A 144,179-nucleotide genomic window follows, 5' to 3' on the forward strand; every position below is an offset into this window, starting at 1 on the left:
CTCCATAACGTCCAAGACGGTGCAAACAGTTGCCTCGTCCGGGACGACGATAGAGAGGTCATCTGCATAGGCAAACATTGCCACCGGGGGGGAACCTGGCGGAAGGGGAAATCTACCTATGCTGGTGTCTTTAGAAAGCCTCTGCAAGAGCGGCTCGAATGCGAGCACGTAGAGAGCGGGCGACAGTGGGTCACCCTGTCGGACTCCACGGCACACACCGAACGACTCCGAGACGCGATCTTGTATGACAACAGCAGAACTAGGACGAAAGTAGAGAGCCCTGACCATGCTGATGAACTTTGAACTGAAGCCCGCCTGCTTTAAAACTTTGAAGATGTACTTGTGACTGATAATATCAAAAGCCTTTTCTTGATCAAAAGAACAAAGGATTCCACTTAGGTTGCGAGAATTCGACCATTCTATGAGGTCCCTGATAGCGAAACCATGAAGTTGGCACGACCTATTTTGGACACAACACGCCTGGTACGGACCCAAAACAGTACTGAGCACTGGAGTGAGTCGAACGGACAGGCACTTAGCTATGAGCTTGTAATCACAGTTCAAGAGGGTGATGGGCCGCCAGGCTCTCAGGTCGGTGCGTCTCGTCTCATCCTTGCACAGGAGAGTGATCCGCCCCTCTCTTTGAGTTGCTGACAGGGTCCCCTCACGGAGAAGCCTGTTTGCCAATGTGGTAAAAGGCCCCCCCAAAACTCTCCAAAACTTGACATAAAACTCGACTGTCAAACCATCTGAACCTGGGCTGCGATTATGCTTCATGGATTTAAGGGCTGCAAACACCTCCTCTTCGACGAAGGGAGTGTCACAAATATCAAAGTCCTCGTAAGTTTTGGTGAAAGGAAACGAGTACGGAGTGGGAGGTGGTTCGGCGTAAAGGTTCTTGTAGAACTGTCTTGCCACCTCTAATACTTCGTCCTGCGTTTCCACTAAGCCGCCTGTGTTAGGATCGACCAAAGAGGTTATCGCTGAGCTCTTCCTAGCCAAGTGTCTGCGAAGGACATTTCTGCTGCACCAAGCCTCCATTTCCCACTGCTCTGCGCGTGCTGTGGCCCGCAAGCGGTCCCAGCGTCGCTGGAGCAGGACTCTATATTCTTTGCGCAGTGAAGTAAGAGCCGCGGTTACCCCCAGGCCGCAGGACAATGGCTTTGAGAGCAGGAGGATCGCGTCAGAGACCGCTTTGATCTCGGCGCGCTCCTCCCGCGCCCGCCTCTTGCCCCAATCCCGAAAGCGCTCCGCGACTCCGGCCTTCACCGTGTCCCAATCGCTACCGCCTAAGTTTTGGTCGCCAAGGAGTGAACCGATGAGATAGGTCGCCACATCTTTTGTGGCGTCCTTATCTTTAAGGAGCCGTGGATTTAAACGCCACGGTCGCTTGCCCCATGGCACCAAACTAGAGTCGGCAAATCTCAGTGCAAGAAGGCTATGGTCACTCAACGCGGAAGAACACAGCCAGCCAGAGTGCATGCTAGGAGCAAGCGAGGGCGAGACATAAAAACGATCGATCCTCGAGCGGCTCCCCCTCCCCGTCCAAGTCATGCCTGACTGGAGAGGACGGAGGGACCGCCAAGCATCGACAAGCCCCAGCTCTTTAACAAGCTCCCGCAACTCTAGCTCGCCGTTTCCGTCTCTAAACTTTGGAGTTCCTTTGAGGGAAACGCGATCCGCTTTTTCTAAAACACAGTTGAAATCGCCTACTAAAATGACACGGGAAGGGCCAACTAGATAAGAATCTAGGGAATTAAAGAAATCTTTCTGCTGTCCGCGCTTTGCTGGAGCATACACATTCACAATTCTAACGCCAGAGTCAAGATCCACTGACAGAACACGGCCCTCCGAATCCCTGGCGTAGCGTAGCACAGAACCGGTGAATCGTGGCATTAAAATGACAGCAACTCCCCGGCAATGTGCGCCACCATAATTCCAGTAGGATTTGGTGCCAAACGTTCTGTCAAAGTTCTTAATCTGTTGCAATTTAGACACAAAAGTTTCCTGCAAAAGGAGAATGTCTATTTTTCGAGACCGAGCTAAATGAATGACCTCAGCTTGTTTCGCTGCTCTAGTAATACCCCGACAATTAAAGGTAGCAATAGTTAGAGAAGAAGCCATGATGAAAGATAGGAGAGAAGACAGACTCTAGAATAGGCAAGAAGCGAAAAGAAAATCACAGAAGAGAAGAAAACAGCAGATACTCGAAGGTATCAGCTGCTGAAAAGCTACCTAATATAAAACCTACGAACGAGAGTCCCCCTCGGAGAGGGAATCCTCGTTCGTGGACGAGTACACTGTGTTAGACATTAACGAACACTCGCAATTGCCTGGTCCACAGTTAGGGCAAGAAGAACTGTTGTTCAACTCACCCGTGGTACCGTCCGTGACAGTCGACGAGGTGGACTCCTCGTCGGACTCTGTCGCTGCGGCTCGCTTCGGAACCGGGAGGTCGTCCTTAGGGCTGCCGGGGCCGCCGCTCGGAGCCGCCGCCAGCCTCTCCTTGGAGGGCCCTGGTGATCGGTTGGCGCGCCGCTTCTTGCCCCGAACAGCGTCCGTCCAGCTCATGGGTTCCTGTGTCTCCTCGGCAGCAGGCGCGTCAGCAGGGCTGGTCCCGGGCGCACCGGCAGGCGAGGCCGGCGACGGCTCGGCGGCAGCAGAGAGGGTGGGGGCCTCAGCTAATTCCGACCCCGCCTCCTGCTCTTCCCCTCCTGGAGCCCGTTCGCTAATGGGCTCCGGCTGTGGCTGGGTCGAGCCCTCGGCGTCCCCCGGAGCAGCCTCCCGATCCTCCGCAACGCCGCTCACCTGCTCCTGGGAAGAAGAAGAGGCTACAGGCGGGGCGGCCGACGAATTCGTCCGCGCCTTGCACTGTGAGGGGCCATGATCGCCGCCGCAGTGCTTGCATTTTACCGCGCACTGGTCGTGACCAAAAGCCCCACAGCGCACACACTGTGGCACAGTGCACTTCGCCGCATGGTGTCCAGTCTTGTAGCAGCGCCGGCAAACCCGCGCGACGCCCTCATACTCAAACTGGACGATGACGTCCCTCACCTCGAGCAGGTTGGGGACACTCTTGTGCATCTCCATTTTGATCATGAGGACGCCGGTCGAGACTCCCGGCAGATACGGTGATTCCTCTCGCGCCACTTCCAAAACCTTTCCAAACCTCTCCAACAGTTGTACTATGATGCGCTTATCCGCGTCCGCCGGGAAGCCAATGATGCGCACCACCTTGACCCGAACACCTCGGTACTGAAACCTGATCCTCGCATCGCGAATGGCGAGGACGGGATCGTCTAAAAACCGCCGATTCGCCTCGTCATTCGCGAATGTCACCTCAAACTTCCCTAAGCCATAATCCTGAACACACGTCAGCTCACTGGGCGTGAAGCGCTTCACGAGCTCTTTGCAAATGTCGGCACTGCCGACGCCCTTAGGCACGCGTGCGTAGTGCACCCGCGGCCTAATCTGCGAGAGCAGACTGGTAGTCATCGTGGTACCACCACCACGAGGCTACCAAGTCAGTTAGGAGCTAGCCTAACCTGGGAAAAAAAAAAAAAAAAAAAAAAAAAAAAAAAAAAAAAAAAAAAAAAAAAAAAAAAAAAAAAAAAAAAGGAGAAAAAAGGACAAAGAGACCTCACCAAAAACCTGCGAAAACCGACGAAAAACCTGTGCAGGAGTCCGCCGGGTCACCGCATGCGAACAGCGGGTCTCGTCCCACTCGCACGAACCAACACCTCCTTCAGACGAGGACGACGCCGCTCAAAGAGGAAGAAAGCTGCTGCCTTCTGAGATGAGAGCCGTGCTCGAATGGTTTCCGTTGCCACCATCGCGCGCCGCCGCTCGCGGGGAACGGATGAGAGTGTGAGAGAGAGAAGCCGTGCGAACCAATGGGGCGCGCGCGTTGTGCTGATCTCGTCAACACCCCTCGCTCATATTTAAGCGCGGCGAGACGGGGGGACACGCGCATTCGACTCTGGTCTCGCGTGCGTGTTGTGTGAAATCATGCCTCCCCAACCGTCTGGCAAAGCCGTCAAGAAGGCCGGCAAGGCGCAGAAGAATGTGCGCGCCACGGACAAGAAGAAGAAGAAGCGCCGCAGGAAGGAGAGCTTCTCCATCTACATCTATAAGGTGCTGAAGCAGGTGCACCCCGACACTGGTGTCTCCAGCAAGGCCATGTCCATCATGAACAGCTTCGTGAACGACATCTTCGAGCGTATCGCCGCCGAGTCGTCACGCCTTGCTCACTACAACAAGCGCTCGACCATCACGAGCCGGGAGATCCAGACCGCGGTGCGCCTGCTGCTGCCCGGAGAGCTGGCCAAGCACGCGGTGTCCGAGGGTACAAAAGCCGTCACCAAGTACACCAGCTCCAAGTAGGCGTGCGTCGTGGGCCACAGCGAGCAACGACAAATCAACGGCTCTTCTCAGAGCCACCCAAATTGTCTGCGTCGGCATAGGGGTTGTGCTGAGAGATTCGGCTCCGAATCCATCCTCTTCTCTCTGTTGAACACCGCTAGCAGGAGCGTTGGTGTGCCGCGCTCGACGTGTGTGCTCGGGGAGGTTGAACAGGTAAATTAGAGAAGACCGAGTGCGCGGAGAAAAGTGCCACAAGTACGGTAATGGAGGGAAAACAAAACCAGGAGCGTGGTAATTAAAAAAAAAAAAAAAAAACAGGGGGAAGGTGGCCGCTTCTCTCAAAAAAAGGTAACATGAACTCGAGTGTGTTCAGCTCTTGGGAAATGATAGAATAGGAAACTCGCGTCAGCGCTTGCCCGAGCAACTCCGACATGTCGGGCCAAATATGAAGGGGTATACACGGTATGCAGTGCATGCGGAGAGAAGGAAACTGCCGAACACTTGATAATGCTATGTAAAGGGCTTCACCTTATAGTTTAGAATGATGGCGCAGAGTTTTTCAAAAGCACCGGGGTTTAGAGACGGGGGAGGGCAAAATAGACTTTAGGCGGGTAGAATTAACTAGAAGGTGGTTATCTTATTGGTGGCTAAAGTCAAGGCAAGAGTGAAAACTAAACCATTCACTGCAAAGCACCGCGGTCCTATACTTCACTATTTAAAGAGAGAAAAAAAACAAGATAAATGTAGCTGTTTGTTAGGTCAGCATTATGGCTAGGTGGTGATAGCTGCCGCCCGATGTGAAGGGTACAGCCACATTCATCAGACAGCGCAGAGTTCCTTCTCTGCCACGCCATTCATTTGTTTACGAAATTGGGGCATTTATTTCTTGAGAGCGCAGGGCAGGCCCGTTTCGAGACTGTAGGAGGAGTGAATGTAGCTTAAAGTGCGTGGCGCGGTGAAAAATGTGCGGAAGCATTGATGCAAGAAAAGATAGGGGAGAAATATATAGACGCATGTGACAATAGCTGTAGAAGCAGAAAAGCGTGGCGGCGGACTGCATGCTAATTATTGTCCGAAAGCAAAGTATCGACAGCCCGAGTGAAGGAAAAAACAAAACTGTGCGTACGCATGACAGGGGTACCACGCAGGTGATTTATATAGTGCACAAAGAAGTACGAAATCCAGTAAAGAAAGGCGGTCGACACGAGGTATGGGCATTTCCCGTTTTCGCACCGAGTGCTCCGTTTGCGCGTCGCCGAAAGAAACATAGCCAGGCCGGCCAGCAAACGACACTGCTCGGCTTGACGTTTACATAATCACACGGTGTAGCGGAACACTGTGTTCTCTTCGAAAGAACAAATGCGCCTGTGCTAGGCACAAATGAGTGGTACGTTCCATTCGGAATGTGGTGGGAAACTTACCTTAAATGAATGAGCGGACGCACCGTTTATTTCCGCTTTGTTTTAGATTACTGACTATGTTCGGCGGGTCGACAGTGCATTTGTATGAAGCTTTCAAGCGCGATCATTTTGTAATTTCGCATCGTGCGTCCCTGCCACAAGTTCGGGGAAGGAATACTTTCAATATGGGAACCCTCATGATTGTGAAAGATGAAACTGCGACTACTTAAACACACTTGCACCACAGAAATGGCACGCGCAGTTTGGTATTGGGGCACGTGAGAAGGGAATACAATAGATGGGCATTGGCGCGCATCTTTTTTTCTTATTGATATGATATGTAAGGAGATGTCGGCGCACCATTATGGCGCCGGCTACTCCTTGGCCGTTGAGTTAAACTTGAACACGTATCTTGAAGCAAAACGTACAAAGCAGTGCATGGAAAGTAGAAAACTCGGGCAGAGATATGCAAAGACACACTTACACTTATACGCACATATCAGAACACAATGGTAAGTAAATGTTCGAAAGTCAATGAATGAAGTCTCTGATATAATGTCCCTCGATAATATTCGGTCCACCAGCACAAAACAGTAGAGCACACGTCTGGTCCGTATAAAGATGCATTCGCTCGTGTGTACATAATTGTCGACACGTCATTCATTTCACAACACACACATGATGAGAGTCACGTGATACTGTACATAATAAGTACATTTGTTACAAATGAAAGTTCGTTATTTCTTAATACTTATCAGCAATCCCGCTGTCTTGTAAAGAACGTGTTGATGCTTTTAAAGCGTGCGACTGTAAAACTCGAGTAGGCCACGGACCCAGAAGTTTCTTCATGTTAAACGGTCTGCGGTCTAATGCCAACTGTTCGGACTTAAGACGGCGTCTCGTGATGTGGACAGTCTACGAGAAGGTGACATACGTCTTCATCTATCAATCCGCATTCGCATTCGGGACTTTCAGCTCTGCCGTGTCTGTGCAAAGAAAAAAAAAAAAACAAATGTTTTTGTGTATGCCGTGCCTAGCCTCAATCGGTCAATTAGAGTTTCCGATATTCTATCTAATGCCAGCGTAATTTTTAATTCAATAAATGGATCGATGTGGTATAAATCGCACCTCTTTGTACTTTGGTCAAACCAAGCAGTTTTGCTCATTCTGAAAGTTGTATTCTTTATAATACTACGCAATTCACTTTTTTCGAAATATTGGTTGCCACGATGTGTAGACCTACTTTGTGTGCTCTGGACGGCTCTGGAAGGCCAACTGCAAATCTTCTTTGCACAGCTGATGCCGTCCGGATAGTCGTTGATAGATTACTTAACAGGTTGTCAGCCTCCGAAGGTATTATGTAAGCGAAAGTACGCATGCGTAAAACATGCAGCGAACGAACACTCTTCCAACGCTGTAAAGAAGAAAGAATGCATAAAGGGTGGTGCATTTTACGCTCCAATCTCGTCCTATGTAAGGCGCTTTAGAGTTAGGGCTGTTTTGCCTGTAATTGCGTGACCCTTGCAGGGTTCCTCACAGTGCAACCGTGCACTTGAAACGGGCAGGTGTTGAACCACCCCGCAAGGAGATGGGGAAACTTCGCTGCGACCGGACCGCTTGACAGTCCGTGTTTACGGGAGGAGAGGCGCGCCCGAGAGGAGGTGCGCTCTCACTCTCTGCCGTCCCCGTGAATGCTGAAATGAGCGCGGTCGCGTTGCGTGGCTTCGGTGAAACTGCCGTATCGCGATATGTAGTGGAGCTGCCACAGTAAAATTTGAGACACGCGTAGCCAGCCAAAGGTGCTGTTACTTTGCCGAATTTCACGTGCCGGCGTCCACAACAACGCGAGCACGCTTTGTTTAGAAATTTCCGGCCATGAGGCCGTGCCCGGACCGCGTGTGTTAGTCCCTTGGTTTGGCGACAAGGATGGCGTCAAAGTGACGCCGTGAAACGGGTTTCGTGCGTGCAAATGAGGCATTGATGTGATTAGAGAGAAAGCGAGAACATAGAAAAGAAAAAAAAAAAGAGGGGGGGGGGGCACACGCCGGGGACGAGTAGTCGCAAAGTGTTAAGTGTGCAGTTTATTTACGTGCGGCACACAGGTGAGCTGTTGCAGCTGTGAGTTTTGACAAATATTGCGTGTGTCATGTTCAGTGGACACGATGAAACGTTTTTTAGCGAACGCGTTGTATCCGCTGGGCTTGTACGTACGCGTACATGAATTGTCGCTTACTCGGTTTGATGTCTCCTTGCCGCTGGGGCAGCTGATACGACTGATACGCCATTTTGCAGCAGTGAAGGGTGCGTGAATGAATGGGCAAGAAACTTAGCAACAGTAACGAGAAAAGAATTAAAAACAAACAAACAAACGAAAGCATGTTTGCCGTGTATATTCAATCTTGTAGTGCAGAAAAATAGTCAGTGCAGCAACCTGCGCGGCCAACGCGCTCCTCGCGAAGAAAAGAGGGAGAGAGAGACGAGCTGGCCGCCGACCAACCGGCGTGCGCCGTTCGCCTTCCTCCTCAGTCTCGCGGGCCGGCGCCGACACCGCGACTCGATCGTGTCGAGCATTCGCTTTGGATTCGCTCGCAGGATTTCAAGCTGGACGGTTGTGCCCTCGCGATCTCCGACTTCAGCGTAGCTCCCGCCGACTGGTTCGCCCTCCGCGGTCTCCTGACGCCGTGTAGCTCTCGCATTGTGGCACCCCGCCCTTGGACTGCTTCGACCGGATCCCCACTTTCCTATCTCCTTCTTTTTCCTCTCGTTGGCTGTCTTCTTCTGCTTCTACTTTCCTTCTATCCTTTTTATCCCTCCTTCACCCCACCCCTATAAGGCACTGCGCCGTGTCGCCTGAAGGCAGACAGAAATTAGGTGCCTTTTTCCTCTTCATTGTAACCACTACCACCACCATTCGCTTTCCGGGCGCGTTTCGAAGCAGAAGCAGAAACTTCGGAAGCCGTCATGTCTGGCCGTGGCAAAGGTGGCAAAGGGCTGGGGAAGGGTGGCGCCAAGCGTCATCGAAAGGTGTTGCGTGACAACATCCAGGGCATAACCAAGCCGGCCATCCGTCGTCTGGCGCGCCGTGGCGGTGTCAAGCGCATCTCTGGCCTCATCTACGAGGAAACTCGCGGCGTTCTCAAGGTGTTCCTCGAGAACGTGATCCGCGATGCCGTCACTTACACCGAGCACGCCAAAAGGAAGACCGTGACAGCCATGGACGTCGTGTACGCCCTCAAGCGTCAGGGCCGCACCCTGTACGGATTCGGAGGCTAAGAAGCCAGCGGCGTCGCCTGCAGCCAGCCAACGAGAACACAACAGCCCTCTTCAGGGCTACCCACTTGATGCTTCGGCAGTGTGATCCCAGCGGTTCGCCATACCCGTCCGTCCCTCTTTGCAATATCATTGCGTCATCGCTCAGGTGAGCAGCACCTCGTGTAGTAGTAGCTTGATCGCGCTGGGTACTTGTCACGTTCACCGCATTTCGTTCGCGTCGTCGTCTTTCTCCTGGGTCTGCATGCACGAATCAATCGCCGCATCTGCGAGTTCTTCCTCTCCTTCCTGCAAGCCAAGCTGCTAAAACGGGCCCGTCAAGCGAACGTCGCCTAGTTACCTTATCGCGCGAAGGAAGAAGCCGAGCGCAGCGTTCTACCCTGGTCACTGCATTCTTGGAGACACGACTATGCTCAGGAAGCACGAACTCGCTTTTTTCTTTGGAATGCCCACTACACGATCGCGTCACGTTGTGTCAAAATAAATAAAAACGCACTATGTTCTACCGTGGGGCACCCAGACGAAGAAGGGATGTGTACTTACAAATGAAAAAATTGATTGTGACAGGTTGGTCGTGTTTACCGCGCCCGCTGTGCACTCAGAAGTGCCCCATTCAATAACACATTGTGTACATTGTCACGCCTAATAATTTTTGTTTGTTTTTTTTTTTTTCACACCTGGCGCTGCCGAGCTGCAAAATACAAAAAAAAAAAGAAAGAAAAGTGGAAGGGGATGTTTAAACAGAATTTCTGCGCAAGTCAGAAGCAAGTACACAATAAGCGCTGCCCATGCAGCGTGCTGAGGGAAGCTGCACTTGATAGAAGTGGCACTCATGTACTGTACTGGTGCTGCGAACACTGCAGTTGTGAAAGCTTTACTTGGACGGACAGCTACGCAACAAGTGTTTCCATTTCGCCGGCAGAGGTGGTCACTCTAGGGAGGCGGCTTCGCCGCCCACGCGAGAGGGGGGGGGGGGGGGGGACTAGCCCATGATGTAAACGCGAGAGGTTCGAGCGCGGGAAATTCGAAAGCAAGGCGCGCTCGCGTGAGCCTGCCGTCAGATGGCGACACCAACCCACGAGCATTGCATTTTCAAGTGCACCCTTGGTTTCCCACCCACCTCCGCACAGGACGAGGCGTGTCGAATGTGTAACCAAGGCGCACGACAGTGGTTCTGCTCAGGCAAGCCTACCTATAACAAAAATTGTTCTCCATGTGTGTACCTTCATTTTCTCGTGAAAATGTGAAAGAGGAGTGAATGGGGCTTTTTGAGGCGCGTGTTGATCTTCGTTTCTATTATGATTATTATTTTTCACCCTTTCATTGAGTCCATTTCCTGCTTTTTGTGCCACATATTTAGCACTTAGAGGTTGGGGGGGGGGGGGGGGGGATTGCTGATGTGTAAGATGGAAAAGAAGAGGAAAGTGAGCCCCGAAACTGTCTGCATCAGGATGCGACACCTCAGCGGTAGCTCACAAGGGATGGGGGGTGAGGGGGGATTAAAAGGGTGGGAATAAAAGTGTAGAGAAAGAGACATGAGGGAAGCCAGAGTGAGACGACATATCGAGGGAATAGGAGTAAAAATGAAACAAAACATTCGAACGCAAACACCCCGTACATCCAACCGCCATTGAGCGCACCTAGTAGTTTGGCAAGTATGTATGAGTGATTCTTAAGAGGGAAAGGAAGATAAAATTGAGTCCCGTTACTGTCTGCGATTGAGCAAGTAGGCGCGCTCAGTGGCAGTTGGATGTACGGGGTGTTTGTGTTAGAATGTTTTGTTGCGTTTTACTCCTTGTCGTTGCGCGGACGTGTATGCATATACCAACACTGCCGGTGGTCTCTCGTCGTCTTCGCCCATCTACGTAATGGTCGCAAATAAGCGACAACGCAAGGAGCAAGTTTTTTTGGCGTGGCAGTGCGCATTTGCCCTCGGTGATGCGAGGCGCTCTAGTGCGATGCGCGCTGTTGGCGTGAATGGTGGCGTCTCGCACTCCGTCGCGCCGCTTCGGGAAGCGACGAGCTACAGCGTCGATTGATGTGTTGCCTGGAAGGCGAAAGAAATGCGCAGCAGGCTGTATTGTACAGCGGTAGTGGTTTCGTTTCGGTGTACCTCTTTGCAGCCGCGAACTGCACGGTTGCCCGAAAATGAGCGCCAGCCAGCATCCTGGCGTACGCTTCCGCGCTCGCACGCGGACGGGTTCTCACGCTTCGGCCAATGGGAGGGAGAGAGATGGGTCGTGCGGCGAAGCCGCTTTTGCCGATCTCCGGCAGGAGCGCAGTTTCGCTCCGTCAGTCGAGGTGATCGGACGCACGCAGCATGGCCCGAACTAAACAAACCGCGCGCAAGAGTACTGGAGGCAAGGCTCCGCGTAAGCAGCTTGCTACCAAGGCTGCTCGCAAGAGTGCCCCTGCCACAGGCGGGGTGAAGAAACCTCACCGTTACAGGCCTGGAACCGTGGCCCTGCGTGAAATTCGCCGATACCAGAAGTCGACCGAACTGCTGATCCGCAAGCTTCCCTTTCAGCGCCTGGTGCGGGAAATCGCTCAGGACTTCAAGACGGACCTCCGTTTCCAGAGTTCTGCCGTGATGGCCCTACAGGAAGCTAGCGAGGCCTACCTCGTTGGTCTTTTCGAAGACACCAACCTGTGCGCCATCCACGCTAAGCGCGTCACCATCATGCCAAAGGACATCCAGCTGGCTCGGCGCATTCGCGGTGAGCGCGCCTAAGTTGGGCTGCTCCCTGCGCTTCGGTCGACAGGCAAGCAACAACAAACGGTCCTTCTCAGGACCACCAACGTGTCTGCTTTGGCTACGAGACCACTCCAGGCCACGTACTCCGGCCGCACCCTCTTTTGCTGTCATGTTTTGTACGTACGTGGCTGCCGTTGTCTAGCGCGCGGAAGAACGGAACGTCGGCGCGTCGTTATTACGAAGAAATGGCTCAGCTTTGACAAATTCAAGGTAAAAGTGTGTATCATTATGAGTAGACAGAGAAAAGGTAGGCTAGCTTCAGTCGGTGTGTGTGCAGCAGCCGTGCTGCGACCCTGTGGTGTGTCAATTTCATTTATGTGTTTACCTTTTTGCCCGCCGCTTGTAAGGTGTTTTTGAGGGCTTCTGTTTGCGTAACGCCATGGTGACTTGGGCTGCTGGACCCCGGCGCAACTTTTGGGTGCACTCGTAGGAGGTGATGAAGTTTTACCGAGAGACGAAATAAACAATTGTATCGGGCCAGTTGGTAAGGATCCATCTCGCTAGGAAGCGCAGCCACTATTACACAGACCTCACAACACAAGCGCTTAACTTCAACTGAACTTTCATTGCAAACGTCAGAGTTTATAAAGGGGGTGAACAGAGAAAAAGAATAGTAAAAGGTAGACAACAAAAAGCACACGTGCCAGTCCCGCACATTACTGTCTGTTATTCTCTATCACCCCATCCAAAAAACAGTTCTTTCCGCGTGAGCGCGATAGAGAGTGCACTAACACACTCGAAATCATCGCGTGTCATTTCCTTTCATTTCTTTTGAAGCTGAACAAGTTTTTGTGCCATATTCTGGACAATTTTTTTTTTTTTTTTTTGCAATAAACGTTTAGTTGAAGTTAAGCGCTTGTGTTGTGTGTTCTGTGTAATAGTGGCTGCGCTGCCTAGCAAGATAGACGAAATAAATTGTGTTAGAAGCACCAAATGGAATGCGCTAACGGCGGGTTCTCTCTCTCTCTCTCTCTTTTTTTTTTTTTACCTTACGTTTGTTTTTCTATTCAAAGGTATTAAATTTACTCTGTCCCTGTGCTGACCCGTTCAGGTGTCATCGTAAGGATAGACGGTTACGTGTGGAGCTTTTTTTTTTTTTTTTTTTAATGAGAAATGACAACGCTTACATGCTCTTTTCTGTCTTTTTCGGTGCCGAGCTGCGTGATTTGGTTGTCTCTTTGCAGCATTTGGCGTCGCGCACTTGTGGCTAACTGATGTCGCGAGGAAATATATATAAAGTATAGAAAAACAAACACGCTTGAGGGTACGAACAGAGCCATCGTGACTGCGAAGCGAAACACGGCCGCGTCACCTGTTTGGGTGGTCCTTAGAAGGACCGTTTGGGGAATGCGGCGAGCGCGCGGAAGGGGTGCTCGCTTACGCCTTCTTCTCCGTCTTCTTTGGAAGAAGCACGGCTTGAATGTTGGGCAACACACCGCCCTGCGCGATGGTGACGCCGGAAAGCAGTTTGTTCAGCTCCTCGTCGTTGCGGATGGCGAGCTGCAAGTGACGGGGGATGATCCGGGTCTTCTTGTTGTCACGAGCGGCGTTGCCCGCCAGCTCGAGCACCTCGGCGGCCAGGTACTCGAGTACGGCAGCCAGGTAGACCGGAGCGCCAGCTCCGACGCGCTCGGCGTAGTTTCCCTTGCGTAGGAGGCGGTGAATACGGCCCACGGGGAACTGAAGCCCCGCGCGGCTAGAACGGGTCTTGCTCTTGCCTTTCGCCTTGCCGCCCTTGCCACGTCCGGACATGGTGTTGCTTTTCGCTTGGTACGACGCCGGTACCGTTGTCAGATAGGAAGGAGACGCGGCGCCGAAACGCTTTGTCCCAGAGTCACACTTAACTCATCAACCCATCATCATCCTACGTCTGTCCCGGTACCACCTCCCCCCAGGGTTGTTTGGGGGGAAGATTTGTTTCGGGCAGACGGCCATGCCCTGGCAAGGGGGCCACCGTTCGGCGCCAGGCGCCGAACAGACGCGGCCTGCCTCCCGGCGTACAAGCCGGGGAGGCCCGACAAAGGGACTACCCTCTGGCGAAGCAACTTCGGTCGCAACGCGCAAAGTGAACGTACCCCGGCAAGGTGGGCTATCACAGCGCGTAGGGTGCGCTGCGGTCATGGCCCGTCTCCTGACCACTAGGGCCCAGCGAGACTTGACACAGGGGCTACCCTTCGGCACGGTAGCTCTCGCCACCACACGCAAAGCAGACGTACCCAAGAACGTGGCAGCGGGGCAGCCCTCGGTCGCAGTGACTTCAGTCACCACAACCAAAGTGCCCGTGCCCTCACACTGTCTCGCGGCTGAGAGCCTGCGACGACACTCCCTCAGGGCAGATGGGCTATCGCTCAGCGCGAGGCGCTTTGCGGTCATGGCCCGTCTCCTCACCACAAGGGTGCAGTAAGACACAATCCGTCCTGTGGGGTCTACGGGACTACTATTTGGTGCAGGGGCCAGTGCCGCTGCACGCAAACCAGACGTACCCACGGAAACCGGCACGGCTGAAAGCCGGCTTAGTCCTTCTCGAAGAAGGGAACCACCTTCCGCCTCGACGAGTAAAGTAGCCGAGCCTACAGAAGGGGCCAACACGGACCTTGCGGGTGAAGCCCGACAAGGTGACAGGACCACCTTAGCACATGCGAAGCTCGGGTGAAAGACCATACAGACCAAACTCGGGGGCGACTGGCTCACTAGGCCTAGTCGTGGAGCCTTAGAGAAAGCCATCATTAGAAGTTGATGGTTATCTGCCCTCCTGCCTCACTGAAAATCACTGCCGGACGGTGCCACGTCTCGTAAAACTTCTTTGCACCGAGGCGCTGCCACTCTCGGTGGAGAACGAACCAGACCTCCTTCCGTACTTTTGCAAGCACTTCGTGAAGCCCGGGTCGCCTGCCGTCAAAGACGGCACAGCACCGTGCAACCCACACTTGGTACGAGCACTCAACAAGCAGAAGCACGTATTGCTTAGCCGCTTGTCGCGACAGGGGATGGAGAAAACGAACGGTGTTGAAAGGAACACCTGGGTGGCCAAACAAGCTAGCTATCCTTCGATGGAGGGCAGCTGGTAGTGCGCACTGAGAGAACACGTGAACCAGGTCCTCCAGAGTGCCACAAAAAGGGCACGCTCCTCGTTGAGCAATTCTTGCGAAGGGCCTGAACCTTAGAGGCAGGCGATCTCTGGCCAGGCGATACATAAATGTAGCGCGCTTGGCGTCCAGGAAACCGGCAGTAATTAACCGCCAGTTAGGACTGTATTCGGACAGGTCGTGTTCTCTATAGCGCTCAGGTAACTCGGGAGCGAGTCTATCGACTAACTCGCGGAGTTCGATTGAAACTAAATCTATCTCGGGGTCGACCTCTTGGAGACGGGCCAAAGTAGAAGCGGCCCCTGCATAGAAGGCAGAAGGCGTTCCCGCCCGAGGCACGGAATTCGAAAATGCCCCAGGCGAGAACAACCTCAGCCTGGTGCTCAGGAAATACGATGCGAAGCTTCTAGTAAGGAGCATATCTGAATCAAGAGCTACCCGTGTCCATTTAACATGTAATGCCGTAGTCACAACGCTAAGGTCGGGAATACCTAATCCTCCTTCGTCCCTGCGCAACTTCAACACGGGGCGCGCCACAAAAGGAGAGGCACGACCCCAAAAGAATTTGAGAACTTTCTTTTCCAAAATAACTTTGGTGTGGGGTTTAACTGGCATAACCGAACCTATGTACGTGAGGAAACTGAACAACAGTGATCGAATTATCGTGGCCCTAGCTGTAAGTGGACAAGACAAGGCACCGAGTTCCTTAATCCTGTCAGTCAGCTTTTGCCTCGCTAACCGCCAGTTTTCGGTAGTCAGGCCATCTGGCTCGAAATGGAAACCTAAGATACGTAGGCGCTTCTGTATCGGGAGGCCATGTACAGGACGTGGACTGGAGGGAGCGCAGTTCAGATACATGACTGCGCTCTTCGACTTATTTATTCTGGCGCCGCTCGCCGAGCAGTACCCCTCCATAACATCCAAGACGGTACAAACAGTTGCCTCGTCCGGGACGACAATAGAGAGGTCATCTGCATAGGCAAACATTGCCACCGGGGGGGAACCTGGCGGAAGGGGAAATCTGCCTATGCTGGTGTCTTTAGAAAGCCTCTGCAGGAGCGGCTCGAATGCGAGCACGTAGAGAGCGGGCGACACCGGTTGCCGAAAACAAGAAAGCTGCTGCCTTCTGAGATGAGAGCCGTGCTCGAATGGTTTCCGTTGCCACCATCGCGCGCCGCCGCTCGCGGGGAACGGATGAGAGTGTGAGAGAGAGAAGCCGTGCGAACCAATGGGGCGCGCGCGTTGTGCTGATCTCGTCAACACCCCTCGCTCATATTTAAGCGCGGCGAGACGGGGGGACACGCGCATTCGACTCTGGTCTCGCGTGCGTGTTGTGTGAAATCATGCCTCCCCAACCGTCTGGCAAAGCCGTCAAGAAGGCCGGCAAGGCGCAGAAGAATGTGCGCGCCACGGACAAGAAGAAGAAGAAGCGCCGCAGGAAGGAGAGCTTCTCCATCTACATCTATAAGGTGCTGAAGCAGGTGCACCCCGACACTGGTGTCTCCAGCAAGGCCATGTCCATCATGAACAGCTTCGTGAACGACATCTTCGAGCGTATCGCCGCCGAGTCGTCACGCCTTGCTCACTACAACAAGCGCTCGACCATCACGAGCCGGGAGATCCAGACCGCGGTGCGCCTGCTGCTGCCCGGAGAGCTGGCCAAGCACGCGGTGTCCGAGGGTACAAAAGCCGTCACCAAGTACACCAGCTCCAAGTAGGCGTGCGTCGTGGGCCACAGCGAGCAACGACAAATCAACGGCTCTTCTCAGAGCCACCCAAATTGTCTGCGTCGGCATAGGGGTTGTGCTGAGAGATTCGGCTCCGAATCCATCCTCTTCTCTCTGTTGAACACCGCTAGCAGGAGCGTTGGTGTGCCGCGCTCGACGTGTGTGCTCGGGGAGGTTGAACAGGTAAATTAGAGAAGACCGAGTGCGCGGAGAAAAGTGCCACAAGTACGGTAATGGAGGGAAAACAAAACCAGGAGCGTGGTAATTAAAAAAAAAAAAAAAAAACAGGGGGAAGGTGGCCGCTTCTCTCAAAAAAAGGTAACATGAACTCGAGTGTGTTCAGCTCTTGGGAAATGATAGAATAGGAAACTCGCGTCAGCGCTTGCCCGAGCAACTCCGACATGTCGGGCCAAATATGAAGGGGTATACACGGTATGCAGTGCATGCGGAGAGAAGGAAACTGCCGAACACTTGATAATGCTATGTAAAGGGCTTCACCTTATAGTTTAGAATGATGGCGCAGAGTTTTTCAAAAGCACCGGGGTTTAGAGACGGGGGAGGGCAAAATAGACTTTAGGCGGGTAGAATTAACTAGAAGGTGGTTATCTTATTGGTGGCTAAAGTCAAGGCAAGAGTGAAAACTAAACCATTCACTGCAAAGCACCGCGGTCCTATACTTCACTATTTAAAGAGAGAAAAAAAACAAGATAAATGTAGCTGTTTGTTAGGTCAGCATTATGGCTAGGTGGTGATAGCTGCCGCCCGATGTGAAGGGTACAGCCACATTCATCAGACAGCGCAGAGTTCCTTCTCTGCCACGCCATTCATTTGTTTACGAAATTGGGGCATTTATTTCTTGAGAGCGCAGGGCAGGCCCGTTTCGAGACTGTAGGAGGAGTGAATGTAGCTTAAAGTGCGTGGCGCGGTGAAAAATGTGCGGAAGCATTGATGCAAGAAAAGATAGGGGAGAAATATATAGACGCATGTGACAATAGCTGTAGAAGCAGAAAAGCGTGGCGGCGGACTGCATGCTAATTATTGTCCGAAAGCAAAGTATCGACAGCCCGAGTGAAGGAAAAAACAAAACTGTGCGTACGCATGACAGGGGTACCACGCAGGTGATTTATATAGTGCACAAAGAAGTACGAAATCCAGTAAAGAAAGGCGGTCGACACGAGGTATGGGCATTTCCCGTTTTCGCACCGAGTGCTCCGTTTGCGCGTCGCCGAAAGAAACATAGCCAGGCCGGCCAGCAAACGACACTGCTCGGCTTGACGTTTACATAATCACACGGTGTAGCGGAACACTGTGTTCTCTTCGAAAGAACAAATGCGCCTGTGCTAGGCACAAATGAGTGGTACGTTCCATTCGGAATGTGGTGGGAAACTTACCTTAAATGAATGAGCGGACGCACCGTTTATTTCCGCTTTGTTTTAGATTACTGACTATGTTCGGCGGGTCGACAGTGCATTTGTATGAAGCTTTCAAGCGCGATCATTTTGTAATTTCGCATCGTGCGTCCCTGCCACAAGTTCGGGGAAGGAATACTTTCAATATGGGAACCCTCATGATTGTGAAAGATGAAACTGCGACTACTTAAACACACTTGCACCACAGAAATGGCACGCGCAGTTTGGTATTGGGGCACGTGAGAAGGGAATACAATAGATGGGCATTGGCGCGCATCTTTTTTTCTTATTGATATGATATGTAAGGAGATGTCGGCGCACCATTATGGCGCCGGCTACTCCTTGGCCGTTGAGTTAAACTTGAACACGTATCTTGAAGCAAAACGTACAAAGCAGTGCATGGAAAGTAGAAAACTCGGGCAGAGATATGCAAAGACACACTTACACTTATACGCACATATCAGAACACAATGGTAAGTAAATGTTCGAAAGTCAATGAATGAAGTCTCTGATATAATGTCCCTCGATAATATTCGGTCCACCAGCACAAAACAGTAGAGCACACGTCTGGTCCGTATAAAGATGCATTCGCTCGTGTGTACATAATTGTCGACACGTCATTCATTTCACAACACACACATGATGAGAGTCACGTGATACTGTACATAATAAGTACATTTGTTACAAATGAAAGTTCGTTATTTCTTAATACTTATCAGCAATCCCGCTGTCTTGTAAAGAACGTGTTGATGCTTTTAAAGCGTGCGACTGTAAAACTCGAGTAGGCCACGGACCCAGAAGTTTCTTCATGTTAAACGGTCTGCGGTCTAATGCCAACTGTTCGGACTTAAGACGGCGTCTCGTGATGTGGACAGTCTACGAGAAGGTGACATACGTCTTCATCTATCAATCCGCATTCGCATTCGGGACTTTCAGCTCTGCCGTGTCTGTGCAAAGAAAAAAAAAAACAAATGTTTTTGTGTATGCCGTGCCTAGCCTCAATCGGTCAATTAGAGTTTCCGATATTCTATCTAATGCCAGCGTAATTTTTAATTCAATAAATGGATCGATGTGGTATAAATCGCACCTCTTTGTACTTTGGTCAAACCAAGCAGTTTTGCTCATTCTGAAAGTTGTATTCTTTATAATACTACGCAATTCACTTTTTTCGAAATATTGGTTGCCACGATGTGTAGACCTACTTTGTGTGCTCTGGACGGCTCTGGAAGGCCAACTGCAAATCTTCTTTGCACAGCTGATGCCGTCCGGATAGTCGTTGATAGATTACTTAACAGGTTGTCAGCCTCCGAAGGTATTATGTAAGCGAAAGTACGCATGCGTAAAACATGCAGCGAACGAACACTCTTCCAACGCTGTAAAGAAGAAAGAATGCATAAAGGGTGGTGCATTTTACGCTCCAATCTCGTCCTATGTAAGGCGCTTTAGAGTTAGGGCTGTTTTGCCTGTAATTGCGTGACCCTTGCAGGGTTCCTCACAGTGCAACCGTGCACTTGAAACGGGCAGGTGTTGAACCACCCCGCAAGGAGATGGGGAAACTTCGCTGCGACCGGACCGCTTGACAGTCCGTGTTTACGGGAGGAGAGGCGCGCCCGAGAGGAGGTGCGCTCTCACTCTCTGCCGTCCCCGTGAATGCTGAAATGAGCGCGGTCGCGTTGCGTGGCTTCGGTGAAACTGCCGTATCGCGATATGTAGTGGAGCTGCCACAGTAAAATTTGAGACACGCGTAGCCAGCCAAAGGTGCTGTTACTTTGCCGAATTTCACGTGCCGGCGTCCACAACAACGCGAGCACGCTTTGTTTAGAAATTTCCGGCCATGAGGCCGTGCCCGGACCGCGTGTGTTAGTCCCTTGGTTTGGCGACAAGGATGGCGTCAAAGTGACGCCGTGAAACGGGTTTCGTGCGTGCAAATGAGGCATTGATGTGATTAGAGAGAAAGCGAGAACATAGAAAAGAAAAAAAAAAAGAGGGGGGGGGGGCACACGCCGGGGACGAGTAGTCGCAAAGTGTTAAGTGTGCAGTTTATTTACGTGCGGCACACAGGTGAGCTGTTGCAGCTGTGAGTTTTGACAAATATTGCGTGTGTCATGTTCAGTGGACACGATGAAACGTTTTTTAGCGAACGCGTTGTATCCGCTGGGCTTGTACGTACGCGTACATGAATTGTCGCTTACTCGGTTTGATGTCTCCTTGCCGCTGGGGCAGCTGATACGACTGATACGCCATTTTGCAGCAGTGAAGGGTGCGTGAATGAATGGGCAAGAAACTTAGCAACAGTAACGAGAAAAGAATTAAAAACAAACAAACAAACGAAAGCATGTTTGCCGTGTATATTCAATCTTGTAGTGCAGAAAAATAGTCAGTGCAGCAACCTGCGCGGCCAACGCGCTCCTCGCGAAGAAAAGAGGGAGAGAGAGACGAGCTGGCCGCCGACCAACCGGCGTGCGCCGTTCGCCTTCCTCCTCAGTCTCGCGGGCCGGCGCCGACACCGCGACTCGATCGTGTCGAGCATTCGCTTTCCGGGCGCGTTTCGAAGCAGAAGCAGAAACTTCGGAAGCCGTCATGTCTGGCCGTGGCAAAGGTGGCAAAGGGCTGGGGAAGGGTGGCGCCAAGCGTCATCGAAAGGTGTTGCGTGACAACATCCAGGGCATAACCAAGCCGGCCATCCGTCGTCTGGCGCGCCGTGGCGGTGTCAAGCGCATCTCTGGCCTCATCTACGAGGAAACTCGCGGCGTTCTCAAGGTGTTCCTCGAGAACGTGATCCGCGATGCCGTCACTTACACCGAGCACGCCAAAAGGAAGACCGTGACAGCCATGGACGTCGTGTACGCCCTCAAGCGTCAGGGCCGCACCCTGTACGGATTCGGAGGCTAAGAAGCCAGCGGCGTCGCCTGCAGCCAGCCAACGAGAACACAACAGCCCTCTTCAGGGCTACCCACTTGATGCTTCGGCAGTGTGATCCCAGCGGTTCGCCATACCCGTCCGTCCCTCTTTGCAATATCATTGCGTCATCGCTCAGGTGAGCAGCACCTCGTGTAGTAGTAGCTTGATCGCGCTGGGTACTTGTCACGTTCACCGCATTTCGTTCGCGTCGTCGTCTTTCTCCTGGGTCTGCATGCACGAATCAATCGCCGCATCTGCGAGTTCTTCCTCTCCTTCCTGCAAGCCAAGCTGCTAAACGACGACCAACCTGTCACAATCAATTTTTTCGATTTGTAAGGTAGCACGATCGCCTTCTTCGTCTGGGTGCCCCACGGTAGAACATAGTGCGTTTTTATTTATTTGACACAACGTGACGCGATCGTTTTTTCTTTGGAATGCCCACTACACGATCGCGTCACGTTGTGTCAAAATAAATAAAAACGCACTATGTTCTACCGTGGGGCACCCAGACGAAGAAGGGATGTGTACTTACAAATGAAAAAATTGATTGTGACAGGTTGGTCGTGTTTACCGCGCCCGCTGTGCACTCAGAAGTGCCCCATTCAATAACACATTGTGTACATTGTCACGCCTAATAATTTTTGTTTGTTTTTTTTTTTTCACACCTGGCGCTGCCGAGCTGCAAAATACAAAAAAAAAAAGAAAGAAAAGTGGAAGGGGATGTTTAAACAGAATTTCTGCGCAAGTCAGAAGCAAGTACACAATAAGCGCTGCCCATGCAGCGTGCTGAGGGAAGCTGCACTTGATAGAAGTGGCACTCATGTACTGTACTGGTGCTGCGAACACTGCAGTTGTGAAAGCTTTACTTGGACGGACAGCTACGCAACAAGTGTTTCCATTTCGCCGGCAGAGGTGGTCACTCTAGGGAGGCTGGCTTCGCCGCCCACGCGAGAGGGGGGGGGGGGGGGGGACTAGCCCATGATGTAAACGCGAGAGGTTCGAGCGCGGGAAATTCGAAAGCAAGGCGCGCTCGCGTGAGCCTGCCGTCAGATGGCGACACCAACCCACGAGCATTGCATTTTCAAGTGCACCCTTGGTTTCCCACCCACCTCCGCACAGGACGAGGCGTGTCGAATGTGTAACCAAGGCGCACGACAGTGGTTCTGCTCAGGCAAGCCTACCTATAACAAAAATTGTTCTCCATGTGTGTACCTTCATTTTCTCGTGAAAATGTGAAAGAGGAGTGAATGGGGCTTTTTGAGGCGCGTGTTGATCTTCGTTTCTATTATGATTATTATTTTTCACCCTTTCATTGAGTCCATTTCCTGCTTTTTGTGCCACATATTTAGCACTTAGAGGTTGGGGGGGGGGGGGGGGGATTGCTGATGTGTAAGATGGAAAAGAAGAGGAAAGTGAGCCCCGAAACTGTCTGCATCAGGATGCGACACCTCAGCGGTAGCTCACAAGGGATGGGGGGTGAGGGGGGATTAAAAGGGTGGGAATAAAAGTGTAGAGAAAGAGACATGAGGGAAGCCAGAGTGAGACGACATATCGAGGGAATAGGAGTAAAAATGAAACAAAACATTCGAACGCAAACACCCCGTACATCCAACCGCCATTGAGCGCACCTAGTAGTTTGGCAAGTATGTATGAGTGATTCTTAAGAGGGAAAGGAAGATAAAATTGAGTCCCGTTACTGTCTGCGATTGAGCAAGTAGGCGCGCTCAGTGGCAGTTGGATGTACGGGGTGTTTGTGTTAGAATGTTTTGTTGCGTTTTACTCCTTGTCGTTGCGCGGACGTGTATGCATATACCAACACTGCCGGTGGTCTCTCGTCGTCTTCGCCCATCTACGTAATGGTCGCAAATAAGCGACAACGCAAGGAGCAAGTTTTTTTGGCGTGGCAGTGCGCATTTGCCCTCGGTGATGCGAGGCGCTCTAGTGCGATGCGCGCTGTTGGCGTGAATGGTGGCGTCTCGCACTCCGTCGCGCCGCTTCGGGAAGCGACGAGCTACAGCGTCGATTGATGTGTTGCCTGGAAGGCGAAAGAAATGCGCAGCAGGCTGTATTGTACAGCGGTAGTGGTTTCGTTTCGGTGTACCTCTTTGCAGCCGCGAACTGCACGGTTGCCCGAAAATGAGCGCCAGCCAGCATCCTGGCGTACGCTTCCGCGCTCGCACGCGGACGGGTTCTCACGCTTCGGCCAATGGGAGGGAGAGAGATGGGTCGTGCGGCGAAGCCGCTTTTGCCGATCTCCGGCAGGAGCGCAGTTTCGCTCCGTCAGTCGAGGTGATCGGACGCACGCAGCATGGCCCGAACTAAACAAACCGCGCGCAAGAGTACTGGAGGCAAGGCTCCGCGTAAGCAGCTTGCTACCAAGGCTGCTCGCAAGAGTGCCCCTGCCACAGGCGGGGTGAAGAAACCTCACCGTTACAGGCCTGGAACCGTGGCCCTGCGTGAAATTCGCCGATACCAGAAGTCGACCGAACTGCTGATCCGCAAGCTTCCCTTTCAGCGCCTGGTGCGGGAAATCGCTCAGGACTTCAAGACGGACCTCCGTTTCCAGAGTTCTGCCGTGATGGCCCTACAGGAAGCTAGCGAGGCCTACCTCGTTGGTCTTTTCGAAGACACCAACCTGTGCGCCATCCACGCTAAGCGCGTCACCATCATGCCAAAGGACATCCAGCTGGCTCGGCGCATTCGCGGTGAGCGCGCCTAAGTTGGGCTGCTCCCTGCGCTTCGGTCGACAGGCAAGCAACAACAAACGGTCCTTCTCAGGACCACCAACGTGTCTGCTTTGGCTACGAGACCACTCCAGGCCACGTACTCCGGCCGCACCCTCTTTTGCTGTCATGTTTTGTACGTACGTGGCTGCCGTTGTCTAGCGCGCGGAAGAACGGAACGTCGGCGCGTCGTTATTACGAAGAAATGGCTCAGCTTTGACAAATTCAAGGTAAAAGTGTGTATCATTATGAGTAGACAGAGAAAAGGTAGGCTAGCTTCAGTCGGTGTGTGTGCAGCAGCCGTGCTGCGACCCTGTGGTGTGTCAATTTCATTTATGTGTTTACCTTTTTGCCCGCCGCTTGTAAGGTGTTTTTGAGGGCTTCTGTTTGCGTAACGCCATGGTGACTTGGGCTGCTGGACCCCGGCGCAACTTTTGGGTGCACTCGTAGGAGGTGATGAAGTTTTACCGAGAGACGAAATAAACAATTGTATCGGGCCAGTTGGTAAGGATCCATCTCGCTAGGAAGCGCAGCCACTATTACACAGACCTCACAACACAAGCGCTTAACTTCAACTGAACTTTCATTGCAAACGTCAGAGTTTATAAAGGGGGTGAACAGAGAAAAAGAATAGTAAAAGGTAGACAACAAAAAGCACACGTGCCAGTCCCGCACATTACTGTCTGTTATTCTCTATCACCCCATCCAAAAAACAGTTCTTTCCGCGTGAGCGCGATAGAGAGTGCACTAACACACTCGAAATCATCGCGTGTCATTTCCTTTCATTTCTTTTGAAGCTGAACAAGTTTTTGTGCCATATTCTGGACAATTTTTTTTTTTTTTTTTTTGCAATAAACGTTTAGTTGAAGTTAAGCGCTTGTGTTGTGTGTTCTGTGTAATAGTGGCTGCGCTGCCTAGCAAGATAGACGAAATAAATTGTGTTAGAAGCACCAAATGGAATGCGCTAACGGCGGGTTCTCTCTCTCTCTCTCTCTTTTTTTTTTTTTACCTTACGTTTGTTTTTCTATTCAAAGGTATTAAATTTACTCTGTCCCTGTGCTGACCCGTTCAGGTGTCATCGTAAGGATAGACGGTTACGTGTGGAGCTTTTTTTTTTTTTTTTTTAATGAGAAATGACAACGCTTACATGCTCTTTTCTGTCTTTTTCGGTGCCGAGCTGCGTGATTTGGTTGTCTCTTTGCAGCATTTGGCGTCGCGCACTTGTGGCTAACTGATGTCGCGAGGAAATATATATAAAGTATAGAAAAACAAACACGCTTGAGGGTACGAACAGAGCCATCGTGACTGCGAAGCGAAACACGGCCGCGTCACCTGTTTGGGTGGTCCTTAGAAGGACCGTTTGGGGAATGCGGCGAGCGCGCGGAAGGGGTGCTCGCTTACGCCTTCTTCTCCGTCTTCTTTGGAAGAAGCACGGCTTGAATGTTGGGCAACACACCGCCCTGCGCGATGGTGACGCCGGAAAGCAGTTTGTTCAGCTCCTCGTCGTTGCGGATGGCGAGCTGCAAGTGACGGGGGATGATCCGGGTCTTCTTGTTGTCACGAGCGGCGTTGCCCGCCAGCTCGAGCACCTCGGCGGCCAGGTACTCGAGTACGGCAGCCAGGTAGACCGGAGCGCCAGCTCCGACGCGCTCGGCGTAGTTTCCCTTGCGTAGGAGGCGGTGAATACGGCCCACGGGGAACTGAAGCCCCGCGCGGCTAGAACGGGTCTTGCTCTTGCCTTTCGCCTTGCCGCCCTTGCCACGTCCGGACATGGTGTTGCTTTTCGCTTGGTACGACGCCGGTTGCCGAAAACAAGAGCCGTTGTCAGATAGGAAGGAGACGCGGCGCCGAAACGCTTTGTCCCAGAGTCACACTTAACTCATCAACCCATCATCATCCTACGTCTGTCCCGGCTCTCCCTCCCCCCAGGGCTGTGTGGGGGGAAGATTTGTTTCGGGCAGACGGCCATGCCCTGGCAAGGGGGCCACCGTTCGGCGCCAGGCGCCCAACAGACGCGGCCTGCCTCCCGGCATACGAGCCAGGGAGGCCCGACAAAGGGACTACCCTCCGGCGGAGCAACTTCAGTCGCAACGCGCAAAGTGAACGTACCCTGGCAGGGTGGGCTATCGCGGCGCATGGGGCGCGCTGCGGTCATGGCCCGTCTCCTGACCACTAGGGCCCAGCGAGACTTGACATAGGGGCTACCCTTCGGCACGGTAGCTCTCGCCACCACACGCAAAGCGGACGTACCCAAAAAAGTGGCAGCGGTGCTGCCTTCGGTCGCGGTAACTTCAGTCACCACAACCAAAGTGCCCGTGCCCTCACACTGTCGCGCGGCTGAGACCCTGCGACAACACCCCCACAGTGCGGATGGGCTATCGCTCAGCGCGAGGCGTTTTGCGGTCATGGCCCGTCTCCTCACCACAAGGGCGCAGTGAGACACAATCCGTCCTGTGGGGTCTACGGGACTACTATTTGGTGCAGAGGCCAGTGCTGCTGCACACAAACCAAACGTACCCACGGAAACCGGCACGGCTGAAAGCCGGCTTAGTCCTTCTCGAAGAAGGGAACCACCTTCCGCCTCGACGAGTAAAGTAGCCGAGCCTACAGAAGGGGCCAACACGGACCTTGCGGGTAAAGCCCGACAAGGTGACAGGATCACCTTAGCACATGCAAAACTCGGGTGAAAGACCATACAGACCAAACTCGGGGGCGACTGGCTCACTAGGCCTAGTCGTGGAGCCTTAGAGAAAGCCATCATTAAAAGTTGATGGTTATCTGCCCTCCTGCCTCACTGAAAATCACTGCCGGACGGTGCCACGTCTCGTAGAACTTCTTTGCACCAAGGCGCTGCCACTCTCGGTGGAGAACGAACCAGACCTCCTTCCGTACTTTTGCAAGCACTTCGAGAAGCCCGGGTCGCTTGCCATCAAAGACGGCACAGCACCGTGCAACCCACACTTGGTACGAGCACTCAACAAGCAGAAGCACGTATTGCTTAGCCGCTTGTCGCGACAGGGGTTGAAGAAAACGAACGGTGTTGAAAGGAACACCTGGGTGGCCAAACAAGCTAGCTATCCTTCGATGGAGGGCAGCTGGTAGTGCGCACTGAGAGAACACGTGAACCAGGTCCTCCTTAGTGCCACAAAAAGGGCACACTCCTCGTTGAGCAATTCTTGTGAAAGGCCTGAAGCTTAGAGGCAGGCGATCTCTGGCCAGGCGATACATGAATGTAGCGCGCTTGGCGTCCAGGAAACTGGCAGTAATTAACCGCCAGTTAGGACTGTATTCGGACAGGTCGTGTTCTCTGTAGCATTCGGGTAGCTCCGGAGCGAGTCTATCGACTAACTCGCGGAGTTCGATTGAATCTAAATCTATCTCGGGGTCGACCTCTTGGAGACGGGCCAAAGTAGAAGCGGCCCCTGCATAGAAGGCAGAAGGCGTTCCCGCCCGAGGCACGGAATTCGAAAATGCCCCAGGCGAGAACAACCTCAGCCTGGTACTCAGGAAATAAGACGCAAAGCTTCTAGTAAGGAGCATATCTGACTCAAGAGCTACCCGTGTCCATTTAACATGTAATGCCGTGGTCACAACGCTAAGGTCGGGAATACCTAATCCTCCTTCGTCCCTGCGCAACTTCAACACGGGGCGCGCCACAAAAGGAGCGGCACGACCCCAAAAGAATTTGAAAACTTTCTTTTCCAAGATAACTTTGGTGTGGGGTTTAACTGGCATAACCGAACCTATGTACGTGAGGAAACTGAACAACAGTGATTGAATTATCGTGGCCCTGGCTGTAAGCGGACAAGACAAGGCACCGAGTTCCTCAATCCTATCAGTAAGCTTTTGCCTTGCTAACCGCCAGTTTTCGGTAGTCAGGCCATCTGGCTCGAAATGGAAACCTAATATACGTAGGCGTTTCTTTATGGGGAGCCCATGTACAGGACGTGGACTGGAGGGAGCACAGTTCAGATACATGACTGCGCTCTTTGACTTATTTATTCTGGCGCCGCTCGCCGAGCAGTACCCCTCCATAACGTCCAAGACGGTGCAAACAGTTGCCTCGTCCGGGACGACGATAGAGAGGTCATCTGCATAGGCAAACATTGCCACCGGGGGGGAACCTGGCGGAAGGGGAAATCTACCTATGCTGGTGTCTTTAGAAAGCCTCTGCAAGAGCGGCTCGAATGCGAGCACGTAGAGAGCGGGCGACAGTGGGTCACCCTGTCGGACTCCACGGCACACACCGAACGACTCCGAGACGCGATCTTGTATGACAACAGCAGAACTAGGACGAAAGTAGAGAGCCCTGACCATGCTGATGAACTTTGAACTGAAGCCCGCCTGCTTTAAAACTTTGAAGATGTACTTGTGACTGATAATATCAAAAGCCTTTTCTTGATCAAAAGAACAAAGGATTCCACTTAGGTTGCGAGAATTCGACCATTCTATGAGGTCCCTGATAGCGAAACCATGAAGTTGGCACGACCTATTTTGGACACAACACGCCTGGTACGGACCCAAAACAGTACTGAGCACTGGAGTGAGTCGAACGGACAGGCACTTAGCTATGAGCTTGTAATCACAGTTCAAGAGGGTGATGGGCCGCCAGGCTCTCAGGTCGGTGCGTCTCGTCTCATCCTTGCACAGGAGAGTGATCCGCCCCTCTCTTTGAGTTGCTGACAGGGTCCCCTCACGGAGAAGCCTGTTTGCCAATGTGGTAAAAGGCCCCCCCAAAACTCTCCAAAACTTGACATAAAACTCGACTGTCAAACCATCTGAACCTGGGCTGCGATTATGCTTCATGGATTTAAGGGCTGCAAACACCTCCTCTTCGACGAAGGGAGTGTCACAAATATCAAAGTCCTCGTAAGTTTTGGTGAAAGGAAACGAGTACGGAGTGGGAGGTGGTTCGGCGTAAAGGTTCCTGTAGAACTGTCTTGCCACCTCTAATACTTCGTCCTGCGTTTCCACTAAGCCGCCTGTGTTAGGATCGACCAAAGAGGTTATCGCTGAGCTCTTCCTAGCCAAGTGTCTGCGAAGGACATTTCTGCTGCACCAAGCCTCCATTTCCCACTGCTCTGCGCGTGCTGTGGCCCGCAAGCGGTCCCAGCGTCGCTGGAGCAGGACTCTATATTCTTTGCGCAGTGAAGTAAGAGCCGCGGTTACCCCCAGGCCGCAGGACAATGGCTTTGAAAGCAGGAGGATCGCGTCAGAGACCGCTTTGATCTCGGCGCGCTCCTCCCGCGCCCGCCTCTTGCCCCAATCCCGAAAGCGCTCCGCGACTCCGGCCTTCACCGTGTCCCAATCGCTACCGTCTAAGTTCTGTTCGCCAAGGAGTGAACCTATGAGGTAGGTCGCCACATCTTTTGTGGCGTCCTTATCTTTAAGGAGCCGTGGATTTAAACGCCACGGTCGCTTGCCCCATGGCACCAAACTAGAGTCGGCAAATCTCAGAGCAAGGAGGCTATGGTCACTCAACGCGGAAGAACACAGCCAGCTAGAGTGCATGCTAGGAGCAAGCGAGGGCGAGACATAAAAACGATCGATCCTCGAGCGGCTCCCCCTCCCCGTCCAAGTCATGCCTGACTGGAGAGGACGGAGGGACCGCCAAGCATCGACAAGCCCCAGCTCTTTAACAAGCTCCCGCAACTCTAGCTCGCCGTTTCCGTCTCTAAACTTTGGAGTTCCTTTGAGGGAAACGCGATCCGCTTTTTCTAAAACACAGTTGAAATCGCCTACTAAAATGACACGGGAAGGGCCAACTAGATAAGAATCTAGGGAATTAAAGAAATCTTTCTGCTGTCCGCGCTTTGCTGGAGCATACACATTCACAATTCTAACGCCAGAGTCAAGATCCACTGACAGAACACGGCCGTCCGAATCCCTGGCGTAGCGTAGCACAGAACCGGTGAATCGTGGCATTAAAATGACAGCAACTCCCCGGCAATGTGCGCCACCATAATTCCAGTAGGATTTTGTGCCAAACGTTCTGTCAAAGTTCTTAATCTGTTGCAATTTAGACACAAAAGTTTCCTGCAAAAGGAGAATGTCTATTTTTCGAGACCGAGCTAAATGAATGACCTCAGCTTGTTTCGCTGCTCTAGTAATACCCCGACAATTAAAGGTAGCAATAGTTAGAGAAGAAGCCATGATGAAAGATAGGAGAGAAGACAGACTCTAGAATAGGCAAGAAGCGAAAAGAAAATCACAGAAGAGAAGAAAACAGCAGATACTCGAAGGTATCAGCTGCTGAAAAGCTACCTAATATAAAACCTACGAACGAGAGTCCCCCTCGGAGAGGGAATCCTCGTTCGTGGACGAGTACACTGTGTTAGACATTAACGAACACTCGCAATTGCCTGGTCCACAGTTAGGGCAAGAAGAACTGTTGTTCAACTCACCCGTGGTACCGTCCGTGACAGTCGACGAGGTGGACTCCTCGTCGGACTCTGTCGCTGCGGCTCGCTTCGGAACCGGGAGGTCGTCCTTAGGGCTGCCGGGGCCGCCGCTCGGAGCCGCCGCCAGCCTCTCCTTGGAGGGCCCTGGTGATCGGTTGGCGCGCCGCTTCTTGCCCCGAACAGCGTCCGTCCAGCTCATGGGTTCCTGTGTCTCCTCGGCAGCAGGCGCGTCAGCAGGGCTGGTCCCGGGCGCACCGGCAGGCGAGGCCGGCGACGGCTCGGCGGCAGCAGAGAGGGTGGGGGCCTCAGCTAATTCCGACCCCGCCTCCTGCTCTTCCCCTCCTGGAGCCCGTTCGCTAATGGGCTCCGGCTGTGGCTGGGTCGAGCCCTCGGCGTCCCCTGGAGCAGCCTCCCGATCCTCCGCAACGCCGCTCACCTGCTCCTGGGAAGAAGAAGAGGCTACAGGCGGGGCGGCCGACGAATTCGTCCGCGCCTTGCACTGTGAGGGGCCATGATCGCCGCCGCAGTGCTTGCATTTTACCGCGCACTGGTCGTGACCAAAAGCCCCACAGCGCACACACTGTGGCACAGTGCACTTCGCCGCATGGTGTCCAGTCTTGTAGCAGCGCCGGCAAACCCGCGCGACGCCCTCATACTCAAACTGGACGATGACGTCCCTCACCTCGAGCAGGTTGGGGACACTCTTGTGCATCTCCATCTTGATCATGAGGACGCCGGTCGAGACCCCCGGCAGATACGGTGATTCCTCTCGCGCCACTTCCAAAACCTTTCCAAACCTCTCCAACAGTTGTACTATGATGCGCTTATCCGCGTCCGCCGGGAAGCCAATGATGCGCACCACCTTGACCCGAACACCTCGGTACTGAAACCTGATCCTCGCATCGCGAATGGCGAGGACGGGATCGTCTAAAAACCGCCGATTCGCCTCGTCATTCGCGAATGTCACCTCAAACTTCCCTAAGCCATAATCCTGAACACACGTCAGCTCACTGGGCGTGAAGCGCTTCACGAGCTCTTTGCAAATGTCGGCACTGCCGACGCCCTTAGGCACGCGTGCGTAGTGCACCCGCGGCCTAATCTGCGAGAGCAGACTGGTAGACATCGTGGTACCACCACCACGGGGCTACCAAGTCAGTTAGGAGCTAGCCTAACCTGAAAAAAAAAAAAAAAAAAAAGGCAGAGAAAAGGGGACAAGAAACCTCACCAAAACCGACGAAAACCTGTGCAGGAGTCCGCCGGGTCACCGCATGCGAACAGCGGGTCTCCTCCCACTCGAACCAACCAACACCTCCAACGACGCCGGTTGCCGAAAACAAGAAAGCTGCTGCCTTCTGAGATGAGAGCCGTGCTCGAATGGTTTCCGTTGCCACCATCGCGCGCCGCCGCTCGCGGGGAACGGATGAGAGTGTGAGAGAGAGAAGCCGTGCGAACCAATGGGGCGCGCGCGTTGTGCTGATCTCGTCAACACCCCTCGCTCATATTTAAGCGCGGCGAGACGGGGGGGACACGCGCATTCGACTCTGGTCTCGCGTGCGTGTTGTGTGAAATCATGCCTCCCCAACCGTCTGGCAAAGCCGTCAAGAAGGCCGGCAAGGCGCAGAAGAATGTGCGCGCCACGGACAAGAAGAAGAAGAAGCGCCGCAGGAAGGAGAGCTTCTCCATCTACATCTATAAGGTGCTGAAGCAGGTGCACCCCGACACTGGTGTCTCCAGCAAGGCCATGTCCATCATGAACAGCTTCGTGAACGACATCTTCGAGCGTATCGCCGCCGAGTCGTCACGCCTTGCTCACTACAACAAGCGCTCGACCATCACGAGCCGGGAGATCCAGACCGCGGTGCGCCTGCTGCTGCCCGGAGAGCTGGCCAAGCACGCGGTGTCCGAGGGTACAAAAGCCGTCACCAAGTACACCAGCTCCAAGTAGGCGTGCGTCGTGGGCCACAGCGAGCAACGACAAATCAACGGCTCTTCTCAGAGCCACCCAAATTGTCTGCGTCGGCATAGGGGTTGTGCTGAGAGATTCGGCTCCGAATCCATCCTCTTCTCTCTGTTGAACACCGCTAGCAGGAGCGTTGGTGTGCCGCGCTCGACGTGTGTGCTCGGGGAGGTTGAACAGGTAAATTAGAGAAGACCGAGTGCGCGGAGAAAAGTGCCACAAGTACGGTAATGGAGGGAAAACAAAACCAGGAGCGTGGTAATTAAAAAAAAAAAAAAAAACAGGGGGAAGGTGGCCGCTTCTCTCAAAAAAAGGTAACATGAACTCGAGTGTGTTCAGCTCTTGGGAAATGATAGAATAGGAAACTCGCGTCAGCGCTTGCCCGAGCAACTCCGACATGTCGGGCCAAATATGAAGGGGTATACACGGTATGCAGTGCATGCGGAGAGAAGGAAACTGCCGAACACTTGATAATGCTATGTAAAGGGCTTCACCTTATAGTTTAGAATGATGGCGCAGAGTTTTTCAAAAGCACCGGGGTTTAGAGACGGGGGAGGGCAAAATAGACTTTAGGCGGGTAGAATTAACTAGAAGGTGGTTATCTTATTGGTGGCTAAAGTCAAGGCAAGAGTGAAAACTAAACCATTCACTGCAAAGCACCGCGGTCCTATACTTCACTATTTAAAGAGAGAAAAAAAACAAGATAAATGTAGCTGTTTGTTAGGTCAGCATTATGGCTAGGTGGTGATAGCTGCCGCCCGATGTGAAGGGTACAGCCACATTCATCAGACAGCGCAGAGTTCCTTCTCTGCCACGCCATTCATTTGTTTACGAAATTGGGGCATTTATTTCTTGAGAGCGCAGGGCAGGCCCGTTTCGAGACTGTAGGAGGAGTGAATGTAGCTTAAAGTGCGTGGCGCGGTGAAAAATGTGCGGAAGCATTGATGCAAGAAAAGATAGGGGAGAAATATATAGACGCATGTGACAATAGCTGTAGAAGCAGAAAAGCGTGGCGGCGGACTGCATGCTAATTATTGTCCGAAAGCAAAGTATCGACAGCCCGAGTGAAGGAAAAAACAAAACTGTGCGTACGCATGACAGGGGTACCACGCAGGTGATTTATATAGTGCACAAAGAAGTACGAAATCCAGTAAAGAAAGGCGGTCGACACGAGGTATGGGCATTTCCCGTTTTCGCACCGAGTGCTCCGTTTGCGCGTCGCCGAAAGAAACATAGCCAGGCCGGCCAGCAAACGACACTGCTCGGCTTGACGTTTACATAATCACACGGTGTAGCGGAACACTGTGTTCTCTTCGAAAGAACAAATGCGCCTGTGCTAGGCACAAATGAGTGGTACGTTCCATTCGGAATGTGGTGGGAAACTTACCTTAAATGAATGAGCGGACGCACCGTTTATTTCCGCTTTGTTTTAGATTACTGACTATGTTCGGCGGGTCGACAGTGCATTTGTATGAAGCTTTCAAGCGCGATCATTTTGTAATTTCGCATCGTGCGTCCCTGCCACAAGTTCGGGGAAGGAATACTTTCAATATGGGAACCCTCATGATTGTGAAAGATGAAACTGCGACTACTTAAACACACTTGCACCACAGAAATGGCACGCGCAGTTTGGTATTGGGGCACGTGAGAAGGGAATACAATAGATGGGCATTGGCGCGCATCTTTTTTTCTTATTGATATGATATGTAAGGAGATGTCGGCGCACCATTATGGCGCCGGCTACTCCTTGGCCGTTGAGTTAAACTTGAACACGTATCTTGAAGCAAAACGTACAAAGCAGTGCATGGAAAGTAGAAAACTCGGGCAGAGATATGCAAAGACACACTTACACTTATACGCACATATCAGAACACAATGGTAAGTAAATGTTCGAAAGTCAATGAATGAAGTCTCTGATATAATGTCCCTCGATAATATTCGGTCCACCAGCACAAAACAGTAGAGCACACGTCTGGTCCGTATAAAGATGCATTCGCTCGTGTGTACATAATTGTCGACACGTCATTCATTTCACAACACACACATGATGAGAGTCACGTGATACTGTACATAATAAGTACATTTGTTACAAATGAAAGTTCGTTATTTCTTAATACTTATCAGCAATCCCGCTGTCTTGTAAAGAACGTGTTGATGCTTTTAAAGCGTGCGACTGTAAAACTCGAGTAGGCCACGGACCCAGAAGTTTCTTCATGTTAAACGGTCTGCGGTCTAATGCCAACTGTTCGGACTTAAGACGGCGTCTCGTGATGTGGACAGTCTACGAGAAGGTGACATACGTCTTCATCTATCAATCCGCATTCGCATTCGGGACTTTCAGCTCTGCCGTGTCTGTGCAAAGAAAAAAAAAAAACAAATGTTTTTGTGTATGCCGTGCCTAGCCTCAATCGGTCAATTAGAGTTTCCGATATTCTATCTAATGCCAGCGTAATTTTTAATTCAATAAATGGATCGATGTGGTATAAATCGCACCTCTTTGTACTTTGGTCAAACCAAGCAGTTTTGCTCATTCTGAAAGTTGTATTCTTTATAATACTACGCAATTCACTTTTTTCGAAATATTGGTTGCCACGATGTGTAGACCTACTTTGTGTGCTCTGGACGGCTCTGGAAGGCCAACTGCAAATCTTCTTTGCACAGCTGATGCCGTCCGGATAGTCGTTGATAGATTACTTAACAGGTTGTCAGCCTCCGAAGGTATTATGTAAGCGAAAGTACGCATGCGTAAAACATGCAGCGAACGAACACTCTTCCAACGCTGTAAAGAAGAAAGAATGCATAAAGGGTGGTGCATTTTACGCTCCAATCTCGTCCTATGTAAGGCGCTTTAGAGTTAGGGCTGTTTTGCCTGTAATTGCGTGACCCTTGCAGGGTTCCTCACAGTGCAACCGTGCACTTGAAACGGGCAGGTGTTGAACCACCCCGCAAGGAGATGGGGAAACTTCGCTGCGACCGGACCGCTTGACAGTCCGTGTTTACGGGAGGAGAGGCGCGCCCGAGAGGAGGTGCGCTCTCACTCTCTGCCGTCCCCGTGAATGCTGAAATGAGCGCGGTCGCGTTGCGTGGCTTCGGTGAAACTGCCGTATCGCGATATGTAGTGGAGCTGCCACAGTAAAATTTGAGACACGCGTAGCCAGCCAAAGGTGCTGTTACTTTGCCGAATTTCACGTGCCGGCGTCCACAACAACGCGAGCACGCTTTGTTTAGAAATTTCCGGCCATGAGGCCGTGCCCGGACCGCGTGTGTTAGTCCCTTGGTTTGGCGACAAGGATGGCGTCAAAGTGACGCCGTGAAACGGGTTTCGTGCGTGCAAATGAGGCATTGATGTGATTAGAGAGAAAGCGAGAACATAGAAAAGAAAAAAAAAAAAGAGGGGGGGGGGCACACGCCGGGGACGAGTAGTCGCAAAGTGTTAAGTGTGCAGTTTATTTACGTGCGGCACACAGGTGAGCTGTTGCAGCTGTGAGTTTTGACAAATATTGCGTGTGTCATGTTCAGTGGACACGATGAAACGTTTTTTAGCGAACGCGTTGTATCCGCTGGGCTTGTACGTACGCGTACATGAATTGTCGCTTACTCGGTTTGATGTCTCCTTGCCGCTGGGGCAGCTGATACGACTGATACGCCATTTTGCAGCAGTGAAGGGTGCGTGAATGAATGGGCAAGAAACTTAGCAACAGTAACGAGAAAAGAATTAAAAACAAACAAACAAACGAAAGCATGTTTGCCGTGTATATTCAATCTTGTAGTGCAGAAAAATAGTCAGTGCAGCAACCTGCGCGGCCAACGCGCTCCTCGCGAAGAAAAGAGGGAGAGAGAGACGAGCTGGCCGCCGACCAACCGGCGTGCGCCGTTCGCCTTCCTCCTCAGTCTCGCGGGCCGGCGCCGACACCGCGACTCGATCGTGTCGAGCATTCGCTTTCCGGGCGCGTTTCGAAGCAGAAGCAGAAACTTCGGAAGCCGTCATGTCTGGCCGTGGCAAAGGTGGCAAAGGGCTGGGGAAGGGTGGCGCCAAGCGTCATCGAAAGGTGTTGCGTGACAACATCCAGGGCATAACCAAGCCGGCCATCCGTCGTCTGGCGCGCCGTGGCGGTGTCAAGCGCATCTCTGGCCTCATCTACGAGGAAACTCGCGGCGTTCTCAAGGTGTTCCTCGAGAACGTGATCCGCGATGCCGTCACTTACACCGAGCACGCCAAAAGGAAGACCGTGACAGCCATGGACGTCGTGTACGCCCTCAAGCGTCAGGGCCGCACCCTGTACGGATTCGGAGGCTAAGAAGCCAGCGGCGTCGCCTGCAGCCAGCCAACGAGAACACAACAGCCCTCTTCAGGGCTACCCACTTGATGCTTCGGCAGTGTGATCCCAGCGGTTCGCCATACCCGTCCGTCCCTCTTTGCAATATCATTGCGTCATCGCTCAGGTGAGCAGCACCTCGTGTAGTAGTAGCTTGATCGCGCTGGGTACTTGTCACGTTCACCGCATTTCGTTCGCGTCGTCGTCTTTCTCCTGGGTCTGCATGCACGAATCAATCGCCGCATCTGCGAGTTCTTCCTCTCCTTCCTGCAAGCCAAGCTGCTAAAACGGGCCCGTCAAGCGAACGTCGCCTAGTTACCTTATCGCGCGAAGGAAGAAGCCGAGCGCAGCGTTCTACCCTGGTCACTGCATTCTTGGAGACACGACTATGCTCAGGAAGCACGAACTCGCTTGGCAGCATACAAGGAAAGGTGAGAGATTGTGTGGCCGAGCTCCTCCCGTCTTCGGCCGTCATCTTCTGCGACTCTCGGGCGGCCCTCCTCACCCTTGCGAGGGGCGAAAATGGCTCTTCGATCGCGCAGCGCATCACGCGCAAGTTCACCGTGATCATCCGCAGTGGGTGCGATGTGTCGTTTCAGTGGGTGCCCTCACACGTCGGAGTGCGCGGCAACGAGGCAGCCGACGAGCTCGCAAGGGACGCCCACGACCCCTCCACTCCCACAACGAACTTCGTTCGGGACTACGATGTGGCGCGACTCATAATCGCACGCCACGTCCGAGCTCTTCACCCAGACCCCCGCACAGCAGCCGGCAAGCCTGTCGCACGCCTCCCGTCAACGGGAATCGGGCGGCGTGCTCGTGCTTTCCTGCTGCGCCTTCGTGCTGGATGCGGCCGAACAGCTCAACTGCTCTCCAAACAGCGTGGCAGTGGCAGCCCTTCGTGTGTGCAGTGTCCGGCAGACGAGACCGTTGAACACATCCTGTGCCAGTGCCCGGGATACGCGGACATTCGTCGCCGGCTCTGCAACAGCTACGGGAAACTCGGCCTGCCACACGTGAGTGCAGAACACTTGCTGTTCCCCTCGGCGAATGTTGCAACACTTCGCCGGGCGTTCTATGCGCTCCTAGACTTTTTTGGCGACGCGAACCTTTTCACGCGCCTCTAAAGAGGCCCGTTACAATCCCACGTGTTGTTGTTTTCTGTGCCGCGCGCCACGCCCCCTCGGAGTCCCACGTGACTGTTTACTTAGCCACTCCCACCTGCCTGACGGCCTTCTTCTCTCCTACGGAGCCTCTCTCGTCGGAGCGGACACTCTCTCCCCTTCCCTCGTGATTGCGGAGCGCCCAAAACTTCTTCCTGCCTGTTCGGTGGTGTGTGCGTGTGAGTGACTTTCTTTTTTTTTTTTTTTTTCACTACTCGGGCGCATTCATCGTCTCCGGCTTCTCGGCGGTCTTTCACTCGGTTGCGTGTGCTGCGTTGTTTCTTGCGCGCGTGCGCGGGGCCAGTGATCGAATGCATTTCACCACTCTATTCTTACCTCTTCTCTTCTGACTCTTTCATTCCCATTCCCCCTTCCCTGCGCTTTCCTGTGGAGGTGCCCTCATTCAGAGAGGCAGTAACGGGACAGCGCTTTTCTCTTCCTTTTCCTCTTTCATAGCCAATCAAATTGTGTGGTGGACTCACTTGCTGGATTTCAGGCCGACCGGTCGGGCACTCTGCGATTCGCTCGCAGGATTTCAAGCTGGACGGTTGTGCCCTCGCGATCTCCGACTTCAGCGTAGCTCCCGCCGACTGGTTCGCCCTCCGCGGTCTCCTGATGCCGTGTAGCTCTCGCATTGTGGCACCCCGCCCTTGGACTGCTTCGACCGGATCCCCACTTTCCTATCTCCTTCTTTTTCCTCTCGTTGGCTGTCTTCTTCTGCTTCTACTTTCCTTCTATTCTTTTTATCCCTCCTTCCCCCCACCCCTATAAGGCACTGCGCCGTGTCGCCTGAAGGCAGACAGAAATTAGGTGCCTTTTTCCTCTTCATTGTAACCACTACCACCCACCACTCTGCGCGCTTGCGATCTCCGGACGCTCCCTGGATTTCGTGCCGGCCGGTTGTGCGCCCGCGCGCTCCGCGCGCTCGCGACCTTCGGCGTCATCGTAGCTCTGGCCGACTGGGCTGGCCCTACGTCACCTCCTGTCGCCGGCTGTCTTCGGTGACAGCGCAGCTCTGACCTACTGGACCTGCTCTACGCCATCTACAGACGCCGTCAACATCTCTCGCAAGTGCACCCCGTCCTCGGACTCCAGTGACCGTTCTTCCATCTTTCCTGTCTCTTCTATCCCCTCAGTTTGTTGTTGCTTCTTCTTCCTCTTTCCTATACCTTTACTTCTACCCTTTTATCCCTCCTTACCCGCATCCCTTTGTGAGCTCTGTGGCGGTGTCGCTCACTGAAGCAGACAATAACGGGGCTCACTTTTCTCTTCCTTTCTCTTAAGAACCACTCCGCTTGCGATCTCCGGCGTCAGCGTAGCTCTGGCCGACTGGGCTCGTCCTACGTCACCTCCTGCCGCCGACGACCTTCCACCTCCGACGTGCAGCTCTGACTTACTGGACTTGCTGTACGCCATCCACCGACGCCGAAAGGAGCTCTCGCAGGTGCGCCCCGTCATCGGACTCAAGTCACCGTGCTCCCATCTTTCCTATCTCTTCCATCCCCTCATTTTGTCGTCGCTCGCTCTGGCTCACACTTCACGTCTCTTCCTCTCTTCTCCTTCTTCGGATTTCTTACATCTTTACTCCTATCCTTTTTAGCTCTCCTCCCCCCATCCCTCACCCCCATCCCTCGTGAGCTGGTGTGGCGGTGTCGCTCACTGAAGCACACAATAGTGGGGCTCACTTTTCTCTTCTTTTCTCTTTTAAGAATCACTTCAGATTGTGTGGTAGGTATATTGCACATTGGATAACATATCGTGTATTGTTGTTAACTGTATTGTGGTCTCACGTGTGTGCAAGCTGAACGTGGGAGGAAATAATAGGTAGTGTAAAAAGCACATCACGCTCATACATGACTTCAGCATTATGCTGAAATCATGTATGAGCAGGAGCACTAAGCTGGAAGTGTTCTTTTCAGAGCTGGCGTGTTTGAAACTGCTGGAGGAGCACAGTCATCCGATGATAGGGTAGAGTGGGGGGGGGGGGGGGTTGTGATATTGAAAGGAAATGTTCAGTAAAGCTGTTTCATGGCTGTGGGCACCGCAGCTGTTGTGCTGATGGGAAAAGGAGACAGTTATGGGTGGGACTTTTCTCTCCAATTCATCTATAAACGAGATAGTAGTATAGGAGTTCTTGGAGGCTAGGAAAGAGTTATTGGACGAGTCGGACTTATTTGTCTAGTTTGTGATGGAAACTTGCATAACAATATTGGGTGTGTTTAAGTACTAACTGTACACGCCTAAATAAAGAGATGAATGAATGGTGACCATCTTAAGTCCCGTTGGAATGCTTATTGTTGCCGGTAACAATGCAGTTGCAAGAAGGTCGCATCGTAGACAAATATGATGCAGGCTATTTTGCTGTCTAAACAAGATGGTGGGTCAGCGACTAGATCAGATAGAACAATTCTCGTTGGACTGATCGTTTGCACAAAAAAAAACAAACATAAAAATTGCTCATTGTGAGTAATGTTTAATTTTTTATTTCAATGCAGAAAATACAATTATAATACAGAAAATACAAGTGTGGAGTTTGTCGATTTTACCTTTTCCTTATCGACGCGAGGTGGCGCATTTTAATTCTCGGACCGTGCGGGCTCGGTGCTGTCTTCTAAGCAGTCTACGTGCTGTCGAAGAATTGGAACACAGCCTTTGCGGTGCTCTTCAGGAAGTCGAGAGGGGCCGCTTGTGGATTTTCGAAGGAGAAAAGTAAAGACGAAAGTAAGGTAACTGTCTGCATCGTTCGCCAACTCAACAGTGGCTCACGAGGGAAGGAGGGATTAAAAAGGATAGGGAACGGAATGAGAAATAGGGAAAAGGAATGAGGACACCCAGAAATGGAAGGAAAGAGGAGATAGGAAAAGTAATGCATCCGAAATCATAGTAAAAAGGAGAAAACTGTGAAAAGAACAATAGTAGTGAAAAATTAAAAAAATATAAAATAAGAAATGAAAAAGACAAAACGAGAAAAGAAGAAAGGACGAACAGAAGAAAGATGAAGAGAAAACTAAAATGAAAATGGGGTGGTAGTAGTGAGGAAACCAAACTGAAAGGAAAAAAGGAGCAGTAAGAAACAAAATTAAGAAAACAAGAAAAAGAACAAAGGAAACGAAAATATTCGAATAGGGAAAGAAGGAACAATTGGGAAAGGGAAAGAAGGAATTGATGAATATGGGAAGAACAGAACATGAAAAGATTACAAAACGAAGGTTTACAGGAAACCAGAACAAAAAATAAAAAAGCGAAAAAGCTAAGTGAAAGAGAGCAAACAGTAATGGAGCAAACAAGAAAATAAAAAACAGCGGTGAAAGAAAAAAAAAACAAAATTAAAAGAAAAAAACAAAATTAGAAGAAATAAAAAGGAAGCAATCAGTACAAAGAAGCAATAATAACTAAAAGCAAAACAAAGAAAACAATTAGGAAGCTAAATAACAAACTAAGGAATAGATAAAAGGAAGAAGGAACGAAAAAAAAACAAGCAAAAGAAGTCGAAATGAATAAAAATCTAAAGAAAAGAGCAAAAGAAAGAAATGGTGAGAGAAGTAAAAAAATTGAAAAATTAAAAAAAAGGTAACAATTTATCGAGAAAAGAAAAATACAATAGAATGAAAACAAAACAACGAATGACAAAAGAAATAACATGAGAACAAAGAAGGAATGAAAAAATAAACAGAAAGATGACAAAAAGAAGTAAAAAAGGGGACTGTTTCAGAGAGAAACAAAGTCTGCCGGACCGGAGGTGAAAAAGGGGTGAAAAAAGTAGTAAGAAATAAAAGCATAGTTAGTTTGCGTGTAACAGAACAGTAAGAGAAAGAAAAGTAAATAAAAGGAGGCCAAGGAGGAGAAAGGAAAAAGGGGGAAGACGAGATGGTGGAGAGAAGATGCGTAAGAGAAATGAGGAAAGCTTTACTTTGTTACTGACTACTTTAAATTCTATTACGGTGCTGCGCAAACGCAGTAATAGATTTTAAAGAAGTAGAAGTCAAAGAAGAGAGGAAAAGAAGTAAGAGGAGGAGGAATTAGAATTCAAAGAAGTAGAAGTCAAAGAAGTAAGAGGAGGAGGAATTAGAATTCAAAGAAGTAGAAGTCAAAGAAGAAAGGTAGAGAGGAAAAGAAATGAAACTCCTACTACTCTAAATTCTATTACTGCGCTGCGCAATCGCAGTAATAGAATTTAAAGAAGTAGAAGTCAAAGAAGAGAGGAAAAGAAGTAAGAGGAGGAGGAATTAGAATTCAAAGAAGTAGAAGTCAAAGAAGAAAGGTAGAGAGGAAAAGAAATGAAACTCCTACTACTCTAAATTCTATTACTGCGCTGCGCAATCGCAGTAATAGAATTTAAAGAAGTAGAAGTCAAAGAAGAGAGGAAATGAAGTCAGAGGAATTGAACTCCTACTCTAAATTTTATTACTGCGCTGCGCAATCGCAGTAATAGAATTTAGAGTAGTAGAAGTCAAAGAAGAGAGGAAAAGAAGTAAGAGGAGGAGGAATTAGAATTCAAAGAAGTAGAAGTCAAAGAAGTAAGAGGAGGAGGAATTAGAATTCAAAGAAGTAGAAGTCAAAGAAGTAAGAGGAGGAGGAATTAGAATTCAAAGAAGTAGAAGTCAAAGAAGAAAGGTAGAGAGGAAAAGAAATGAAACTCCTACTACTCTAAATTCTATTACTGCGCTGCGCAATCGCAGTAATAGAATTTAAAGAAGTAGAAGTCAAAGAAGAGAGGAAAAGAAGTAAGAGCAGGAGGAATTAGAATTCAAAGAAGTAGAAGTCAAAGAAGTAAGAGGAGGAGGAATTAGAATTCAAAGAAGTAGAAGTCAAAGAAGTAAGAGGAGGAGGAATTAGAATTCAAAGAAGTAGAAGTCAAAGAAGTAAGAGGAGGAGGAATTAGAATTCAAAGAAGTAGAAGTCAAAGAAGAAAGGTAGAGAGGAAAAGAAATGAAACTCCTACTACTCTAAATTCTATTACTGCGCTGCGCAATCGCAGTAATAGAATTTAAAGAAGTAGAAGTCAAAGAAGAGAGGAAAAGAAGTAAGAGCAGGAGGAATTAGAATTCAAAGAAGTAGAAGTCAAAGAAGTAAGAGGAGGAGGAATTAGAATTCAAAGAAGTAGAAGTCAAAGAAGTAAGAGGAGGAGGAATTAGAATTCAAAGAAGTAGAAGTCAAAGAAGTAAGAGGAGGAGGAATTAGAATTCAAAGAAGTAGAAGTCAAAGAAGAAAGGTAGAGAGGAAAAGAAATGAAGAGGAAAAGAAATGAAACTCCTACTACTCTAAATTCTATTACTGCGCTGCGCAATCGCAGTAATAGAATTTAAAGAAGTAGAAGTCAAAGAAGAGAGGAAATGAAGTCAGAGGAATTGAACTCCTACTCTAAATTTTATTACTGCGCTGCGCAATCGCAGTAATAGAATTTAAAGAAGTAGAAGTCAAAGAAGAGAGGAAAAGAAATAAGACTCCTACTACTCTAAATTCTATTACTGCGCTGCGCAATCGCAGTAATAGAATTTAAAGAAGTAGAAGTGTAAGAGAGCGTAAGTAAAGCTAAGAAGGGTTAAAAGCAACAAGAGAGAAAAATCTATTGCTGCGCTGCGCACACGCAGGAATAGATTTCGAAGCAGTAATAGTAGTAGAGAGAAATAAGAAGAGGAAAAGATCTCACGCTGCGCTGCGCAGACGCAGCGGTAGACCTTCGCTGCGGAACCGCAGCAGTGGTGGTGTGCAATGCTCCCCGCTACCTCGGCGCTGACAGCAAGCTGTTTTCAACCACCAAGGCGCGGGTGATGATGGAGAGGGGCGCACAAACCGCCTCCCGAAAACTCCCACTGCTCACCTCGAGAGGCTTTGCAAGCGGGTAGCACGTATACCCCAGTGGGTTGAATTGCGTGTTGTGGTATACCCCAATAAAGTAGAGCCGTGCATTCAGCCCAAGCAATTCTTCAAGTCGTACGTTGTTTGCAGCATAAAAACTGATCTTACAAAATTAGGCTTATAAAGCAAAAAATGAAAAAGGAGCCACGCACCTACCTTTATATTGAAAATTTTGATAAAATGTACAAAATTAGCAATACGTGTCTAAAACAGATTGTTTTTATTGTACTGTCAAGCTCTCTGCCTAGAGCCCACAAAGTATAAGAATCACTGGATAGATAGAGCAACTTTTTATGTTTGTGCGCGCCATCTGAAAGGTGTGTTCGAAAGTATACATCTTTATTTAGCGGTCCCTGCAGTAAAGTCTCAAAACAGTCTGAGGTGTCTTGCCGCACCTCTCCCCAGATGGCAGGGCTTCGCGCAGGCTAAGTGACGTGAGTCTCCGCCCGATCAGGCCAGTCGCATGTCGGGGGTTACGGTGTCATGACATGCGAGATTTGGCGCCATGAGGCATCGCCACCATCAAAACGATGACAGCGCACTGCCGGCGTAACCCAAACAAATACTTTGACAATTTTTATTTGTAACACTTCAACAAGGTAGGCATAAAAAAACCGTTTCTCAATTATTTTAGCCATTCAGGAGCATGCATAGTGTGAACGCATAGAAAATTGGAAAGTGACGAACTTTAGGTAGCCGCGCGGACCAGAAAACAAACAGTCACGCCGCTGCTGGCGAAGGGTACAGAAACTTTACCGAATACTGCCAACGAGGTGTACCTACACAAGTGTAGGAACGTTAGCGGAGTACGTTAACCAACTGCAGCGAAGCTTTCGTGGAGTGCGATACATACATCAGCCAACGCTGGGCAGCTTCTGTGCTCCGGTCATCTCCTTGGGGCTATGCGTAGTACGTACCTTCTTTGCGCATGAACGCTGATGCATGCATATTGTTCACTGCTGTGCATGCTAAAATGTTACTTACGCGGCTTTTAGTTCATGTAAACATAGATCGATTGACTCGCAATAAAACGGTTTATTGATGTAAACTTGTGTACTCAGCGTTGTCATTTCGCTCGGCCTGTACGTGGCATCATAACTTACTAAAGTAGGTATGCACGATACTTATGAGCTTGTAGTGAGTAGTTTACTGCAATGTACTATATAAAAATTGGAGAAATTAAGAAAGGGGGCTGCTGCAGTAAGTGGGAACAGCCATGGCGAAGAAGCAGACGACGATGGTGTCGTCTGCTATGCATAATGCCAGCCGCCTTATCAAAACCGCTTTTGTGCTCTTGAAAATTATTTCCTTTTACGCTCAGCAATGAAGATTACAAACAATATTTTGAGTTGCTGTTTTTTAAACAAATATTTAAAAGTAAAACATTATCGGGATAATTTTGGTCCCCTTTGGCTCTATGGGGTATGTCGCTCCCTTGGCCCAATCTCAAGGGCACAGTCGAATACACCTTCCTCCGTGGTCGAATACATCCATCCGTCATTGAACCACCCGCGCCAGCACCATGGCCGGGACTCCAAGGTTTTCCGAGTTTCCTACAACTTAATAAGGCGAGTACGTGATGACCCCGCATTTAAATCATTTCAAGCGCAGTGACGGACCTTAAAAGCGAGAGTTCCATGGCATCGTGGAAGCGCACGTTTTAGAAGGGAGCATTTCGCAGGACGCTGGTAGGGAATTCCTGGGTTGCTCTAATAACATTGCAATGCGAAGGTTGTGTACGCGATCTTACGACGATTAATGCTGCATGGTGTGGCGATAACGGGAACATACATGACAGGAAACCTTGGCACGCGTGCCTTCAACGGCAGCCCGCCGTCATATCGAGTCAAAATTATTATGCCGAGACAAGAGTACAACTGGCAATGGTCTGTTTGACGTTGCATAAACAAGTTGCAAAATTGTGGGGTGTTTATTGCCATACTGCTGGCAAATTTGGTGCCCCTGTACTTTTGCTTTACTAGTTAGGGCTCTGTCGTGCGCGTCGTGCGCGGTGAATTTTGCGACTGCGTGTGCGACCTTGGCCGTTTTAATTAACGGAATAAACGGCGCTTTGCAGAAGTCGGAGTGCGTTCTCTAGCTAATAGCGAAGCTGAGAAATGAAGAGGTCGTTCTCGATCGTGCCTGAGATCAGAATTAGGGAATCGGCGCGTAACGACGCGTATGACCATAGTGGTATCCGCTGGGTGTCAAGAAGGGCGCGAGACCCCTCCCCACTGGGAAAAGTTGGGGGGAGAGGCTGAGCCCCTCCTCTTTTTATAGTGGTCACTCTTGCAGCACGCTGGAAAAACCAACAAGTAAGCTGAAGTTTTCCGTCACAAGATTAATCACTCAAATATGTTCTATGGGAGAATGAAAATGTTACGAGGCAATGTTACAACATAGTGAAATTTTATTTATTTATTTATTAACCACAGTGCCCATAAAGGCATTACAGTGGGGGGGGGGGGGGGGTACAGGAATAGAACATGAAAATTTGCAGGTTTACATAAGTTTGTGCAAAAATAGAAATTAAGGTAAGTAGATTTGCAAGACACAAAACATACACAACTGCAGTGAGCACAGCTGCGTCAAAAAAGTCATATGTATTAGAGAAAAAAACAACAACAAAGTAGCATTCGGCTAGCCCAAGGCCAAATTAACCCCAAAACATAACATGGTGTACAATTCACATACCGTATAGATCATGGCGACTGCCAGGCGCACACACGTAGTCCATAGGGCTTAGCGGTTGAAAGAGTCGATCATTTTTATTGCAGAAAAGAACGCATTCGTTGAAGAAATTTCTACAATTGTGGGAGGAAGTCGATTCCACTGACTGATAGTTTTAGGAAAACAAGAGTTGCTGAAGAACGGCGTGTAAAAAAGAAAACACCCTTTTCCGATGTATTGCATTTATAGTCTCTTATCTTGTGTTCTTGATCATTGCGGGCTGAAGTGTAGTGAGGCAGGCTTATGTATACGTCACGGGGAATTCGAGTACAAGAATAAAATATGCTGTGTAATAGGGGAGACCCACGCCGAGGGATGCGCTGCAGAGCCTGGCGCTGTCAGTCAATGTGGGGTGAAAACTGGTTACTCGTGTGTTGACTCTTCCGCTGTCCCCTTCAACCTGCCCTGAAGACATGTTGCTTTGCTTGCATGCTGCACACGTTCTGCACGTGTTTTTCAGAGTTTCCCGTCGCGCGCGGTTATGATGTATATGCTTCTGTTCGCGTTTTATAGGATCGCCGCAATTTCAGTTTTTTTTCGTGGCAGCAATTTGGTAAAAGGCCAGCGTCTGCTCAGCCATGTAGCCCATGCGAAGCAAGTTGTAGCAGTTGACGCCCTCGTCAGAGCGAAGTGCGTTTCGCAAGTGAAAGACGACACTGTTATGCCGGAGAAGGCATAATTCACGGAAAGCGGCAGAGCAGAGGTTATTTATGCGCAAATTCGAGGATAAGGTACTTGTTAACGTTAAGCCTAAGTATTTATAGGAGGCTACTTTAAGTAGAGGTGCGTGAGCTAAATTGTATGTGCAGTCTAATGGGACTTTTTTGTGCATTATGGCGAGATACACACATTTGTTTGCATTAAGAAGCATTCCCTATTGTTCGCACCATTTTGATACATTGCCTAAGTTAGTATTAAGGTCACATTGGTCACTAATGCAGGTTGCATCTCTAAACAAAACACAATCGTCAGAAAATAGACAAATTTGTACCGGGGTGCTAATTACATCGACAATGTCATTAATGTAGAACAGAAACAGAAGGGGCCCTAGTACGCCCCCTTGCGGAACGCCAGAAGTCACCTGAAGGCAGCCCGATAGTTTTTCTCCTACCTGAACATATTGGTCGCGATTGAGTAGATAAGCTGACATCCAGGAGATCAATAATTCTGGTATGCCAACTAACCGAAGCTTTATAATTAGTTTATTGTGTGGAACTGTGTCGAATGCTTTAGTGTAGTCTAAGAATATTACATCAATTTGGCCGTTGGCATCAAGACAAGCTGCAAAGGTATGAACGATAGTAACAAATTGTGTTGTAGTAGAAAATCCTTTTCGAAACCCATGTTGATGATTTGTTAAAACTGAGTGTTTTCTAAGAATTCATTTAATTTATGAGCTATTATGTGTTCGATAAGCTTACAGCATGATGATGTTAAGGAGATCGGTCGATAATTTTGTAGTACTGAATAAAGAAAGAATTCATGCCAACTTCCAGTCATCTGGCAATTCCGCTGACAACAGAGAGCTGCGAAAAAGCTGCGAGTGACGTATTGAAGTAGTATTCCTTCGAGGTGTGTACGGCATGTGCAAGCTTATCTAGAGTGTCAGCTATAACTTTGGGGTCAGCATGCTTTTCCTTTAATCTTTTAACTTTACGCTTGAGATTAATGATGCTTCTCGTCATCCAGGGCCTATGTTTATGCACGTTTTTACATTTAGACGGTATAAATTTTTAGATACAGTAGAAGCATATGCTTTTAAATTGGTCCCACAATCTACAAACATTGGTAGCTACAAAATCTATCAGACAGGTTTCTAGGTGCTCGATAATGCAAGCATCATTGCACGTGTATAGTCTTTCACACAATGAAAGGACGAGTTAGCAGTTTCCGAAAGCGCATTCAAAAGCACCGAAGCCGAAAAAAACCTGCACCAAGAAAAGAAGCGTTCCGTTTAGCGACATGGCAGCTTTGGGTCCACCGTGCCCATAGAATACGAAATCGTGCCGGTGCTCTTTTATAGCGACGCCAAATGATGACGTCACGCTATGATGCTTGAGAGGAAAGGCCTGTAGAACTGCGTCGTTGGGTGACGACAGCTTTGAAAACGTGGGGTTCGTGGATGACCTGGCTCGTGTCGTCGCAAGATGCATAAAGTGGCTGTGCGCATTCAAAAGCACCGAAGCCAAGAAAAATCTGCACCAAGCAAAGAAGCGTTCCGTTTAGCGACATGGCAGCTTTGGGTCCACCGTGCCCATAGAAGACGAAATCGTGCCGGTGCTCTTTTATAGCGACGCCAAATGATGACGTCACGCTATGATGCTTGAGAGAAAAGGCCAGTATAACTGCGTCGTCGGGTGACGACAGCGTTGAAAACGTGGGGCTTTTGCTGATGAGCTGGCTCGTGTCGTCGCAAGACGCATAAAGTGGCTGTGCGCATTCAAAAGCACTGAAGCCATGAAAAACCTGCACCAGGCAGAGAAGTGTTCCGTTTAGCGACTTGGCAGCTTTGGGTCCACCGTGCCTGCACTGCACTGCAACGTAAAGAAATGACGCTAAATATATGTACGATTGTGGAACACACAGACATACATTGAACAGTCTCATATTAAATATACGCCCACTTATTTCAGTTGAGTGCCACAATGGATGGCTACTTAAGGGCCGAGGTAGACAGCCGCTAACACGAAGGTCGCACGTTCCATCTGGGCCGCAGCAGTAGCATTTGAATGGAAGCAAAATGGTATAGAGGTTCGTGTACTGTGCCATGGCAGTACACCTTCAAGAACAACACATGATCACATTTCAAAGCGCACCTTTGTGGAGTCTCATCGTGCTTTTTGGACGCCAAATTACCGAGAGAGAAAGATGCAAACTTGGTTAATTTCTGGGCTGGGCTGGGCTCCCACCCGGGAGTTCATGGAAAGACCGTATCTGCCGACAACTTCCTGGGCCTGCGGGATCGCCCAGAGTGGTTTCTCCAGGCTCAAACAGAGCAACGATATGACTAGGAGGGAGGTCAGTACTGGCACAGATTAGAACTATACAGGTTGGCATATATCGGGAGCTAAGCATGATGACGGTGAGTGTGCCATTGTACGGACTGGGCTCCATTGACCTTTGTGTAACGTGGAGGGTGCTCCCCCTTTTGCAGTCGATAGTGTTCAGTTATGTTACAAAATTTAGTGAGCACATTCTTGATCCTAACACCAGTGTAGAGAAGTTCGTTTGGGTGGTCGCTTAGTCTAACACGACGAAAAATGTAACATATTGAGCCATGTTGTGCACCACTGTTGCATCGATACCTAAAGTCTGATAACATCGGAGATGTTGCATCATCAATACAAAATCTTGGATTTTATTGGACTATTGGTATTGGATGCTGATGCAAAATGTCCTCCAAGACTATTTCTTCTTGTCAAAATGCTGATCCGTCACTTGCCTGGATCCCTGCTCGTTCTTGGTTTTTGTGTCGTTAGCGGCCACTGTGGCGTAACGCCCATGTGCGCTTGCACCCACTGCATTCAAGTATTTACGTCCTGTACAGCCTGCTTGTGACACTCAAGAAGGACCATATAGGGACGCAGGCCACGGCACCGACTACATTTGGCAGCAGTGGTTTCGGCGCCAAATGGACCGTCTTCTAAGACTTCTTGTCAACAGGTTGGTTGGTTACCTCTGTATCTCAATCGAAGGCACTGGCACTCAAAAAAGAAAATAAATGAACATACTTATGGACAGATAATTGCCAGATAAAAGCCCACAAAACTGATGACAGCAGGATCTATTGAATTATGACAGTCTGTCTTTCGAATTTTCTTGTAAGGCATTGTACGTTTCTTCAGTGTTTTATTTTTTCGCTTTTTATTCTTTCTGTTTCACATAACATTTCTCTCCTCTGCTGACCCAAAATGTTGTCTTAGCGCAAGGAAATGATCACTCATTCACTTCAATGCCCGTAGCTTTCGCAAGGACATAGGTGCAAGGGCACGGCGAATCTGTTAAGATGACGCCACCTAAACTCCCGCTCCTGTATTTCCAGGTTTCGCTGTGCTGTGCAAGTGAATTCACGGAGGCCCGGGACACGAGTCGGACCATCAATGCATCTGAACATCGTCGCTTGCAACCCGTGTGGCTTCCTACAAACGTCATCGATGATGAACCATCTCATGTGTATAGAACGGCGATGACTTCGGCCCCCAGAATGAAAACGAAGTGCACAGGCCACTTAAGGGCTGTCGGCATCGAGGACTTTCGTGGGAATGGTGAATATGGAGCCACCTAAACTCCCGGTCCTGTATTTCCAGGTTAGTGGCTTTGGTAAATGCTTCAAAAGCAATAATAGATTCAACGTTGTTGTGCCATGCCCCAAATGTGTCTTGATCGCGCCATTTCCTGCTTGTCAATGTTATTGCTGCTCTGTAATGATGTAGAACAAAATCCTGGTCCCAACTTAAAGGATATGCTAGAAAACTTTTGGAAGGACAGAAAGAAATCAAGGAGGACATGAAAGTAATTAAGGTTGACCAATAAACATTCTCTTCTGAACTAAGTAAACTAAATCAGAGGGCGTCTGGGGTAGAGGAGACACTGAAAATTGTATAGAAGCACAAGAAAAACTTGCTTGCCTTGAGACAACTTTGAAAGCTATAGTAAAGGCCATTGAGGTGCAGCAAGAAAAAATGACTGATTTCGAAGATTGCAGTCGTAGAAACAATCTCATAGTGTTTGGTATTCCGGAAAGTGATTATGAAACTGTCGAACAAATTGAAAAAGTGCTAACTGATGTATTTTGAGAACGGCTTAAACTTGACATATTCAAAGTCGAACGCATACTTGGATTTTGCAGAAAACAGGAAGGACAAGTACGCCCAGTAATCATGAGGCTTTTTGACTACGAAGAAAAAAACGCGGTGTTCGAAAACTGCAGTAAATTAAAAGGAAGTAGCATTTTGTCTCGGATGACTTTTGTGAAAACACTACGGAAGCGGAAAAAGCCATGGGAAAGCACAAAAGCTGAGAGACTGAGGCTTGAAGGCACGACTGATAAATCACAAGATTGTTATTGATAACGAGTGGTATGCGTGGAATGATGCGCGGACATGTCGAACAAAAGTACGCAAGAAAAGTACAAATTCGTGCAAGTCCGACTGACAATGTAGCAATTAAACTCGAGATTTCAAGCTGATAAAAAATAATGTTCGCAGTCTAGTGAACAAAACCACTCTATATGAGCATCTTCTTTTTTCGTATTATCGAGATATTGTGATTGTAACTCAGACCTGGTTACGCCAGAACATAGCCGACAGCGAAATAATACCCCCCCTCCTGTCAAATAATTCTTAAAGATCGTTGAACCCATGGGGTGGAGTAGCAGTTGTGTACAAAAAAAGCTATTGAGCTTGTGACATTACGCAAATGTCCGGATAATCAAAGCATTTGGTGCAGATCAACGCTGCATGGCTCTCCTTGCGTAATTGGTGCTGTTTATAGACCTCCTAATGCCCCTCTTGCTTTCCTGAAATTTTCAGTGAAATTACACGACAATATATATAAGGCATGCCATCTCAATTATATTTTCAATGTCTGGGCTCTTGGAAGCATTTTTAAATTTAAGCACATAGTTGTGCATGGTAACTCTGTTTTGAGTACAGTGTAAGACTGAAATCTCACAGTTTATGTGATAGTAATATGTCTATGTAGTGGTACCACGGCCAGATGAACATATCTAAGGCTCCTAGCAAGATTAATCAACTACAGTGCCGTAGTTGGAGCCACTTTTTTTTTTTTTTCAACCGAGTCGCTATAAACAGTGCATTCACACGGCTTTTAATAGTCCTCTTGTTTAGGAGATTGCCGGGGGCATTTTGCGATGTGCTTGAAACAGAAAGTGCCACCCACTCTGAAATTATTCTGGTGAATGGAGGGTACGACGACAATAAACAGCACTCTGGAAAGTTGCACTTGTCGTTGTTATTAATATGTATTAGCAGCGGAGCTAGACCAAATGCTTTCGTACGCTGTTTCAGGCATATGTAGAAACAGTTACACTCGTGCTGACACGACTGGACAAACCACACTTCGAGAACGCACATAGAAGCACGACCTGGCTAGCAGACGATGCATGGAGCAATCCACACATCACCGTTTCGGCCAGTTGCGGCCAGGCGGCCACTCTGCTCGATCTCACGGCCAATTGCTGGAGTCACATGGAAAAGCAGCCGATTTTATCGTAGGCACTGTGAGACTCCTGCACAGGTATCGGTAGCCAGCCAGTGTTCACTGGAATGTCAAGGCGTGCGACCGACAGCAGAAACGAAGGAATCAGTGCAGTGTAGAAATTGTTTGCAGATGTGAATGTCGTCTTCGTTTCGTGTGTGTGCGCGTCTTTCCTGGGTTGTACCGTCCATATTTCAAGTGTAATCGTGGGAAACTTACAATATTTCCATGATGTAATCATCCACCTTTTTTAATCGGGGTACAAGTTCACTGCGCGCCGAAGTGAAAAGTTCGTAACTATCGCAACAAGTGTTTGTGTCGGGTGTGTTCTGTGTGTGCCATTCGTCGCAGCAAATTGTGTGCATAAATTTTGAATGCTTGCAAGCGTTAGTTTTATTGCCCATCATTGTTGTCATTTGTAATGCGTAACGCCGTATGAGTGCTGTTGTGTGTTGTGTTGTGGTCAAAGTTCAGTGGACCATTTCACATTTGGGCGATTCTATCGAGTGTTGTGAAGTGTGTTCATGAAATGGAAACCCTGAAATATTTAGAAGTGCACAGCTCAGTTTATGATTCGTGTAGTTGCGTGCATGCGCCCTGAAGAGGAGCATGCATACAAGATATTTTTGTGCATGTAGCAACCCCCCCCCCCCCCTAACTCTTTCGTTACTATGCCTATTAAAATCGATCACTGGTGAGTTTGGATCATCAATTTTGTTATGGTAAATTTGTTTCTTGTGTACCGAGCACTTTCTAGTAGTTAGTCCAGCTACCCAACTTTCACAATCAAGTTGAATTGGCGCGTTTTGGCAACGTAGAGATTTTTGACAGTCCTTTGTGTACTAGGCTGGCGAGCTTGACAGAAGTGCGTGCCCCTCGTGATTATGCTTCAGTAACACAGAAGTTCTGCTATGAAAAGAATGTTTGCAAGCCTAATATTGAATTAAAGTGTCAGATTCGCAATTTGACTATGTTGAGCAGTAATAATTGCAAAAAATTTATGCCAGATATTCAACAGAAAGCTGTTCCTAGGAGTCAGAGAAAATCTATTCTACAAAAGATATTTATGAAGGTCCGCTGCACGTTTAAAGTGTCGAGGTGGCCTTCTCTGACAGTTTCCAGCTGGTTTGGTTTTGCTTGCATTGGTATATCAGACAGAGGGTCACATCAAGTGTCACTAGTCGCTCCTATGATGTCGTCATCACACGCGAATGGGGGTGCACCTGTGTTGCAAAAAGCATGCGCCACTGAAAACTGTGTTGCAACCGCACCTCAATTGAGTGAGGACGAGGTTAGAGTGCGAGGATCGAGAATGACAGCCACCCGAGACATTTTCAGCCGTTCATGGGTTTGTTTTGATTTCAAACTCAACTTATCATCTCTGCTGCAAGTGTGTAACTGATGACCTTTGTGCACAATATGATAACTACTATAGTTACGTGTCAGGTTCGCATGTCACTGGGGCATGGCATGCTGGCGCCGGCTGCAGAGACAAGAAGGCCACCGGAGCACATAATGGCCCTTACCATAGAGTAGCAGGAAACCTTTTCAACTGGGTGTGATGTTATTTTTTAATATTATGCCCAAAAAATGCAAATAACTATGCTTAGATGCATATATCGGAATGCCATATATGCGGAGTGAGACGGCTCATGGATAGAGGTGACGCTAGAGCAAATAGCGAAGTTCATTAGACATCTCATTTATAGAGGGATTATTCACATCATGGGCATAATTTCTATATTGGAACATCTCCAGGCTCTTAGACAACAAAAATTTACTGAGAAAAGTGTACGAGTACAGATGCAGTGCTTCACCGCATGGTGTGAGCAACAAAGCAGCACCACAGTAGGCTGGCTAGAATGTGGAGGTGTGAAAAGTGGCCGCTGAAACCGGTCCCCAAAGCGCGCCGATGCCGCTTGGAGCGCTGCACGCAGAGGCGCGGGTACCCTTGCGCAAACGATGTACGAGTGAGCGCGCGCTGATCTCCGCAGAAATCTCTCTCGCGCAGTTAGACGCAGGCCCAAAGCCGGGGGGGGGAAGGGGCTAGGGGCCCATTCTCCCCAAGTTTTTAGCAAGTGCCCCCCCCCCCCCCCCCGAAAAAATTTCTGGCTACGGGCCTGCTCTCACGCTATATGGCGGTCGCCTATTTTCGGTGAAAACCTTTTTTGTTGAGCCAATGCACGACAATACATGGAGCTTAAGCCACGTAATGTCTTACGTGGCTCAAGTATCTCTATTTTCTCGCCTCTGAAAACAATTCTCGAGAAGGCATATGAGCGAGACCCGACACCAACTTTTGTGGATTTGGTAATATTTCGGTTACTCACGGCAGAACTGCAGGGATGTTACGAGACGTTGCGATTACTGGAAGGCTTCGTATTACTTAGAGCATGTTAAGTTCCTTCATCCACGAGCTTCTAGAAACGTCGGTACAAGAGCCTCGTTTTGCTGTTCCGCCGCGAACGCATAATCTTGTGCGAGTCGCAGCTTATATTCTCACTTGGCATTCAATTATCGGTTCCGGAATGTAGAAGTTTTAGCAGCCTACAATTGCTCATTAACTTAGATAAGTAACGCTATAAGAGCGCTAAAGCTTACGTATGCCACAAAGCCTGTGACTCGAGAGTTGTTCCCAGCAGCAGAAATAGAGGAGACACTTTTTTAACAAAAACATAACTTTATTTTCATGCATGTCAAGGTATTCATGCTCTGCCACTAGAGTACGCGTGGCTTAACTCTCTGCCCTTTCTTTTCGTCTTCTTTTTGGTTCATGCCTTTAAAAAAAAGTGGACACAAGTGAGGCAATAAAGTCGCGCCACACTTTTGGTCAAGAGAGCACCATGCTTTGGGCAGCCAACTTGTTGTGTCTCGCCAATCCCCTTCAACATCTCTATGGCTGACTTGGCGTGAAGACGTGCTGAGCTCAAGAAAAGAGTGATTTTGTTTTCAAGGTTCAGGATGAGGGTATAAAGGGAATTCGACAGATACAGAAGTCCGCCGAGATCCCACAGCTTGCTTGCCTGGGCTGGGAGATTTCCTGGCACATTTTCTCTCGAGACAAGACAGGCGTTCTTGCACTCATCACAATTATTGCTAAGTATACGCTTTCTCGCAACGTAACCTGGGACATATTATACAAGGCGGGAGTCACTTCGCTCAGCAGTGTACGATGCATGATCTATCGACACTTCTACAGCATCAGATGGAAGTCTTTCGTTGTCTTCTTCGCCATATACAGTTTCATGCATCATTTCTTCTACGGACAAAAGAGACTCCACCACTCCGTCAGCCACGTTGCTGCCCTTGGGACTCTTCACCAGGCTACAGAAGCTTAGACATCTATAAATAAACAATGCATAACTTACCCACAACAGCAGTCAAATGTAGTGAGATATATAACATGTTTATACGACAGGCGACATTACGTGTGAAAATTGATATTTATATACCTCATGATGACAACAAACTGTGCAGGGGTTGGGTGCTCATTGCTACCGCCTGCCTGCCGCACAATTCCAAAACAGCGCTCAAGGCAGTCTTGGCTTAGGCGAGCAGTCATAATGTATTTGAAGTGAACTTCCTCAGTCAGGTACTTCAGGAGGTGCTTCGTACTTTGCAAGGTCACACGCAATCCCACCGCGGTACTTTTTCTTAGAAAGGCGAGCCCTTTTGCATGAGCTTCCCACAAATCAAGGAACTTGAGTGCCGGGTCTAGCACAGCTTTCTTTCGACTATGAAGTCTGAAACAAAGTGGATGAAGCGTAGAAAAATTGATGCCTGGCCAAATTATTGACAGGGCAAATATTTCACATTTACCGTTAAGTTGCTGCTGGGAACCTGGACGCCATAACCTCGATCAATTCCGCCATGAGACCAATGACGAGTTTTGTTGGCCCAACATTTGCGTATCGAGCCTCGATTTGATCTTTTTAGAAATCCATACATCGAGTAACTTGCGGACTGAAAACATGAAATGTCAATTCCACTCGCATTTTCTCGAATCCATTTGGGAAGATATACGATCGAGTCAGCTTTGGTGCCACTTTCAAGATGATGGCACTGTTGTCAAGCTTCCACATGACTGACACATGCTCCCAGTGAGCCTGTAAAATTTGCACGTTGCATCAGGAACTGTTAAGCATTAACATTAGCGGTGAGCAGTACATATCACGTATACAAATTTCACTGAATTATCAGAGCAAGCCTACCCATCCGTTGTGGGTGTTGAAGCCGTGCTTCATCATTGTGTTTCTCACACATTTTATCAGGTGAGGGAAATCCGAAATAAAGTACAAAAATCTGTCTGTCTTTGTTGCACGGATGAACGACTCTGCACTGAATGTCATTTAAGGTGACGCGTATTCCAAGGATGTTCCACATGTATCTGTTCCAGGGTGCACCATCACAGCAAATGTAATCCAAGTAGAGGCCGCTTTGCTCGCATAGAGTTGTTGCATCCATTAAAATTTTTGTCAGTAGCCTGGCTTTCACATTCCCGCTGGATGAAAATACACCTGAAGAGAAACAGAACATTACAAGATGTTTTGACAAATGTGCTTCGGCATTACTAGAAATTATTACCAATGATCTGGGTCCATTTCCCCACAAATGGCTGGAACATTATGCAAAGTATGAATCCTAAACCGCACTATTTAAAGGAAAAAAAAATCTAGTTTTTGGTTCAATAAGTGTTACCGCTTGGTGGCGCTAGCCTCCGCTTGATCTAAAGGGTACAGCCATATCTATCCATCCTATAGTGATGCTTGTGTATATAAAAAAAGAGTTCCTGCATGGCTATCGGTTGCTGCGTACTCCTTGTCGGCCTGCGCTTCAGCGCCGTGCCATGTGTTCTCTGTTCGGCGCATCCGCCGCACGATACTACAGTTTCGTCCTCATTATTTATAGCCAGGTCAATCTACTCAGCCACTTTTACAATTTGCCGCGAAGTGATTTTATTCTTTATACCTCTGTAAATGCTTGCCTTTGAATTGCAGTTGCTTCATGGGCTCGACACACATTTTCAGCTTTGTTCTTCGTAGATGCTACAGACGATCTGGTCAGGACCTTTTCCTTGTTCGCTTCCAGAGTGCAGTCTTGCTCGTGGAGCTTCAAATCAGTTATGCTGTCGAACTGCATTTCAATCCTTTGTATGCAAGTTCTGAAGAAGTATTTCGAGTGCAGTTCATTTTGCTTTTTTAAGAAATGCTGGTCGAGAAGGCTGACGACATGAGCATAATTGAATAGTGAAGAGCCTTTGACAGTGAAAACAAGTGCTACTTGCCGATCAGATGGTGCTAGCCTTGAGGTTCAGCGTGCAACTCTGCTTGGAGGCTCGCCACTATCCCGCAGCATCGCCCCTGGAGTCAAGTTTTGCTGGTTGGTGCAAGAATATTCTTCATGGCTGATGCACTGACATTAGAAATGGTTATGTGTTGACGCCATGACTTATGTTAGTGGCCGATAAAACACACTGCTTTTGTCAACAAGGATTAACTGAATTTAATAAGCGTTGATATGCAAGAATGGGTGAGGCTACGCGGAGGTATGAATTCACAGTGGAGAGTTCCGAGGTGGGTGAGCAGCCGGCCTGTTGTAGGATCACACAACACTTCATATTTTGTGAGCGTGGAGTTCATGGAAGAGGTGGAAGTGAAAAGACGAGGAGGAAGCGCAAAATTCTAAAGGATCTCGCATTAGACATTGCACGCGATGGTTGCGCCATCTCTAGATCCTTCGTGTAACTACTCAGGCACTTCTAAATTGCCTACATTTGAACTTTTTGCTCTAAATAGACAACATATATTTTCTGGCTTGGGTACAGGCATGTTTTGAGAAAGCTGATTTGGATTTATTCCCACTCAAAATCATTCGTTGGGTACAGTTTTTTATTGGCGTTTGGTGCGACACCATAATGTTACTACAAATAATGAATGTGCAGATAAGTTGTGAAGAAGGCATTTTAGAACATGCGCAGTGCCATTCTCAAGACCCACTTAAGGTTGCTTTCAGTGCAATAAGTTACCATTGCCATGATTGTTCTGGCTTTATCACTTAAAAGATCGTGCCTAGAACATAGCTTATTTTGAGGAAATCGGGAGTGGGAGGGCAGTATACTATGTACGTACTTGTGTGAGTGTGCATGATCTGACACATTCAAACTGAATAATTTTTAGGTGTTATCTCTTAGCTGCGTCTGTGGTCTCTGTAATATAAGCAACATGGGGAGGAATGAAGCAGTACTTGTCATTTGTGGATTTGCATTGAGTATGTGAATGCACGATCAATTGACATTCAGTACAATGGCTTGGCTTCATACCGACATAATTTTTATATCATTTTGTAGTGTTGATTGGGCAGTTTGCATTATAATTATTTATATAAATTGCTTACTGTAAACATGGATGATATTACAAAAACATCAGCATGCCAATGCCCCATCTCAAGTCCCCATGTCACAACATGTTCACCCCATTGCCATTGCAAAAAAGCTATGTATACATGCAATGCTGCTGGAGTCCAGTGGAATAGCCAGGGGTTGGCACACCGGGCTCGTGCCCATCAAATTTTGTCTCTCGTAGTATACAGAGTACATAATGACGCTCGATCACATCTATGGACGGGACCCCACTTAGGATCGTAGTCGTGCCCCTCCTACAATATCTTCCCCCCCCCCCCCCCAAAAAAAAAAAAAAAACAACTGTCTACGCCTCTGTGACAGAACACACACATTCTTCTGTTCACTTCAGCGTCGTCAATTGGTGCCGTGACCATGTGCATGCAAAATGTGAAGGCACACATACAAGCACATAAAGAATAGCAGGTCATATGCACACGGGAAAATAAATTGCTAAAGTTCAAGGACTTTCACACCAGTCCGAAGTCAGGATACTATAGCAGATTTTGCAAAACAGTCTATACTGGTTAACTTGGCAGCCAAAAAAGAAGACATCACGAAATGCATCACAAGTTGTTCCGAGGACAGCTAGTTAAAGCCAAGGCCATGCCATGTGCCAATAGAATGGTCTTGCACAGCGTATAACGCTATGTTGTGGCTGTTGTTGTGGCTTATGTGAACATAAGTGTTTTCTCTGGCCACTGAGGAATGAACAGATTTTGTCTTTTCCAAAGCCTTACTCATTTCAGCACATTTACATTCTCAGCAAGAACCTATAATTCATAAATTTCAGAGGTGACAAATTGTTTGAATTTACTGGTACGATTGTGCCCCAAAAAGATTGCAAGCTAGAAATGTTTCTTAGGAGGAGATGTTGTGCACATCTCAACAGATCACGGAGGGAATGCCTTAGATGCAGCCCATGTTTTACTCCATTTGGCAGTCTGTGCCAGTTAGCAGAATATTGACTGGTCAGAGGAATTCAGGCTCCCAAAAAGAGGTGAAGATATAGAGTGATAATGACAAAGGTTTACCTTAGAGTAAGCACAAAACTACGTTAATGAACGAAATTCATGGCTTCATTTGCATAAAAAAAAGCATTTCAACCAAACACGTCTTTCATTGGACTGTTGTGAACATAGCCAAAGAGAATATTTTCTGCTAACAATTACTTGAGGACGGAAGCTGATGCACTAAAAATTTGTCACGCATCATGCTGACACTACTCTTCCAAATAAAACCCTGGTTATAACATCAGTGTTAGTCCGTGTAGCAGTGAGGCTGTGTCGAGGTATTTAATGATCCATATAGCTAATGGGAAAAGAAGATGAGGTGAGCAACAGGAATCTTGAGGTGAATAGGTTGTAGCAAAGTAGACGTGTTTTCGACTGAACTAGGTGTCTTGCGAGCAATGTAAACAAACATTATGCTTCATATTTCCTTGCTTTTAAAAACAAGCTATAGTTTCTCTCATATAATACATGACTACTTCATATGCACATACATTTAATACCAGCTGTAATGAATATATCATACATGCTAAACCTTTGCATAGCTGAAACTTTAGTCACTTCAATATATGTCGAGCTCATTGTGACATGTTATAGAGCCAATGTGAATTTGTAAAAGGCAAAGTAAAGTGCGTCAGCAAGCTGCGCACAATGATATACACCCGAGTTCAATCGCAAACATTACTGACTAGTCTATTTACAGAACACCTGTCGCTATTTGTAGATAGCATTGCGGAATGGCAGCGTGCATTGCTGCTACCACTGTAGACCTATTCTTTGTTGTAATACAAAGCGTTTATGCGTGTTGGCGTCTGCATTCCTGCTAGCTGTAAAAGATCGCCCTCGTGCCAAATGCAACTCGAGCAATACAACTTGTTTGCGGTAACGACGCCAAAAACAACAAAAAGTAAAGTGCGTAATATTCCTAGAAAACGGACGACTATGGTGACGCAACAAATGCGGCCGAATAACGCATTGTGAAAATGTAAAAGCCCCGATTTTATGATGAACGTGGACCAACGTGTTCAACTTGTCAGCATCGTCTGCTGTTGGTCATAGTTGCCGACCTCGAAAACTGAAGCTCTGCGGAATGGTTGCCAGCCTTAACAGTCGTAGCGTCGCCCAACCAGAGCCACTGATGCGGCTAGCACTTGGGTTAGGGTGGCTAGAACGGGGAGGTGTGATGAGCGCGGCGCTGTTTGCTTGCCGGAGAAGGCCCTTCGGCGCGCCGATGCCGCTAGGGGTGCTGATGGCAGCGAGGTGAGTAGTGAGCGGCGCACTTCACAGAGTTTTCCTCGGGTGCGCTGCTTTTTTTTTTTTTTTTTCAGAGGCGGTAGCTGCTTTACAAGTACTTCGTCAATGGGTGATTGTGCTGCGTTACTCTGAAATGCCTGAAGGTGTCAACGAAAAAAAAAAAAAAAGATCCAGCATCGCTGCATTATGCTTGTCCGCAAAACTTAATGCTTCAGTTCAGCCTCTTAAGAAAAGAGTCCCAAGGGGGGCAACATGGATCGCTTAAAGAAAGAGTCGCTCTGTCTGTAGAAAAAATGCTGCATGATATAGAATAAAATGAGGAAGACTACGAAAGATTTACATCTGATGCACTAGCAGTGTCTGTTGCCCATGAATCATACACCACTGAGCGGCGGATGGTCGCCCTGTATATTATCGGGCAAGCTACGATGTGAGAAATCTGGTACTTCGCAATAATCGTGATGAGTGCAAAAACACCCGCCTTGTTTCGCAGTGTTGGTGGATACGCATTATAAGTAACACCATTGCTGGTATAGCACGTTACTTTGGCAATTAGTGTTTGACGCACTCGTTATACATGTAGAAATGTAGCTGCTGCTTAAATTGTGCGAGTTTTAGTTGTCAGCAAGTCGTTCCTGCAACACGGTAGCACTATTTATCAATTATGTTTCCAAAATAAAATTAGCTTTTGCGGATAGATCAGGTTGCGGAGCATTAAGTTTGCAGTACCTGCAAAAGCAAGGCTCGCGTCTCTATAAACAGTTGCAATTCTAGCGGACCCTGTGTAGGTTAAAGGGGCAAAAATTATTTACACTGCAACTATTTTACACTGCAAATACCTGCGATTATGCCCTGCTAGCAGATGCAAGCTGCCAGAATTACTGTAATTTTTTAGGTCAGTGATCATATCTTTGCGAAGAGGGTTGATGGTGAAATAATATCTCGGCTTTCTGTAACAATTAGAAATGGATTTAACATGCGCCACGTTGTTATAAGCCATCACTTGCAACTCTCCTGTGCACATTAGGCCATGTGTTCTACGTCCGGCATCTTCTGCAAAATTTGCTAGTTCAATTCACCTAAATTAGCTATAGTTGTTTTGGTCAGAGATTACATTTCTTTTCTTTCGATAGGTCGAAGAGCACGGGACTAAAAGCTCGAGGGGTTGACAAAGTACCGACCCAGTCACAAATTGGCAAAGCAGCAATACATGACAGAGATTCATACATGTAGAATAAAAAATAAACTTTACAAGTATAAAATGGCACCAAGTACGAATACAAAAGTTATGAAACAAAGCTCCACAAATAGAGAGCGAGAGAATACATATGTATCATGACTTGGCTGAACATTAAAAGCAAAAATCAATAAGTAGAGTGACCGAAATTCCGGGAAATCTGCTATTCGGGAAAGTGAATTAGCTGGGCGAAGCATCTAATATGATGATTTCGATTATTTAAAACTACATATATCTACAGCGCTATAGTTGGGAATTAATCGTAAGAAATAATTACACATATTATAATCAAATGTCAGAAATAATCACAATCAAAAACACTGATACACACAGACATCACAGTAAAAGATACAATACAGTAATAAGAATTATTTAAAATATGCAAAGACAGGCAATCGTAGCGACGTTTCTTGCAAAATTTAAATAGATTCATAGGTAGTTCTAAATGGCAGAAGAAAGGACAAAATGTCAATGTCTTCGTGGTTTAAGGTGGTTAATAGGTAAGGTAGCCTGTAAGGCAATGTTCATCCTATAAACGCTTCTAGGAATAGGTAAAATCCACATTTAATTCTTCGTGCCTAGTGAGACAAACAATTGGGTTTACGTTTATCTTAGCAAGATAAATTATGGTACTACAACCATGTTTAACGAATGGTTTATGACATTTTATGCTTTATGGATTTTTTTGGTCCTCCTGTGTGCGTTAGTGCCGTGTTGAGACGAGTGGAAGGCTGTTCGTGATTATTTTGAGTCGAACATTAAAGGCAGGTCTTGTTCTCAGCGTTGCTGGCTCGACCCTGCGAATTACGGCTCACTGACCCTCCTGAGCGAAGGCGGGGCCTTGTACTTCATGTCACACACACACACACACACACACACACACACGCACGCACACACGCACACACACACACACACACTCACTCACTCACTCACACACTCACACACTCACACACTCACACACACACACACACACACACACACACGCACACACACACACACACACACACACACACACACACACACACACACACACACACACACACACACACACACACACACGCTTTCGGTACTTGTGATGTTGCTGATGATGCTAGTATGCTGCTCTTAAATGATTCTTTCGTTTAGGTGCACCGGATGGCAAGACAGCTAAAACATTATCTTCATGCAATGATGATATGCTGAGAGAATTAGCATTGCTATGCAATGTTGGTAGAGTGTCTTGAAAACTATACAATTGGTAAAGCTCATGTACGAGCTCCCTCAAGTCCTTACACCTCTTGCGTGAGAGTGGGTTTTCAATAATGAGTAACAATGCTTCCAGGTAAAGGGTGATCGAGGCAGATGACTGAAGCAGGTCGACAAGATGGAGCACTTCACACTGGCAGATGCAGGAAACCTTCCTGGCGGGTTGCTGGTAAGTGACCGCCAGGGTTGGGCAGTATCGCGATAGTATTTCAGAAATTATTTTTGACTATCTGTTTTGCTGTATTGAGGTACTTTTAAAAAATGGATTGGTATTTCAGTAGTGAATAACTTATATGATGTATCACCCGAATCCCGATACTGTCCAGGACACATCCCGTTACTTGTTTTTATTTTTTGTCAGAAATCACCTCAGATGTGTTTACAATGACAAAATTTATTCATCTGTGATCTTGGCAGTTTGCGGCGAAATATGCACCCACCGTTTCTACATTTCTGCTGAGGGTGAAACTGAATCCTACCTTCTTGAAAGCGAGCTAGCTGCTTTGCCATCTGCATCCCATTGTGCACCCTAGGGCAGAACTGGAATGTGTTTGAATGATCGCCTGCTTGAGCTTGCCAACAATGTTATTTTGAATTCGAGCAGCGATGTTTTTATTGCGAGGAGCATTGTATGCTGCATGATAGGTGCCAACGAACAGCGTCGCATTTAAAATGCGTTCCCTCACACCAATTGAATGAGCAGTGCTTTTCTTTTCTCTTTTTTTCCTCTTATTGCTTGCTGCGCCCATTTGAAAAACCGGAGATTATTGCAGAAGCCACAAACAAGGCAAAGAATTCGGTGTGTCGTGGTAATACTGTTGCCGCCAAGTATCCCGATTTCAGTGTACAATAGGCGCCACTTGCCCGCATACAGCATGGTTTTTTATCACAACTGATATATGTATATATGTCATTATTAACAATGATGTACAGTGTAAGCCTCCTTTGTAATGTCTTAATGGCACTCAGCATATGATGATAAAAGAGTGAATAAATTTGATTTCAAGTTGCAATGCACTGCGCATTTTAAATATTATGCTGCACATAACAAATGTCTGTACGTAGTACGACTATCACCGACATAGAGAAAGATATGTCAGTATCTGTATATTCCAAAATACCTTTTTTGTCTTTTTGCAAAATTATGTCTGAAATATCCTGTTACATCAATTACAAATGTATCTCAGTATTCTTGTTTTAGGCTTCCACACCATGTATGTTGATATCTGTATTTCGGGATACTTTTTCGGGTATCTCTGCCCAGCCCTGGTTACCGCTTATTTGCCACAATTGCACAGGATGCATGTACAATGAAATGCTGAGTCAAAGATTTCTTAATGCGACACGATTCTATAAAGGATAAGGAACTTCTTCGTCATAGGTACGACATTCACAGGAAAGATTCCGGAGCAAGGGCAGGGGTATGGATTTACTATTTAAGGTGCACTGTAAAGTTCGAAGCATGCCACGCATACAGAAAATTGAGGGCATATTTTATAAAACAGTGCTATTATATATGTGTTAGGGGCACTTTACTGACCACTTCATTCCTCTCCTGATTTTTCCTTTTCGGGATGCCAATTCGACGAAGGGCAGATCTCAACTTGAAAACATAATAGTTTCTTAACATGGTAGCCACAGCGAGGCAAGCATGCTGACAATGCGCTCAAACGATTAAAGAAACAATCTTAAAACCAAGCTTGGCAGCTTATAGCCATCAGTAATTACGTAAGCCTTCGGTTCCTGTTTCTTCTGAAAGCTTGTTGCAGCAAGTGGCCTTTTCACGCCGGGCTATCCAGTGACGAGACGGAGGATGCGCAGTGGTCGCCACATTACTCCCTTCCCGCGGTATGCAGAGCCCTCAGGCTTTGTACAAATCTGGGAGGTGTACCAGAGCGTGTCAAAGGAGTGGGCTGCGACGTCTGTGACTGTAGAAGGAGAGGAGCTGCCTGGTTCATTTGCAGCGATGTATGCGGGCATGAGTCAATCAATCGAGACACGGACATTGTTCCCGTACTGGTGCAGAATGATGTTCTGGTCGTCGCGGTGAATCACTAAGTAGGGTTCGCTGTAAAGTTGGTGGAAAGATGACCAAACGGTGTTATCGTGGAGGAAAGTGTGCGTGTACAATGCTAGCTCCTTGAACACACAAGGTGTAGGCTTGGTGTGGTGGGCTGCAGGTGACGGGTGTAAGGTGGTGATGGTATGTCGGAGGAGGGAGACGAAGTTGGTGGCGTCAGACACCGTAGTGATGAATGGCAGAGCTGCGAAAAATTCACCTGGCAGGCGGAGTGGTTCCCCATAGTCAAGCTCTGCTGGTGTAGCTGGAATGGCCTCGAGCCAAATTGAGTCCGGGTGCCACAAAATAGCAGTCTTGAATCGTCGGGGGAAACGCTTGATCATTCCATTAGCGCAGGGGTGGTAACTAGTGGTTCTCGAGCATTTGAGATCGATAGTCAGTCCGAGGAACCTGAATGGGTGCGAGTCGGAACTGTCGTCCTTGGTGGGTGTAACCACCGGCTAAGGGTAACGGGGGGTGCCAAAACGAGCAATTCAGCCGGTGAACAAGGCTGAGGCAACGTCTTCCACGGTTATTTCCTTGAGGGGCCATACCTCGGGCCAGTGAGTGAATAAGTAGTCGATATCAGTGAGGCCATAGCAGTAGGGTCCAGCTGGGTACTATAAAGTCGAGGTGAACATGCGCGAATCGACCAAAATGAATGTTCAGAGTGGGGTCGTGACGTGCCTGGTGAATTTAGCACGTTGGCAGGGAATGCAGGTGCGCACCTATGTGCAAAATCCCCACTGCATAGAGGGCCAACATAGCGGTAAGCCGCAAGACATGTAGTAGCACGTATGCCAAGATAGCCGAGGTTGAGGAGCTGCCTCAAAAGACCAGGGTGATGGGACAGGGGCACATAGGGCCTGCTTTGTGGTGTTAACGTCGTGCAACAGACTGTGGATGCCTATCCTGGAATCTGGACTTCTTGTAGCCATAGTGAGGATGTGCCCTTGAGAAGGCCCTGAAGTTTGGCGTCCATGGTCTGAACCTCAGGACGTCGGCTGTTATCTGCACCAGGCTGACGGTGGCTACAGGTAAAAGTGCATCAGTGACCACGTTGTCTTTCCCGCTGACATGTTGGATGCCAGTGATGAACTAACTACTCGATGAACGAGAGTTGGTTTTGCTGAACTGGCAGGAGTTCGTCGCAACGTTGAGAGAAGGCGTGCGTATGTTACAAGTTTGTGGTTGATATAGATGGTGCAGGGCTGCATTTCAAGAACTCTTTCGAAGCGCAGCCCTGGACCGTTTCTGTAGTAAGCGCTGTAGTAAGTTCTCTGTAGTAAACTGGCCAACCCCTAGGGGCAGTGGTTGTGGTGTTACAGTGAATGCTGTTATGAGATCAAAACTCGGGTCACGCCCAGTGCCTAGTTGTCCGCCATTGTCGCCGGTGTCCGTGACCGCATCACACAAAATTAGAAAAAAACCTAGTATCAATGACACAGTGGGGCTCGAACTCGGGCTTGCTGGGTGCCAGCACAGTATTCCACCACTGAGCCACGCTGGTGCTTGGGACTTGATGGCGAACTTGCCTTTAGGAGGCTTAATATCAAGAAAGCAATCATGCTAACACGACTTATATAGCATTTTAAAACAGCGAAGGAACAAGCAGTTCTCGCATGATGCTAATAGCATAAGGAGTGGGTCGTCCAATGCTCCAATCCATTACAAAAGCTTGTTCTTGTTCACCTATTAACTGTGGCGCCTACTCACTTCAGGCATAACTCCTGATCGTGGTCAGCCACTGCATGAACAGTTAGCACGAAATTCCCTTGCAAGTGTATAGCGGACACCATGCTTCTCAGAATAATGACGAAAAATAGCATAACGAAGGCTGGCCTACCACCAAAAAGTTTGTGTTATTAATGTCGTAGCGGGTATTAAAGCAAGTGAGCTTGTAGCAGTTGGCCAATGAGTGGCTGAAAGGTCGTTCTAGCTTTCGCTGCGACTGTGCCGTGCCTTCTGCGTAGGCCTGGCATTTTTTGTCGATGGAACTGACCAAGAAGGGGTCACCTTTCGAGCCGATAGTTTCCTGCAGAAGAATGCTAAGGGCTGTCCATGAGTTGCATCACGGCGGCACCAATGGAGAAACCAGAGGCGTCCGTGAAGAGTCTCAAAGGAGCGTTGGCACGGAATGGGAGAGGAGGGTGACGGTGCAGATAGCAGCCTTGCATTCCTCGAAAATTCGCACTAAGGTCCGTGTTCATGTGATGGCGTGCGGTAAGAAACGTCTATGAAAGAAACGTCTATGAAACCGTGGTCATCAACGCGTTCGAACAACAGACGAAGGTGCCTGGGGTGCTCTCCGGCGTCGCTGAAAAATACCATACTAAGAACATAAACTCTCCAGTGAAGTTATAGTCCAAAGATAAAACTTAGACTGTAAACTGACTCGACGTTTCGGGACCGATGGGACACCTTCTTCAGGAGTGACTGCTCAGTCGGCTCCGAAGCTAGCGATTGTTCTTGGTGGTGTCACCTTCTCCATCGTCTTTATTTCCACCGTTGTTGTTGCAGCGGTGTTTCTTCAAATGGTAATGTACACCGTTCATGTATACACTGCGTAAGGTTTCAGTTGAGCGGTTAACATTTCCAGGCCTTGTTTGAATGTGCCAGGACTCAAAGAACTGTCTTTTTGTGTGGCTACCCTCCGTGTAAGTGACCCGGGTGTCGTCGAAATTGATTCGGTGGTCCATCTTTTCGCTGTGTTCAGCGAGAGCGTTTCGTGCTGTGTTGAAGTTACGCACATCGTTTCGATGTTGTCGTATCCTTTCAGGGAAGCTTTCCGTCTCACCGATGTCAGTGGCGGGACAGTCTGTGGATGGAATTTCGTAGACGAGCCTGGGGAACTTTTCTTTCAGCAGTTGGTCTTTTGGTCGTGGCGAGAATCGCTCGATTGTTGAGACGGGTTTGTGCACCACCTTAATGCCCTTTTTACCCAGCACCTTGGACAGTTTCTCACTGATCCCTGGCATGTATGGGACTGAGATGTGGTTGGAATGTAGGAAAAACACCAGTATGTCGTCGAGGTAAACGAAGCAGATGTAGAGGCCGTGGACGACTTACTCGATGAAACGCTAAAAGGTTTGTCCAGTGTTTCGTAGACCGAAGCTCATAAAGGGGAACTCGAACAATCCAAAGGGTGTTATTATTGCCTTCTTCAAGACGTCATCCTGATTGACGAGCATCTATGTGTAGGCCTTCACGAAGACGAGCATGGAGAAGAAATGGCGACCGTGAATGTTATGGGCCGGGATTGTGGACGGGATAACTATCTGGGATGGTGCACACGTTGATTGAGGGCGTAGTAGTTCCCACATAGTTGCCAGCCATCGGTCTTCTGGACAAGGTGAAGTGGCGAGGCCCATGTACCTTCGGGACAACGGGCGATGCCTTTTCGGAGCTTGGCTTTGAACTCTTCCTTTTTATTTATTTATTTATTCAATACTGTGGGCCTTTTCAGGCCTATACAGGAGAGGGTGTACAGAGCAAATAACACTTCATATCGCGAAGATGAAAAGAAAAGAAAAATTACGATACAATAGTATAAAGCAATAAATGAACAATGCACATATGTTTCACAAAAAAAAAACTACTTAGCATGATAACATCAACGGTAACATTGATATACAGATGCAGGCGGTTAAGCACATGTAGCAATGTGCGAGCACATGTGCCATACACTGTTTCAACCTTTATTTCGGCGAAGATAGCACAGGGCTTATTGCAATGCCTTTAAATGAATTTCCAACAGCGATGAAAATGATTCAGGTGATTGTGCACTGACAACGTCGTTCGGCAAGTCGTTCCACATCTCTATAGCTGCGGGAAAAAAGGAATACTTCAACGTGTTACAACGTGACAGGAATGGGCATATGCATTTGTCATTGTTAGTTCTACTGAAGTGACGGTGCGGAGCTTTAAAATAATCATCCTTATTTAAATTTACCAGGTTGTTTGAAAGAAGAAAAAGAAATTTCAGGCTGGCTAATTGTCGTCGGCTAGCAAGAGTTGCGACACGTGCTTGCAAACGCAGCACGGAAACACTCTCCCGCCTTTCATACTTAAAAAAAATAAACCTAAGAACCCGGTTTTGAATCTTTTCCAATGCATCAATCATGTTCTTTTTGTGTGGGTTTCAAACTATTACTGCATATTCCAGGACGGGTATAATTAGGGTCTTGTACGCTGTTAGTTTAACTTGAAGGGAAGTTCCGGTTAGTTTACGCCTTAAAAAACCTAGTTGTTTGAATGAACGTGCAGAAATTTGATTAATGTGGACATCCCACTTTAACGATGATGTTATTGTGACCCCCAGGTACTTTACGGTATTTACGTGCTTGATGTCTGTCCCAGATAAGTTGTACTGAAAGTGAAGTGGTGTCTTTCTATGGGAAATTGTAATGCACATGGTTTTGTCTGTATTAATTTGCATACCATGTTTTTCACACCATTGTCCAATATTTTCTAAAGATTTGTCAAGTTTTACCTGGTCTTCTGTTGTGCTAGTGTTGTGCTAGTGGGAGAGTATATGACGCAGTCATCTGCTAAAAGCCTCATTGTAATACCTGGTTCCATAGCAGTGTAGATGTCATTGATGTATATGAGAAAGAGTGATGGTGCTAGTACGGACCCTTGGGGAACACCAGAGAACACGTCGGCATGGTCGGACTCGACATTATTGAAAGAAACATACTGAGTGTGGTTAGAAAGATAAGAGCCAATCCAATGGACTATTTTTGAGTTAACCTCAAATGATTCAAGTTTTTGTATGAGCAACGAGTGCAGGATGCGGTCGAATGCCTTAGAAAAATCAATAAATATTGCATCTTTTTTTAGTCTAGAATTAATAGCTAAAACAAGGTTATGAGTAATCTCTAAAAGTTGTGTAGTGGTCGAAAGCTTCCTTCTAAAACCGTGTTGGTTCGGATAAAGCGGATTATTTTCCTCTAGATAGTTCATAAGTGCTTTGTTTATTATATGCTCCATAAGCTTGCAGCATGTACTTGTCAGTGATATTGGCCTGTATGTGTTTATCAGTTGTTTGTTCCCACTTTTATGGATAGGAATTACTTTTGCATACAACCAATCATCAGTAAGCACCGCTGTTTCTATGATAAGGAAAATATATTTTGCAGAAAAGGGGTTAGCTGAGCGGCATAGCGCTTAAGAAAAGCATTAGAAATTTCATCCGGGCCTTGTGATTTTTTGACATCGAGTTGAAGAAGCAGGTTAGGCATGCCAGACTCTGTTATTGTTAACTCTGGCATGTGATTTTCACTGTTAGACGACGGTAAAAATGAAGGCTGGGTACGCGTGAAAAATGATTGGAAGTAAATGTTGAAAGCATCTTCAACATGACTACCCAATATTTCCATTTTAGTTACTGTGCTATTTGGCTTTGATAAGTACTTACAAAATTTACGTGGTTGATTTATCATAAACTCAGTCAGAGTGCTTGAGAAAAAGTGATCTTTTACCATCTTTATTTCCGTTTTTAAGTGGCGTGAAAGCTCATTGAGCGTAGCGGATTTCTTTTTTTGTTTGCGGAGTCTTTGTACTTTTCTTTTTAGGTGGATTATGTTTCTCGTAATCCACGGCGTTTTACACTTAGTTTTCTTTAGCTTAGTAGGTATGAAGGTTGATTCACAATGCCTGATTCCAGATTTTAGTTTTTTCCACAGATCCACGACACCCGATGACGTATTAAAATCGTCTTGTGATGCTTCAAGAAAATCTATAACACTTTCATCAATCGCTCTGTAGTAATCTTTAACTGATATGTGCGTCGTTGCATGTGATACGCGGCCGCCCATGCCATGAAATGTCAACAGAATGAGCTTGTGATCAGTGATTCCTTCTTCAATACTTATTTGTGGTGTTAATGAGCCAGACACAAATGCAAGATCAAGCACTGAGCATGCCGACACGTGGATGCGAGCCGGTTCTATCACCAGCTGTGTCAACGAGTGACTAAACATAATGTCAAAAAGTATATCTGAACCTTTAACAGCAGTATTTCTGATGGCAAAAGTGTTCCAGTTTATTCCCGGCATATTAAAATCACCAGTAAGTATTAGTTTCGTTCGCTCACCTACACAGCCGTGAAGAAAGTTCTGTAGCTTTAAAGGTATTCATCAGGAGCACCCGGAAACCGGTTTACACCACCAATCAACACAGGGGTGTTATTGATAAGGATTGAACACCACACGCTTTTGTGACCAGCAATGTCACTTCCTTTATGAAAAGGCGTGTTCCGTTTAATTGCGATGGCCACGCCCCCACCACGGCCATCCCGATCTGTACGAAGCAGTGCGTATGCTGGTTGCACTATCTCTATATCGTGAATAGCAAGGTCTAGCCACGTTTCCGTAATGACCACTACATCAGGTCCGTACGAAAGCGACATTTCTTCCAACTGCTGTGTTTGTTTACGATACTTCTTGCATTAAAGCAAAGCAGCTTAAGTGGCTCTTTTGTTTTCTGTCACGCTTGAGAAGTGCTTGCCTTCCTGTGACCATCGGTACAAGCACGTTTCACAGCTACCAATTTATTTTCTATCTCATTTTATGTGAAGGATTCTTCATTGATTTTAAGTTTGTCGTAAACTAGTGTCACCTTATCTCCGTTACTGCGATTCAGCGCAGACGCCTGCCACAGCTTCCTTCGAGTTTCACGAACAAACTTAGAATAGTCTTCCGATAAAGATATGGCTGTATTTTTAAAATTATAACGGTTTCGTAATACCAGCATTTTTTCTGTAAAATCATAGAAGCGCAATATAACCGGTCGGTCGTGGTTAGGCTTCCGAAGACCGAGCCTGTGCACACGCTCAACAGATTTCACTTGGATGCCCAACATTTCAGAAAATATTCCTCGAGTCACAAGTTGTTGCACCATTTTTGGTTTTTGTTCTGTTTCTTTAAGACCATAAATAGTGATATTGTTTCGGCGGCTTCTATTTTCTAGTTCTTCTATTTTGTTGTGCATTTCAGTGAACTCACTGCGGATAGCCGATACGGTTGCTTCACATTTTTCTATCTTCTCCTGACATTGCTTTATTGACGTAAAGGTACTTTCAATCTGAGATAGCCTTAGCTGGACATCTTTAAGACCCGTCTCAAGAGCTGTATGAGATGTCTTAAGTTCATTGACGGCCTTTAGTATTTGATCTATTTCGTCAGGACCTGGGTTCTCTTCCACGTCACCACTCAGTTGCAATAACAAAAATATCACGCCAACACACTGCAGGTAGCAAAACAACATGTACTGTGGGCTTGGCAGCACAACTAGTCCAACGTAACTAGTTTTAGTACATTTAACAAAGGACCATTTATCACCAACCTGTATAACGAAGAGCACGTTGTTTAGCATGATGCTCCGAACGGTGCCACCAAGCCCAGTGAAGCGTGCGCGGTTCATGTTCGGCCTTTTATGCAGTCCCGCGGATGTGCCAGATGTCGCTGGCGCGCCAAAGGGATCCTCCGGACGTGACGTGCGAAGCGTCGCATCATGATAGGGTTCGTTCTGCCATGCTGATAGCGGTAGCAGCGTCGTCCCAAGTTGCACGTGTCGTTGTGGCGGAATGACCACAGCAACCCATCAGGGAAGCACGTTCAGTCCCGTGAAAGCCAAGGCATACCTGTATAACGAAGAGCACGTAGTTTAGCATGATGCTCTGAACGGTGCCACCAAGCCCAACCCAGGCTATGCGCATGCTGTCTGGGGTAAGGCAACGGTCGCAGCAGAAAACTGGGTGGCATGTTGTTGTCTGGATGTAGTGCACGGTGGTGCGCTGCACTGCGTGGCAGTTCGCTTGGACGCGCGAAGCCAGCAAATTCTGTTAAGATGGCATGGTACAGCGAGTGATTGTCAACAGAGAGGCTTGGTTGTTGGGGAGTCGTTCGCTGGCCTAGTATAGAGTGCCCCATTGTCACGTCGATAAGCCAGTCGTGGCGGCAGTCCGGAAGGTGTAGTGTGCCAGGTAGTCCCAGACAATGAGTGACTCGAGGACGTCGACGATGACAAAGTTCCAGTGAATGTCACGTTGTTGGTTCTTGAGCTGGATGTGCAGGCACAGCGAACCGTACGTCTTCATTGTGGACCAGTTCGCTGACCTCGAAAGACTTGGGTTTGCTGACCTCGAAAGTCTTTGGTAGGCGAGGATCTTGAAGGTGGGATCGCGGCTAGCATTAGATGTTGGAATCACTGTTGACCAGGTAACGCTGCTTTGTGATTTGGTCGATGACGAAGATGTGACCACCTTCAGGTTGGCAGCTTGCGGTCGTTTCTCTGAGCTGCCGATGATGTTTGTCGTTTGCGGAGCAGGGTGGTCGTATCATGAATAAAGGCGAGATGGGAGGCGCTTGCTGAACGTGGAAGCGCTGCGACGCTGCGGGAGAAGAACGAAGAATCACCCGAGAGGACGTGCACCAGCCACATAAAGGCATTAAAATAATCTCTAAAGGACACATCGCACGTGAGCTGGGGCGGGAGGAAAACCCAGGAAGATGAGCTGGCACTGTGTGATTAGGACGCCGAGCAGGAAGGACGTGAGGAACGAGCGTCACTGCCTATCGGGAGCAGGATGACCACTCATTCTGAAGATGACACTTTGAAAAATGACCCCGAAGCAGTTTCTCGGCGCCTGTCTGAGTTGGAATCCAAAGGGGCAACTTGTATAGATTGTGTACCTCCCTCCCTAACTACAGCGATACCGTTAATAAGATCATGACCCGCATGTCTAATGTTGAAGTGAAAGTATCGAAGGACGTTTTGGTTGACGCGTTCACTACCCATTCGAATCACATCTCCAGAATTCAAGACAAAGTGGACGACTTGGAGAATCGCTCACGTAGACACCGCTTATTGTTTTTCAGAATTTCAGATACTGGTGGAAGTGAAAAGAAGGAAAGTTCTGAAAAATTGTGCTGGATTTTGTGCAGTAGCAAAATAGATCTAACTGTTCCTTAAGTTGCCAGGGCTCCTCGATTAGGGCGTTCGACCTATAATTGCTAATCTTTAATGACAAGGAAATAGAGACAGTCACGGTTACAAACTCACAAACACAGCCTCCAGTATTTTGCGTGACGTTTCTGAGGCTGTGAGTGAAAGGTTTTAAGCTCTTGCACTTTTCCAAGGAGATAAGAAAAGATGGTGATAGTTGTATTCAACAAACTTTTTATCAACAGATACGTTTACGAGTGGAACTCCGAAGATGATGGTGCAACACGTGTATCACAGTCCATTAGCAGTAGAAGCACACGTTTCACTCTGTCGTTCCACTCAGTCTGCATAAGCCAAGATCACACATACGTCATGGGATGGCAGTATCACCTTCTTGTATATAAATATCAGAAGTGTGCTCTCCAAGTCCTTGTCATCTATCATTGATTCATGCTCAGAGTCTTACTTAGTGAGACATGGCTTGACGATGCACATATTTTTAACAGCTGGTCCTCGTATACAATTTTTCGCTGTGATTGTAAGCAGAAAAAAGGCATTCTTTTGGCAGTTAAAACAGAATTCATATAATCAAATCTTCCAATTTACACTTTTTTAAAATGCTTATGGGTGACTGTGAAATGTGACTTTAGCCATTTGTTGGTGTATTTTATCAACCACCTAATATGAGCACCACTTTCTCTTGATAATTCAGAAGAATTCTCCTTGTTCTTGTTGATTGCTTTGCTATGTTCTACTCATTTTTTGGCGCTTTTATTTTCCAGGAATCAACTGGGCAATTTCATCTGCTTATCCATCTGTACACCAGCTCAACACCAGCTCAATACTAGTCCCACACGTAAGTCGGTTTTGTCAGCAAATATTTTTGACCTTATTCTAACTAATAATCCTGAAATTTGTGTTGCTTTGTCCAACGTGGATGATTTGTCAGATTATGACATCATAATGAGCTAGCTTTACATGAAACGTCATATTATGAGCAAGATTCTACGATGTTACAAGAAAGCTAGCATCGATATAATCAATTCTGAGTCATCAGCTTTTTCTAATGTATTATTAGTCGCTTATTTAACAAAATCAGTAGAAGAAAACTGGCAATGGTTAAAGAGCACACTTATCAATTTGATTGACGTACAGATACCTATGGCTAAAATCAGGTGTTTTGACTTGATTTTGTGGTTTAACGATCTGCTCCAATCTCTGTTACCAATCTGCGTTAAAAACAACATGACGCTCTTTTTTATTGGTAATGACATTTGCTCTTTTCTCACAAATAACCCGCGACATTGCGTTCCTCACCACAGAGTTATACGAAAACTAACCCAACTTAAAATGCACCCCAATTTTATTTCATGGGCTAAAGAATTCCTTTCGCACAGAGTGCAGTACACAGTTTTCAATTCAAAAGTACAAGTCATTAGGTTTCAAGCAACATTCACCTACCGGACACTAATGCATGCAGCTATCTTATCATGGATTCTGTAACAGTTCATTCATCTGGCATTGCTAAACTCATTGATAAATTACCCTTTAACTCGGCTCCAGGTCTACACAGCTTCATCAGCAACTATTTAAAAAACACTAGCGCCTTGAGCTCCATCATATTGACCAAAATATTTCAGTAATCCCGAGACACTTCTTTCGCAATGGAAAATAGGGAAGGTGATTCCTCCACACATGTCTGGCAGCAAACACTCGCCCGTGAATTACCACCCGATCTCACTGACTAGCACCTGTTGCAAGCTTATGAAACACCTGTTTTTCACCAACTTTAACTTCCTCGACTCATTTTTCACCCCAGCTCAGCATAGCTTCCGTAAAACACTCATGCGAAAGGCTACTAATATCGTTTAGTTATGGACTACACTGTATTTTTGATAGCACCTCATCTGCTGACTGTGTGTTTTTAGATTTCAGTAAAGCATTTGACAAAGTTTGCCATGAACTACTTTTTTTTCAAACTAAGTCTTTTGAATCCCAACCCCATTACCGGGAAAATGCTCGTGACAGCGACCTAGATTGTCTTTGCGCGAACAGTTGCTTGCGCAGGCTAACCTCATTGACGTGACAGCTTCAGCGAGCAAACTCCACTATTGCTGGCGTGAAGCCATCTACTCATACCGAGAGCTCCGCGTAGTTGGTAATATGCAATGTAGAAATAAAATGTCTTGTATAATGAAACGGAAGGTGTTTATTACTGCCTTGCAGCACTTATTTTACATGAACGTGCATAAACATTATGTTATTTTTTCGTTGTGCACACGTGACTCGGGCGGAGAAGAGCACGAAAGGAGGCTTCGCAGAACATGGAGAGAACCAGCAGTACGTCAGTCATGTACATCCTGTTCCGGCACTTTTAGACTTCCAGGCGATTGGCAGTGGTTTCCAAATCTGAAGAACCGAGGGATCGCACGAAAACTGCAAACGCTCCGTCGCGGTCGCGTGCTTTTTCACGTTTATGGGGTTCGGCCTTTAATCCTTGATAGTAACATACCTAAATATATCGAATACTTTCTTTGTAACCTCCATCAGTTTGTTACTGTGAATAATCATGACTCACCGTTACCTGAAGTTCGTTCTGACATGCCACAAGGATCAGTGCTAAAACCACTTATTTTTCCATCTGCATTGACATTCCACGTTCATCTATTTGCTGAAGATTGTATAATTAATCGTGAAATAATCAGTACTAATGATACTAGTGCTGTTTAATCAAATTTAACCATATAAGTGATTGGTGTAATACCTGGCGACTGTAACTAAATATTATTAAATTTAAAACTTTATGTGTTCATAGAAATTCTACCACCCCCCCTCTCTCTCTCTCTAAGTGATTATGAAAATGAAAGGAAGAGAAAACTGCTGCTCATAACTGTCTATCACTTGGATGACACCTCAACAAATCAATACAAGAGATAAGGTAATGGGAGTGAAAGTAGATAGGTAGGTAAAAAGCAAAAGAGGAAGAGGGAAAAAAAAGGGTCGCATTCGATTCATCTTCACCAGCGCCCGTCCGAACAATCAAAACACACAACCATTGATGAAGGCCGCCGAGAAGACCGGAAGAAAAAGATTCGCAGAGTTGGTGAGGTATGACGGGCCGCGTAGGCGTGTTTGATGTTGGGGGAGCGCGGAGCGCTCGCTCGCAGGGGCTCGTGGCCGCGGCTCAGTAGAAATCAAGGTTTGTTGAACCACGGCCGCTAGATGAAAGAGCGCACGGTACAGCTGGCCGCGTGGAGTGGCTTTGTATAGGAGAGCGCGTGTCAGCCGTAGGGTCAGTTGCGGCCGCTGCAGCACGACGGGGCGGGGAAGGAAAAGACGGGGAAACGAGTGGCGGACGCTTCCTCGGGGCCGCAGCCGCAACAAATTAGCTGGTGTTTGTCACAACAGTGATCCACTCAAATGTTCTAATCAGTGTTTTAAAATCTCATTTATCACAGCGATGAAATATCGCATATTTAGTAGACTACGAGGCACTATTTAGTTAAAAAGCCAATTGATTTTTCCTGTGCCTGCCAAGCAACTGATGTTTTTCTTTTCAGAACCAGCTTTTTGCTCTGAGGCTGACAGAAAAATCCACAACTCATGTATGAATGATATGGCAATGAATGCGTGACAAAGTCGTTGATCTGTTTATGAATTTGTCTAATATATTTTCATTATTGTGACGTTTTCTCAGCACTTTCACGTTTTCTCAGCCGGAATGCTTGACAATTATTTGTGGACACTTTACAATAGATGTTCACAGTTTTTATGTTCTGAAACCATATCAAAAAACATAACTTGAATATTTTTCATTATATCCGGTACTCGACACACATGCACGAAACGCACGCACGCGCGCACGCACTCACGCGCGCACGCACTCACGCACGCGCGCACGTACACACACACACACACACACACACACACACACACACACACACACACACACACACACACACACACACACACACACACAGGGGATATGGCACCACGGGAGCGTTGTCAACAAGGATAAATATATTTATTTCTCAACAGTTTCGGGAGGGGTCCTCCTTTCATCAGGGGATGAGTTATACTATATATATATATATATATATATATATATATATATATATATATATATATATATATATATATATATATATAGTATAGGCATCTATTATGCGCTTCATCCTCATCTGAACAGCAATCATCATCATATGTTCTGGCTGACAATCATCATCTTCTTGGCACGTGCGCTTCTTTGTCGGGTCCGTTACGCTTGTTCGTTCCCGAGTTCACGACGAATAAACCTTGTTACAACCGAGTCGTCATACGTGGTGGAGGTGGATTGACGTTCCCAGTACCTCTCCTTACAACGCCTACTCGCTGGAGCTCCGTTCAGGCCGCCGCTTGGACCCTCAGTCCACCAACATGTCTCAGAGTGAGTGGGTGGATGCCCTTTCTGCTCCCGTCTCTGCGCCGCAAGCCGTCACTGCGCCGCAAGCCCCTCCTCTTTACATCGTAAACCACCAGCGTGACCCTCCGATCTTCGCTGGTCTCCGCGGCGAAGATGTGGAGGACTGGCTCGATAACTACGAGCGAGTAAGCGCTACTAATCACTGGGACGACTCTAACAAGCTCCGCTAAGTATCGCTTTATCTCACGGGTGTTGCCAAGACATGGTTCTTGAACCATGAGATCTACCTCACCGACTGGCCTGCCTTCAAGCAGCAGCTTCGCCAAGTATTCGGCATGCCAGCCGTTCGATCCGCTCTAGCGAGGAGGGCCCTAGATACTCGCCAACAACATCCCGGCGAGTCATACACATCTTATATTGAGGATGTCCTTGCGCTTTGCCGGCGCGTCAATTCTTCGATGTCCGAGTCGGACAAACTGCGCCACATCCTGAAGGGCATCGGAAGCATTGCCTATAATGCCCTTGTTGCCCAGAATCCTCCTACTGTCACTGACGTCGTCTCTACGTGTCAGCGTCTCGACAAACTTGATTCTGTTCGCCTTCAGTCGGGCAATAGTGAACACCGTACAGCAGACCGGGACCTGCGTGACATGATACGGGAGATCATACGAGAAGAACTTCAATCAATGGGCATCTCACAACCTTCTCTATCTGTCACACAGCCTTCAAGCATGGCCCTCCGTGACATCGTAAGGGAGGAACTAACATCATTCACCGGTCCAGCCTACGTACAGCCACCTCCGTCTAGCCCTCCAACGTACGCGCAAGTTGCGGCCGCGCCTCCTTGCAACGTAAACTCTACTTCACCGCTGCCATTATTCACGCCGGTTGCTGCTGCACCACCGGTCCACTTCCGGCCAATCCCAACCGACCCTCCGTCTGTCCACTTGAGTGCGCTATCTCCCGGTGCGCCGAACGCCCTCTACTACCCGCCTTGGCGCCCGTCTCGCCCAACATGTTTTACTGTGGATATCGTAGCCATATATCGCGCTTCTGCCGCAAGCGCCAGCAGGACGAGCGTCGCGGGTACGACATGCGCGAACGGGACTTTTCCAGAGGGGATTCTTACGCTCGGCGTTATTCATTTGGACAGCAGCGGTCTCCATCTCTGCCCGCGTCGACTGAGACGCGGAACACTTACCGTTCAAGCCGACGCAGATCACCTTCGCCCTTCCGTCGCTCCTCCTCTCCTCTTCAGCCAGCCTCGTTTACTACTGACAACCAGTCGGTAAACTAAATGATGCAGTTTTCGGAGGAGAAACTGCATGTAACAGTAGGACTCATATTCCTCCAGCATGCCCGTTCAACATGGTTTCTGTTACGGTGGAAGGAGTTCTCGTGGACGCTTTGGTGGACACCGGTGCTACAGTTTCTGTGATTAGGTATGATTTTTGCAAACGCCTGAAAAAAGTAATGACACCTTATAATGGACCCAATCTAGTCGAAGCCCAGGGGAACACTATCCGCCCTTTTGCTCTTTGTACTGCTCGTGTGTTTATTGATGACATTTTGCATTACATCGAGTTCGCTGTGCTTACCCGGTGCTCTCACCAGCTAATTCTAGGGTGGGACTTCCTATCTTCTTCTTCAGCCGCTATATGTTGTGGTGAACGGATTCTGCACCTAACTAATACGAACTCCATGTTCGACGAAGGCGTCTACAAGCCTCTACGCCTGTTCGCTCGCGAAGATCTCGAACTACCGCCACATCAAGAACGAATTGTGACCCTGATCTCTAAGGACATCGACCACGGTGACGTCTTGGTGTCTCCTTCGTCGACTTGCGTCGCAAAAGGCGTAGCCCTTGCATCAGGTGTCGTACGCTTTCACCATGGCTCCGCGCTCGTCATTGCTACGAATGAAACGCCAGAGAAAGTTCTCCTGCCAGAGGGCACTGCAGTAGCCTGTGTTGTGGATGCTGAGCCTGTCAGCGTCACGCCACTTAACCCTGCCTCTACCAACGACCGTTCTTTGAGTAAGCCTGCCTCATCCTCTCCCTTCACAGCTCTTATCAGTGATGACTTAACAGCTATGCAGGCGCAGCAGTGGCTTGCGTTATTAACGAAACACGCCGATTCTTTCGACACCTGCTCCTCAACGTTGGGCCGAACTACCACTGCAGCGCATCGCATTCAGACGGAGGGAACATCTGTTGTACATCACCGCCCGCACCGCGTGTCTCTCACTGAGCGAAAAATCGTCGAGGAAAACGTCGCTGACATGCTCCAACGAGAAATAATTCGTCCATCAACTAGCCCTTCGTCATCCCCTGTTGTTTTGGTATGAAAAAAAGATGGCTCTGTGCGCTTTTGCGTTGATTACCGGGCACTTAACAATATTACACGCAAGGACGTATACCCCATGCCACACATCGACGACGCCCTTGATTCACTGCAAGGCGCCGAATACTTTTCAAGCCTTGATTTGCATTCGGGATATTGGCAAATTCCCATGCACGATGACGACAAAGAAAAAACGGCATTTGCAACCTCCGATGGCCTATACGAATTTAAAGTGATGCCTTTCGGGCTCTGCAATGCACCCGCGACGTTTGAACGCATGATCGACACCGTCCTGCGTGGTCTGAAATGGAAGACGTGTCTCTGCTACCTTGATGACATTATCATCTTTCCATCGTGTTCTCAGCACCTGAGCCGCTTGGATGACGTCCTAACATGCCTCGCCGGTGCGGGTCTGTAGCTCAACACTAAGAAGTGCCGTTTCGCCACCAAATCCATCAAGGTTCTCGGCCATGTCGTCAGCAAGGACGATATTCGCCCTGACCCCGAAAAGATCGCTGCCGTCCTTCGATTTCCATACCCCACAAGACTTAAGGATTTGCGAAGTTTTCTTGGGCTCGCATCATATTTTCGTCGCTTCATACGAAATTTCGCTTCAATAGCTGCGCCACTTCACAAACTACTTGCATCTAATGCACCCTTTGTGTGGTCCGAGGAATGTCAGTCGGCGTTTCACCTATTGAAGAAAGCTTTGACGTCAGAGCCTGTACTCTGCCATTTTGATGACACCGCCCAAACACTCCTGCATACCGACGCCAGCGGTTGCGGTATAGGTGCTGTCTCCTCCAACGTGATAACTCTGGACGGGAAAGGGTCATCGCATATGCTAGCCGAGTGCTAACTTCTACCGAAAAAAACTATACCATCACTGAGCAGGAGTGCCTCGCTGTGGTTTGGTCCATACAAAAGTTCCCTCCTTATCTGTACGGCCGTCAATTCACCATCGTAACGGACCACCACGCCTTATGCTGGCTTTCTACAATGAAGAACTTGTCCGGACGCTTGGGTCGTTGGATTTTACGCCTACAGGAGTATCAGTTTGAGATTATTTATGAATCGGGCAAAAAACATCAAGACGCCGACGCTCTTTCTCGTTGCTCACTACCTATGGCGTCGTTCGACACTCCAGCTGCCACCTCCAACGACACCAGTGCGGACGTGACTCCCACTTCTGTTGCCTTGCTCGCCTCGCTGTACCAACCGCCAATCGACGATGAACAACCTTTCAGTTCTCCCCAGCAGGCTGACCCGTATTGTCGGCGCATTATAGACCACCTTTCAGGAGCTACGCGTCCACCCAATGCACGCCTTCGTCGACAACTCGAGCACTTCAAATTTCAGGACGGTGTGCTGTATCGTCACATATATCATCCTGACGGCCAACGCTGGGTACCTGTTCTGCCACGCGCTCTTCAACATCATGTACTTAACGCCTTTCATGACGATTTGACTGCTGGCCACCTAGGCTTTCACAAAACCTACGACCGCATTCAAAGCCGCTTTTATTGGCCTGGGATTTCTACCAGCATAGCAAAGTACGTGGGTTCCTGCTCTCCATGCCAACTTCGCAAACTTCCGACATCTCCCCCGGCTGGTCAGTTACAGCCAATGACGTGCCCTACAACACCTTTCAAGGTCGTAGGTGTCGATCTTTATGTACCCCTTCCTTTTTACTGGTGCTGGAAATAGATGGATAGTCACCGCCGTAGATCATATGACACGCTACGCCGAGGCAACTTCAGTAGCTACTGGTTCAGCTTCGGAAGTTGCTGACTTCGTCCTTCAGGCCATAATACTACGTCATGGTGCTCCTCGTGTACTTCTAAGTGACCGTGGAAAGGTGTTCTTATCACAGCTTTTAGGTGAAGTTCTTCGCGTTTTTGGTACCACACACAAGATGGCGTCTAGCTACCATCCTCAAACAAACGGTCTGACCGAGAGATTTCATCGAACCCTTGCCGACATGATCGCCGTATACATTCAACCGGATCACAGAAACTGGGATAAACTTCTACTGTTCCTCACTTTCGCCTACAACACCGCTGTTCAGCGCACAACCGGCTACTCACCGTTTTATCTCGTTTACGGACGTTCACCTACTTTCTTTATCGATGTTTCCTTCTTCACCAGCAATGGCCCTACATCACCATCTTCTTGCGAAGAATATATTTCTTGCCTTGCCCAGTGCCGCAAGGGCGCTCGTATGAGCACGGAAGCTATGCAACAAGCAAGGAAGGCCGTCTACGACACCTCTCATCGTGTGGTATCATTTCGACCGGGTGACGAGGTGCTGCTATTGACACCAATTCGCACACCTGGTCTCTGCGACAAGTTCCAGCCTCGATTCATCGGCCCATATGTTGTTTTAGAGCAGACTTTACCTGTCAACTATCGTGTGACGCCTCTTGTCGTGCCAACTGACCGCCGTTACCGCAGCACCGAAATCGTACACGTTTCCCGCATGAAGCTTTTCACACGACGTTCCTCGTCACCTTGACTACCCGCCCGCAGCGGCCAGGCTGGCGCCGCTTCCACGGGGGGGGGGGGGGGGGGGAATCAGTGTAGGCATCTATTATGCTCTTCATCCTCATCTGAACAGCAGTCAATCATCATCATATGTTCTGGCTGACAATCATCATCTTCTTGGCACGTGCGCTTCTTTGTCGGGTCCGTTGCGCTTGTTCGTTCCCGAGTTCACGACGAATAAACCTCGTTACAACCGAGTCGTCATAATATATATATATATATATATATATATATATATATAAAAGAAAGAAGTGTGTACCTAAGGACTCGTTTTTCCGTGTTTTGACACAATATTAATGACAATAATAATGAGATCTAATAGACAGTAATGCCAAGGAATATACAGGGGAAGTTATTAGAACCAATGGTATGTAAATAAGAAGAAAGAAAAGTGGGTGAAAATATAACCAGCCGTGAGCAGGAATATATATATATATATATATATATATATATATATATATATATATATATATATATATATATATATATATATATATATATATATATATATATATATATATATATATTGGGAGAGAAGTGTGTACTTTAGAGCTCATTTTTTCGTGTTTTGACACAAAATTAAGTGGGTGAAAAGATAGCTTGCCTTGGTTGGTCCCGGCAACCTATCTTTTCGCCTACTTTTCTTTCTTGACATTTACATTGCAATTGGTTTAATAACTTCCCCTGTACATTCCTTGGCATTATTGTCTTTATATATTATGTTTACACATTGAAAAACCACGGCTGCTGTAGGGCAGCCGAGTGCTCATGACGTGCCTTCGTTTGAGCGAGCACAGGTGCCTATTTGTCAATGATACATAGTAGAACAAATAAACAGTAATGGATGATGGAGATTGCCAGAAGACGAGCGCGTTGGAGTGCTATCGGGATTCGCCAGTGCCCATGGAGAGAGGCTAACATTAAAAGACCGAACGGATGGTTTTATTGTTGATAGACACAGAAGCCAAAAGTTGGGCGCCTAAGCTGGAGCAATTGTCAAGTCATTTTATTATGCAAAAGTGTATAGAAGCAAAAAAAATGCCAGGATTAGCCCTAAATTGAGAATAAACAAAATATTTTCACGCATCTTGTTCCGATTATGTGTTCACTATTGAATTAGTTGCATTATCATAAAAATGTCGGGACAAAAAGAGACGAAAACACTCATACGCGCCAGAACGCAAGGAGTTGTGCTCACATTTTGCAGCATTTCATCGCGCTTTTAGTTTCACAGTTTTCATACTATTCACTTCATAACTGCTCGCTCAATTGCCAGCATTTAAATTACAGTCACTGAAAGGTGCTCGAGTTCAATGTTATGAGATTGCACACATTCTAAGTATATTTCGTGGCTGTTGCATCTCATACTGCACTGTATGAATACTTTAGACGTGTTTGGAGAAAGTGAGAGGTCTATCTTAGTTTGTGTTAACTGTACTTGCTGGGGTTAAATATTCTAAATGAAATTATTAAATTTGAAGCAACGTATTCTGAAGCGACATACTGACAGTTACTATAATTAATTTAGATGCATTAGAAAAGAGTAGCTCTCCCAGATCTATTAGTTTTCATATTGTAAGATCCGAGCAAAATGCGCTCACAATTTTTACTTTGGCAGAAACTGATCGGTGTGAAAGGTTTCATCTCGGGCCAGACAATACCAAAAATTTGCAAGGGCTGCAGGTATCTAAAAGCAAGGTCGGTAATTACCTGGTGTGCACACGCCAGGCGGATATTAAAAGAAGATTTCGTGGGTCACACAAAAATACACGCGCTCAGTCGCAATCACCGCAAGCGCGCTGCGCATGCGATTCTATGCACCGGCCAAAACGCCGGTTTTGGAGCACGCAGCGGGCCGTACCCGTGCGCTTTTTCATCTAGCGGCTGTGGTTGAACTAACGAAAAGAGTTCGCTGGACCTCGGTGTGATGCAACAAAAGAAAAGAGAGAAAAAAAAGGAAACATGTCACGAATTCAGAGGCGCTCAAGGAGCACTGTGTCCTTGAAGAACGCGATAAGCGCACCCAGCGCATGTTTAACCACGCTCGCGTGTGTCCTTGGGAACAGGAGTTGCTTACTACCCTTCTATTCTACCATATAAATAATGCCCCCTTAGATCCTGTGAATTCATATAGATACTCAGGCATTCATACAACTTCAAACCTAATGAAGTCTCTTCATATTGAATACATAATCAGTAGAGCTAACAGCACGCTTGGCTACTTACGTCACAGATTTTCTAATGCCCCATCATCCTTAATGTTACTACTTTATCAGTCATTAGTGCACCCCTAATTAGAGTACGCTACAGCAGTGTGGGACCCACACAACGAAAACCTCATCTCTTTATAGCTCGTTCGAAAGAATGCTGTCCGTTTCATTTATTCTAATTATAACCACACTTCTAGAATACCTTCAATCAAAGCTAACCCATGTCTTCCATCACAAGCAGCACGGAGAAAACTAGCTCGCTTAACTCTGTTTCATAGGATATACCATCATTCATTTCGTCAATATGACTTCATTTCACAGCCACATTACTTCGTCCTTAGCTACTTTGTACCCAACTTCTCTGAACAAGTGTAGTTTGTCGTTATCCCACCAACGCTCTGACCCATACTGTCGCCGTATCATGGACCGTTTTGACGGGACTTGTCGACCCCCTAACGCCCGTCTTCGATGACAGCTGACACAATTCAAGCTCAACAACGGTTCCTCTACCCTCATATCTACCACCCTGATGGTCAACGCTGGGTGCCCGTTCTACCTCGCTCGCTTCGTGCTCAAGTCTTCAAGACATATCACGATGACATGTCTGCTGGACACGTGGGCTTCCATAAAACGTACGACTGCGTAAGATGTCACTACTACTGGCTAGGCTTGTCCACCAATGTCGCGAATTACATTGCCTCATGCGCCCTTTGTCAGCGTCGCAAGCTCCCTGCATCAACTCGAAGCAGACAATTAAAACCCCTCACGTGTCCCCTGCTACCATTTGAGGTAGTTGGCGTTGACCTGTATGGTCCGTTTCCTGTGACTGTCATGGGCAATCGATGGATAGTTACAGCTGTTGATCACCTGACCCGCTACGCCGAAACAGCCCCCGTGCCTTCTGCATTCGCTTTGGAAGTTGCCGACTTCATCCTTCAAGCAGTATTCCTCCGTCATGGTGCTCCTCGTGTAATCCTGAGCGACCGTGGAAGAGTATTTCTTCCTGAATTCGTCGAAGAAGTACTCAAGGCGTTCGGCGCCACACACAACACAAGCTCCAGTTACCATCCTCAGACGAACGGCCTGACTGAGCGCTTTCATCGTACACTGTCAGATATGATAGCGATGTATATCGAACCCGACCACAGAAACTGGGACACCATTTTGCCATTTGTCACTTTTGCGTATAATACCTCTGTACAGTGCACAACCGGTTACTCGCCATTCTACCTCGTTCATAGTCGCTTCCCCTCTACTTTCCTCAATGTTTCGTTTTTCTCTGCGCCTGTTAAACCTTGTTCATCCTCAAGTGAACAATGCGTTGCTCGTCTGCTTCTTTGCCGCCAGCTGGCCCGCGTCAACACTGAAGCCAAGCAACAGGATCGCAAGCTTGAATATGATGCCTCTCATTGTGCCGTGTCTTTCAGCCCTGTCTGCGAAGTCCTCCTTTTTACACTCATTCGCACTCCTGGCCTGTGCCACAAGTTTCAATTACGCTTCATTGGCCCCTACACTGGCTTGGAGCAAACGTCTATTGTCAATTATCCCATGGCATCCGTTCTTACTCCAACAGACCATCGCTGCCGGGCAGCAGACATAGTCCACGTATCCTGCATGAAGTCTTTCACACAGGGTTCCTCTTCATTGTAAACTGCGGCAACTGCGATGAGGATGACCGCTTCCACGTGAGGGCAAGTTAGTGTGGGCATTCATTAGGCACATGTTCTTTCTTCACACATGTTCATCATCATGAGTGGTCGCCGTCATCATCTGTTGTGGGAACTTGGCTTGCTTGGGTTCTGTGCCTCGGGTGTGGTTGCTTCATCGTGTCTTCGGGGCCTAATAAAGGTTGCCTTCATCATTACATCACAATATGTTTGTGAGCTGTGCAAGTTGTGTTTACTTGCTTGCTGCCCTAGCCAGCGCCTCTCACACCAGTCACTAAGCCTGCTCCCCGAACATTTATAAACCTTCTTAGTCGGCTTCAGTGTGATTCCTTCTTTGATAACTCTTGCTTATCAGCACTTCACATTAATATGTGTAGCCCAAAAAGAAATCCCTATGCGCTTGTACGTTCCTTTTCTCTCATCTGCACGACTTGGCTTTCACTTCAAGGTTAGACGTTGCTCGTCCAAATACTGCAATCGAACATTCACTGTGGTGCAGCTATATTTATTTTACCTACTTGGCATTATAAGTGTCACCTTTGCATTGCCATCGATAACTGTGAATCTATTTGGATAGATCTTCATCTGCTGTCCTTGGAAATATATCTTTTGCCATCATCATCAGAGTTTTGTTCCAGTCGCAAGGCTGTCCTTGACACTATCTTTTGAACGTAAGGATCTCAATATTTTAGGTGATTTAAAAGTTTATTTTCTTGGTGATGTTACCAATTGCACTGAGCACGCGAATTGTATCCAGCGTTTCGGGTCACTCTTTCAACTAGATTCATTCCTGGTCGCTGTAGCTCACTTGTTCTTTCTAACTTAATCATTTGAAAATGGTGGAGTTGTTAGGGTGACTGCTCATTGTTCTGTTTTTTTATACGAAAGTTCAATGCATTTTCGTGATTTTGGATTTTCAAATAAAAATTTTAAACAAAGAAGAGTTTGTGAACCATATAACCTATGTGGAATGGTCTTTCATTGAAATGTGCACATATGCCAACATATTACTTTTGTTTCTCGCATTTGTAAGTGTCATCATCATTCTGGTCAATTGCAAGGCAATCTACTCAGCTCCTTATAATCTAGCCACAAAACCAAACATTTGCTATCATGAGACCTGCCCTGACACTCATTAAAAATTACCTTTGTAATAGAGCAGAGGCTGTTTATTTTTGCTCCACATTATCAATTTGTCTACTACTAATCCAGGGGTCCCTCAAGGGCGAATTTTCGGCCTGCTTTCACTTACATGAATAACCTTCCACATTCAACTACAAACTCGAAACTTTGTGTGTGCTCCCTCGAGTGTTCTCGTGATTGTGTGTACCTTCTTATCTCTCTGCAACCTCTTTTCTCCCCTTCATCTCTTCCCCAGTGCAGGGTAGCAAACCGGATGTGCGTCTGGTTAACCTCCCTGCCTTTCCTGGCATTTTATCTCTCTCTACTCTATGCTAATGACCATAGGTCGGTGAGCTCGCTCGTCAGTCGACTCCCTCAGATCAAGCTATGAGGGATGGAAGAAAATTTTAGTGAGTGTGAGACGAACTTATGGCGAGTTCTTTCAGTTACTTTTGCCGGCTTGCAATCTTATCTACTCATCTTCAGCATCACTATGAGCCTTTCCCGCATTCATGTTTACACTCACGTCTACTCACAAGTATTACAAAATGATATCCTCTGTACACCATTTCAGGAGCTTGATATTTTGTGTCATCATCTCTTAACTCTTATTCCAGGGTACTAAATCGAAAAAGCATTGATAACGTGAGATATTGGTGTTAAAGAGCATCAATGCCATGATCTAAAAAGCTAATGCTAGACTTGCGAACTCGTGAGTCGACTCGCACTCGAATCGAGCTGTAAGTCGAGGTGAATAGTTGTTTGGTCCAAGTGAGTCAGGTAGAAAAAATTTTCCAGGTTGTGAGTCGGAGTGAGCCGGCTCAGGAAAATTTCTGCGAGTCCCAGCGAGTTCTAAGTGCAAGATGTACTACACGGGTGGGTTTCAGTGAGCTCCACAACTTTTCCCGACCTATGTGAATGACACAATCATACCAGCCTCTAATAAATTTATTCACTCTGATGCTAAAATTACAAAACACCATTTTGAACTGGTGTTTTCGTAACTCCTTCACTATTAACCCTACAAAAACTTATGGCGAATTCCACTGGGAGATATGGAGTGGCTGCAAAATTCTAAAGCAAGCACGCTGTTTGTACCAAGCCAAACCCACCAGTAAAACACGTAAATGTTCCGCATAAGGCTTCTCCAGAAGTTGCTTATGAATATTGTCATGGGGTCGTGACGGAGACGAATGGAGCACACTGCGAGTTGAATAATAAACTGTTTATTTGGGCGAACCTGTGCCCAGTAAACAGAAAGTCGGACTACAGTAGCAGTCTTCGACTGATAGCGGAGAACAAAGCGTCGGCCGTCGATCAGCAACAACTGACAAGCGGCGAAGTGCGTCGTCATTCATACTCTTGCCATCGAATGTTCTAGCGTTATCGCTGGCAGTGGCTTAGGTTCCAGAATAATCTGTACAGTTCGCAGAGCGGGCGTGATCTTATCGAAATGATCTACTACAGTCCTGAAGCTTCTTGAAAACTGCAGGCACGGTTTGCGCTGAGAATTGTGTAGTGTATAGGGGCGATAACAAAACTTGAGGAATGGAACGTGGCATTTCATCCCTCTGAAAAAGGCATCGTCCCGATGCTTTAACAAAAGATTAAGGTACAAAAATAATGCAAGAAAGTACAATGAATAAATTATGATACAATAATAATACAAAAAACACTGTTTCAGTTTGTTAACGTGCATGAAACGGCTTGAGGCGCGTGACATGGACGACTTCAGGTCGCGATTGGCATCGTTGAGAGTTCGTGATGCCGTCGGGGACAACCTCGTAATCAAGTGGGCCGAGACAACGGACCACCCTGTACGGTCCAAAGTACCGTCGCAGAAGCTTTTCACTTAGTCCGCGTCGGCGTATCGGCGTCCACACCTAAACACGTTCACCGGGCTGGTATTCCACGAAGCGTCGTCAAAGATTGTAACAGTGGCTGTCGGTCGTCTGTTAACTCTTGATACGGAGGCGCACGAGTTGGGCTTCTTCGGCGCGTTGAAGGTACTCACTCACATTGAGGTTTTCCTCGTCGGTGACGTTGGGTAACATGGAATCGAGCGTCATTGCCGGTCTCCTTCCGTAGACCAATTTGTATGGAGATATCTGCGTCGTCTCCTGCACTGCAGTGTTGTATGCGAAGGTCACGTACGGAGAATGGCGTCCCACGTCTTGTGTTCGACATCGACGTACATTGCCAGCATGTCGGCGATCGTCATGTTTAGCCACTCGGTGAGGCCGTTGGTCTGTGGGCTGTCGTCTGGCGGTGGTTTGTCTGGCTGTATGCCAAGATCGCTTGAGTTAGGTCAGCAGTAAATGCCGTTCCTCTGTCGGTAATAAGGACCTCCGGGGGGCCGTGACGTAGGACGATATTTGCGACGAAGAACTTAGCTAGCTTGAATGCACTGCCTTTTGACAGGGCTTTTGTCTCGGTGTAGCGGGTGAGGTAGTCGGTAGCTACCACGATACATTTGTTTCTGAAAGCCCACGTCGGGAACGGCTTTAGTAGGTCCATGCCGATCCGCTGGAAAGGTCGATGAGGTGGTTCAATTGGCCGCAGAAGTCCCGCTTGCCTTGTCGGTGGTGTCTTGCATCGCTGACAGTCCCGGCATGTCCTCACATAACGAGTGATGTCGGTGGTAAGACGTGGCCAATGGTATTTTTCTTGTATCCTCGCGAGCGTGCGAGAAACACCGAGGTGACCTGCCATCGGATCGTCGTGCAGGGTCTGCAGGAGTTCTGGTTGCAGAGCTGAAGGCACCACAAGGAGGTACTTGGCTCGAAGCGGTGAAAAGTTTTTCTTTTGGAGAAGACCATTTCGCAGGAAGAACGACGCAAGTGCGCGCTTGAATACCTTCGGGACTTCGGCGGTCCTGCCTTCGAAATATTCTATTAGGGCCTTGAGTTCCGGGTCGGCCCGCTGTCGTTCAGCGAAGTCGTCGGTAGTTATCGTCCTCAAGACGTAGTCATCATCCGGGTCGTCGGGCGGTGGTTGGTCGACAGGCGCACGAAAGAGACAGTCGGCGTCGAAGTGTTTCTTGCCGGACTTGTAAACGACGGTAATATCATAATCTTGAAGTCTCAGGCTCCATCGTGCGAGGCGACCTGAAGGGTCCTTCAAGGTAGCTAGCCAACACAAGGCGTGGTGGTCGCTCACAACCTTGAAGGGCCTGCCGTAGAGGTAGGGGCGAAATTTCGACATAGCCCAGATGATGGCGAGGCACTCCTTTTCTGTTGTGGAATAACTGGCTTCTGCTTTGGATAGCGATCGGCTGGCGTAACTAATAACCCATTCAAGTCCGTCGGCTCTCTGCACAAGAACGGCACCAAGACCTACGCTGCTTGCGTCAGTGTGTATTTCTGTCTCGGGGAATTCGTCGAAATGGGCCAGCAATGGAGGCGCCTGGAGCCGATGTTTAAGCTCCTGGAAAGCGTGTTCCTGCGGCGTTTCCCACTTGAACTCCACGTCGGCCTTGGTAAGCTTATTGAGTGGATCGGCGATGCGGGCGAAGTTTTTTACGAACCGCCTATAGTAGGCGCACAGACCCAGAAATCCGCGCACCGCCTTTATGTCAGTGGGCGGCGGGAAGTCGGCGATGGCGGCTGTTTTGTGAGGATCGGGACGTACTCCAGACTTGCTAATCACGTGCCCCAGAAACAAGAGCTCCTCGTACGCAAATCTGCCTTTTTCTGGCTTCAGTGTGAGTCTGGACGTCTTGATGGCTTGAAGTACAGCTTCAAGGCGCCGAAAATGCTCGTTGAAACTCGAGGGAAACACGACGACGTCGTCCAAGTACACAAGGCAAGTCTGCCACTTCAATCCTGGCAGTACTGTATCCATAACGCGTTGAAAAATTGCAGGCGCTGAGCAAAGACCAAAGGACATCACCTTAAACTCGAAGAGGCCGTCCGGTATTATAAACGCCGTCTTCTCTCGGTCTCTTTTGTTGACTTCGATTTCCCAATAGCCAGTCTTGAGGTCCATTGATGAAAAGTACTTGGCGGTATGGAGCCGATCCAGTGTGTCGTCTATTCGTGGGAGAGGATACACGTCCTTTTTTGTGATTTTGTTCGGGCGGCGATAATCGACGCAGAAACGTAGGGTCCCATCCTTTTTCTTCACTAACACCACGGGGGATGCCTATGGACTCTTGGACGGCTGGATGATGTCGTCCCGTAGCATTTCATCAACTTGTGTCTTTACGGCCTCGCGTTCTCGCGTCAAAACCCTGTACGGACCCTGACGGAGTGGTCTGGCATTTTCCTCGGCTATGATGCGATGTTTCGCGATTGGCGTTTTCCGAATTTTTGACGACGATGAAAAGCAATCTTCGTGTTGCAGCAGCAGGGTCTTGAGCTGTTCTTGCTTATGGTTCCGAAGACTGGGATTGACGTCGAAAGCTGCTTGCCGCAGTGGTCTAGTGGCTGAGGTACTCGGCTGCTGACCCGCAGGTCGCGGGATCGAATCCCAACTGTGGCGGCTGCATTTCCGATGGAGGTGGAAATGTTGTAGGTTCGTGTACTCAGATTTGAGTGCACGTTAAAGAACCTCAGGTGGTCAAAATTTCCGGAGCCCTCCACTACGGCGTCTCTCATAATCATATGGTGGTTTTGGGACGTTAAACCCCACATATCAATCATCGACGTTGAAAGCTGAGGAAGGAACTTAGTTTCTTTGAGCAGGTTTCGTAGAATCGACGAGGGCGAAAGCACTGGTGGCTTCCACGATTTCTTCTATGTATGCGACCGTCGTTCCTTTGTTCACATGTTCGTATTCATTGCTGAAATTTGTGAGCATAACCTTTGCTTTACCTCCCTGCAGCTCTGCAATTCCTCTTGCGACGCAAATATTGTTGGTGACCAAGAGACGCTGACTGCCTTGTGGTGAGAAGGAGTTAATGGAAAAACTTTCGTCCTGCGAGGCTTTCTTCAGAAATTTAACCACATTTCCTCGTAACCAAACTTCAGCAGCCATAAAGGCTGCACCAGCTCAGTTAGCACAAACTACTGCCACACTTTATCTTGGGCATTCTAACAGTACAAAACTTGTGGTACCTTTGGTTAAAGCAAGAAGGGGGCGGCCAAGAAAGTGAGAGCTGTCAAGCGTAAATTTTTTCCAAATCAAGTAAAAAAGGTAGGCCTTGCAACGGTTAAATAGACATGCTAAATGTCTACAAACGGTATTCTTTTTCACATGCAGATTTAAATGTGCTGGTACAGGGCGCCTCCATATCAGATAGCGTAATCAATGTGGCACAGTATTTAATTCAGAAAAAATATCCTACTTGTGTCGGCTTTCAAGATGTCTTACTGGGCCGATGTTTACAATTCACTCAAATAAAAGACCCTTTCGTTCAAATCTTGCATGTTTAGAACCCCAATCATTGGCTTACAGTAACAAATGTTGGTGCCGACAAAAACACTGTCTTCATATATGATTCAATTGATCAAGATACCCCTCCTGATGCTGTCAGGAAAATCATTCATATTCTAAAATTACAATCACCCAAATTAACCATTCAAACAATGAAGGTGCGAAACCAGTGCAACACACTTGACTGTGGCTTGTTTGCAATTGCTAACATGTATCATATAGCGTCAGGCAGAAAACCAGAAACTTTGAACCTTAACCAAGTTATGCTATGCAAACATTTGCTGGAATGCATACAGAATGGTATGATCGAAGACTTTCCCCTCATAAACTCCATGGCTGCTCGCGTACAGCCAAGACATAGTATTTACAAGGTACATTGTGTCTGCCGGCAACCTATATGGTGGGGTAGTATATGGTGGGCTATATGGTGGGGTAGTATTGGACATTACTTGTGCAGGTTGTTCAAGAGGATTTCATGGAGCTTGTCTTGGCAGCTAACTTGGACAAAAAAGTATTCGTGTGTTCTAAATCATGTTTGCTGGTTGCCAAAGAAAAGATACATTCTCCTAAATAATAATAGCATTCCATTTACGTGTAGACATATGGCAAAATTTCCAACCATTCTTTATGTCTCCTCCTCTAATTTTTGCTTTTCTTCAAAGGGCTACTCACCGGGTTGGACGAGTTTGAGCTGACAAGTGCAATGCGTACATCGGGAGTTTACGGTCACGTCTGCCAAACATTGCAACTCTATGCGCCGCGGAAATGGGTCAAATTTCAAGACGAACGCTTCTCCCCCTTTCTTGTGCAGGCGCGCGCCCAGAAAAGGAGAGTATGATGTGCACGTATGAATCGCCCTACATACACAGCCGTGCAGTGACGTTGGTCCTCTATGTAGACGACTGTGCTCTGACGCTGCCAACAGTGGCACGTGACATGGCGGAAATTCTTTAACGTGACATGCGTAGTTAATGTAATTTGTTGCTTGAAGAGATTAATTAAACTTGGGATACATATTGAGATGCAATAGGAGAATGTGTTTGTCTTTTTCATTTTTTTCCCGTGAATTGCAACGAGATGCAGAGCTAATGTGCCGGCGTTTCGCATGCGTTCGTGTCTCCGCGGTTACTGCATCAAGCAGACGCCTGTCCTGGAAAAGAAATTAATGGTCCTGCGCATTCGAGCACTCATTATGCTCATCTTTTTAACCGCATCAAAGCCAGCGTTTGTAAACAATCTCGCAAAAACAGGCAGTAGACACAAAATAATGCTGGTCAACAAAACAACAACGCTCGTGCGCTCGAGGGTTGGGCTTGTTTGAGCACATCATGTGCACGTGACCTCTAGGTTGGATGCTGGAGAGGGTAGGAAATAAATTTGGCTTGTGAAGGCTACACAGGGGAGTTGCAAGGGTTTTGAGCTTGCCTCCTTTCATCCTTGTTTCTTGCTGTTAAAAAAAGAAGAAACTGTTTTCTCAGCTCGTAATGAACCGATTGAAAAACTTTTTGTGGTATAATGCTCTCCGTCGCACACACAACAACTTCCACAGTCTAACTAAAATTTGTTATGGGACCTGGTGAGTGTCCCTTTAAGGACTGACTTCAGGGATCGAAAGTGTGAAGTTAGACATGTTGGTAATGCATAACTGATCACACCGCACAAAAATTTGACCCAGGACAAGAGAAGGAACAAATACGAGGGCTCACTTCCAAGAAAATTTATCTTGAAGAGCAAACACGTATATACTCCTGAAATGTGAAAATCAGGCAAATCATTCAAGACGCCCACAACTGCCATGCGCAAATATCTTACATTTTCAAAAAAGACAATTTGTTTTGACAAAGCCCGAGACAGAGTGCTGATGCAGTTCAGCTCTAGTCTACAAATCTTCTTTGCCTCGATAATTTCTCTTGTCATTTTATTTGTTGTTTTTTCTTCCAGCAATAATGGTGTCGTGCAAAAAGATTTCGCAGCCACACGTGCTGCAACGAACATGCTTGTAACCTCAAGAATGGTCGCAATCGTTTCTTGGCCTTGCACTGCAGTAGGTGTGGCTCCAAACCACTTTTGTGTGACACCATTATGATTGGAAAAAAAAAACTACACGAGGAATTGTCGTGGCGAAAAAGGATTTATAGACTACAGCTGAAATGCATCAGTACTTTCTCTCACTTTCTCTCTAAGGATTTGTCAAAACGAATTGTCTTTCCTGAGGATGTAAGGTTTTCGTGCATGGCACTTGTGGGCTTTTTGAATGATTTGTCTGTTTTTTGTATTTCAAGAGTATATATATGTTTGCTCTTCAAGATAAATCTTGTTGGAAGTGAGCACTCGTCTTTGTTCCTTCTCTTGTCCTGGGTCAAATTTTCGCGTTATGTGATGAGTTAACTTTCTGCATGCACCACCTTATTTTTCTCCCTTGTAAGCTAGTGGTGGAGTATTAACTAGGAGTACATAAAAACATTGCCAAATGTATGTTACCCCGACGAACCAAATTTCTTTGTTGAGGCAATTCTTTCTGTGGCATTCCTTCTTTATTGACTTCTCATCACGTGAGACCTCAAACCTGTTTCTTCCATAAAAGTTCTAGAACTAGTTTTTGCTTTGTTTCGTTTTTTTTTGCCAAAAGTAGAAAACCTTTCCTTTGTTGAGCAAATTTTCCTGAACTAAAATGTATTCATATCTAATGCAAGGAATGAAAAATAAAGAAAACAGAAGAAAATTCATAGGCTGATCGCTAAATGTCAACTGAACAAGGATTTTGGAAATAATACCTTGAATGGCACACAACAAACACTCATGCATGCAGCCTTTTACCATGTGCAGCTGTAAACTGCAGAAAAAAGTATAGGATATTGTATAAGATTTGCTTTATTTTCTTTTCAGCAACAGTAACTTGCCCTTTAGAAGTAAAATATGAATATCAAATTTTCAAAAATAGTCATTTTTGAAAACCTGTCAATATATTAAAATGGTTTAGTTGATTCATGATTATGCAAACAGTTCTTGCATGCCTGTGGCACTGGGATTGTTAATGTAGGCAGGCTGAGTTTGTAATGTTCTAAAGCCTCAGCATTTTGGTGTTATATTACATTCAAATATTTTATGAATTCAATTATGAAATTTGGTCACAATGAGTTATCTACAAATTAAGCAACCAAAGTCTGTGTATATATTGCCCACATTAACGTCACACTGCCACAAGTGTCTAGACGGAGCCTGACCGCTACAGAGCGTGTTCTTGGGTGGCGGATAGAAAAAAGTCTTGCAATGAAGTGATGCTAAGCAGCTTCCATTAATAAACAAGACTGGCACTTCTGCCCGTGGACACAGGTAGAAAATACATATGACTACAGGAGTCTTTTCACTGCTGTGGTGGGCAAGTTGAAAGTTTCAGGTGCCATTTTTTATGCTCTTTCATTTTTCTGTTGTTTTTTTCGTCTGTTTTCCTCATCTAGTACAGGTCCAGTACATTGTGGACTCACCCTGTTGTCAAGTCGTCAGGAAGTTCGATGATGCTGTCTTCTTCCAGCTAAATTATGCAACTACTAAGAAGGGGATCAGAATTCTATTTGTAGCAGTTATTTTACAAATAAATTTTAGTAAAATTTTTCTTGGTTGTAATAGTGTCATTGTGTATTCAAGGACCATAACATTACATAAGACAGAAATTCAAGTGCACAGCAAAAAAGTGCTGCTATGGGCACCTGTTATCAATATCAGTTGGTCATTCTTAATTTTAGTCTTTTATTTATCTCACAACAAGTAACAGCGATTGCTTGGTTTAGCTCCTTTTCTTGCACGCCAAAGGTTGCTGGCAGTGAAACAGCGTTGTCAGCATTTTGATAGATACTTTGAAAATCAATGTGAAAACGACGGAAGCACAAGACAAAGGCGAAGTACTGAGTCTTTCACATCTCGTGTCTCTGTCGTGTTCGTGGCTGTTTTCCAAGAATGCATAGTTTCCAACTCGACATTACTGATATATTGTGAAAACTTTATTAAAACATGAATCCCCTAAGATAAGTATCAAATTTTCACATAGAATGCATCACTTCTAGCGACATCAGTTGAGCTATTACAAAACTTTGATAAGTCGCAATACGCATAAAAGCAAGTATGGTCAAGCTTCACTGCCTTGTGGTAAAAAAAAGCACTGCGGTAAAGTCAACGTTAGCAGAAGAGCATTACATGATAGGAAATGAATGCATGCACAGGCCACTTGTGCATCAAACAAATATAAGCATTTGCAACTGCTAAGGCCAAATATGCATCTTGGCACGTCCGTTTCACGCAAGCAAAATGACAAATACTAAAATATGATCAAGCTTCACTGCATTGCAAAAGCACTGCGGTAAAGCCAGCGTGAGCAGAAGAGCATTACATGATATGAACATGATAGGAAATGAAAGCATGCACAAGCCACTTGTGCATCAAACAAATGTAAGCATTTGCAACTGCTCATGCCAAATGTACATCTTGGCACGTCCGTTTCAGGGAGACAAAAGGATGATTAGGCTTCGCTGCATCGCGAAAGCACTGCGCTAAAGCCAGCGTGAGCAGAAGAGCATTACATGATACGAACATGATAGGAAATGAACGCATGCACAGGCCACTTGTGCATCAAACAAATATAAGCATTTGCAACTGCTCATGCTAAATATACATCTTGGCACGTCCGTTTCAGGGAGACAAATGGATGATTAAGCTTCACTGCATCGCGAAAGCACTGCGGTAAAGCCCGCGTTTGCAGAAGAGCATTACATGATACGAAATGAATGCATATACAGGCCACTTGTGCATCAAACAAATATAAGCATTTGCAACTGCTCATGCCAAATATACATCTTGGCACGTCTGTTTCAGGGAGACAATAGGATAATTAGGCTTCACTGCATCGCGAAAGCACTGCGGTAAAGCCAGCGTGTGCAGAAGAGCATTACATGATAGGAAATGAATGCATGCACAGGCCACTTGTGCATCAAACGAATAGCATTTGCAACCTCTCAGGCCAAATATGCATCTTGGAGCGTCCGTTTCACGCAAGCAAAAGGACAAATACTAAACTATGTTCAAGCTTCACTGCATTGCAAAAGCACTGCGGTAAAGCCAGCGTGAGCAGAAGAGCATTACATGATACGAACATGATAGGAAATGAACGCTTGCACAAGCCACTTGTGCATCAAACAAATATAAGTATTTGCAACTGCTCATGTCAAATGTAAATCTTGGCACGTCCGTTTCAGGGAGAGAAAAGGATAATTAGGCTTCACTGGATCGCGAAAGCACTGCGGTAAAGCCAGCGGGAGCAGAAGAGCATGACATGATACGAACATGATGGGAAATGAACGCATGCACAGGCCGCTTGTGCATCAAACAAATATAAGCATTTGCAACTGCTCATGCTAAATATACATCTTGGCACGTCCGTTTCAGGGAGACAAATGGATGATTAAGCTTCACTGCATCGCGATGCACTGCGGTAAAGCCCGCGTTTGCAGAAGAGCATTACACGATACGAAACGAATGCATATACAAGCCACTTGTGCATCAAACAAATATAAGCATTTTCAACTGCTCATGCCAAATATACATCTTAGCACGTCCGTTTCAGGGAGACAAAAAGATGATTAGGCTTCACTGCATTGCGAAAGCACTGCGGTAAAGCCAGCGTGAGCAGAAGAGCATTACATGATACGAAATGAGTGCATATACAGGCCACTTGTGCATCACAAAATATAAGCATTTGCGACTGCTCAGGCCAAATATGCATCTTGGCACGTCCGTTTCAGGGAGACAAAAAGACAATTACCAAAAGATGATTAAGCTTCACTGCATGGCGAAAGCACTGCGGTAAAGCCAGCGTGAGCAGAAGAGCAATACATGATACGAAATGAATGCATGCACGGGCCACTTGTGCATCAAACAAATATAAGCATTTGCGACTGCTCATGCCAAATATGCATCTTGGCACGTCCGTTTCAGGGAGACAAAAGGATAATTAAGCTTCACTGCATCGCGAAAGCACTGCGGTAAAGCCAGCGTGAGCAGAAGAGCATTACATGATACGAAATGAATGCATATACAGGCCACTTGTGCATCAAACGAATATAAGCATTTGCGACTGTTCAGGCCAAATATGCATGTTGGCATGTCCGTTTCAGGGAGACAAAAAGACAATTACCAAAAGATGATTAAGCTTCAATGCATCGCAAAAGCACTGCGGTAAAGCCAGCGTGAGCAGAAGAGCATTACATGATACGAAATGAACACATGCATGGGCCACTTGTGCATCAAACAAATATAAGTATTTGCAACTGCTCATGCCAAATATACATCTTGGCACGTCCGTTTCAGGGAGACAAAAAGTAGATTCAGCTTCACTGCATTGCGAAAGCACTGCAATAAAGCCAGCGTGGGCATTACATGATAGGAAATGAATGCATGCACAGGCCACTTGTGCATCAAACAAATATAGGCATTTGCAACAGCTCATGCCAAATATACATCTTGGCACGTCGGTTTCAGGGTACAAATGGATGATTAAGCTTCACTGCATCGCGAAAGCACTGCGGTAAAGCCCGCGTTAGCAGAAGAGCTTTACATGATACGAAATGAATGCATAAACAAGCCTTTTGTGCATCAAACAATCATAAGCATTTGTGACTAATCATGCAAAATATACATCTTGGCACGTCCGTTTCAGGGAGACAAAAGGACGATTAAGCTTCACTGCATCGCGAAAGCACTGCGATAAAGCCAGCGTTAGCAGAAGATTGATTGATTGATTTGTGGGGTTTCACGTCCCAAAACCACCATATGAATATGAGAGACGCCGTAGTGGAGGGCTCCGGAAATTTCGACCACCTGGGGTTCTTAAACGTGCGCCCGAATCTGAGCACACGCGCCTACAACATTTCCGCCTCCATCGGAAATGCAGCCGCCGCAGCCGGTAATCGAACCCGTGACCTGCGGGTCAGCAGCCGAGTACCTTAGCCACTAGACCACCGCGGCGGGGCGTTAGCAGAAGAGGATTACATGATACGAAATGAATGCATATACAGGCCACTTGTGCATCAAACAAATATAAGCATTTGCGACTGCTCAGGCCGAATATGCATCTTGGCACGTCTGTTTCAGGGAGACAAAAGGATGATTAGGCTTCACTGCATCGCGAAAGCACTGCGGTAAAGCCAGCGTGAGCAGAAGAGCATTACATGATACGAAATGAAAGCATGCACGAGCCACTTGTGTATCAAACGAATATAAGCATTTGTGACTGCTCAGGCCAAATATGCATCTTGGCACGTCCGTTTCAGGAAGACAAAAAGACAATTACCAAAAGATGATTAGGCTTCACTTCATCGTGAAAGCAGTGCGGTAAAGTCAGCGTGAGCAGAAGAGCATTACATGATACGAACATGATAGGAAATGAACGCATGCACAGGCCACTTGTGCATCAAACAAATATAAGCATATGCAACTGCTCATGCCAAATATACATCTTGGCACGTCCTTTTAAGGGAGACAAAAGGATGATTAAGCTTCACTGCATCGCGAAAGCACTGCGGTAAAGCCAGCGTTAGCAGAAGAGCATTACATGATAGGAACATGTTAGGAAATGAACGCATGAACAAGCCACTTGTGCATAAAACAAATATAAGCATTTGACACTGCTCATGTCAAATGTACATCTTGGCACGTCCGTTTCAGGGAGGTAAAAGGATGATTAAGCTTCACTGCATCGCGAAAGCAGTGCGGTAAAGCTAGCGTGAGCAGAAGAGCTTTACATGATACGAAATGAATGCATAAACAAGCCTTTTGTGCATCAAACAAATATAAGCATTTGTGACTAATCATGCCAAATATACATCTTGGCACGTCCGTTTCAGGGAGACAAAAGGACGATTATGCTTCACTGTATCGCGAAAGCACTGCGATAAAGCCAGCGTTAGCAGAAGATTGATTGATTGATTTGTGGGGTTTAACGTCCCAAAACACCATATGATTATGAGAGACGCCGTAGTGGAGGGCTCCGGAAATTTCGACCACCTGGGGTTCTTTAACGTGCGCCCAAATCTGAGCACACGGGCCTACAACATTTCCGCCTCCATCGGAAATGCAGCCGCCGCAGCCGGGAATCAAACCCGCGACCTGCGGGTCAGCAGCCGAGTACCTTAGCCACTAGACCACCGCGGCGGGGCGTTAGCAGAAGAGGATTACATGATACGAAATGAATGCATATACAGGCCACTTGGGCATCAAACAAATATAAGCATTTGCGACTGCTCAGGCCGAATATGCATCTTGGCACGTCCGTTTCAGGGAGACCAAAGGATGATTAGGCTTCACTGCATCGCGAAAGCACTGCGGTAAAGCCAGCGTGAGCAGAAGAGCATTACATGATACGAAATGAATGCATATACAGGCGAATTGTGGATCAAACAAATATAGGCATTTGCGACTGCTCAGGCCGAATATGCCTCTTGGCACGTCCGTTTCAGGAAGACGAAAAGACAATTACCAAAAGATGATTAGGCTTCACTCCATAGCGAAAGCACTGCAGTAAAGCCAGCGTGAGCAGAAGAGCATTACATGATACGAAATGAACGCATGCACGGGCCACTTGTGCATCAAAAATATAAGCATTTGCAACTGCTCATGCCAAATATACAACTTGGCACGTCCGTTTCAGGGAGACAAAAGGATGATGAGGCTTCACTGCATCGCGAAAGCACTGCGGTAAAGCCAGCGTGAGCAGAAGAGCATTACATGATACGAAATGAAAGCATGCATGGGCCACTTGTGTATCAAACAAATATAAGCATTTGTGACTGCTCAGGCCAAATATGCATCTTGGCCCGTCCGTTTCAGGAAGACAAAAAGACAATTACCAAAAGATGATTAGGCTTCACTTCATCGTGAAAGCAGTGCGGTAAAGTCAGCTTGAGCAGAAGAGCATTACATGATACGAACATGATAGGAAATGAACGCATGCTCAGGCCACTTGTGCATCAAACAAATATAAGCATGTGCAACTGCTCATGCCAAATATACATCTTGGCACGTCCGTTTCAGGGAGACAAAAGGATGATTAGGCTTCACTGCATCGCGAAAGCACTGCGGTAAAGCCAGCGTTAGCAGAAGAGCATTACATGATAGGAACATGTTAGGAAATGAACGCATGAACAAGCCACTTGTGCATCAAACAAATATAAGCATTTGACACTGCTCATGTCAAATGTACATTTTGGCACGTCCGTATCAGGGAGGTAAAAGGATGATTAAGCTTCACTGCATCGCGAAAGCAGTGAGGTAAAGCCAGCGTGAGCAGAAGAGCTTTACATGATACGAAATGAATGCATAAACAAGCCTTTTGTGCATCAAACAAATATAAGCATTTGTGACTAATCCTGCCAAATATACATCTTGGCACGTCCGTTTCAGGGAGACAAAAGGACGATTAAGCTTCACTGCATCGCGAAAGCACTGCGATAAAGCCAGCGTTAGCAGAAGATTGATTGATTGATTTGTGGGGTTTAACGTCCTAAAACCACCATATGATTATGAGAGACGCCGTAGTGGAGGGCTCCGGAAATTTCGACCACCTGGGGTTCATTAACGTGCGCCCAAATCTGAGCACACGGGCCTACAACATTTCCGCCTCCATCGGAAATGCAGCCGCCGCAGCCGGGAATCGAACCCGCGACCTGCGGGTCAGCAGCCGAGTACCTTAGCCACTAGACCGCCGCGGCGGGGCGTTAGCAGAAGAGGATTACATGATACGAAATGAATGCATATACAGGCCACTTGGGCATCAAACAAATATAAGCATTTGCGACTGCTCAGGCCGAATATGCATCTTGGCACGTCCATTTCAGGGAGACAAAACGATGATTAGGCTTCACTGCATCGCGAAAGCACTGCGGTAAAGCCAGCGTGAGCAGAAGAGCATTACATGATACGAAATGAACGCATGCACGGGCCACTTGTGCATCAAAAATATAAGCATTTGCAACTGCTCATGCCAAATATACAACTTGGCACGTCCGTTTCAGGGAGACAAAAGGATGATGAGGCTTCACTGCATCGCGAAAACACTGCGGTAAAGCCAGCGTGAGCAGAAGAGCATTACTTGATACGAAATGCATGCATATACAGGCAACTTGTCCATCAAACAAATATAAGCATTTGTGACTGCTCAGGCCACATATGCATCTAGGCACGTCCGTTTCAGGGAGACAAAAAGACAATTACCAAAAGATGAATAATCTTCACTGCATCGTGAAAGCACTGCGGTAAAGCCAGCGTGAGCCGAAGAGCATTACATGATACGAAATAAATGCATATACAGGCCACTTGTGCACCAAACAAATATAAGCATTTGCGACTGCTCAGGCCAAATATGCATCTTGGCACGTCCGTGTCAGGGAGACAAAAAGACAATTATTAATGATAATTAAGCTTCACTGCAACGCGAAAGCACTGCGGTAAAGCCAGCGTGAGCCGAAGAGCATTACATGATACGAAATGAATGCATATACAGGCCACTTGTGCACCAAACAAATATAAGCATTTGCGACTGCTCAGGCCAAATACGCATCTTGGCACGTCCGTTTCAGGGAGACAAAAAGACAATTATTAAAAGATAGTTAAGCTTCCCTCGCATTGCGAAAGCACGGCGGTAAAGCCAGCGTGAGCAGAAGAGCACTACATGATACGAAATGAATGCATATACAGGCCACTTGTGCATCACAAAATATAAGCATTTGCGACTGATGAGGCCAAATATGCATCTTGGCACGTACGTTTCAGGGAGAGAAAAAGACAATTACCAAAAGATGATTAAGTTGAACTACATCGCGAAAGCACTGCGATAAAGCCAGCCTGAGCGGAAAAGCAATACATGATACGAACATGATAGCAAATGAACGCATGCACAGGCCACTTGTGCATCAAACAAATATAAGCATTTGGAACTTCTCATGCCAAATATAATTGTTGGCACGTTCGTTTCAGGGAGACAAAAGAATGATTAGGCTTCACTGCATCGCGAAAGCACTGCTATAAAGCCAGCATTAGCAGGAGAGCATTACATGATACGAAATTATGGCATATACAGGCCACTTGCGCATCAAACAAATATAAGCGTTTGCGTCGGCTCAGGCCAAATATGCATCTTGGCACGTCCGTTTCAGGGAGACGAAAGGATGATTAGGCTTCACTGCATCGCGAAAGAACTGCGGTAAAGCCAGCGTGAGCAGAAGGGCATTACATGATACGAAATGAATGCATATACAGGCCACTTGTGCACCAAACAAATATAAGCATTTGCGACTGCTCAGGCCAAACATGCATCTTGGCACGTCCGTTTCAGGGAGACAAAAAGACAATTATTAAAAGATAATTAGGCTTCACTGCAACGCGAAAGCACTGCGGTAAAGCCAGCGTGAGCCGAAGAGCATTACATGATACGAAATGAATGCATATACAGGCCACTTGTGCACCAAACAAATATAAGCATTTGCGACTGCTCAGGCCAAATATGCATCTTGGCACGTCCGTTTCAGGGAGACAAAAAGACAATTATTAAAAGATAATTAAGCTTCACTGCATTGCGAAAGCACTGCGGTAAAGCCAGCGTGAGCAGAAGAGCACTACATGATACGAAATGAATGCATATACAGGCCACTTGTGCATCACGAAATATAAGCATTTGCGACTGATCAGGCCAAATATGCATGTTGGCACGTACGTTTCAGGGAGAAAAAAAGACAATTACCAAAAGATGATTAAGCTTCACTACATCGCGAAAGCACTGCGATAAAGCCAGCCTGAGCGGAAATGCAATACATGATACGAACATGATAGCAAATGAACGCATGCACAGGCCACTTGTGCATCAAACAAATATAAGCATTTGGAACTTCTCATGCCAAATATACATGTTGGCACGTTCGTTTCAGGGAGACAAAAGAATGATTAGGCTTCACTGCATCGCGAAAGCACAGCGGTAAAGCCAGCATTAGCAGGAGAGCATTACATGATACGAAATTATGGCATATACAGGCCACTTGTGCATCAAACAAATATAAGCGTTTGCAACTGCTCAGGCCAAATATGCATCTTGGCACGTCCGTTTCAGGGAGACGAAAGGATGATTAGGCTTCACTGCATCGCGAAAGAACTGCGGTAAAGCCAGCGTGAGCAGAAGAGCATTACATGATACGAAATGAATGCATGCATTGGCCACTTGTGCATCAAACAAATAAAAGCATTTGCAACTGCTCATGCCAAATATACATCTTGGCACGTCCGTTTCAGGGAAACAAAAGGATGATTAGGCTTCACTGCATCGCGAAAGCACTGCGGTAAAGCAAGCGTGGGCAGAAGAGCATTACATGATAGGAAATGAATGCATGCACAGGCCACTTGTGCATCAAACAAATATAGGCATTTGCAAACTCTCAGGCCAAATGTGCATCTTGGCGCGTCCGTTTCACGCAAGCAAAAGGACAAATACTAAAATATGTTGAAGCTTCACGGCATTGCAAAAGCACTGCGGTGAAGCCAGCGTGAGCAGAAGAGCATTACATGATAGGAACATGTTAGGAAATGAACGCATGAACAAGCCACTTGTGCATCAAACAAATATAAGCATTTGACACTGCTTATGTCAAATGTACATCTTGGCACGTCGGTTTCAGGGTACAAATGGATGATTAAGCTTCACTGCATCGCGAAAGCACTGCGGTAAAGCCCGCGTTAGCAGAAGAGCTTTACATGATACGAAATGAATGCATAAACAAGCCTTTTGTGCATCAAACAATCATAAGCATTTGTGACTAATCATGCAAAATATACATCTTGGCACGTCCGTTTCAGGGAGACAAAAGGACGATTAAGCTTCACTGCATCGCGAAAGTACTGCGATAAAGCCAGCGTTAGCAGAAGATTGATTGATTGATTTGTGGGGTTTAACGTCCCAAAACCACCATATGAATACGAGAGACGCCGTAGTGGAGGGCTCCGGAAATTTCGACCACCTGGGGTTCTTAAACGTGCGCCCGAATCTGAGCACACGCGCCTACAACATTTCCGCCTCCATCGGAAATGCAGCCGCCGCAGCCGGTAATCGAACCCGTGACCTGCGGGTCAGCAGCCGAGTACCTTAGCCACTAGACCACCGCGGCGGGGCGTTAGCAGAAGAAGATTACATGATACGAAATGAATGCATATACAGGCCACTTGTGCATCAAACAAATATAAGCATTTGCGACTGCTCAGGCCGAATATGCATCTTGGCACGTCCGTTTCAGGGAGACAAAAGGATGATTAGGCTTCACTGCATCGCGAAAGCACTGCGGTAAAGCCAGCGTGAGCAGAAGAGCATTACATGATACGAAATGAAAGCATGCACGGGCCACTTGTGTATCAAACGAATATAAGCATTTGTGACGGCTCAGGCCAAATATGCATCTTGGCACGTCCGTTTCAGGAAGACAAAAAGACAATTACCAAAAGATGATTAGGCTTCACTTCATCGTGAAAGCAGTGCGGTAAAGTCAGCGTGAGCAGAAGAGCATTACATGATACGAACATGATAGGAAATGAACGCATGCACAGGCCACTTGTGCATCAAACAAATATAAGCATGTGCAACTGCTCATGCCAAATATACATCTTGGCACGTCCTTTTAAGGGAGACAAAAGGATGATTAAGCTTCACTGCATCGCGAAAGCACTGCGGTAGAGCCAGCGTTAGCAGAAGAGCATTACATGATAGGAACATGTTAGGAAATGAACGCATGAACAAGCCACTTGTGCATAAAACAAATATAAGCATTTGACACTGCTCATGTCAAATGTACATCTTGGCACGTCCGTTTCAGGGAGGTAAAAGGATGATTAAGCTTCACTGCATCGCGAAAGCAGTGCGGTAAAGCCAGCGTGAGCAGAAGAGCTTTACATGATACGAAATGAATGCATAAACAAGCCTTTTGTGCATCAAACAAATATAAGCATTTGTGACTAATCATGCCAAATATACATCTTGGCACGTCCGTTTCAGGGAGACCAAAGGACGATTAAGCTTCACTGCATCGCGAAAGAACTGAGATAAAGCCAGCGTTAGCAGAAGATTGATTGATTGATTTGTGGGGTTTAACGTCCCAAAACACCATATGATTATGAGAGACGCCGTAGTGGAGGGCTCCGGAAATTTCGACCACCTGGGGTTCTTTAACGTGCGCCCAAATCTGAGCACACGGGCCTACAACATTTCCGCCTCCATCGGAAATGCAGCCGCCGCAGCCGGGAATCAAACCCGCGACCTGCGGGTCAGCAGCCGAGTACCTTAGCCACTAGACCACCGCGGCGGGGCGTTAGCAGAAGAGGATTACATGATACGAAATGAATGCATATACAGGCCACTTGGGCATCAAACAAATATAAGCATTTGCGACTGCTCAGGCCGAATATGCATCTTGGCACGTCCGTTTCAGGGAGACCAAAGGATGATTAGGCTTCACTGCATCGCGAAAGCACTGCGGTAAAGCCAGCGTGAGCAGAAGAGCATTACATGATACGAAATGAATGCATATACAGGCGAATTGTGGATCAAACAAATATAGGCATTTGCGACTGCTCAGGCCGAATATGCATCTTGGCACGTCCGTTTCAGGAAGACAAAAAGACAATTACCAAAAGATGATTAGGCTTCACTCCATAGCGAAAGCACTGCAGTAAAGCCAGCGTGAGCAGAAGAGCATTACATGATACGAAATGAACGCATGCACGGGCCACTTGTGCATCAAAAATATAAGCATTTGCAACTGCTCATGCCAAATATACAACTTGGGACGTCCGTTTCAGGGAGACAAAAGGATGATGAGGCTTCACTGCATCGCGAAAGCACTGCGGTAAAGCCAGCGTGAGCAGAAGAGCATTACATGATACGAAATGAAAGCATGCACGGGCCACTATTGTATCAAACAAATATAAGCATTTGTGACTGCTCACGCCAAATATGCATCTTGGCACGTCCGTTTCAGGAAGACAAAAAGACAATTACCAAAAGATGATTAGGCTTCACTTCAACGTGAAAGCAGTGCGGTAAAGTCAGCTTGAGCAGAAGAGCATTACATGATACGAACATGATAGGAAATGAACGCATGCACAGGCCACTTGTGCATCAAACAAATATAAGCATGTGCAACTGCTCATGCCAAATATACATCTTGGCACGTCCGTTTCAGGGAGACAAAAGGATGATTAGGCTTCACTGCATCGCGAAAGCACTGCGGTAAAGCCAGCGTTAGCAGAAGAGCATTACATGATAGGAACATGTTAGGAAATGAACGCATGAACAAGCCACTTGTGCATCAAACAAATATAAGCATTTGACAATGCTCATGTCAAATGTACATTTTGGCACGTCCGTTTCAGGGAGGTAAAAGGATGATTAAGCTTCACTGCATCGCGAAAGCAGTGAGGTAAAGCCAGCGTGAGCAGAAGAGCTTTACATGATACGAAATGAATGCATAAACAAGCCTTTTGTGCATCAAACAAATATAAGCATTTGTGACTAATCATGCCAAATATACATCTTGGCACGTCCGTTTCAGGGAGACAAAAGGACGATTAAGCTTCACTGCATCGCGAAAGCACTGCGATAAAGCCAGCGTTAGCAGAAGATTGATTGATTGATTTGTGGGGTTTAACGTCCCAAAACCACCATATGATTATGAGAGACGCCGTAGTGGAGGGCTCCGGAAATTTCGACCACCTGGGGTTCATTAACGTGCGCCCAAATCTGAGCACACGGGCCTACAACATTTCCACCTCCATCGGAAATGCAGCCGCCGCAGCCGGGAATCGAACCCGCGACCTGCGGGTCAGCAGCCGAGTACCTTAGCCACTAGACCGCCGCGGCGGGGCGTTAGCAGAAGAGGATTACATGATACAAAATGAATGCATATACAGGCCACTTGGGCATCAAACAAATATAAGCATTTGCGACTGCTCAGGCCGAATATGCATCTTGGCACGTCCGTTTCAGGGAGACAAAAGGATGATTAGGCTTCACTGCATCGCGAAAGCACTGCGGTAAAGCCAGCGTGAGCAGAAGAGCATTACATGATACGAAATGAACGCATGCACGGGCCACTTGTGCATAAAAAATATAAGCATTTGCAACTGCTCATGCCAAATATACAACTTGGCACGTCCGTTTCAGGGAGACAAAAGGATGATGAGGCTTCACTGCATCGCGAAAACACTGCGGTAAAGCCAGCGTGAGCAGAAGAGCATTACTTGATACGAAATGAATGCATATACAGGCAACTTGTCCATCAAACAAATATAAGCATTTGTGACTGCTCAGGCCAAATATGCATCTAGGCACGTCCGTTTCAGGGAGAAAAAAAGACAATTACCAAAAGATGAATAATCTTCACTGCATCGCGAAAGCACTGCGGTAGAGCCAGCGTGAGCCGAAGAGCATTACATGATACGAAATGAATGCATATACAGGCCACTTGTGCACCAAACAAATATAAGCATTTGCGACTGCTCAGGCCAAATATGCATCTTGGCACGTCCGTTTCAGGGAGACAAAAAGACAATTATTAAAAGATAATTAAGCTTCACTGCAACGCGAAAGCACTGCGGTAAAGCCAGCGGGAGCAGAAGAACATTACATGATACGAAGTGAATGCATGCACGGGCCACTTGTGCATGAAACAATTATAAGCATTTGCGACTGCTCAGGCCAAATATACATCTTGGCACGTCCATTTCAGGGAGACAAAAGGATGATTAAGCTTCACTGCATCGTGAAAGCACTGCGGTAACGCCAGCGTGAGCAGAAGAGCATTACATCATACGAAATGAATGCATATACAGGCTACTTGTGCATGAAACAAATATAAGCATTTGCGACTGCTCAGGCTAAATATACATCTTGGCACGTCCGTTTCAGGGAGCCAAAAAATGATTAAGCTTAACTGCATCGCGAAAGCACTGCGGTGAAGCCAGCGTGAGCAGAAGAGCATTACATGATACGAAATGAATGCATATACAGGCCAATTGTGGATGAAAGAAATATAGGCATTTGCGACTGCTCAGGCCGAATATGCATCTTGGTACATCCGTTTCAGGAAGACAAAAAGACAATTACCAAAAGATGATTAGGCTTCACTGCATAGCGAAAGCACTGCAGTAAAGCCAGCGTGAGCAGAAGAGCATTACATGATACGAAATGAACGCATGCACGGGCCACTTGTGCATCAAAAATATAAGCATTTGCAACTGCTCATGCCAAATATACAACTTGGCACGTCCGTTTCAGGGAGACAAAAGGATGATGAGGCTTCACTGCATCGCGAAAGCACTGCGGTAAAGCCAGCGTGAGCAGAAGAGCAATACTTGATACGAAATGAATGCATATACAGGCAACTTGTCCATCAAACAAATATGAGCATTTGTGACTGCTCAGGCCAAATATGCATCTAGGCACGTCCGTTTCAGGGAGAGAAAAGAATGATTTAGCTTAACTGCATCGCGAAAGCACTGCGGTAAAGCCAGCGAGAGCAGAAGAGCATTACATGATAGGAACATGTTAGGAAATGAACGCATGAACAAGCAACTTGTGCATCAAACAAATATAAGCATTTGACACTGCTCATGTCAAATGTACATCTTGGCATGTCCGTTTCAGGGAGGTAAAAGGATGATTAAGCTTCACTGCATCGCGAAAGCAGTGCGGTAAAGCCAGCATTAGCAGAAGATTGATTGATTGATTTGTGGGGTTTAACGTCCCAAAACCACCATATGATTATGAGAGACGCCGTAGTGGAGGGCTCCGGAAATTTCGACCACCTGGGGTTCTTTAACGTGCGCCCAAATCTGAGCACACGGGCCTACAACATTTCCGCCTCCATCGGAAATGCAGCCGCCGCAGCCGGGAATCGAACCCGCGACCTGCGGGTCAGCAACCGAGTACCTTAGCCACTAGACCGCCGCGGCGGGGCGTTAGCAGAAGAGGATTACATGATACGAAATGAATGCATATACAGGCCACTTGGGCATCAAACAAATATAAGCATTTGCGACTGCTCAGGCCGAATATGCATCTTGGCACGTCCGTTTCAGGGAGACAAAAGGATGATTAGGCTTCACTGCATCGCGAAAGCACTGCGGTAAAGCCAGCGTGAGCAGAAGAGCATTACATGATACGAAATGAATGCATATACAGGCCAATTGTGGATCAAACAAATATAGGCATTTGCGACTGCTCAGGCCGAATATGCATCTTGGCACGTCCGTTTCAGGAAGACAAAAAGACAATTACCAAAAGATGATTAGGCTTCACTGCATAGCGAAAGCACTGCAGTAAAGCCAGCGTGAGCAGAAGAGCATTACATGATACGAAATGAACGCATGCACGGGCCACTTGTGCATGAAACAAATATAAGCATTTGCGACTGCTCAGGCTAAATATACATCTTGGCACGTCCGTTTCAGGGAGCCAAAGAATGATTAAGCTTAACTGCATCGCGAAAGCACTGCGGTGAAGCCAGCGTGAGCAGAAGAGCATTACATGATACGAAATGAATGCATATACAGGCCAATTGTGGATGAAAGAAATATAGGCATTTGCGACTGCTCAGGCCGAATATACACCTTGGCACGTCCGTTTCAGGGAGACAAAAGGATGATGAGGCTTCACTGCATCGCGAAAGCACTGCGGTAAAGCCAGCGTGAGCAGAAGAGCAATACTTGATACGAAATGAATGCATATACAGGCAACTTGTCCATCAAACAAATATGAGCATTTGTGACTGCTCAGGCCAAATATGCATCTAGGCACGTCCGTTTCAGGGAGAGAAAAGAATGATTTAGCTTAACTGCATCGCGAAAGCACTGCGGTAAAGCCAGCGAGAGCAGAAGAGCATTACATGATAGGAACATGTTAGGAAATGAACGCATGAACAAGCCACTTGTGCATCAAACAAATATAAGCATTTGACACTGCTCATGTCAAATGTACATCTTGGCACGTCCGTATCAGGGAGGTAAAAGGATGATTAAGCTTCACTGCATCGCGAAAGCAGTGAGGTAAAGCCAGCGTGAGCAGAAGAGCTTTACATGATACGAAATGAATGCATAAACAAGCCTTTTGTGCATCAAACAAATATAAGCATTTGTGACTAATCCTGCCAAATATACATCTTGGCACGTCCGTTTCAGGGAGACAAAAGGACGATTAAGCTTCACTGCATCGCGAAAGCACTGCGATAAAGCCACCGTGAGTAGAAGAGCATTACATGATACGAACATGATAGGAAATGAACTCATGCACAGGCCACTTGTGCATCAAACAAATATAAGCATTTGCAACAGCTCATGCCAAATAGACATTTTGGCACGTCGGTTGCAGGGACACAAATGGATGATTAAGCTTCACTGCATCGCGAAAGCACTGCGGTTAAGCCCGCGTTAGCAGAAGAGCTTTACATGATACGAAATGAATGCATAAACAAGCCTTTTGTGCATCAAACAATCATAAGCATTTGTGACTAATCATGCAAACTATACATCTTGGCACGTCCGTTTCAGGGAGACAAAAGGACGATTAAGCTTCACTGCATCGCGAAAGCACTGCGATAAAGCCAGCGTTAGCAGAAGATTGATTGATTGATTTGTGGGGTGTAACGTCCCAAAACCACCATATGAATATGAGAGACGCCGTAGTGGAGGGCTCCGGAAATTTCGACCACCTGGGGTTCTTAAACGTGCGCCCGAATCTCAGCACACGGGCATACAACATTTCCGCCTCCATCGGAAATGCAGCCGCCGCAGCCGGGAATCGAACCCGTGACCTGCGGGTCAGCAGCCGAGTACCTTAGCCACTACACCACCGCGGCGGGGCGTTAGGAGAAGAGGATTACATGATACGAAATGAATGCATATACAGGTCACTTGTGCATCAAACAAATATAAGCATTTGCGACTGCTCAGGCCGAATATGCATCTTGGCACGTCCGTTTCAGGGAGACAAAAGGATGATTAGGCTTCACTGCATCGCGAAAGCACTGCGGTAAAGCCAGCGTGAGCAGAAGAGCATTACATGATACGAAATGAATGCATATACAGGCGAATTGTGGATCAAACAAATATAGGCATTTGCGACTGCTCAGGCCGAATATGCATCTTGGCACGTCCGTTTCAGGAAGACAAAAAGACAATTACCAAAAGATGATTAGGCTTCACTCCATAGCGAAAGCACTGCAGTAAAGCCAGCGTGAGCAGAAGAGCATTACATGATACGAAATGAACGCATGCACGGGCCACTTGTGCATCAAAAATATAAGCATTTGCAACTGCTCATGCCAAATATACAACTTGGCACGTCCGTTTCAGGGAGACAAAAGGATGATGAGGCTTCACTGCATCGCGAAAGCACTGCAGTAAAGCCAGCGTGAGCAGAAGAGCATTACATGATACGAAATGAAAGCATGCACGGGCCACTTGTGTATCAAACAAAAATAAGCATTTGTGACTGCTCAGGCCAAATATGCATCTTGGCACGTCCGTTTCAGGAAGACAAAAAGACAATTACCAAAAGATGATTAGGCTTCACTTCATCGTGAAAGCAGTGCGGTAAAGTCAGCTTGAGCAGAAGAGCATTACATGATACGAACATGATAGGAAATGAACGCATGCACAGACCACTTGTGCATCAAACAAATATAAGCATGTGCAACTGCTCATGCCAAATATACATCTTGGCACGTCCGTTTCAGGGAGACAATTGGATGATTAGGCTTCACTGCATCGCGAAAGCACTGCGGTAAAGCCAGCGTTAGCAGAAGAGCATTACATGATAGGAACATGTTAGGAAATGAACGCATGAACAAGCCACTTGTGCATCAAACAAATATAAGCATTTGACACTGCTCATGTCAAATGTACATTTTGGCACGTCCTTTTCAGGGAGGTAAAAGGATGATTAAGCTTTACTGCATCGCGAAAGCAGTGAGGTAAAGCCAGCGTGAGCAGAAGAGCTTTACATGATACGAAATGAATGCATAAACAAGCCTTTTGTGCATCAAACAAATATAAGCATTTGTGACTAATCATGCCAAATATACATCTTGGCACGTCCGTTTCAGGGAGACAAAAGGACGATTAAGCTTCACTGCATCGCGAAAGCACTGCGATAAAGCCAGCGTTAGCAGAAGATTGATTGATTGATTTGTGGGGTTTAACGTCCCAAAACCACCATATGATTATGAGAGACGCCGTAGTGGAGGGCTCCGGAAATTTCGACCACCTGGGGTTCTTAAACGTGCGCCCGAATCTGAGCACACATGCCTACAACATTTCCGCCTCCATCGGAAATTCAGCCGCCGCCGCCGGGAATCGAACCCGCGACCTGCGGGTCAGCAGCCGAGTACCTTAGCCACTAGACCACCGCGGCGGGGCGTTAGCAGAAGAGGATTACATGATACGAATTGAATGCATATACAGGCCACTTGTGCATCAAACAAATATAAGCATTTGCGACTGCTCAGGCCGAATATGCATCTTGGCACGTCCGTTTCAGGGAGACCAAAGGATGATTAGGCTTCACTGCATTGCGTAAGCACTGCGGTAAAGCCAGCGTGAGCAGAAGAGCATTACATGATACGAAATGAATGCATATACAGGCGAATTGTGCATCAAAATATAAGCATTTGCAACTGCTCATGCCAAATATACAACTTGGCACGTCCGTTTCAGGGAGACAAAAGAATGATGAGGCTTCACTGCATCGCGAAAGCACTGCGGTAAAGCCAGCGTGAGCAGAAGAGCATTACATGATACGAAATGAAAGCATGCACGGGCCACTTGTGTATCAAACAAATATAAGCATTTGTGACTGCTCAGGCCAAATATGCATCTTGGCACGTCCGTTTCAGGAAGACAAAAAGACAATAACCAAAAGATGATTAGGCTTCACTGCATAGCGAAAGCACTGCAGTAAAGCCAGCGTGAGCAGAAGAGCATTACATGATACGAAATGAACGCATGCACGGGCCAATTGTGCATCAAAATATAAGCATTTGCAACTGCTCATGCCAAATATACAACTTGGCACGTCCGTTTCAGGGAGACAAAAGAATGATGAGGCTTCACTGCATCGCGAAAGCACTGCGGTAAAGCCAGCGTGAGCAGAAGAGCATTACATGATACGAAATGAAAGCATGCACGGGCCACTTGTGTATCAAACAAATATAAGCATTTGTGACTGCTCAGGCCAAATATGCATCTTGGCACGTCCGTTTCAGGAAGACAAAAAGACAATTACCAAAAGATGATTAGGCTTCACTTCATCGTGAAAGCAGTGCGGTAAAGTCAGCTTGAGCTGAAGAGCGTTACATGATATGAACATGATAGGAAATGAACGCATGCACAGGCCACTTGTGCATCAAACAAATATAAGCATGTGCAACTGCTCATGCCAAATATACATCTTGGCACGTCCGTTTCAGGGAGACAAAAGGATGATTAGGCTTCACTGCATCGCGAAAGCACTGCGGTAAAGCCAGCGTTAGCAGAAGAGCATTACATGATAGGAACATGTTAGGAAATGAACGCATGAACAAGCCACTTGTGCATCAAACAAATATAAGCATTTGACACTGCTCATGTCAAATGTACATCTTGGCATGTCCGTTTCAGGGAGGTAAAAGGATGATTAAGCTTCACTGCATCGCGAAACAGTGCGGTAAAGCCAGCGTTAGCAGAAGATTGATTGATTGATTTGTGGGGTTTAACGTCCCAAAACCACCATATGATTATGAGAGACGCCGTAGTGGAGGGCTCCGGAAATTTCGACCACCTGGGGTTCTTTAACGTGCGCCCAAATCTGAGCACACGGGCCTACAACATTTCCGCCTCCATCGGAAATGCAGCCGCCGCAGCCGGGAATCGAACCCGCGACCTGCGGGTCAGCAACCGAGTACCTTAGCCACTAGACCGCCGCGGCGCGGCGTTAGCAGAAGAGGATTACATGATACGAAATGAATGCATATACAGGCCACTTGGGCATCAAACAAATATAAGCATTTGCGACTGCTCAGGCCGAATATGCATCTTGGCACGTCCGTTTCAGGGAGACAAAAGGATGATTAGGCTTCACTGCATCGCGAAAGCACTGCGGTAAAGCCAGCGTGAGCAGAAGAGCATTACATGATACGAAATGAATGCATATACAGGCCAATTGTGGATCAAACAAATATAGGCATTTGCGACTGCTCAGGCCGAATATGCATCTTGGCACGTCCGTTTCAGGAAGACAAAAAGACAATTACCAAAAGATGATTAGGCTTCACTGCATAGAAAAAGCACTGCAGTAAAGCCAGCGTGAGCAGAAGAGCATTACATGATACGAAATGAACGCATGCACGGGCCACTTGTGCATCAAAAATATAAGCATTTGCAACTGCTCATGCCAAATATACAACTTGGCACGTCCGTTTCAGGGAGACAAAAGGATGATGAGGCTTCACTGCATCGCGAAAACACTGCGGTAAAGCCAGCGTGAGCAGAAGAGCATTACTTGATACGAAATGAATGCATATACAGGCAACTTGTCCATCAAACAAATATAAGCATTTGTGACTGCTCAGGCCAAATATGCATCTAGGCACGTCCGTTTCAGGGAGAAAAAAAGACAATTACCAAAAGATGAATAATCTTCACTGCATCGCGAAAGCACTGCGGTAAAGCCAGCGTGAGCCGAAGAGCATTACATGATACGAAATGAATGCATATACAGGCCACTAGTGCACCAAACAAATATAAGCATTTGCGACTGCTCAGGCCAAATATGCATCTGGGCACGTCCGTTTCAGGGAGACAAAAAGACAATTATTAAAAGATAATTAAGCTTCACTGCAACGCGAAAGCACTGCGGTAAAGCCAGCGTGAGCAGAAGAGCATTACATGATACGAAATGAATGCATATACAGGCCACTTGTGCATCACAAAATATAAGCATTTGCGACTGCTCAGGCCAAATATGCATCTTGGCACGTCCGTTTCAGGGAGACAAAAAGACAATTACCAAAACATGATTAGGCTTCACTGCACGGCGAAAGCACTGCGGTAAAGCCAGCGTTAGCAGAAGATTGATTGATTGATTTGTGGGGTTCAACGTCCCAAAACACCATATGATTATGAGAGACGCCGTAGTGGAGGGCTCCGGAAATTTCGACCACCTGGGGTTCTTTAACGTGCGCCCAAATCTGAGCACACGGGCCTACAACATTTCCGCCTCCATCGGAAATGCAGCCGCCGCAGCCGGGAATCAAACCCGCGACCTGCGGGTCAGCAGCCGAGTCCCTTAGCCACTAGACCACCGCGGCGGGGCGTTAGCAGAAGAGGATTACATGATACGAAATGAATGCATATACAGGCCACTTGGGCATCAAACAAATATAAGCATTTGCGACTGCTCAGGCCGAATATGCATCTTGGCACGTCCGTTTCAGGGAGACCAAAGGATGATTAGGCTTCACTGCATCGCGAAAGCACTGCGGTAAAGCCAGCGTGAGCAGAAGAGCATTACATGATACGAAACGAATGCATATACAGGCGAATTGTGGATCAAACAAATATAGGCATTTGCGACTGCTCAGGCCGAATATGCATCTTGGCACGTCCGTTTCAGGAAGACAAAAAGACAATTACCAAAAGATGATTAGGCTTCACTCCATAGCGAAAGCACTGCAGTAAAGCCAGCGTGAGCAGAAGAGCATTACATGATACGAAATGAACGCATGCACGGGCCACTTGTGCATCAAAAATATAAGCATTTGCAACTGCTCATGCCAAATATACAACTTGGGACGTCCGTTTCAGGGAGACAAAAGGATGATGAGGCTTCACTGCATCGCGAAAGCACTGCGGTAAAGCCAGCGTGAGCAGAAGAGCATTACATGATACGAAATGAAAGCATGCACGGGCCACTTGTGTATCAAACAAATATAAGCATTTGTGACTGCTCACGCCAAATATGCATCTTGGCACGTCCGTTTCAGGAAGACAAAAAGACAATTACCAAAAGATGATTAGGCTTCACTTCATCGTGAAAGCAGTGCGGTAAAGTCAGCTTGAGCAGAAGAGCATTACATGATACGAACATGATAGGAAATGAACGCATGCACAGGCCACTTGTGCATAAAAAAATATAAGCATGTGCAACTGCTCATGCCAAATATACATCTTGGCACGTCCGTTTCAGGGAGACAAAAGGATGATTAGGCTTCACTGCATCGCGAAAGCACTGCGGTAAAGCCAGCGTTAGCAGAAGAGCATTACATGATAGGAACATGTTAGGAAATGAACGCATGAACAAGCCACTTGTGCATCAAACAAATATAAGCATTTGACAATGCTCATGTCAAATGTACATTTTGGCACGTCCGTTTCAGGGAGGTAAAAGGATGATTAAGCTTCACTGCATCGCGAAAGCAGTGAGGTAAAGCCAGCGTGAGCAGAAGAGCTTTACATGATACGAAATGAATGCATAAACAAGCCTTTTGTGCATCAAACAATCATAAGCATTTGTGACTAATCATGCAAACTATACATCTTGGCACGTCCGTTTCAGGGAGACAAAAGGACGATTAAGCTTCACTGCATCGCGAAAGCACTGCGATAAAGCCAGCGTTAGCAGAAGATTGATTGATTGATTTGTGGGGTGTAACGTCCCAAAACCACCATATGAATATGAGAGACGCCGTAGTGGAGGGCTCCGGAAATTTCGACCACCTGGGGTTCTTGAACGTGCGCCCGAATCTGAGCACACGGGCCAGAACATTTCCGCCTCCATCGGAAATGCAGCCGCCGCAGCCGGGAATCGAACCCGTGACCTGCGGGTCAGCAGCCGAGTACCTTAGCCACTAGACCACCGCGGCGGGGCGTTAGCAGAAGAGGATTACATGATACGAAATGAATGCATATACAGGCCACTTGTGCATCAAACAAATATAAGCATGTGCAACTGCTCATGCCAAATATACATCTTGGCACGTCCGTTTCAGGGAGACAAAAGGACGATTAAGCTTCACTGCATCGCGAAAGCACTGCGGTAAAGCCAGCGTTAGCAGAAGAGCATTACATGATACGAACATGTTAGGAAATGAACGCATGAACAAGCCACTTGTGCATCAAACAAATATAAGAATTTGACACTGCTCATGTCAAATGTACATCTTGGCACGTCCGTTTCAGGGAGACAAAAGGACGATTAAGCTTCACTGCATCGCGAAAGCACTGCGATAAAGCCAGCGTTAGCAGAAGATTGATTGATTGATTTGTGGGGTTTAATGTCCCAAAACCACCATATGATTATGAGAGACGCCGTAGTGGAGGGCTCCGGAAATTTCGACCACCCGGGGTTCTTTAACGTGCGCCCAAATCTGAGCACACGGGCCTACAACATTTCCGCCTCCATCGGAAATGCAGCCGCCGCAGCCGGGAATTGAACCCGCGACCTGCGGGTCAGCAGCCGAGTACCTTAGCCACTAGACCACCGCGGCGGGGCGTTAGCAGAAGAGGATTACATGATACGAAATGAATGCATATACAGGCCACTTGGGCATCAAACAAATATAAGCATTTGCGACTGCTCAGGCCGAATATGCATCTTGGCACGTCCGTTTCAGGGAGACAAAAGGATGATTAGGCTTCACTGCTTCGCGAAAGCACTGCGGTAAAGCCAGCGTGAGCAGAAGAGCATTACATGATACGAAATGAACGCATGCACGGGCCACTTGTGCATCAAAAATATAAGCATTTGCAACTGCTCATGCCAAATATACAACTTGGCACGTCCGTTTCAGGGAGACAAAAGGATGATGAGGCTTCACTGCATCGCGAAAGCACTGCGGTAAAGCCAGCGTGAGCAGAAGAGCATTACTTGATACGAAATGCATGCATATACAGGCAACTTGTCCATCAAACAAATATAAGCATTTGTGACTGCTCAGGCCAAATATGCATCTAGGCACGTCCGTTTCAGGGAGACAAAAAGACAATTACCAAAAGATGAATAATCTTCACTGCATCGCGAAAGCACTGCGGTAAAGCCAGCGTGAGCCGAAGAGCATTACATGATACGAAATAAATGCTTATACAGGCCACTTGTGCACCAAACAAATATAAGCATTTGCGACTGCTCAGGCCAAATATGCATCTTGGCACGTCCGTTTCAGGGAGACAAAAAGACAATTATTAAAAGATAATTAAGCTTCACTGCAACGCGAAAGCACTGCGGTAAAGCCAGTGTGAGCCGAAGAGCATTACATGATACGAAATGAATGCATATACAGGCCACTTGTGCACCAAACAAATATAAGCATTTGCGACTGCTCAGGCCAAATATGCATCTTGGCACGTCCGTTTCAGGGAGACAAAAAGACAATTATTAAAAGATAGTTAAGCTTCACTGCATTGCGAAAGCACGGCGGTAAAGCCAGCGTGAGCAGAAGAGCACTACATGATACGAAATTAATGCATATACAGGCCACTTGTGCATCACAAAATATAAGCATTTGCGACTGATCAGGCCAAATATGCATCTTGGCACGTACGTTTCAGGGAGAGAAAAAGACAATTACCAAAAGATGATTAAGCTTAACTACATCGCGAAAGCACTGCGATAAAGCCAGCCTGAGCGGAAAAGCAATACATGATACGAACATGATAGCAAATGAACGCATGCACAGGCCACTTGTGCATCAAACAAATATAAGCATTTGGAACTTCTCATGCCAAATATAATTGTTGGCACGTTCGTTTCAGGGAGACAAAAGAATGATTAGGCTTCACTGCATCGCGAAAGCACTGCGGTAAAGCCAGCATTAGCAGGAGAGCATTACATGATACGAAATTATGGCATATACAGGCCACTTGTGCATCAAACAAATATAAGCGTTTGCGACTGCTCAGGCCAAATATGCATCTTGGCACGTCCGTTTCAGGGAGACGAAAGGTTGATTAGGCTTCACTGCATCGCGAAAGAACTGCGGTAAAGCCAGCGTGAGCAGAAGGGCATTACATGATACGAAATGAATGCATATACAGGCAACTTGTCCATCAAACAAATATAAGCATTTGCGACTGCTCAGGCCAAATATGCATCTTGGCACGTCCGTTTCAGGGAGACAAAAAGACAATTACCAAAAGATGAATAATCTTCACTGCATAGCGAAAGCACTGCGGTAAAACCAGCGTGAGCCGAAGAGCATTACATGATACGAAATGAATGCATATACAGGCCACTTGTGCACCAAACAAATATAAGCATTTGCGACTGCTCAGGCCAAATATGCATCTTGGCACGTCCGTTTCAGGGAGACAAAAAGACAATTATTAAAAGATAATTAAGCTTCACTGCAACGCGAAAGCACTGCGGTAAAGCCAGCGTGAGCCGACGAGCATTACATGATACGAAATGAATGCAAATACAGGCCACTTGTGCACCAAACAAATATAAGCATTTGCGACTGCTCAGGCCAAATATGCATCTTGGCACGTCCGTTTCAGGGAGACAAAAAGACAATTATTAAAAGATAATTAGGCTTCACTGCAACGCGAAAGCACTGCGGTAAAGCCAGCGTGAGCCGAAGAGCATTACATGATAGGAAATGAATGCATATACAGGCCACTTGTGCACCAAACAAATATAAGCATTTGCGACTGCTCAGGCCAAATATGCATCTTGGCACGTCCGTTTCAGGGAGACAAAAAGACAATTATTAAAAGATAATTAGGCTTCACTGCATTGCGAAAGCACTGCGGTAAAGCCAGCGTGAGCAGAAGAGCACTACATGATACGAAATGAATGCATATACAGGCCACTTGTGCATCAAACAAATAAAAGCATTTGCAACTGCTCATGCCAAATATACATCTTGGCACGTCCGTTTCAGGGAAACAAAAGGATGATTAGGCTTCACTGCATCGCGAAAGCACTGCGGTAAAGCAAGCGTGGGCAGAAGAGCATTACATGATAGGAAATGAATGCATGCACAGGCCACTTGTGCATCAAACAAATATAGGCATTTGCAAACTCTCAGGCCAAATGTGCATCTTGGCGCGTCCGTTTCACGCAAGCAAAAGGACAAATACTAAAATATGTTGAAGCTTCACGGCATTGCAAAAGCACTGCGGTGAAGCCAGCGTGAGCAGAAGAGCATTACATGATAGGAACATGTTAGGAAATGAACGCATGAACAAGCCACTTGTGCATCAAACAAATATAAGCATTTGACACTGCTTATGTCAAATGTACATCTTGGCACGTCGGTTTCAGGGTACAAATGGATGATTAAGCTTCACTGCATCGCGAAAGCACTGCGGTAAAGCCCGCGTTAGCAGAAGAGCTTTACATGATACGAAATGAATGCATAAACAAGCCTTTTGTGCATCAAACAATCATAAGCATTTGTGACTAATCATGCAAAATATACATCTTGGCACGTCCGTTTCAGGGAGACAAAAGGACGATTAAGCTTCACTGCATCGCGAAAGTACTGCGATAAAGCCAGCGTTAGCAGAAGATTGATTGATTGATTTGTGGGGTTTAACGTCCCAAAACCACCATATGAATACGAGAGACGCCGTAGTGGAGGGCTCCGGAAATTTCGACCACCTGGGGTTCTTAAACGTGCGCCCGAATCTGAGCACACGCGCCTACAACATTTCCGCCTCCATCGGAAATGCAGCCGCCGCAGCCGGTAATCGAACCCGTGACCTGCGGGTCAGCAGCCGAGTACCTTAGCCACTAGACCACCGCGGCGGGGCGTTAGCAGAAGAGGATTACATGATACGAAATGAATGCATATACAGGCCACTTGTGCATCAAACAAATATAAGCATTTGCGACTGCTCAGGCCGAATATGCATCTTGGCACGTCCGTTTCAGGGAGACAAAAGGATGATTAGGCTTCACTGCATCGCGAAAGCACTGCGGTAAAGCCAGCGTGAGCAGAAGAGCATTACATGATACGAAATGAAAGCATGCACGGGCCACTTGTGTATCAAACGAATATAAGCATTTGTGACGGCTCAGGCCAAATATGCATCTTGGCACGTCCGTTTCAGGAAGACAAAAAGACAATTACCAAAAGATGATTAGGCTTCACTTCATCGTGAAAGCAGTGCGGTAAAGTCAGCGTGAGCAGAAGAGCATTACATGATACGAACATGATAGGAAATGAACGCATGCACAGGCCACTTGTGCATCAAACAAATATAAGCATGTGCAACTGCTCATGCCAAATATACATCTTGGCACGTCCTTTTAAGGGAGACAAAAGGATGATTAAGCTTCACTGCATCGCGAAAGCACTGCGGTAGAGCCAGCGTTAGCAGAAGAGCATTACATGATAGGAACATGTTAGGAAATGAACGCATGAACAAGCCACTTGTGCATAAAACAAATATAAGCATTTGACACTGCTCATGTCAAATGTACATCTTGGCACGTCCGTTTCAGGGAGGTAAAAGGATGATTAAGCTTCACTGCATCGCGAAAGCAGTGCGGTAAAGCCAGCGTGAGCAGAAGAGCTTTACATGATACGAAATGAATGCATAAACAAGCCTTTTGTGCATCAAACAAATATAAGCATTTGTGACTAATCATGCCAAATATACATCTTGGCACGTCCGTTTCAGGGAGACCAAAGGACGATTAAGCTTCACTGCATCGCGAAAGAACTGAGATAAAGCCAGCGTTAGCAGAAGATTGATTGATTGATTTGTGGGGTTTAACGTCCCAAAACACCATATGATTATGAAAGACGCCGTAGTGGAGGGCTCCGGAAATTTCGACCACCTGGGGTTCTTTAACGTGCGCCCAAATCTGAGCACACGGGCCTACAACATTTCCGCCTCCATCGGAAATGCAGCCGCCGCAGCCGGGAATCAAACCCGCGACCTGCGGGTCAGCAGCCGAGTACCTTAGCCACTAGACCACCGCGGCGGGGCGTTAGCAGAAGAGGATTACATGATACGAAATGAATGCATATACAGGCCACTTGGGCATCAAACAAATATAAGCATTTGCGACTGCTCAGGCCGAATATGCATCTTGGCACGTCCGTTTCAGGGAGACCAAAGGATGATTAGGCTTCACTGCATCGCGAAAGCACTGCGGTAAAGCCAGCGTGAGCAGAAGAGCATTACATGATACGAAATGAATGCATATACAGGCGAATTGTGGATCAAACAAATATAGGCATTTGCGACTGCTCAGGCCGAATATGCATCTTGGCACGTCCGTTTCAGGAAGACAAAAAGACAATTACCAAAAGATGATTAGGCTTCACTCCATAGCGAAAGCACTGCAGTAAAGCCAGCGTGAGCAGAAGAGCATTACATGATACGAAATGAACGCATGCACGGGCCACTTGTGCATCAAAAATATAAGCATTTGCAACTGCTCATGCCAAATATACAACTTGGGACGTCCGTTTCAGGGAGACAAAAGGATGATGAGGCTTCACTGCATCGCGAAAGCACTGCGGTAAAGCCAGCGTGAGCAGAAGAGCATTACATGATACGAAATGAAAGCATGCACGGGCCACTATTGTATCAAACAAATATAAGCATTTGTGACTGCTCACGCCAAATATGCATCTTGGCACGTCCGTTTCAGGAAGACAAAAAGACAATTACCAAAAGATGATTAGGCTTCACTTCAACGTGAAAGCAGTGCGGTAAAGTCAGCTTGAGCAGAAGAGCATTACATGATACGAACATGATAGGAAATGAACGCATGCACAGGCCACTTGTGCATCAAACAAATATAAGCATGTGCAACTGCTCATGCCAAATATACATCTTGGCACGTCCGTTTCAGGGAGACAAAAGGATGATTAGGCTTCACTGCATCGCGAAAGCACTGCGGTAAAGCCAGCGTTAGCAGAAGAGCATTACATGATAGGAACATGTTAGGAAATGAACGCATGAACAAGCCACTTGTGCATCAAACAAATATAAGCATTTGACAATGCTCATGTCAAATGTACATTTTGGCACGTCCGTTTCAGGGAGGTAAAAGGATGATTAAGCTTCACTGCATCGCGAAAGCAGTGAGGTAAAGCCAGCGTGAGCAGAAGAGCTTTACATGATACGAAATGAATGCATAAACAAGCCTTTTGTGCATCAAACAAATATAAGCATTTGTGACTAATCATGCCAAATATACATCTTGGCACGTCCGTTTCAGGGAGACAAAAGGACGATTAAGCTTCACTGCATCGCGAAAGCACTGCGATAAAGCCAGCGTTAGCAGAAGATTGATTGATTGATTTGTGGGGTTTAACGTCCCAAAACCACCATATGATTATGAGAGACGCCGTAGTGGAGGGCTCCGGAAATTTCGACCACCTGGGGTTCATTAACGTGCGCCCAAATCTGAGCACACGGGCCTACAACATTTCCACCTCCATCGGAAATGCAGCCGCCGCAGCCGGGAATCGAACCCGCGACCTGCGGGTCAGCAGCCGAGTACCTTAGCCACTAGACCGCCGCGGCGGGGCGTTAGCAGAAGAGGATTACATGATACAAAATGAATGCATATACAGGCCACTTGGGCATCAAACAAATATAAGCATTTGCGACTGCTCAGGCCGAATATGCATCTTGGCACGTCCGTTTCAGGGAGACAAAAGGATGATTAGGCTTCACTGCATCGCGAAAGCACTGCGGTAAAGCCAGCGTGAGCAGAAGAGCATTACATGATACGAAATGAACGCATGCACGGGCCACTTGTGCATAAAAAATATAAGCATTTGCAACTGCTCATGCCAAATATACAACTTGGCACGTCCGTTTCAGGGAGACAAAAGGATGATGAGGCTTCACTGCATCGCGAAAACACTGCGGTAAAGCCAGCGTGAGCAGAAGAGCATTACTTGATACGAAATGAATGCATATACAGGCAACTTGTCCATCAAACAAATATAAGCATTTGTGACTGCTCAGGCCAAATATGCATCTAGGCACGTCCGTTTCAGGGAGAAAAAAAGACAATTACCAAAAGATGAATAATCTTCACTGCATCGCGAAAGCACTGCGGTAGAGCCAGCGTGAGCCGAAGAGCATTACATGATACGAAATGAATGCATATACAGGCCACTTGTGCACCAAACAAATATAAGCATTTGCGACTGCTCAGGCCAAATATGCATCTTGGCACGTCCGTTTCAGGGAGACAAAAAGACAATTATTAAAAGATAATTAAGCTTCACTGCAACGCGAAAGCACTGCGGTAAAGCCAGCGGGAGCAGAAGAACATTACATGATACGAAGTGAATGCATGCACGGGCCACTTGTGCATGAAACAATTATAAGCATTTGCGACTGCTCAGGCCAAATATACATCTTGGCACGTCCATTTCAGGGAGACAAAAGGATGATTAAGCTTCACTGCATCGTGAAAGCACTGCGGTAACGCCAGCGTGAGCAGAAGAGCATTACATCATACGAAATGAATGCATATACAGGCTACTTGTGCATGAAACAAATATAAGCATTTGCGACTGCTCAGGCTAAATATACATCTTGGCACGTCCGTTTCAGGGAGCCAAAAAATGATTAAGCTTAACTGCATCGCGAAAGCACTGCGGTGAAGCCAGCGTGAGCAGAAGAGCATTACATGATACGAAATGAATGCATATACAGGCCAATTGTGGATGAAAGAAATATAGGCATTTGCGACTGCTCAGGCCGAATATGCATCTTGGTACATCCGTTTCAGGAAGACAAAAAGACAATTACCAAAAGATGATTAGGCTTCACTGCATAGCGAAAGCACTGCAGTAAAGCCAGCGTGAGCAGAAGAGCATTACATGATACGAAATGAACGCATGCACGGGCCACTTGTGCATCAAAAATATAAGCATTTGCAACTGCTCATGCCAAATATACAACTTGGCACGTCCGTTTCAGGGAGACAAAAGGATGATGAGGCTTCACTGCATCGCGAAAGCACTGCGGTAAAGCCAGCGTGAGCAGAAGAGCAATACTTGATACGAAATGAATGCATATACAGGCAACTTGTCCATCAAACAAATATGAGCATTTGTGACTGCTCAGGCCAAATATGCATCTAGGCACGTCCGTTTCAGGGAGAGAAAAGAATGATTTAGCTTAACTGCATCGCGAAAGCACTGCGGTAAAGCCAGCGAGAGCAGAAGAGCATTACATGATAGGAACATGTTAGGAAATGAACGCATGAACAAGCCACTTGTGCATCAAACAAATATAAGCATTTGACACTGCTCATGTCAAATGTACATCTTGGCATGTCCGTTTCAGGGAGGTAAAAGGATGATTAAGCTTCACTGCATCGCGAAAGCAGTGCGGTAAAGCCAGCATTAGCAGAAGATTGATTGATTGATTTGTGGGGTTTAACGTCCCAAAACCACCATATGATTATGAGAGACGCCGTAGTGGAGGGCTCCGGAAATTTCGACCACCTGGGGTTCTTTAACGTGCGCCCAAATCTGAGCACACGGGCCTACAACATTTCCGCCTCCATCGGAAATGCAGCCGCCGCAGCCGGGAATCGAACCCGCGACCTGCGGGTCAGCAACCGAGTACCTTAGCCACTAGACCGCCGCGGCGGGGCGTTAGCAGAAGAGGATTACATGATACGAAATGAATGCATATACAGGCCACTTGGGCATCAAACAAATATAAGCATTTGCGACTGCTCAGGCCGAATATGCATCTTGGCACGTCCGTTTCAGGGAGACAAAAGGATGATTAGGCTTCACTGCATCGCGAAAGCACTGCGGTAAAGCCAGCGTGAGCAGAAGAGCATTACATGATACGAAATGAATGCATATACAGGCCAATTGTGGATCAAACAAATATAGGCATTTGCGACTGCTCAGGCCGAATATGCATCTTGGCACGTCCGTTTCAGGAAGACAAAAAGACAATTACCAAAAGATGATTAGGCTTCACTGCATAGCGAAAGCACTGCAGTAAAGCCAGCGTGAGCAGAAGAGCATTACATGATACGAAATGAACGCATGCACGGGCCACTTGTGCATGAAACAAATATAAGCATTTGCGACTGCTCAGGCTATAAATATACATCTTGGCACGTCCGTTTCAGGGAGCCAAAGAATGATTAAGCTTAACTGCATCGCGAAAGCACTGCGGTGAAGCCAGCGTGAGCAGAAGAGCATTACATGATACGAAATGAATGCATATACAGGCCAATTGTGGATGAAAGAAATATAGGCATTTGCGACTGCTCAGGCCGAATATACAACTTGGCACGTCCGTTTCAGGGAGACAAAAGGATGATGAGGCTTCACTGCATCGCGAAAGCACTGCGGTAAAGCCAGCGTGAGCAGAAGAGCAATACTTGATACGAAATGAATGCATATACAGGCAACTTGTCCATCAAACAAATATGAGCATTTGTGACTGCTCAGGCCAAATATGCATCTAGGCACGTCCGTTTCAGGGAGAGAAAAGAATGATTTAGCTTAACTGCATCGCGAAAGCACTGCGGTAAAGCCAGCGAGAGCAGAAGAGCATTACATGATAGGAACATGTTAGGAAATGAACGCATGAACAAGCCACTTGTGCATCAAACAAATATAAGCATTTGACACTGCTCATGTCAAATGTACATCTTGGCACGTCCGTATCAGGGAGGTAAAAGGATGATTAAGCTTCACTGCATCGCGAAAGCAGTGAGGTAAAGCCAGCGTGAGCAGAAGAGCTTTACATGATACGAAATGAATGCATAAACAAGCCTTTTGTGCATCAAACAAATATAAGCATTTGTGACTAATCCTGCCAAATATACATCTTGGCACGTCCGTTTCAGGGAGACAAAAGGACGATTAAGCTTCACTGCATCGCGAAAGCACTGCGATAAAGCCACCGTGAGTAGAAGAGCATTACATGATACGAACATGATAGGAAATGAACTCATGCACAGGCCACTTGTGCATCAAACAAATATAAGCATTTGCAACAGCTCATGCCAAATAGACATTTTGGCACGTCGGTTGCAGGGACACAAATGGATGATTAAGCTTCACTGCATCGCGAAAGCACTGCGGTTAAGCCCGCGTTAGCAGAAGAGCTTTACATGATACGAAATGAATGCATAAACAAGCCTTTTGTGCATCAAACAATCATAAGCATTTGTGACTAATCATGCAAACTATACATCTTGGCACGTCCGTTTCAGGGAGACAAAAGGACGATTAAGCTTCACTGCATCGCGAAAGCACTGCGATAAAGCCAGCGTTAGCAGAAGATTGATTGATTGATTTGTGGGGTGTAACGTCCCAAAACCACCATATGAATATGAGAGACGCCGTAGTGGAGGGCTCCGGAAATTTCGACCACCTGGGGTTCTTAAACGTGCGCCCGAATCTCAGCACACGGGCATACAACATTTCCGCCTCCATCGGAAATGCAGCCGCCGCAGCCGGGAATCGAACCCGTGACCTGCGGGTCAGCAGCCGAGTACCTTAGCCACTACACCACCGCGGCGGGGCGTTAGGAGAAGAGGATTACATGATACGAAATGAATGCATATACAGGTCACTTGTGCATCAAACAAATATAAGCATTTGCGACTGCTCAGGCCGAATATGCATCTTGGCACGTCCGTTTCAGGGAGACAAAAGGATGATTAGGCTTCACTGCATCGCGAAAGCACTGCGGTAAAGCCAGCGTGAGCAGAAGAGCATTACATGATACGAAATGAATGCATATACAGGCGAATTGTGGATCAAACAAATATAGGCATTTGCGACTGCTCAGGCCGAATATGCATCTTGGCACGTCCGTTTCAGGAAGACAAAAAGACAATTACCAAAAGATGATTAGGCTTCACTCCATAGCGAAAGCACTGCAGTAAAGCCAGCGTGAGCAGAAGAGCATTACATGATACGAAATGAACGCATGCACGGGCCACTTGTGCATCAAAAATATAAGCATTTGCAACTGCTCATGCCAAATATACAACTTGGCACGTCCGTTTCAGGGAGACAAAAGGATGATGAGGCTTCACTGCATCGCGAAAGCACTGCAGTAAAGCCAGCGTGAGCAGAAGAGCATTACATGATACGAAATGAAAGCATGCACGGGCCACTTGTGTATCAAACAAAAATAAGCATTTGTGACTGCTCAGGCCAAATATGCATCTTGGCACGTCCGTTTCAGGAAGACAAAAAGACAATTACCAAAAGATGATTAGGCTTCACTTCATCGTGAAAGCAGTGCGGTAAAGTCAGCTTGAGCAGAAGAGCATTACATGATACGAACATGATAGGAAATGAACGCATGCACAGACCACTTGTGCATCAAACAAATATAAGCATGTGCAACTGCTCATGCCAAATATACATCTTGGCACGTCCGTTTCAGGGAGACAATAGGATGATTAGGCTTCACTGCATCGCGAAAGCACTGCGGTAAAGCCAGCGTTAGCAGAAGAGCATTACATGATAGGAACATGTTAGGAAATGAACGCATGAACAAGCCACTTGTGCATCAAACAAATATAAGCATTTGACACTGCTCATGTCAAATGTACATTTTGGCACGTCCTTTTCAGGGAGGTAAAAGGATGATTAAGCTTTACTGCATCGCGAAAGCAGTGAGGTAAAGCCAGCGTGAGCAGAAGAGCTTTACATGATACGAAATGAATGCATAAACAAGCCTTTTGTGCATCAAACAAATATAAGCATTTGTGACTAATCATGCCAAATATACATCTTGGCACGTCCGTTTCAGGGAGACAAAAGGACGATTAAGCTTCACTGCATCGCGAAAGCACTGCGATAAAGCCAGCGTTAGCAGAAGATTGATTGATTGATTTGTGGGGTTTAACGTCCCAAAACCACCATATGATTATGAGAGACGCCGTAGTGGAGGGCTCCGGAAATTTCGACCACCTGGGGTTCTTAAACGTGCGCCCGAATCTGAGCACACATGCCTACAACATTTCCGCCTCCATCGGAAATTCAGCCGCCGCCGCCGGGAATCGAACCCGCGACCTGCGGGTCAGCAGCCGAGTACCTTAGCCACTAGACCACCGCGGCGGGGCGTTAGCAGAAGAGGATTACATGATACGAATTGAATGCATATACAGGCCACTTGTGCATCAAACAAATATAAGCATTTGCGACTGCTCAGGCCGAATATGCATCTTGGCACGTCCGTTTCAGGGAGACCAAAGGATGATTAGGCTTCACTGCATTGCGTAAGCACTGCGGTAAAGCCAGCGTGAGCAGAAGAGCATTACATGATACGAAATGAATGCATATACAGGCGAATTGTGCATCAAAATATAAGCATTTGCAACTGCTCATGCCAAATATACAACTTGGCACGTCCGTTTCAGGGAGACAAAAGAATGATGAGGCTTCACTGCATCGCGAAAGCACTGCGGTAAAGCCAGCGTGAGCAGAAGAGCATTACATGATACGAAATGAAAGCATGCACGGGCCACTTGTGTATCAAACAAATATAAGCATTTGTGACTGCTCAGGCCAAATATGCATCTTGGCACGTCCGTTTCAGGAAGACAAAAAGACAATAACCAAAAGATGATTAGGCTTCACTGCATAGCGAAAGCACTGCAGTAAAGCCAGCGTGAGCAGAAGAGCATTACATGATACGAAATGAACGCATGCACGGGCCAATTGTGCATCAAAATATAAGCATTTGCAACTGCTCATGCCAAATATACAACTTGGCACGTCCGTTTCAGGGAGACAAAAGAATGATGAGGCTTCACTGCATCGCGAAAGCACTGCGGTAAAGCCAGCGTGAGCAGAAGAGCATTACATGATACGAAATGAAAGCATGCACGGGCCACTTGTGTATCAAACAAATATAAGCATTTGTGACTGCTCAGGCCAAATATGCATCTTGGCACGTCCGTTTCAGGAAGACAAAAAGACAATTACCAAAAGATGATTAGGCTTCACTTCATCGTGAAAGCAGTGCGGTAAAGTCAGCTTGAGCTGAAGAGCATTACATGATATGAACATGATAGGAAATGAACGCATGCACAGGCCACTTGTGCATCAAACAAATATAAGCATGTGCAACTGCTCATGCCAAATATACATCTTGGCACGTCCGTTTCAGGGAGACAAAAGGATGATTAGGCTTCACTGCATCGCGAAAGCACTGCGGTAAAGCCAGCGTTAGCAGAAGAGCATTACATGATAGGAACATGTTAGGAAATGAACGCATGAACAAGCCACTTGTGCATCAAACAAATATAAGCATTTGACACTGCTCATGTCAAATGTACATCTTGGCATGTCCGTTTCAGGGAGGTAAAAGGATGATTAAGCTTCACTGCATCGCGAAACAGTGCGGTAAAGCCAGCGTTAGCAGAAGATTGATTGATTGATTTGTGGGGTTTAACGTCCCAAAACCACCATATGATTATGAGAGACGCCGTAGTGGAGGGCTCCGGAAATTTCGACCACCTGGGGTTCTTTAACGTGCGCCCAAATCTGAGCACACGGGCCTACAACATTTCCGCCTCCATCGGAAATGCAGCCGCCGCAGCCGGGAATCGAACCCGCGACCTGCGGGTCAGCAACCGAGTACCTTAGCCACTAGACCGCCGCGGCGCGGCGTTAGCAGAAGAGGATTACATGATACGAAATGAATGCATATACAGGCCACTTGGGCATCAAACAAATATAAGCATTTGCGACTGCTCAGGCCGAATATGCATCTTGGCACGTCCGTTTCAGGGAGACAAAAGGATGATTAGGCTTCACTGCATCGCGAAAGCACTGCGGTAAAGCCAGCGTGAGCAGAAGAGCATTACATGATACGAAATGAATGCATATACAGGCCAATTGTGGATCAAACAAATATAGGCATTTGCGACTGCTCAGGCCGAATATGCATCTTGGCACGTCCGTTTCAGGAAGACAAAAAGACAATTACCAAAAGATGATTAGGCTTCACTGCATAGAAAAAGCACTGCAGTAAAGCCAGCGTGAGCAGAAGAGCATTACATGATACGAAATGAACGCATGCACGGGCCACTTGTGCATCAAAAATATAAGCATTTGCAACTGCTCATGCCAAATATACAACTTGGCACGTCCGTTTCAGGGAGACAAAAGGATGATGAGGCTTCACTGCATCGCGAAAACACTGCGGTAAAGCCAGCGTGAGCAGAAGAGCATTACTTGATACGAAATGAATGCATATACAGGCAACTTGTCCATCAAACAAATATAAGCATTTGTGACTGCTCAGGCCAAATATGCATCTAGGCACGTCCGTTTCAGGGAGAAAAAAAGACAATTACCAAAAGATGAATAATCTTCACTGCATCGCGAAAGCACTGCGGTAAAGCCAGCGTGAGCCGAAGAGCATTACATGATACGAAATGAATGCATATACAGGCCACTAGTGCACCAAACAAATATAAGCATTTGCGACTGCTCAGGCCAAATATGCATCTGGGCACGTCCGTTTCAGGGAGACAAAAAGACAATTATTAAAAGATAATTAAGCTTCACTGCAACGCGAAAGCACTGCGGTAAAGCCAGCGTGAGCAGAAGAGCATTACATGATACGAAATGAATGCATATACAGGCCACTTGTGCATCACAAAATATAAGCATTTGCGACTGCTCAGGCCAAATATGCATCTTGGCACGTCCGTTTCAGGGAGACAAAAAGACAATTACCAAAACATGATTAGGCTTCACTGCACGGCGAAAGCACTGCGGTAAAGCCAGCGTTAGCAGAAGATTGATTGATTGATTTGTGGGGTTCAACGTCCCAAAACACCATATGATTATGAGAGACGCCGTAGTGGAGGGCTCCGGAAATTTCGACCACCTGGGGTTCTTTAACGTGCGCCCAAATCTGAGCACACGGGCCTACAACATTTCCGCCTCCATCGGAAATGCAGCCGCCGCAGCCGGGAATCAAACCCGCGACCTGCGGGTCAGCAGCCGAGTCCCTTAGCCACTAGACCACCGCGGCGGGGCGTTAGCAGAAGAGGATTACATGATACGAAATGAATGCATATACAGGCCACTTGGGCATCAAACAAATATAAGCATTTGCGACTGCTCAGGCCGAATATGCATCTTGGCACGTCCGTTTCAGGGAGACCAAAGGATGATTAGGCTTCACTGCATCGCGAAAGCACTGCGGTAAAGCCAGCGTGAGCAGAAGAGCATTACATGATACGAAACGAATGCATATACAGGCGAATTGTGGATCAAACAAATATAGGCATTTGCGACTGCTCAGGCCGAATATGCATCTTGGCACGTCCGTTTCAGGAAGACAAAAGGACAATTACCAAAAGATGATTAGGCTTCACTCCATAGCGAAAGCACTGCAGTAAAGCCAGCGTGAGCAGAAGAGCATTACATGATACGAAATGAACGCATGCACGGGCCACTTGTGCATCAAAAATATAAGCATTTGCAACTGCTCATGCCAAATATACAACTTGGGACGTCCGTTTCAGGGAGACAAAAGGATGATGAGGCTTCACTGCATCGCGAAAGCACTGCGGTAAAGCCAGCGTGAGCAGAAGAGCATTACATGATACGAAATGAAAGCATGCACGGGCCACTTGTGTATCAAACAAATATAAGCATTTGTGACTGCTCACGCCAAATATGCATCTTGGCACGTCCGTTTCAGGAAGACAAAAAGACAATTACCAAAAGATGATTAGGCTTCACTTCATCGTGAAAGCAGTGCGGTAAAGTCAGCTTGAGCAGAAGAGCATTACATGATACGAACATGATAGGAAATGAACGCATGCACAGGCCACTTGTGCATAAAAAAATATAAGCATGTGCAACTGCTCATGCCAAATATACATCTTGGCACGTCCGTTTCAGGGAGACAAAAGGATGATTAGGCTTCACTGCATCGCGAAAGCACTGCGGTAAAGCCAGCGTTAGCAGAAGAGCATTACATGATAGGAACATGTTAGGAAATGAACGCATGAACAAGCCACTTGTGCATCAAACAAATATAAGCATTTGACAATGCTCATGTCAAATGTACATTTTGGCACGTCCGTTTCAGGGAGGTAAAAGGATGATTAAGCTTCACTGCATCGCGAAAGCAGTGAGGTAAAGCCAGCGTGAGCAGAAGAGCTTTACATGATACGAAATGAATGCATAAACAAGCCTTTTGTGCATCAAACAATCATAAGCATTTGTGAGTAATCATGCAAACTATACATCTTGGCACGTCCGTTTCAGGGAGACAAAAGGACGATTAAGCTTCACTGCATCGCGAAAGCACTGCGATAAAGCCAGCGTTAGCAGAAGATTGATTGATTGATTTGTGGGGTGTAACGTCCCAAAACCACCATATGAATATGAGAGACGCCGTAGTGGAGGGCTCCGGAAATTTCGACCACCTGGGGTTCTTGAACGTGCGCCCGAATCTGAGCACACGGGCCAGAACATTTCCGCCTCCATCGGAAATGCAGCCGCCGCAGCCGGGAATCGAACCCGTGACCTGCGGGTCAGCAGCCGAGTACCTTAGCCACTAGACCACCGCGGCGGGGCGTTAGCAGAAGAGGATTACATGATACGAAATGAATGCATATACAGGCCACTTGTGCATCAAACAAATATAAGCATGTGCAACTGCTCATGCCAAATATACATCTTGGCACGTCCGTTTCAGGGAGACAAAAGGACGATTAAGCTTCACTGCATCGCGAAAGCACTGCGGTAAAGCCAGCGTTAGCAGAAGAGCATTACATGATACGAACATGTTAGGAAATGAACGCATGAACAAGCCACTTGTGCATCAAACAAATATAAGAATTTGACACTGCTCATGTCAAATGTACATCTTGGCACGTCCGTTTCAGGGAGACAAAAGGACGATTAAGCTTCACTGCATCGCGAAAGCACTGCGATAAAGCCAGCGTTAGCAGAAGATTGATTGATTGATTTGTGGGGTTTAATGTCCCAAAACCACCATATGATTATGAGAGACGCCGTAGTGGAGGGCTCCGGAAATTTCGACCACCCGGGGTTCTTTAACGTGCGCCCAAATCTGAGCACACGGGCCTACAACATTTCCGCCTCCATCGGAAATGCAGCCGCCGCAGCCGGGAATTGAACCCGCGACCTGCGGGTCAGCAGCCGAGTACCTTAGCCACTAGACCACCGCGGCGGGGCGTTAGCAGAAGAGGATTACATGATACGAAATGAATGCATATACAGGCCACTTGGGCATCAAACAAATATAAGCATTTGCGACTGCTCAGGCCGAATATGCATCTTGGCACGTCCGTTTCAGGGAGACAAAAGGATGATTAGGCTTCACTGCTTCGCGAAAGCACTGCGGTAAAGCCAGCGTGAGCAGAAGAGCATTACATGATACGAAATGAACGCATGCACGGGCCACTTGTGCATCAAAAATATAAGCATTTGCAACTGCTCATGCCAAATATACAACTTGGCACGTCCGTTTCAGGGAGACAAAAGGATGATGAGGCTTCACTGCATCGCGAAAGCACTGCGGTAAAGCCAGCGTGAGCAGAAGAGCATTACTTGATACGAAATGCATGCATATACAGGCAACTTGTCCATCAAACAAATATAAGCATTTGTGACTGCTCAGGCCAAATATGCATCTAGGCACGTCCGTTTCAGGGAGACAAAAAGACAATTACCAAAAGATGAATAATCTTCACTGCATCGCGAAAGCACTGCGGTAAAGCCAGCGTGAGCCGAAGAGCATTACATGATACGAAATAAATGCTTATACAGGCCACTTGTGCACCAAACAAATATAAGCATTTGCGACTGCTCAGGCCAAATATGCATCTTGGCACGTCCGTTTCAGGGAGACAAAAAAGACAATTATTAAAAGATAATTAAGCTTCACTGCAACGCGAAAGCACTGCGGTAAAGCCAGTGTGAGCCGAAGAGCATTACATGATACGAAATGAATGCATATACAGGCCACTTGTGCACCAAACAAATATAAGCATTTGCGACTGCTCAGGCCAAATATGCATCTTGGCACGTCCGTTTCAGGGAGACAAAAAGACAATTATTAAAAGATAGTTAAGCTTCACTGCATTGCGAAAGCACGGCGGTAAAGCCAGCGTGAGCAGAAGAGCACTACATGATACGAAATTAATGCATATACAGGCCACTTGTGCATCACAAAATATAAGCATTTGCGACTGATCAGGCCAAATATGCATCTTGGCACGTACGTTTCAGGGAGAGAAAAAGACAATTACCAAAAGATGATTAAGCTTAACTACATCGCGAAAGCACTGCGATAAAGCCAGCCTGAGCGGAAAAGCAATACATGATACGAACATGATAGCAAATGAACGCATGCACAGGCCACTTGTGCATCAAACAAATATAAGCATTTGGAACTTCTCATGCCAAATATAATTGTTGGCACGTTCGTTTCAGGGAGACAAAAGAATGATTAGGCTTCACTGCATCGCGAAAGCACTGCGGTAAAGCCAGCATTAGCAGGAGAGCATTACATGATACGAAATTATGGCATATACAGGCCACTTGTGCATCAAACAAATATAAGCGTTTGCGACTGCTCAGGCCAAATATGCATCTTGGCACGTCCGTTTCAGGGAGACGAAAGGTTGATTAGGCTTCACTGCATCGCGAAAGAACTGCGGTAAAGCCAGCGTGAGCAGAAGGGCATTACATGATACGAAATGAATGCATATACAGGCAACTTGTCCATCAAACAAATATAAGCATTTGCGACTGCTCAGGCCAAATATGCATCTTGGCACGTCCGTTTCAGGGAGACAAAAAGACAATTACCAAAAGATGAATAATCTTCACTGCATAGCGAAAGCACTGCGGTAAAACCAGCGTGAGCCGAAGAGCATTACATGATACGAAATGAATGCATATACAGGCCACTTGTGCACCAAACAAATATAAGCATTTGCGACTGCTCAGGCCAAATATGCATCTTGGCACGTCCGTTTCAGGGAGACAAAAAGACAATTATTAAAAGATAATTAAGCTTCACTGCAACGCGAAAGCACTGCGGTAAAGCCAGCGTGAGCCGACGAGCATTACATGATACGAAATGAATGCAAATACAGGCCACTTGTGCACCAAACAAATATAAGCATTTGCGACTGCTCAGGCCAAATATGCATCTTGGCACGTCCGTTTCAGGGAGACAAAAAGACAATTATTAAAAGATAATTAGGCTTCACTGCAACGCGAAAGCACTGCGGTAAAGCCAGCGTGAGCCGAAGAGCATTACATGATAGGAAATGAATGCATATACAGGCCACTTGTGCACCAAACAAATATAAGCATTTGCGACTGCTCAGGCCAAATATGCATCTTGGCACGTCCGTTTCAGGGAGACAAAAAGACAATTATTAAAAGATAATTAGGCTTCACTGCATTGCGAAAGCACTGCGGTAAAGCCAGCGTGAGCAGAAGAGCACTACATGATACGAAATGAATGCATATACAGGCCACGTGTGCATCACAAAATATAAGCATTTGCGACTGATCAGGCCAAATATGCATCTTGGCACGTACGTTTCAGGGAGAAAAAAAGACAATTACCAAAAGATGATTAAGCTTCACTACATCGCGAAAGCACTGCGATAAAGCCAGCCTGAGCGGAAAAGCAATACATGATACGAACATGATAGCAAATGAACGCATGCATAGGCCACTTGTGCATCAAACAAATATAAGCATTTGGAACTTCTCATGCCAAATATACATGTTGGCACGTTCGTTTCAGGGAGACAAAAGAATGATTAGGCTTCACTGCATCGCGAAAGCACTGCGGTAAAGCCAGCATTAGCAGGAGAGCATTACATGATACGAAATTATGGCATATACAGGCCACTTGTGCATCAAACAAGTATAAGCGTTTGCGACTGCTCAGGCCAAATATGCATCTTGGCACGTCCGTTTCAGGGAGACGAAAGGATGATTAGGCTTCACTGCATCGCGAAAGAACTGCGGTAAAGCCAGCGTGAGCAGAAGAGCATTACATGATACTAAATGAATGCATGCATAGGCCACTTGTGCATCAAACAAATTTTATTTATTTATTTATTTATTTATTACATACTGCAGACCACAGTTGTGGTCCTGGCAGGACGAGCACTTGAATAGCACAATAATACAAAAATAGCAAAAGGGACAAAAATGAAATGGCGGACATTGCATTGTCAATCCCACACACAATTAACAACACTAACAAAAAATGGGGCTATACAGTATCTAATAAGTATGGCTCAGCAATGGAATTCCATTCAGCGACGGTACGCGGGAAAAATGAAAATTTAAAAGTATCGGTATGCGCTTGGTATGGTGTTAGCGATCTAGGGTTATAGTGCCGCGTGTGTTTTGTGGTCAGGGCGGATATATACAGGGAGGGGTCGATAGCCAATTCATGTTTAGTAAGTGAGCAGAGGAAATCGAGACGAAATTTTTGTCTTCTTAACTGAAGCTTGGGAATGTTATTGGCAATCATTAATTCAGAGGGAGAATCCGTGCGACGAAATTTTGAAAAAATGAACCTGACAGCTTTCCTCTGAATCTTTTCCAATTTATCAATGTTATTTTTGGTATACGGGTCCCATACTACAGCAGCATACTCAAGTTTTGGTCTAACGTATGAATGGTAGCAAAGAAGTTTAACACTTGGAGGCGAATTACGAAGTTTGTGTCTCAAGAAACACAGTTTTCGAAAAGCGGAGGAGCAGATGTTTTCTATGTGCAAGTTCCAGGAAAGATTACTAGTGAACGTTACGCCTAAGTATTTGAAGCTGTTGACTTGGTTCACCGCGCATGATCCCAGTGTGTACTGAAATTGGAATGGAGATTTTTTGCGCGTTATGCGGAGGGAAGCAGTTTTCTCTGCATTGACAACCATGCCCCAATCCCTGCACCAACTGTATATATTGTCCAGGTTTGTGTTAAGTTCTATTTGATCTTGCATGCTGGAGATTTCACGGAATAAAATACAGTCATCTGCAAACAGCCGGACATGAGTGGTGGGTGTAACTACAGTGACGATATCATTGATGTATACCAGAAAAAGCAACGGCCCCAGAACACTACCTTGAGGCACTCCGGATGTGACAGGAAGACAGCTCGAGGCATGACCATCAATCAAGACATACTGCTCTCTATTCATCAGATACCTAGACACCCAAGCTACCAAACTTTCGGGAAGATTTATATTTTTTAATTTTTGAATTAATTTGTCATGAGGAACTTTATCAAATGCTTTGCTAAGATCAAGAAAAATTGTGTCTACCTGAACATTATTATCAAGGGCTTTTGCAAACTCGTGTGTGACGGTGACCAGTTGAGTCACAGTCGAATAGCCTTTCCTAAAACCATGTTGGAAGCTTGTTAGAATTGAGTGTCTTTCAAGGAATTCAAGAATACGGTTGGCTATGATATGTTCAATTAATTTGCAGCATGTTGAAGTTAAAGATATAGGACGGTAGTTATCCGGAATTAATCGATCCCCTTTTTTAAAGATAGGGATGACTCTAGCGATCCTCCAGTCACGTGGTAGTGTTGCAGTTAACAGGGACGCTTGGAAGATTACAACAAGAAATTTGGCGACGCATTCAGCATAACGCCGAAGAAACACATTGGGAAGGAATAAAAGCATTTGCAACTGCTCATGCCTAATATACATCTTGGCACGTCCGTTTCAGGGAGACAAAAGGATGATTAGGCTTCACTGCATCGCGAAAACACTGCGGTAAAGCAAGCGTGGGCAGAAGAGCATTACATGATAGGAAATGAATGCATGCACAGGCCACTTGTGCATCAAACAAATATAGGCATTTGCAAACTCTCAGGCCAAATGTGCATCTTGGCGCGTCCGTTTCACGCAAGCAAAAGGACAAATACTAAAATATGTTGAAGCTTCACTGCATTGCAAAAGCACTGCGGTGAAGCCAGCGTGAGCAGAAGAGCATTACATGATAGGAACATGTTAGGAAATGAACGCATGAACAAGCCACTTGTGCATCAAACAAATATAAGCATTTGACACTGCTCATGTCAAATGTACATCTTGGCACGTCCGTTTCAGGGAGGCAAAAGGATGATTAAGCTTCACTGCATCGCGAAAGCAGTGCGGTAAAGCCAGCGTGAGTAGAAGAGCATTACATGATACGAACATGATAGGAAATGAACTCATGCACAGGCCACTTGTGCATCAAACAAATATAAGCATTTGCAACAGCTCATGCCAAATATACATCTTGGCACGTCGGTTTCAGGGTACAAATGGATGATTAAGCTTCACTGCATCGCGAAAGCACTGCGGTAAAGCCCGCGTTAGCAGAAGAGCTTTACATGATACGAAATGAATGCATAAACAAGCCTTTTGTGCATCAAACAATCATAAGCATTTGTGACTAATCATGCAAAATATACATCTTGGCACGTCCGTTTCAGGGAGACAAAAGGACGATTAAGCTTCACTGCATCGCGAAAGCACTGCGATAAAGCCAGCGTTAGCAGAAGATTGATTGATTGATTTGTGGGGTTTCACGTCCCAAAACCACCATATGAATATGAGAGACGCCGTAGTGGAGGGCTCCGGAAATTTCGACCACCTGGGGTTCTTAAACGTGCCCCCGAATCTGAGCACACGCGCCTACAACATTTCCGCCTCCATCGGAAATGCAGCCGCCGCAGCCGGTAATGGAACCCGTGACCTGCGGGTCAGCAGCCGAGTACCTTAGCCACTAGACCACCGCGGCGGGGCGTTAGCAGAAGAGGATTACATGATACGAAATGAATGCATATACAGGCCACTCGTGCATCAAACAAGTATAAGCATTTGCGACTGCTCAGGCCGAATATGCATCTTGGCACGTCCGTTTCAGGGAGACAAAAGGATGATTAGGCTTCACTGCATCGCGAAAGCACTGCGGTAAAGCCAGCGTGAGCAGAAGAGCATTACATGATACGAAATGAAAGCATGCACGAGCCACTTGTGTATCAAACGAATATAAGCATTTGTGACTGCTCAGGCCAAATATGCATCTTGGCACGTCCGTTTCAGGAAGACAAAAAGACAATTACCAAAAGATGATTAGGCTTCACTTCATCGTGAAAGCAGTGCGGTAAAGTCAGCGTGAGCAGAAGAGCATAACATGATACGAACATGATAGGAAATGAACGCATGCACAGGCCACTTGTGCATCAAACAAATATAAGCATGTGCAACTGCTGATGCCAAATATACATCTTGGCACGTCCTTTTAAGGGAGACAAAAGGATGATTAAGCTTCACTGCATCGCGAAAGCACTGCGGTAAAGCCAGCGTTAGCAAAAGAGCATTACATGATAGGAACATGTTAGGAAATGAACGCATGAACAAGCCACTTGTGCATAAAACAAATATAAGCATTTGACACTGCTCATGTCAAATGTACATCTTGGCACGTCCGTTTCAGGGAGGTAAAAGGATGATTAAGCTTCACTGCATCGCGAAAGCAGTGCGGTAAAGCTAGCGTGAGCAGAAGAGCTTTACATGATACGAAATGAATGCATAAACAAGACTTTTGTGCATCAAACAAATATAAGCATTTGTGACTAATCATGCCAAATATACATCTTGGCACGTCCGTTTCAGGGAGACAAAAGGACGATTATGCTTCACTGTATCGCGAAAGCACTGCGATAAAGCCAGCGTTAGCAGAAGATTGATTGATTGATTTGTGGGGTTTAACGTCCCAAAACACCATATGATTATGAGAGACGCCGTAGTGGAGGGCTCCGGAAATTTCGACCACCTGGGGTTCTTTAACGTGCGCCCAAATCTGAGCACACGGGCCTACAACATTTCCGCCTCCATCAGAAATGCAGCCGCCGCAGCCGGGAATCAAACCAGCGACCTGCGGGTCAGCAGCCGAGTACCTTAGCCACTAGACCACCGCGGCGGGGCGTTAGCAGAAGAGGATTACATGATACGAAATGAATGCA

General features: G+C 46.9%; 1 protein-coding gene across 1 annotated transcript; it reads left to right on the forward strand.

Annotated features, from left to right (window-relative positions):
* The first annotated feature begins 35,825 nt into the window (after positions 1 to 35,825).
* LOC119186288 (histone H4) lies at positions 35,826 to 98,106 on the forward strand. The gene is made up of 4 exons (XM_075865801.1): positions 35,826 to 38,914; positions 63,498 to 63,590; positions 75,212 to 75,285; positions 97,551 to 98,106. The coding sequence occupies exon 1, from the start codon at positions 35,978 to 35,980 to the stop codon at positions 36,287 to 36,289; it is 312 nt and encodes a 103-aa protein (XP_075721916.1). The 5' UTR covers positions 35,826 to 35,977; the 3' UTR covers positions 36,290 to 38,914; positions 63,498 to 63,590; positions 75,212 to 75,285; positions 97,551 to 98,106.
* The last annotated feature ends 46,073 nt before the right edge of the window (positions 98,107 to 144,179 follow it).

The sequence above is a fragment of the Rhipicephalus microplus genome, chromosome 6, assembly GCF_043290135.1.
Source record: "Rhipicephalus microplus isolate Deutch F79 chromosome 6, USDA_Rmic, whole genome shotgun sequence".
Lineage (NCBI taxonomy): Eukaryota > Metazoa > Arthropoda > Arachnida > Ixodida > Ixodidae > Rhipicephalus > Rhipicephalus microplus.

What these genes read in the sequence shown, in the direction of transcription:
- LOC119186288 (XM_075865801.1), top strand. Translation starts at nt 35,978, where the DNA reads ATGTCTGGCCGTGGCAAAGGTGGCAAAGGGCTGGGGAAGGGTGGCGCC.